This window comes from Corythoichthys intestinalis, chromosome 17, assembly GCF_030265065.1.
Source record: "Corythoichthys intestinalis isolate RoL2023-P3 chromosome 17, ASM3026506v1, whole genome shotgun sequence".
In the NCBI taxonomy this organism is placed as follows: domain Eukaryota; kingdom Metazoa; phylum Chordata; class Actinopteri; order Syngnathiformes; family Syngnathidae; genus Corythoichthys; species Corythoichthys intestinalis.
Window position 1 is genome coordinate 37,660,871 of NC_080411.1, and position 121,896 is coordinate 37,782,766.

The window sequence follows — 121,896 nt, forward strand, 5'->3', positions numbered from 1 at the left end:
TTTATTTTTTGGGTGGGGCACCTTAAACCTAAACCACCTAAAAACAGCAATGCAAAGAAAACGACTTCTGGCACTTATAACTACAAACACAAGTTTTGCACATGCATTAGGCTACTGCAATACACTAACTGTGACAAGGCATAAATGGGAAACTGATTTTCATTGAAAACATTTTTTTCAATTATGTGCAAAATAACAGTTAACAAAAACACCATACAATAACCTGAACCTCCATTTCCTAATTTTTTTATTTTCCCTCGATTCCTCACATCTAAATGCAAAACCTCAATTTTAACTCCTTAAAAACATAGGATGTACAGTGCATTAAAATTAAAGATGTTGTAAACATTGACTTATAAATTAGTTAAAAAAAAAAAGTAACAACAAAAATATGTGCAAATGACCTACATTATGCACAGTGAAATGGAATATATTTTTGAAGATAACGCAAAAATTGACTTTTTTTAAATGTTACATTGGTACCTCTACATACGAAGTTAATTCGTAATTTATGTTGTTGGACAAGTTCTGAAATAAATGATAAAAACCTGAAGAAGCTGGCGATTTTTTTGGTGACGTTACCACAATAATAATTGTTACCTTAACTTGGAAGACTGACAAACGGTGGTCGGAGGAGGACCGTGCAGATCCTAGACATTCTACGGCTGTATTGTTGAGCCAGTTCACTGATGCGCATGCCACGCTCATATATTTCTATCATTTGCATCTTCATTTTAATGGTAAGCGTCAACTTTTTGCCTGTTTCATCACCTGTACCAACCTTTTTGAAACCTGTGTTGATTTCTCTCACCATAAAATCCGCTGTGCGTCCGTCTGTGGCGCTGTCATATCGTCGTATAACGAGCATGTCCTCGGATGTAGAAACAAATGGCGAATCAAAATTTTACATCGAATGTCGAAAACATCGTGTGTCAAAACGATGGTATGTCGAGATACCACTGTATAAAGAAATAATTAAGTAGCCAACATATGTAAATGAACAAAAATAAGTCCAAAGTGCACATTAACTATATTGCTAGATGTACCACTTTTGAGACAAGCATTTCTGAACATCACTGGAGTGAAAAAAAAAACAATGTTTAAAACCTTATTGTGTTCAGTCTCACTGCATGAACTGCTTAATGTTTTATTCAAGATAGAAATCAACATAAATACAAATTGAAAAAAAAAGATTTTTAAAAAATTATGTTCAAGGACAACATAAAGCTTTCAAATGTAAGATTTTCAGTTCATTATTCCTGGAGTCAGGCATTATAACAAGATAGATGTTTTGAACATCCCCTTGTGAGCAAATAAAATAAAACAAGCCTTTTCATCTCTTCCTTTTCTATAGAAGATCTGATCAATTTTCCATTGAATAGCCTTTATTTATTTATTTATTTATTTATTTTTAACTCTCATTAATTCAACAAGCTTGTTCTTTTTCTTCTTCTTTTTCTGTCCCAGAAACACGTGCATTTGAACCAATCAGAGCTAATCATTCATGCTGATCACATGTCAGTATGTCAGCCACTTGAACAGACAATTGGATTCCAGGCAGGGTGGTTTGCTGACCGCATGTGCACATTGACAAGAGTCGACTGTCTTGTCAGACTCGTATACAAACACACGCTGGGAGAACTCTGTGTAAATAATAAATATCGGTAGAAACGGATCACGCTACGCAAGCACTTTAGTTTATTAGGCTTGTTGTTAACACTTGTATATGTAAATCTGACATTAGTAGATTAATTTCTTCTTGGAGATGCATGTGTTGCAGTTTTTAGACAGTTGCCGACATATTTTCGGGATCAAAGCACTGTTCCGCCCCCGAATTTCATACCACTTTCACCCCTGAGTACATCTAGTGAAATCCACTCAGTTTTCTCTGAAGTTGTGACAAGCAGCAGCATATCTGTGCACACTCCCACTCTGGGTGGGAACTTCTGGGTACCTTCATATACGATATGAATTGCCATACCAGACTCACAATAATGATTATCTCACAAAAGGGCGACACAACAATTATTGATACATGGGTCATGAATTCCATCTACAATATTCTATTGTAATACTTTTTAATATGATGGAAACTAACAAAGAGAAACATGAGATTTGCTAATAATTGACATTTGGACCATGAGAGTTTATTTTGTGTCTTGTAGATGTCAATGATGATCTTTGTCCTGAGCGTCAAGAGACAGAGCTCACCCTCATTAAAGTGGAAGTGGAGGATAAAGACACTCCCCACATCAAAGAAGAGGTGGACACCAGCTCTGTTAAAGAGGAAGAGGAGCCCCTGCCCTTCTACAATAAAGAGGAGGAGCTAATGCTTTCAGACATAAAGGAAGAAGAGATGGAAGAGATTGTCACCAAGTTGGTAGATGAAGATTGTCCGAGTGAGGAGAGCAGCAGCTCAAGTCAACACATAACAACAGAAGGCGAGAAAGACCATTGTAAAGATTCACAAGAAGATGGCCTCTTAGCTCCAATATCAGATGATAATGACGCAGAGTCACATTCTCCTCACACTGATGATGATGAGGAGCAATCTGAAGGTGATGCGACATGTTACACTGACAAAAAATGTAAATGCTCTCATTGTGGGAAAAAATTGAGCTGCAAGTCTAGTTTGAAAATACACATGATCAGCCACACTGGTGAGAAACCCTTTTCCTGCTCAGTTTGTGGTCAAAGATTCGCTCTTAAAGGAAACTTAAAGACACACATTAGCACGCACACAGGCACAAAACCTTTTGTTTGCTCAGTTTGCGGTAAAACATTCTCCAATAAAAGATATTTAAAATTACACTCAAAAAGACATACTGGTGAGAAACATTTTGCCTGCCAACTTTGCGATCAAAGATTTTTTATAAAGGGGAACTTAAAAGCACACTTAAGAACGCACACAGGCGAAAAACCTTTTTGTTGCTCGGTTTGTGGGCAAAGATTCTCCGAAAGAGGAAGCTTAAAAACGCACACAAGAACACACACTGGAGAGAAACCTTTTGCCTGTTCAGATTGTGGCCAAAGATTCTCTCAAAAGGGAAGCTTAAATACACACACAAGAATGCATACGGGGGAGAAACCTTTTGCGTGCTCTTACTGTAGTCAAAAATTCTCTGTTAAGGGAAGCTTAAACGTACACATTAGAACACACACCGGAGGGAAACCTTTTGTCTGCACAATTTGTGGTCAAAGTTTCACTCAAAAGGGAAGCTTAACAATGCACATGAGAAAGCACACTGGAGAGAAACCTTTTGTCTGCTCAGAGTGTGGTCAAAAATTCTCTAAAAAGGAAAGTTTAAAAACACATATACGAATACATACTGGAGAGAAACCTTTTCCCTGCACAATTTGCGGCCACAGATTCTCTCAAAGAGGAACCTTAAAAAGACACACAATAACTCACACAGCGGAGAAAGATTTTGCCTGTCCGGTTTGTGACCAAAGTTTCTCTCATAAAAGAAGCTTAGAAGTACACATAAAAACACACAGTAGCGAGAAGGCTTTTGCCTGTTCAGATTGTGATCAAAGTTTCTCTGACGAAGCAAGCTTAAAAATACACGCACAAAATCAAACACACTGACAAGAAACATTCTGTCTGCTCTGAATTTGGTCAAAGATTGTATAAAAAAGGAAGCTTAACAAGACACTTAACGCACGCACGTGAGAGTAAACTTAACTGCTCAGACTGCTTCCTGTGGGTTGAAAGATTGCACTTGTGTTTAAATGTTTGCAACACTTACCAACTAGAATTATATCCATTTGGTCCATTTTTTTTAATGATGTGCATATCAAATTAGCAAATGGTTGCTTGCTGTAGTCTGAGCAAACTGCATGTGATCTTAAATAAAAATTTTCAATGTAATATATTATCTTTATATATCTTTTTTCTTTTTTTCTTTTCTTTTATCATCCCGCATTGTAAATGAGAATCTGTTCTTAAATGCCTTACCTAGAAAAAAAAATCTGGCAAATGATCAGCTTCAAAGGTGATGTCAATGTGTATTGCTACATTATGAGTCAGGTTAAATAAACAGCGGATCACAACTTATATACTTAAAGCCAATTATTCAGCGGGGGAAAAACTCAATTTTGTTCACTACTAGTCTTGAACGGAAGTTTTTTTTTTGGGGGGGGGGGGGGGGGGGGACTCCGGTTTTCTCCAACATCCCAAAAACATGCGTGGCGGTTTTCTCCTACATCCCAAAAACATGCGTGGTAAGTTGATTGACCACTCTAAATTGTCTGGAGTAGTATGAGTGTGTGCATGAATGGTTATACAGTGTATCACAAAAGTAAGTGCACCCTTCGCATTTCTGCAGATATTTATATCTTTTCATGGGACAACATTGACAAAATTACACTTTGACACAATGAAAAGTATAGTGCAGCTGATTTAATAGAGTTAATTTATTTCCCCCTCAAAATAACTCAAAATATGGCCATTAATATCCAAACCTCTGCCAACAAAAGTGAGTACACCCCTTTAAAAAAAAAGTACAGCCATAAATGGCCAAATTGAGTACTGCTTGTCATTTTTCCCCCAATATGTCATGTGACTCGTTACAGGAGTGCTGTCAGCATTGCTGCAGAGATTGTAGAGGTGGGGGGTCAGCCTGTTAGTTCTTAGACCATACGCCACACTGTACATCAAATTGGTGTGCATTAGCCTGGTACACCAGACTCACCACTGTTCCAGCTATTGAGTCTGGCCACCATTCAGCGAATACAATTTCCAGGGTGGAGCAAGCCACAGCAAACAGACAGCGGAGTGGACCAATCAGCGACGGGCGGACGTGACGTTAGTACAGCGACGAGGGCAGGACGAGGGACTTGCGCGCGGAAGTAAACATACGAGGAGAGCGGAGTTTATTCAGCATGGCTAGCGCGAGACAGACTGTTGCCAGTGACTCTGAGTCGATGTGTTTTTGGTAATTTATCCATTTATTGCCAAATGTATCACATTTGATACACCTAAAATTTCATGATTTTGAGACTAATTCAGAATTTTGACATTTTTTTGGGGGAAAAAAAAAATGATGGATGCAAGTCAACACATGCATCTGCAGGTTCCATTAGAAAAAGAAACAGTATTTAGTAAGGGTTATAGATATTACAGTGCTTATTAGACATATTCATTTTGACTTTTCTTTTTACAAATTTGAAAGAAAAAAAGGTTTCATTAGGACCTTATTTTTCAAATTTTGTAATTCTCTGACAATTGCTTCATATTGCAGGCATTAAAGGGTTAAAACTAATTTTACCATGGATTGGAACATATTCTCGGCTTTCCTATTCACCATCTGTGTTGTTTTGGAGACGACTTCCGACGCGGAAGAGTGACGTTGCTCGTTAAGATCACGTCACGCAAATGAACAAATCTGATTGGACGGTTGATTTTGTCCGTGCTCGAGAGGCTGTTAATGGGCTGGGTCCCAGACTATTCTCACAGTGTTTGGAAAAATACAGGGAGAACAGTCTGGCCGTGCCAGGCAAGGTGTGCATGGCTGTCACCCCAGGAGGAAGCATCTTCTGAAGACGGTACACAAGAGAGGCCACAAACAGTTTGCTGAAGACATGTCAACAAAGCACATGGATTGCTGAAACCATGTCCTATGGTCTGATGAGACGGGCGGGCTTTCTTGTGTACAGTCTTCGGAAGAGGCTTCCTCCTGGGGTGACAGCCATGCACACCAAATTGATGTAGAGTGCGGCGTATGGTCTGAGCACTAACAGGCTGACCCCCCACCTCTTCAATCTCTGCAGCAATGCTGACAGCACTCCTGTAACGAGTCACATGACATTTTGGAGGGAAAATGACAAGCAGTACTCAATTTTGACATTTAGGGATGTACGTTTTTTCAAAGGGGTGTACGCACTTTTGTTGCCAGGGGTTTGGATATTAATGGCTATATTTTGAGTTATTTTGTGAGGAAAATAAATTAACTCTTATTATGTAAGCTGCACACAGACTACTTTTCATTGTGTCAAAGTGTCATGTTGTCAGTGTTGCCCCATGAAAAGATATACTTAAATATCTGCAGAAATGCGAGGGGTGTACTCACTTTTGTGATACACTGTATGTCTCATTGTGCCCTGCAATTGGCTGGCAACCAATTCAGGGTGAACCTTGCCTACTGCCAGTAGTTATAAGCTGGGATAGGACTGTCTAGCACTTCCGCAACCCTTGTGAGGAAAAGCGACATGGGAAATGAATTAATGAACTTTAAAAATGCAACTTGTGCTAGAGTTTTTATTCTATTCACAAAATCAAAGCGCACAAATCTGTCAGGAGGTTTCTTGAAAAAAAACTTAAATAAGTTGTGCCTACTCCATTTTCAATAGCCTCATTCATTTCTAATGGCATATTCATCTCCTACAAAAAAAAAAAAAAAAAAAAAAAAAAAAAAAAAACCTTCATTCGTTCCTATTGATTTTCAATTCAGACCTGCAAAATAATCTCCATTTGGTGGTCATCATTTTTGAGGGGGAAAAAAACTTCCTAGAAAGTGGTCCAAAATAATAGAAAGTGACTATGAAATGATTGTCAACGCGAGACATGCAATTAGTTTAAACTGCAATAATTGGCTTTGAATGCTTGTCTTCCAGTGCTTTTGTCAGCGCCAGACCTCCAATTCCTCTAGAGCATCCATGTCCAAAGTGCGGCCCGGGGGCCAAATGCGGCCCATGGTCAAATTTCATCCGGCCCCCAGCCTGTGTCATAAAATCGATAATGCCCGCACACAGACCTAATAAATTGGTCAGCGGTACTGCTACCAGCATATGAAGTAGCTTACACACTAAATGCTGCTCCTCATTTACCCACTAAAAGGCAGCAGCACTCTAAGCAACATTACCCCACGTGACCCTTTACTCCCAATTTTCTAAAATGGCGACAATCAACAACAAAAAAAAAAAGTTGACTGTGACAGCCGACGCTTCAAGGATAGGTGGAAATTGGACTATTTCTTCACTAAAATACGCAAAAACTGCCTCATTTGCAAAGAGACAGTCGCTGTTTTTAAAGAGTTCGATGTGAGTCGATATTACTAAACAAGACAAGCTGACATGTACGACAAGATTACAGGGAAACGTAGCGAGAAATTGAAGCAATTTAAAGATAGTTTAATTTTACAGCAACAGTATTTCGCAAGAGCCCAAGAGATAAAAGAGAACGCCACAAAGGCTATTTGCAAGATTTTGTGGAAATTATTAATTAAAAAAATTTTTTTTTTTAAATAAAGCAAATGTGACACACAGAATGGCTCGCTAAAATTTGCATAAATATATTGTTCTACGTAAAGGATGTCAGCCAAGGTCGGCCCCCCACATTTTTACCACACCGATTCTGGCCCCCTTTGCAAAAAGTTTGGACACCCCTGCTTTAGAGTCAGAGGGCCGAATGAACAAATGTTCAATGACAGGCAATGAGATGGCTAGGAAGTGAACCAAAACTGTCCTAAAATCAATAGAGCGTGTCCACAAATTTACAAGAAGTGACCCATAAGAGAGTAAAGCAGCCCCACGCAATTTCTCCCGAAACTGTATTTTTTTAGTTGCTACTTCTTCTATACGCATGTTTGCACACATAAATGTTAGGAGTTGAACAGGCTTATTGACTTGTTAACTTTACAATGAGATTTAGAGTGTGAAGCTGACAAGATGACACTGTATTATTTGTTTATTATTATTATTCTTTTCTGGAGGAGGAGGAGGCATGGTCACCTGTGAAACAAGATAAAAGCACCAAATGGAAAAATTCCATCACTTTACATGATTTGAATGATGTCGTATTTTTGAATGAACAGATTTGGTAAATTGAGGAGAATGAGAAAAGGACAAAATAGCTGAGCGTGAACAGGATTTTTAGCAATGTTTTGGTACCCACCACAAAGTGGAATCAGAATTTTAGTTCTGTGTTTAGGAATGCGTCAGAGTTAAAACAATGTTTTCCATGCATGTTTACATTCTCTGTCCTCACATGTATTTTTTAAGTGTGTATCCGGGTGTGGTACTGACAGAACTTGTTAGAGTACAACATATTCCTGTCGGAACCTCCCGCTCTATGGAGCGTTCAAAGGAATTCCTTTTGCTGCGAAACCGGAAACCTTTGAGAAACCCAAGCCTCACCTTGCTTGGTACGGTGTGTTTGATGTTATCATTGGCACTGAAAGCTGTACTTAAATCTGTATCAAAACTGTTTGAAAAAGCCACATTTAAAATGGAGGGTATTCTTAAGGAAACATAGTTTGCCAAGATGTCTACATTTGAGCATTTTCCAGAGTCCAGACTTCCAACTTTTGGAATTGAAGACTGCCAATTTTCCTCAATAGCTATCAGTATAGTGGCAAGGAAATTTCAGATGAATGCAATGTTATTGTAGTGTCAGTGGGCTACTGTGTGGGAAGTCTGGGTGTCATCAGCACAGGAGACCGTTTATTACCTGGTGAGAAATATTCAATTTTTAAATGATCAGCCAATGGAATAAAATTATCCAAAAATGTATTATGATGACAGGAAACTGCGGTCGATGCGTTCAGTCGCTACCGTTGGCTGGCGTGAAAAGAAAAATTCAATCTTTAGGTCAGTACTTCTCAAACAGTGGGGTGCAGAGCGATGCCAGGGGTGGCGCGTGTGACCTCGGGGAACATGCTTTTTTTTTTTTTTTTGCCATACTAGAATAAAGTGTACTTGCACATCCACTCAGTGGATGGCAGTAGCGCTCTCATTTTCAAAGTGCGCGCAGTATTTTTGAAGTAAGCAAGAGCACTCAGCACACAGAGGAGACTCATGAAGAGCTGGAGAGCTGTGCGCCGTTTTCGAAAGCCATTTTCCGGCCGGATTCACGCAGCGACCCATTGTCTTCTCCGGTTCTCACGTGTCCGCCCGAGAAGTGGCATTTTCGGCTTGGGATCGTCACGACGACCGCCCTCACCTACGGTTCTCCCTCGGCCGCCGAGAATGCGCTTTTTTCGGGCCGTTTGCCTTTTGGCTTTGACATATAATACAGTGGTAAACGAGGAAAGACCACTGTTTACTGTGTCTAAAAATGATTATAGCGGACAGCCGGAAGCCAAATCAATTAAGACACCACTTAAACACATTAGACCCCAATCTCATTGATAAGCCGCTTGGTTGTTTTTCAGCGAAAACGTGCCGAATATTGCCAACAATCGTCCCGCTTTGTCAGTGTTATATAGAGGCTGACGGACATCCGGGCATTTAATGAAGTCACCAGCCACAAAAAAGCGTCGCCATATTGACAATGGGGTAAAAGACCAGTCACTTATAATAGAAACGCATTGAACTTTCGTCTTATTTGCCGTCTTTTTTTCTGTCGGAATGGCTAAAAGTTGCTGTGTTGCGGGTTGTCACACAAGGAAGAGTTCGGAGCCGCATTTGAAGTTCTTCATTCTTCCACGTGAGAAAAAAAGGAGTAACAAATGGCTGAGCGCAATTAATCGAGGAACAGTAAAAGAAGACTGTTCCTTGGACTACTTTCGCCTGTGGGAACCTAAATCCAAGCACATTTACGTTTGCAGCCGACATTTTATTACTGGTGAGTTAAATAGATTATATTTTGCCTCAATTTGCTGCTACGATTCAATAGACTAGGCCAGTGCTTCTCAATTATTTTCTGTCACGCCCCCCCCCCAAGGAAGACGTAAATGTTTCGCGCCCCCCCAAACTCTCTGCCGCCACTGTAAATAGTATCATTTGTCTATAAAATTACTATTATAAATACGCATCTGCCTAACATTGTGTCCTTTTTTTCTAATAAAGAAAAAAAGTAACATAGATCAACTTATAATAAAGTATAACTTTATTATAAACATTGTTTTGTTTGTAACCGAGAAGACTTGATGTGCATCAATTTGCCTGAATTAAAAAAAAAAATTCACATCCAAACTAAAAAATACACTCAAGGTACATTTTTGACCATTTGATACAGAAAAATAAAATGTAATAAAATCAGTAAATAATACCAAATTAAAATTGATTAGAAACATTCACTCACGAGGACAATGTGCCAAAAAATTTGACCGAAAAAACAAATCTGAATAAAAGGGGGGAAAAAAGTGTCCTTGGACAGGACAGTTTTTATTTTTTGCTGCTCACATTATTTACCTCCTTTGCAATGATGTGGAGTTATTTTTCAATTAGCATGCTAACAATGCTCACTGGCTTACTGATATAACACTGACAAAGCAGGACGATTGTCGGCAATATACGGCACGTTTTCACTGAAAAAATCAAGCGGCTTAACAATGATTGATTTGGCTTCTTGCTGTCTGCTATAATTATTTTTAGACACAGTAAACAGTGGTCTTTCATCATCACCCACTGTATTAAAAGTCAAAGCTAAAAGGCAAACGGCACGAAAAAAGCGCATTCACGGCGGCCGAGGTAGAACCGTAGGTGAGGGCAGTCGTCGTGACGATCCCAAGCCGAAAATGGCACTTCTCGGGCGGCGACGTGAGAACCGGACAAGACAGTGGGTCGCTGCGTGAGTGAGTCCGGTCGGAAAACTGCTTTCGAAAAGGGCGGTGGCACACTGCTCTTCATATCTGTTGTCTGTGTGTGCTGAGTGCTCTTCCTTAGTTCAAAAATACTGCGCGCACTCTGAAAATGAGAGCGCCACTGCCACCTACTGAGTGGATGTGCAAGTACACTTTATTCCAGTACGGCAAAAAAACCCAAAAAAAACACATAAAACATGTTCCCCGAGGTCACATGCGCCCCCCCTGGCATTGCTCTGCGCCCCCCCAGGGGGGCGCGCCCCACTATTTGAGAAGTACTGGACTAGGCAGTGGTTTATTTTTACCTTAACCGGCAACTCGCAAAGCGTTTTTTTTCTTTTGCTGTGAACTGCTCTGATTAGTCAATCGGTATATTATTGGCCTGGTGGGAATGTTTTTGTTTTTTTTTGCCGTGACGTGTTGACGGCTAAATATAGCTTGGAGGCTAATTACCGGTAACGACAGAAATAATCACTTCGTACATACTACCAATTTTCTCAGTTCCACACAGTACATATTCCACGTAAATGATAAAGGTCAACTTACTGGGTGACTTTATGAGGTAGTTGTGGATGTTTCCGAACTCCACTGCAGGCCATTCCTTTGTTTATCCAGCTATCAGCTGCGACTTTGTATCGGCAGCTTTGTACGCCAATAAACGCTAATTTTAAATTGCATCGCCTCCTTGCGTCTGTCGGCAGTGACTCGTGATAATAGTAAGCCACGTTTAAGACGTTTTTGGGAAAAAAGACGCAAAACACACCTGAAATATATGAATTTCAGACGTCTGTCTATGGAATGTTAAGCTGTGCGTACCCCCTTCACAAAATGGCGACACGTTGCTAAGCGAGGTGACGTCATCGTGACATCACGCCGACTTCCTCCATCAGTAAACCAGTGAGCACTGCTAGCATGCTCAGTGCAAAATAACCCCACATCATTGCAAACTGGAGGTGATACTTCCGATTCCGATCATCTGAAAAATGGTGAGATCGGCCATGTTTCCAGTCAAGTGAACAGATCGGGGAAATCCCAATTTATGACAGCTCTTACTATTCCAAACTACCAGTGTCCAGCGGAGGATCTGAGTTATGAAATAGATATGTTGAAAGTTACAAGCTCACATTAATTAAGCTTAAATTCGAAACTTGGAGTGGTGGAGGTCTTATCAAGCCGTTCGAACCAAAAATTACTGCTGCACTGATACAATTTTTTTGGCTGATGACAATAATTCGCTCATTGGCTGCCATTTCTTCTAACATCAAATTGACTGGATGTCTATTAGTGATAAACTCATATAAATTTACAGCTGGAGGATGAATAAACGTCACACGATTATAGACACCTTGGTAAGCGCGACAAGTGCTCCAGTTTTTACGGCGGTTTGAGTAGCTGGATGCCATCTTGTGTATGGCTGCCAGTGGTTGGAAACTAAATTTTGGAAAGTACATTTTGCACAGCATCAGCATGTTATTTCATATTACTTACTTATGGTGTCTTTTAGTGCCGAATCGGTACGAATGAGATAACTCAGAAATGTCAACATACAGTATACTGAGATTGCTTTATTGTCCTCCATAGACCTTTTCTGTGGGAAAAGAGGCTCTATTTAAGAAAGTAATTTCAGAAGTGGCGTGACCCTCTGTCCTTGCGCTCTTCACATGAATCATCACAAGGTTGCAAAGGAGGTAGTGTTGAGTTTGGCATCCTCACTTGTAAATTACCAGATTCGCTAACATAAACTGAATTGTTGAACAGATAATTTAAACTCAAGCATCCATATCTGTTATTAAAATCAACTCAACCAGTGTTTCCCACCTATGCTTATATAGATTTTTCCCCTATGTCTTTCTAATTTTAAATATTGTCAGTTATTAAGTAAATAATTTAACAAAAAAGTGGTGAAGTGTGTATGCCTTAAAGTGCATGTGACACGAAAAAGCATGTTTATTTCATAATACAAGCGGTATTTTAGGCTCCTGAATGATATGGACCGCTTGGATGTGTGTGGAAGCGATCGCTATATTTATTTAGTGTTTGAATCCCGCGCCATGAAAATGAGTGACTTCCGGCTTCAGTCTTGCATTGAGGAGGAGGGCGCTGTGACGTGTACGGATGAAGGCGTCCTCTTCACTGTACAGCCGTACTGTTGTGTATGAGGACTAAGGATTCATCTGATTTTTCTGATTAATATGTTTATTTTTCGCATCACGCCAGCCAAACGGCTGCAGAAAAATCTTGCTGTATGAGGGAGAGGCATGTGCGCCTTTTTGGAGTTTCAAAAGGTTCCCATTCACCGTTGATATTGGCCAAAACAAGCCCTACTGCTGTGGGACCATTGGACTTAGGAGAAAGTGAGTAAACATCTTGTTTTGTATTATGTCAAATACGAATACAGCGATTACAAAGTAAACACTACACACTTTCTTTAAGTAAAGGAATACTTATGTTTGATCATTGATAGGCATGTAAAAAGCTCTCCTCATGCACATTAGCTGCACGTTAGCTGCACAACAACTGCAGCCGCCCTCCTCCGGGGAACGAGCTGTAAATTGCTCTCCGCTGGGCGGTTTGCCGATCCACAAAAACAATCGACAACCCAGTCGTCATGTCAAATAATCCGGGCTAGTTATGTGTGATTTTCCGCTTCGAAGACTTCGAAACATCACTCGGTTTGGGTTAGCATGTCGGCTAGCTGTCACGCCTCTTGGTTTGTTTACATTCTCCGAAGCCAGGGAAGGGAAATGACATATGTCCGATTTAGGTGTCATAAAATATCGTTCGGGAGGTGCGACAGTAAAGGTGAAGTCGACAGTTTTGACCATTATGGAGTAATTTTGCCATGTCGTCCTGAATAAGTGCATTTTTATTATTTCATATTCCATTTAGCACAAGACTTATTGCCATTTATTTAGCAGTTGGGGAAAATACTTGGTTAAAAAGAATATCCTGTAAAAATGTTGAAGTAAAGAGACAGAAACAATGACATTTTGCAGATCTCTTTGTTGCATTTTCCTCATTCTGAATAATTCCCCCTCAATGAGCTGAATTCTATATCAGATGAAACCATGACCCTGCCGATGTCATCCTCCTGTTTGGGACACTAGAGCCCTATAATAGTAGGCGTGGCTAAACAACGGATTAAAAGACTAATTATTTTATCGTCATCTGCGCTTTGCCAAATTGTTGTATATAGTCGAATCGTCTTGAAATCGTCTCGTTCACATAATAATGCTATTTAAGACGTTTTTTTAATCCTGTCGTACGCACTTTAATGAAGGCCTGAACTGAACTTTTGACTCCTCAGCAATTTTTTCAGAAGGTTTAGCAGAGATTCGTTGTGAATAGTTCCCCCTCGACGGGCTGACTGGTCCTTCTCAAGCCATTTATTTAGCTATTGGGGAAAAATACTTGGATAAAAAGAATATCCTGTAAAAATATTGGAGTAGAGAGACTGAAACAATGACATTTTGCAGCTCTCTTCGTCGCGTTTTCCTCGTTCTGAATAAGTCCCCCTCGATGGGCTGTATAGTAAAACCGATGAGCCCAGTCTCCCGCTGACGTCATCCACCGGATGGGGACGCTTGAGCCCTGTAATAGTAGGCGTGGCTAACCGGCAGATTAAAAGACTAATTTCTCTTCATCTGCGCTTTGCTAAATTGTTGTATATAGTCGAATCGTCTCAAAATATGATTGTAATTCACATACTAATGCTTTTTAAGACTTTTTCTCCTGTCGTATGCTCTTTAAAACTATAGGTAGTTTCGCTGCTGTTTGTGTATTTGTTGTGTTGGTTAAACAGGTTTTGCTGTTCAAGATCAAATTGACATACTCATTTTGTGTCAGTACTATGAGATATGACAGTATGTAAAAGGGCTAAACTGCGTTAAATAACCTCAATAATCTCATAATATTCATGTGCATACTGTATAATATTGCTGTTGGGAAGGTTATCTGTACTACTGATTTGAGGATGGTGAAATTGACTGAAAGTGACAGATGCTGTAACGCTCACCGTGGCCTCCCCCAAGGATATGTTTCCATACCATAAAACTGTAAAAGTTCTTCAGAACATGAATAATACTTCCTTCCTATGAATTTATCCAGAAGCATTCCAAATTAGTTTGGGCAAGCCTGTGCGAGTGTTGCCACTTTGATGACGATACAAAAATTGAGTAATTCCTTTACTTGACATTCCGCTCCCCATGAAATTGCTGCTACAGCCTTATTAAAAATTATTATTTTAATTTGCATGAATGGATAAAGTAATAAACTAAGGATTTTGTACATTTTCAGAATTACATGAATTAATGTTTAAGAGTTGAATTGAGAAAACGATGAGATAATGAATAGTAGGAATCAGTCAGGATACAAGACATTATTGCTGGACAATTAAGATATCATACTATTATTTTTACAATTATATGTGTGAACAAATTAAGTCTAATTGCAGGTCAAATCCTCTAATTAAACAGTTTTACTACACCTGACTTTATGGCAAGCGATTGTTTACCTTCAGTAGTTGATGGAATCTATTGTTGTGGATACAGGCTTTGCTCTGGTTGTTGCCAGGCATCACACTGACAATGCATTCAAGACAAAGAGACAAAAAAGTATCATGAAATGTTTTGACTGGACTCAGAACTCTTCAACATGGCAACATAGAGGTTATAGAACAAAATTATTATTATTTAACATCTAGATCTGCTGTAAATGGTATGGTCATGGGGATCCATGCAGCTTACTCTGCAAAATGCATTTGCAACTCATTTAACTCATTGGCTGCCATTGACAGTGCTAGACGTCCAATCCATTTTGACTGGGAGGGACGAATGAACAGACGCTCTGAAACAACAACATTCACAGCCAGGCCTCTCAGTTTAAATTAACTGGTCACCTATTGCCACCGATGGCATTCAAAGGATGGATGAATGGATTCAAATACAGTGGTACCTCGATACGATTGCACCGACATACGATCCTTTTGACATCCGATGTAAAATTTGACTCGTCAATGGTCATTTGTTTCGACATATGACGACATACTCGAAATACGATTTATGACGGCGTTGCAATTTCATTGTTTTTTCCCCCAAGACTGGCGCACGGTGGATTTTCTTGTGATACAAATACAAATCAACATGGGTGCCTACAAGGTAATTGCAGGTTATCAAAAAATGAAAAAGGTGACGCTTTCCATTGAAATAAGAAGGAAATAATAGAAAAATATGAGCGTGATGGGCATGTGAGTGAACTGGCTAGACAACGTGCCTCACCGACCCCCCCCCATCCCTGCCAACAGCAACAGAACATGTAAAGAGAAAGTAAAAACTTTTCCACTCTTCCAACCACTCTTCCTCTCGTCAGTCACACGGAGAAGCATGCAAAACACAACTGCCACTTTAGAACCTCATTCGTTACATTAATTTATCGGGCTCGAGCATCTAGTGATGCGAGAGCTGGACAATTTGGAGGCCTTAACATGCTCGAAAACTTACCAAAATTTGCAGATACATGTGGCTTGGCGTAGATTTTGATTATTATTATTACCTGTATCATGTTATGATTATTCCGATTTGTGTTCATAATGTATATGTTTTTCTATGTGTAATTGCTATTAGTAATCGTACCTGTAGTATTAAGAAGGATTTACCGTAGGCTTTTTGGTTTTGGAACAAATTAATCGAATTATAATGTATTCTTATGGGAAAATCCCACTTGACATACGACCATTTCAACTTACAAACAGGTCCTGAAACTAATTAAATTCGTATGTAGAGGTAGGTACAACTGTACTTAAAAGCAAAGAATCTAATTTAGTTTTACTCGGAGCCGAAACAGTGAACCCAATTTAATTTAATTCATTTAGTTTTTATGAGCATTATTTATAATTATATTGCGATAATATAAAAATACAATAATGATATATATTTAAAACAAAAATTTGAAAATAATTGCTAATATTTAACAATTGTTTTTTTAATGACCTGAAATACACTCTAAAAAAAAATATCCCCTGGCTCTACTTAAAAAAATTGTTGTAACAATTTGCATTTAATTTTTTAAGTAAATTCAACTAAGCAATGATTAAGTACTTCCCTTATAATTTTTATAACTGGACTAACTCAATTAGTATAGTTGAACCATCATTATTTATTGTCCTCCACAAGCTTTATTGTGTAGAACCAACTCAAGTTTTAAGTCCAAGTTTTAGCATTAATAAAAAGCATTAATAAGAAATAAAACTACTTCATTTAGGTTGCTATAACTCCTTCATTTTAATTTCTCAACTCAAAAGTTGATGCAAAATGGTACTTAAATTTATTGAGTAAGAGTAACTCATTCATTTTCCATGCCGCTTTTTCCTCACGAGGGTCGCGGAGGTGCTGGAGCCTATCTCAGCTAACTATGGGCAGTAGGCAGGGGACACCCTGAACTGGTTGCCAGCCAATCGCAGGGCACAAGGAGACATACAACCATTCAGGCTAGGCCTGAACGATATTGGAAAAAACTATTGCTGCGATTTTTTTTTGGGTTTGCGATGTATTGCGATATTATATTGCGATATTAAAAAAAATGTATATATATTTTTTTCAAGAAATTTTCACAAGATGACTTAAATAGCTGTTTGGAAAGACTTTAGATGACTCACCATCACCACGGTGTACAGTCATCCCTTGTTTTTCGCGGTTAATGGGGACCAGAACCTGCCGCGATAAGTGAAAAACCGCGAAGTAGCGCACCTCCCCCTTTTTTTTTTTTTTTTTTTTTGGGTGTTTTTTGTGCCCAATGTATTTATTCAGATTTAGCATTGGAAAGAGATACATATAAGACATGTTTTGTTCTCACTTTCCCCCTCAAAGGGATTTAAAAAATGTATATAAATAAATGTTTTTTAAACACTTCAAATGTCATAATTATGATAAGTTTTAAACATAACTGTCCAACCAAATCATTTTTGAAGAAGAATAAAGTACAGTAGCAGATAAATGCTTGGCTTTATTAAATGCTTCTGTTTATCTACTTTAGCTGTGACCGTTAAAGTGACATGTAGAAATTTCAAACTCCTCATGATCACTTCTGGCATTTAAATGTCTCCAACGTCCCCACAGTACACACATTCATTCCAGCGCGGCTTCCTTGCAACTGTTTAACAAGTTAAACGATGATTGACAGATGCCCGTGTGAAGTCTGCTTCTTTGGCCAGATCAAAACCATCGTTGTGGCAGTGACTGAGAGGATCAAAAGGCTGGGAGAGGGAGGGTAGGAGGTTGTGCACAGACCAGAAAGTGAGGCGTATGTGGATCAAAAAAAAAAAAAAGAAAAGCTATCGCACATGCTTGCGAAGGGACTATTGCGCACACGCACATCGCGATGGCGATGTTTAAACGATATATCGTTCAGGCTTAATTCAGGCACACACTCATACCTACGGACAATTTAGAGTGCTCAATCAGCCTACCATGCATGTTTTTGGGATGTGGGAGGAAACTGGAGTTCCCGGAGGAAATCCACGCAGGCACGGGGAGAACATGCAAACTCCACACAGGAAGGCCGAAGCCTGGGATTGAACCCTTGATCTCAGAACTGTGAGGTGCTAACCACTCAGCCACCGTGCCGCCTAAGAGTAACTTGTTTTTCTAAAATAAATTGGACATGGCAACTCCAGTTTTATTTGGAAAAAAATATATATCTCAAAACTCAAAAGAATGGACAAAATAAAAGTGCAGAGCAAAACCAATATAAACATCCTAAACATTGTCAACAGTTTACTTCAGGTGCAGGTATAAACGAAAAGTACTTCCAGTACTTTGATACACAGATATGGCACAACAACACACAGTGCAAAACACGTGTACAACAAAATGTTTGCAAATGTACAAACAATATAGGGTGATTGAAAAGTAACTCCTGTTTTAAGATAATTTATTTAAATGTTGTAAACATTTTTGTAATTTTTTGAGTATGCTGCTTGATGTATGGTAATGAAATCTGTTTTCATTTTCTTTCTGACTGCAAATATTGTAAGGCAGAAAATGGCCAATTCTCACCCGTGGTAATATGCACATGTGATGGGAATTTAGGAAGTTGCACCAACTTAATAATGGAATAGAAATTAAATTTCACTCACTTAATCTTTCCCTTTGTTACGTGAAAGCAGAAAAGCTTATTCAAAAACAATATACTTTTAAGTTAATACGTCTTTCTTAATATTTAAATGTGATTAACTCCATAAAAGAAGTTAACAACTTAATAAAACAATGAATAGTAAAAAAAAAAAAAAAAAAAAGAGTCATTTTTATGTTGAAAAAGCTCATGTTTTCAAGTCATACCAACTAACCTCATGAATCATTTTTTAGAGTGAGTCACTTGGGTTATACCTACTTGGAAACGCTCGGTGGTGTTCCTTGGAAATGTCTAGATGATTTTGTGAACGCACAGGGCGTGTTTAGAGAGCAAGGGAGGTAGCAAGAAACAAAATACCTCCCTGCTGCGTGCTGGGTGGATAGAATCCAAGGGTGTCGTCAAATAACGATCAGAGGGCACCAAAGCCGTTCAATGAGTAAACATCAAATTAGCAGGGCACTTGGCCTGGCCGGCCTGGCGCTATGTGCCATCCTCTTCATGAAGACCGGAGAACCTCAGGGTCAGCTGATGGGAATTGACGTCTCTACATGGAGGGACGCGGTGTTGCAAGTGGCTCCAGTGCGCGTTGATATTTTCATCATATCCTGCGTTTTCCTCCTCATTGTGACTTCCTCGTACAAGTTGTTATTCAGCCCACTAGAGCTACTCAAGTCATCAGAGGATGTTGGCTACATCGCGGACGACGGACGCTCAAAAGCGCGGGCGGCTAACGAAGTGCGCCGACGCAAGAAAACCGGAGACCTGCCCCCGATCTACCCAAATGGCTGGTTCCGAGTTCTTGATTCACACATGCTGAAGATAGGTGAAGTCAGAGATGTCACCGTGGTTGGTATGTGACGCTGCATTTTAATTATATGTATCCACAAAGCGAAAATCAAATAAATCAGATGCTGATTCGACACCATTTTTTAATAAAAATGTTGAAATTCTTAGATATTAACAGGAATATTGAAGGAAACACAAAGTTTCAATTATACTTTAACTTTAAATGGACATCCAGTCAATCCAGTCATTTGGATAATTTGTTTCTAAATATGTACATGAAACATGTCTTTTGCTGTAAACATGCCTGCACTGAGAGCAATTAAGTGATAAATCTTTAAATCAAGGGCGTAGGTTTGCAGAGGGACGGTAGTTAGGGACAAAACACTAACTTTTAAGGATGCTCAAATTGCCCCACCAACTTTTAAGCAACCTTATTTATGTTATAAAGTTGGGGGCAAATAAGTATTTATTCAACCACTAATTGTGCAAGTTCTCCCACTTGAAAATATCAGAGAGGCCTGTAATTGTCAACATGGGTAAACCTCAACCATGAGAGACATTTTCTATGGGGTTGAGATCTGGAGACTGGCTAGGCCACTCCAGGACCTTGAAATGCTTCATACGAAGCCACTCCTTTGTTGCCCTGGCTGTGTTTTGGGATCATTGTCATGCTCAAAGACCCAGCTATGTCTCATCTTCAATGCCCTTGCTGATGGAAGGATATTTTCACTCAGAATCTCTCGATACATGGCCCCATTCATTCTTTCCTTTACACAGATCAGTCGTCCTGGTCCCTTTGCAGAAAAACAGCCCCTAAGCATGATGTTTCCACCCCCATGCTTCACAGTGGGTAGTCGGTGTTCTTCGGATGCAATTCAGTATTGTTTCTTCTCCAACTACGAGAACCTGTGTTTCTACCAAAAAGTTCTATTTTGGTTTCATCTGACCATAACACATTCTCCCAGTCCTCTTCTGGATCATCCAAATGCTCTCTATCGAACCGCAGACAGGTCTGGACGTGTACTGGCTTCAGCAGGGGGATGTGTCTAGCAGTGCAGGATTTGAGTCCCTGGCGGCGCATTGTGTTACTGATGGTAGCATTTGTTACTGTGGTCCCAAATCTCTGTAGGTAATTCACTAGGTAAATGGTGTACAGCCCTATTCCACCTTTCAAGGCGCTCAAAGTGCTTTACACTACATCGCCATCTACCTACAGGAGCAATGTGGGGTTCTTGCTCAAGGATACTCAGGCGAGTCCATCAGGGCAGAGAATCGAACCCACAACCTCTGGGTTGGGAGCCAACTACTCTACCACTGAGCCACGCCACCCCCCATTTTCAAAAATATTTGAAAATGAAAAAAGATGGGGGAGGGAAATAGATTTTTTGTTTTAATATGGTTTCTGTAAGAGGACAAACATGACACAAGGCTCGTTGTAATTCATTAATATTGAAATAAGGTTAAACTTCAGGCACCGTACAACAGAGTAATCACGAGGTGCATCATTCTCTATAGGATGAACTGCAGGGAAAACTGGCTCATTAGATATTTGTAGCCAACTTAGTCATATTGATAGTGGGCTAATATGGCTAATATAGATACATACACCACGTGTTGTCTTCATTATAAGGCTTATATATTTTTACGGCTCCAGACATTCAGTATTTGTTTTTTTGGTCCAATATGGCTCATTTTGGGTTGCCAACCCCTGGTGTAGTGCCACTCCACCCATGAAAGAGCCATTTTACTGCCCCTAAAACGGCCAGCAGGTGTCAGAATTGCATCGGACGAACTCAGCAAACGTTATTAAAAAAATAAGTTTTTATTTATTTATTTTTTTTACTTTATTCAGCACAAATACAAATATACAAATATGGGTTGAACCATTCACGTACAGTTGGAAAACTAGCTAAATAAACAACTTAAAGGGTCCGAGTTATTTTTCTACACAAGCTGTATTGTTTGCAGTCTCTTTGTCCTTATATAGCCTTGGGGTTCAAAGACAAAATTTAAATCTTCTAAGTATTAAGACAACATGAAAATTTGGTCTAAATAAAAGAAAGGTGTTTTACTAGGGGAGAAAATTGTGAACGTGGCATAAATGGATGAATTATGTCAATTTTATTGCTAGTGTTTGAGAATGAATTGGCGTCATCTTTGAAGGCTGCACAATGTTTATGTAGGCGAACATATGGTATGAGGAAATGTTTGCCGAGTTACTAAACTTGGATGTGGTTCAATTCCAGCTCATGGAATGTAGTCACGTAGTTATATGTCATGTTTCCAATTAATGTGAAAATTGAAATGAATCTTGGTGTTGTATAATATACATAAATAACGTATTATTTTTATGTCAAAGGCCATTTTGTTGTGTTACTTGATATGTTCCTTTTTCACAAAATCTTGTTTTTCGGATTGCTGCATTAAACCCAAGCTTTTCCGAAAACTTCATGTTCTACTGCTCGTAACTAAACAATGATGAATAGAAACACACTTTTTTTTGATGATGGAGTCTTTCTTTTGTTTGATTCATGTATCTAAAGAAAACATTCTGTGATGCTTCAGTCAGTCACATCAGTCAAACATGGCCAATACAGAAGAAAATTTTAAGACAAACAACAAATGCATGTGTATACATTTAAATATTGCTTTATTGACATACTGTATGCTTGATGCGGCACAGTTTAGAACCAGGAAGTGGCACACAGACTCCATACGGCTTTTCTCAGTGTTTTCTATATTCATGTGCGTGGAATAAAATTTCACACTGTATATAATTGCAAAATAAGGCACAATGTGATGCCACACAATAACCAATGTTTTTTGCAAAGTGATTTTACTCACAAAAGCAATCGCAATCCAATAAGAAATACATAAATAACAGACTTCAACAAGGGCATACTCCTGTTTTGACCGAATTTATCCATGAAACAGTGACAAATATTGGAAAATGAATTCAGTGCCTCTAACAGTCCAAACCTAGGAAAGGGATTTATCATAATTGGTGAAAGACAAGATGGTTTAAACCCAAAATGTTTTAACTTTGTCATACAAATGCATGCATGTGAATGTAAGTCCATTCTTTGTTAATACACTTATCCGTTTTTCTCTTTCTTCCGGCCCACATCCTTTTTCTGTACCAACCTGCATTTTCCCTGACTGATACACAAATGTTCTTTTTTTTGGATGATACAATGATACAGTACAACTTGCTGAAAGTGGCACATCAAAGCCTTAAAAGGCACCGCAATTCCCACCACAGGGCATCCATTTATGGAATTGCTCAAATCGTAGATGTCATTTGCATACATAGTGTAGCGCAGACATGTCCAAAGTCCGGCCCGGGGGCCAAATGCGGCCCGTGGTCAAATTTCATCCGGCCCCCAGCCTCTGTCATAAAATCAATAACATCTGGCCCGCACACAGACTTAATAAATTGGTCAGCAGTACTGCTACCAGCATATGAAGTAGCCAACACACAAAATGCTGCTCCTCATTTATCCACTAAAAGGCAGCAGCACTCTAAGCAACATTACCCCGTGTGACCCTTTACTTCAAATTTTCTAAAATAGCGACAATCCACAAAAAAAAAAAGTTGATTACGACGGCCGACGACTCAAGGATAGGTGGAAATTGAACTATTTCTTCACTAAAATACGCAACAACTGTGTCTGCCTCATTTGCAAAGAGACAGTCGCTGTTTTTAACGAGTTCAATGTGAGGCGATATTACCAAACAAGACACGCTGACATGTACGACAAGATGACAGGGAAGAAATGCAGCGAGAAATTGAAGCAACTTGAAGCTAGTTTAATTTCACAGCAGCAGTACTTCGCAAGAGCCCAAGAGTCGAAAGAGAACGCCACAAAGGCTAGTTGCGAGATTGTTGAAATTACTAATTAAAAAAAAAAAAAAATGAAACAAATGTGACACACAGAATGGCTTGCTAAAATTTGCTTAAATATATTGTTCTACGTAAATGACGTCAGCCAAGGTCGGCCCCCCACATTTTTACCACACCAAGTCTGGCCCCCTTTGCAAAAAGTTTGGACACCCCTGGTGTAGAGGATTGTTCTATGAATTGTTCGAGAAGCGTGACTGCCCTCATTAGTTTACATGTTAGTCCGGCTCTTTGTAATAGCACTGTTTATCTTTTGTTGTCAAAAATGTTGCTAGCGTTAAAACTCCTGTTAATTGAGATATTATGATATTAAAATAGTTTACACCAACTGGCCAAATGTTTGCAAACCAAATTGGGTCGTAGTTTAGTTTTTCTGACTTTGGGGTTTCAAGCAGGAGGTGCTTTAAAAAGTTACTCGTTCACTAGCTTGTTGCTGCCGAGCAATAACTGGTACTTCACGTTTTGATCCTTTTATCTCAGCTCTTTATATTGTTGCAAAGCAGAACTCGCCAAGGATAGGATTGTTTATCAAGTCAGTTGTCGACCACTCATTAACTCATTGGCTGACACTGACGTTGATCGATGTCCAATTGTTCATTTGCTGCCCCCCTCCCTTTTTTTGTATGAGTTTTTTCCCCCAGGTACTTTGGGTTTCTCATACATTCCAAAAATAATATTCTAATACAACATAATTTCTTAAGTAATTCAGAGTAGATATATTTTGGAAACAAATTGTTCTTGTTTCTTATCTAGGAGTAAATTTGGCAGTGTTTCGAGGAGAGGATGGGAAGGCCCATGTATTAGATGCCTATTGCCCACACTTAGGTGCCAACCTTGCTGTAGGAGGACGTGTGGTGGGAAGCTGCATTGAATGTCCATTCCATGGATGGCAGTTTCAGGGGGACAGTGGAAAATGTGAGAATATTCCATATGCTGAAAAAGGTATGAACAAATGAGTTGCATGGGCCTAATCGCACTTTTATTCAAATAATATTATTAAAATTAACAGTAATCTTTTGGTATAAATTACCTTCATGTGAAAGATGGTTACCTCTATTGAGTGATTTCGCACAAATAAGGAAGGTCTTTGATATGCGACACTTTCAAATTTGTCGTATCTTATCTTAAGTGCCAGATTTTGCCAAGGTGGACGTCTGGCACAGCTGTGAAGTTAATGGTCAGATCTTGGTTTGGTTTCACTGTGATGGAGAAGAGCCTCAATGGACTGTGCCAGAGCAGGAGGAGATTACCAAAGGAGAGTGGGTCTATCGAGGAAGAACAGAACATTACGTCAATGCTCATATAGAGGTATGTACTTCTGAAGTATAAACTCCATCAAAAGGGGAGAGAGAAATTATGCATAACTCAGTGGTAATGTGACTTTGCAGGAGATTCCTGAAAATGCTGCAGACCTCTCTCACCTGACCTACTTGCACACTCCAGGCATTGTCAGCGGAGTCGATCTGCGCTACACAAAAAACAAAACCTGGCAGTTTGTGCAACATCATTGGAAAGTATGTGTTAGATTTGAAGCCAGGTTTATGTACACCTAGCTTGGCTAAAAAGAACACGCAGGAAGTCGATGTAGCTTTTGTGGAGGTTGGTAGCTACTCCCCCGGCTGCTGTGATAGCAACCTTATTTATTCGGGGCAAAGAATAGGATGTGAGGGGTCAGGAAAGAGACTTACATGGGGGCCACATGGCCCAGATCAAAGGAAAGGCTAACGAGACAGAGGTCATCCTATCTGGTACCTAACTAAAAGGAAAGCATCAATGGTAATTGTATGCACAACAATTCTAACGCTTCCCCCCTGTTTAACATTTAATGCGTGAGATATCATGCACAGTAATTTCTTTGTAATTTAATACTACAAAGTCATAAGTAAGCATTCAGCAGAAAACAGTAGGTGAGAGTCTTGGAACACTTAGGCATGAGATAACATCCAATTCTAATCAACGTCATCAGAAATAACATATACTGTATACCCTTTGCTTTGGAAGCAATTTGAGAGGACTGTAAAATGGTGGTATATGTTAAATATCCCTGAACTTTATATTGAAATGGAAGGAATCAAGGAGGCAAACGAAATCGACCAAGACCTTCATCAAGAAACCTAGGAAAATACCATCTTCTCTTGAGTGGACCCATCTTTGTTTGGCAGCTGCTGGTCAGTTCTTGTATACAGTTCGTCATGGTCCACCCAGGAACTGCAGAGACGATATTTCTCGATCTCACAGGCCACCAATCAGCTCCGCTAGCCACAGGTGAATCCAGCCAGCTCCGCCACGGCAGTACAGGTTGGATGATGGCTGCTATTGTGGCTGCCGCAGCAACTGTTGCTGTGATGCCAGCCCACATCATTCTCCGAGGCAGGGCTTTCTCAGGTCGTGCTGGTGGATTGTCTGTGGGGATGAGCAGTATTTTGCGGTACCAGTGATCGGACTGACCAGAGGTTTGAAGCAGGTGGTCCGGCGAAGAATGTTGGTAAACACTTCCTTCTGCTTTTATTGAGGAACCCCTGTCTGGATTTCACTGCCTCGATTCCAGTCCATTTCAAACTTCCCTGGCCAATGCTAGCTGCAAATTCAAGAACGGTTTCTGCATAGACCTATACTTTTGCATTGCAATCACATTTGCATGTTTTTCTGAGAACATATTTACTGCTTGAAAAATGCACTAATTAAGACAAATAGCATTCTTTATTCATAATTGAAAAATTATAAATAAACCCCATTTGCAAAAGTTAAAGTAACATGCGTTTGGAATTTAACTCCTAAAATTTCCCTTAAAGTTGTTTAACAAACAAACAAACAAACAAACACAATTTCACACAACAAAAACTATACCTACCTCCCGCTTGTTCTTTTGCTGTACTTCAGAAACGCATCAATCCTTGGACGCCAACAAACCAGAAAAATCACCTCACCTCAGTAAAAAACTTGATGATGATGCATCTTGCTGGCTGGCGTCGTCCTGGCTTGAAAGGACCAAGAAAATGTTAGATTTGAAGCTAGGTTTATGTACACCTACCTTGGCTAAAAAGAACACGCAGGAAGTCGATGTTGCTTTTGTGGAGGTTGGTAGCTGCTCCCCCAGCTGCTGTGATAGCAACCTTATTTATTCAGGGGCAAAGAATAGGATGTGAGGGGTCAGGAAAGAGACTCTACTGTACATGGCGACCACATGGCCCAGATCAAAGGAAAGACTAACTAGACTGAGGTTATGTGGTACCTAACTATAAGAAAAGCATACATGTTAACTGTATGCACAACAATTCCAACTGTATGTTTACTTTTATTTGCTGTTATTGATCTTTGTTATTTCACTTCAACCATGTTAGCCTTTCAAGCAATCGTAAACGATGTGTACTTAATTCCAGAGAATATTGTGCCATTATGTTTACATTTGTCAGGCATAATAAGAAATCTGGGAACTCTTTTAAATTGTGAAAATATTTGTAATGTTGCTTGATAGAATGATTTGTGATTTGAATTCTATATGTCTGTACCTTTTTTCTCATTTAAGGCTCAGTGGGCCTCAGAGTCCTCTCCATTCAATCATTGTTCTCAGATGTTGCTGAAGCATTCCTTACATGTGTTTGGAATACATTGGCCTTTGCTTGATCTCCATGTTGTTGCTAGACAGGTATGTTGGAGTTGACAGATGTTCCTCTTTATTAAACCAATAACTTGATAATTCATGTCAATGGACTCCTATCTTCAAGGGCGTAGGTTTGGTCTCAACATTGGTAGGGACGATATAACAGCTTGACCTACATGTACACTTTTTTGCTAGGGACGGGACATTATTAAGACCAAACAGAATGGGTGAACGAGGGTCAGGGCTACATTTTTCATGAATATGAAGCTAATTAATTGATAGGCTAAATGATCAATTCAACATAAATCTTAATGAAGCTGTGTTAATGGGAATGTCATGCCATGATTTTCTAATATTGATCCATATACAGTATAAGGCGCATCGGATTATAAGGCTATTGGCTTTTGAGAAAATTGAAAGCTTTTAGGTGCGCCTTATAGTGCGGCAAATATGATAACTTAACCCATACATGGAATTACATGTTAGCCTACATTGTTATTCACCACAAGAGTAATACATTGCTTTATTTGGTTGTCTCTTTCATCTTCTTCCCGTTTATTTTCATCTCTATTGTGCATCAGTGAAAAAAAAATATCTAGATCGGGATTAAACTTTTTACCTTGATTATGATTATCTGAAAAAATGTCTGCATAGGCTGCAAATTATAATATTTGTAATTTGCGTAATATAGAAAATAAATCAATACAATCTAATACTTAATGAATCAATGCACTAACGGGTATTTGGCTTCATAAGTGGATAGTCACATTTTCAGTAGAAAAAATAGTGGTGTGTCCCCCTCCTCCACAACATTGACGTCTTTCTACATTGCTTACAATGGCTGCTGCTGGCCGAAAAAAACTTCGAATATCCCTCCTCTTCGATGGTTGGCAGCATGTCGTCAACATGTAATTCTGTTGGGGCCGTCTGGGTGTGAGTGTGTGTGTATGGGGGAGGGGTGAAGTCATCCGCCAATCAAACCTGCGTTTGAGGGAAAAAAATGGACCAGCACATTCAGTAATTGAAAAAGGGTAAATGTAAGTCTGAGTATAATGAAAATTATTCACTTAATAATGGTCGGGTCAATTAACATATGGGAAGACAATCTAAATTACCAATATAACTGAACTCACTATATAATGCAAATAAGGTTGCTTAAAAGTTGGTGGGGACAATTTGAGCATCCTGAAAAGTTGGTAGTGTTATGTCCCTGCCGTCCCTATGCAAACCTACGCCCTTGCTGGCTTGTACTGTACCGTAATTTTGATCTCAGGGTCATTTAAATAACCATGCTGACACCTATATGAACTGTCATACGTAATTTATTTTAAACATATGTATAAATGCTGGCAATCTGTCAACGGTATAGCAAAAAGTTTAGAAACACCTCAAATAACCACATAACTACTAAACAACTGAATGAAGACTAAATGCATATCACTTGTTTCAGGTAGGGCCAGGACTGGTGTTTCTACGTTTTGACCACAGTTTTTTAGGAAGTGGAATGATCATGCAAAGTGTGACACCAGTGGAGCCTCTATTGCAGTGTGTCTCTCACACAATCTTCTATCAGTCAAATATTCCAGCTTTTGTGCCTAAATTTATCTTGAAAGGAGAATCCATCCAGGTAAATCCTATACTTCCACACTATTTACCTTTATTGTTAAACATATGAAACAATACAAAATGAGGATAAACGATAACAACTCGGTTCAGTCGAACTGATGTATAGTTAATTTTCAGACCGCATGCATAACATTTCCTTTTATTCTTCATCAATCAAAAGATTTTGCGAGCTTTTTTCTGCATCACCTTTGTTTGAAACTCTGCCTGCCAGGAACATTCATAACCATAGACGGGGTTTGACTTTTGTGGGGGGGGCAAAACATGTTGATGACCCCAAAATGCAGAGTCAACAATAAATTTAACTTACAATATACTGTACATATATCTTGACACTGTTTGTGTTCAGTCCTCAGTGCAAGCTCAGTTCATTTGAAGTTTTGAAAGCTTAGGTTTAAAGAAATTCTAAATATCTTGCCTCCTCAGGTCAAGTTATGGCTAAGCAAAGCAAAGAACCATCTCTAAGATGCTAGTCATATGATCTGCTTGAAAAAATAATTTTGAACCATTATGAAATACTTTGTAAGATTCTTGTTCATTTATTTCATTTTTGTTGTTTGTGTTATTGGTTTATAACTTTTATAGACAACATTTCAATGGTTAGGTCTTTATTTTAAAGGGGGAGTTCAGAATTTTTATGATTAAGCTTAGTCTTCGAGGTAGCGGGGGTTTAATTAGTGGATGGAGTTTATTTCTACAAATTCTGTGCAGTTCATTCTGCAGGACTATTTTTTTTTAGATGCGTAATGTCACCACGATAAAGAGGAGTGCTTCGGCCACTCGTGTTCAGTCCGCCAGGGAGTCCCTTTCGTTCCCACAAAAAAAATTCAGTGAAAAAAAAAAAAAAAAGTGAAATCACCTAGACAGGCCTAGAAAGCATGTTCTCTGCAGAGCTGCTGGATTATAATGTTGCTGTTGATACTACAATTATTGACATGCAGTCGTAAGTTTTAATAACTTTATCCTAAAAACATAGCCAACACTATTGACTGAATTAGTCATCGGTGATGCTCATGCGTGCTGTGTTTTGGATCATTGTCTTGTTGTAGCATCCATCCTCTTTTTAGCTTTAACTGTCTGACAGACAGCCTCAGGCTTTCCTGCAAAACATCCTGATAAACCTTTGAATTCATTCTTCCATTAATGATTACCAATTGTCCAGGCACTGGGGTAGCAAAACAGCCCCAAATCATGATGCACCCTCCACCATGCTCCAAAGTGGGGATGAGGTGTTGATGTTGGTGAGCTGTTCCATTTGTCGTCCACACATTCGTCACACACCTGACCTAAAAGGTTTGGTAAAAATTGGTTTCAATTGCTCTATAGACCCTACTCACCAACGTCACAGAATGACGTGTCGCTGTATCCAGCCGCCATATTGTCCGTCAGTGTTTATCCGTATTCTCAGTGGTTTCAATTTGTCGTGCAATTTATAGTGCAATTCATGGAAGCCCTGGTGCTTTCAGACGCTGTAAACTCATTGGATGCATTGCATAAAAGGCGTTATGTGGAAAAGCTTCAGTCTATCCATTCGCCAGATCCATATTTGATGCCTAAATTGATATTTTTCGACCCGCTGTCTTCGCCCTCTCTGCCTGACATCTGCTACTGATATCTACAACTATCTTGTCCACACAAAATCAGCCTATTCTCACGAAAGTTTGAAAAACTTTAAAAGCAGCACTCTAAGCAACATTACCCCATGTGACCTTTTACTTCCAATTTTATAAAATGGCGACAATCAATAAAAAAAAAAAAGTTGACTGCGATGGCCGACGCTTCAAGGATAGGTGGATATTGGACTATTTCTTCAATAAAACACGCAACAACACTGTCTGCCTCATTTGCAAAGAGACAGTCGCTGTTTTCAAAGAGTTCGATGTGACGCAATATTACTAAACAAGACACGCTGACATGTACGACAACATTACAGGCGAGAAATTATAGCAACTTGAAGCTAGTTTAATTTCACAGCAGCAGTATTTCGCAAGAGCCCGAGTGTCGAAAGAGAACAACGGCACAAAGACGAGATTGTTGAAATTATGAATTTAAAAAAATTATAAAGCAAATGTGACAGACAGAAGGGCTTGCTAAAATTTGTTTAAATATATTGTTCTATGTAAATCAGCCAAGGTAGCCCCCCGCATTTTTACCACACCAAATCTGGCCCCCTTTGCAAAAGGTTTGGACACACCTGTTTAACTGATGATCCGTAGACGAGGCCAGCTTCTTTCACTTGGTACCAGCAAAATATTATTCAAAAAATAATGATGGTGGAAGAAATAAGCATCTTGAATTTGAAACTGTATGTTGTCGGCGATTAGCCTCGCAATGATCTTAATTGTGGTTGTCAGCCCAAAACCCTCTTAATATATATTAAATACATCTTACCAGATATAAAATGACTACTACATAATTTGTGGTAATCGTTTGGAGCCCAGTTTTCTCGTCGAATTGCAGCAGTCCATCTCGCTCTCCTCTCTGGGTCTCTCGGAATACGGTAGAACTTCAAGTCTCTCCGTCTATCTTCTCTGTTATTGCAACCAACCGCCACACACGCCTTCACCATTTTGATTATTAATGTAAACGAGCAGAAAAACACGCCATAATAGGAGGAATTTACGTAGTGGTAATGCGTCAACACGACAAGTTGACGGACAATATGGCGCGGAGGCGTGGTTGTGACGTCATGTGAGTAGGGTCAATAAGTCTCCATAGGCAGAGGATTCACTTATTTATTTTCCCCCTTCATTGTTTGCATGCTATCCTAATTCAAATATGAAAACCTATAAATGTTTGAGTGGTTTTAGTTAAAGCAGACACTGCATTTTTATCTGTGTGATTTAGTTAAAACAGACGCTATTTTTATCTGTGTGAGTTTGACAAAGATCAGATCACATGGCGGTGATTTTATGCAGAATTGTGAAAAATTCCAAAAGGTTCAGAAACTTTTTCTTCCCACTGTAACAGTGTTGTTAATCTTACTTTAAAAAAGTAATTAATTGTAGTTACAAATTACGTCTCCCAAAAAGTAACTGTGTTAGTAACTCAGTTACCTGAATGTAAGAGTAATTAGTTACTTGGCAAAGTAACTGTTAAAAATTTTCATGTTTTGTTTTGTTTTTTTCCTCAAAGAAAAAAAAAAAGAAAGGAAAAGAAAAACATAGGTCACACTATGTGAAGTTTTAAAAGTTTTTGGTGGCCATTGGCGCTAGCCCAAATCTTTACCCTAATTTACCCTTTACCCTGAATCAACCGTTAAAAGTTGTTAAAATTGCTCCCATCATTGCATTAGTTCCCTTCTGTCTACTTTAGACATGTGAAAGTTTTAAAACTGTTTCATCATTTAAAGATAGATTCAAGTCAAGATTTTGCCGATGTAGAAGTATTTTAGATAAAAAGTTGCTTAGGTTCGCTAGGAAGGTTCTCTACAACAGAGCCTTCCTAAGAAGTCTACTGCTTTAAGATGGCGGCTGTTTACTAACACATCTAGAGCAGTGTATGTCATTTAGCATTTAGTAATATATATATATATATATATATATATATATATATATATATATATATATATATATATATGTATATATATATATATGTATATATATATATATATATATATATATATATATATGTATATATATATATATTAGGCCTGTCAATAATAACTCGTTAACGACCATGATTAATCTGGAAATATTAACGCATTAAAAAAAAACAAAAAACAAAACGCAATTTACCGCTCACACTAAATTTGTCCACAACTGCCTCCCGTGGTCCCACACGCTGATGTTTATGCAGTGTTTATGCAGTGGCTGGCTGCATTATTTCCTGCAATGCAGGACAAAATGCAGCCAGCCACGATGAGTGAGGATGATGACCAAATTCTGTTTTAAAAAGCTGCCTAATGGAAATCTGGACAAAACCAAAGTTGTGTGCACATACTGATGTAATGAACTGTCCTTCGATCGAAGCTCAACCACCTTCGGGCAAAGCATATCTTCGCTAGCGTTAGCAATGACGCTAACACTGCGGGAACAAGCCGCAGTCATCAAGCTACTAGTGACGAGATTTGTCGTTCACTTGAGCAAACGAATCCATTCCGGTTCGTTCAGTAAAAAGATTCGTTCAAACAAATCGTTCAACGAATCGTTCGCCCCCCTCATCTCCCTCCCTGCCCAAACGAATCGTTCGGTTACTGAACGGGAAGTGACGTTGCCGAACGAATCACCAAAGACCGCTTCGCAGTATAACTGAACGGGAAGTGACATTGCTTGGTCCCTCCCTCTCTTCCACATTGACCACTCGTCGTAGTTTCAGAAATGAGTGACAGGCGGTATCATTCTGCTTTCACAGACAGCCTCGTCTCCCTCCTGCTGCTGCAAAAGCGAGGGAGAACTTCCGCGTCGTCTGTCCTAGTTCTATGGGCTCAAAGTCATGGCTCGTGCTTGCATTTCGATTTAGGACACGGTTAAACATTTTCCTTTTGTGAGGGGAGTAGAGGGCGGGGGCGCACGGACTTTCTTTAGCAGGTTCTTGATCACACATACAATCACATATACAGCATGTTTGCTGTCACGAAAATAAAAATACATCGAAAGTTTAATTTCTGAATATGGAACGACCAACACATCATATTTACATCTCGCTCTGTTGTATTTTTGTTTTTTAGTATTAAGATGATCGTGTTGAATTTTTGCACTGGTATTAATAAATAAAATAATCCGGTCAGCTCCCCTGTCGTCCCCGCATCTCAGATCGTCAAATGCTGACGAGAAATAATTGTTAGCTCTTTACGATGTCGCCTTTCTACTCTCATTAGTCTGTTAAGAAAAATGTAGACATATTGCGACATCTCCCGTGTCTGCGTGCGTTGTTTTGGGCGCTTGAGTAGCACATGATGGACGGATTGACATAATTTGTCAAACCAACCAACACCCGACACGCTGACACGAAAAAAAAAATAAAACACTCGGGAAAAAATTGACATGTATATACAGTTTCATTGCAAATCAGTATTATGGTGATCATACTAAATATTTTTTTCTGTGCACATATGAGGTAAATATCGCTGCCATGAAGCCTCCATATAGTGACAGTTCTCTGCCCGCTTCACTGCCGTCACGCGACCGCAGCTCAGCTTTTGCTTGCCTCGTAGCTACCCGTGTTTTAAATTACTGTAAATTTGATAGTATGTCGTCATAGGCAGTCACGAGTTTGTTGAGAAAAGTACTACTCTAAACAATGCTCGCTAGATTTGTGTGGTGTTTTTGTCTGTTTGAGCAGCATTTGATAGGCTCCACGTTAACAAATATGTGACAAAGTCATTTCCTTTCATTTTCTGATTCATTCACCGCATAGTCATTACTGGAAAATCAAGTTAGCAGCAAGCTAGGTCAGGAACCGGAGGACCGAGTCACTGAACGGGAAGTGACAAAACTCAGTCTTGCCCCCCTGCCTGCACGCTGGCTGCTTATTGGCCACACGTGGACGTGAGTGACAAACGCCCTGATTCTGTTTCCGGTCCCTCCCCTGCCCGCGATGAGGCTGGCGTCTGATTGGTCGTGTGCGATGTCAGAAGACGCTGCCGCTTGCTCAACGCCCTCCCACGCAGCGAACAAGCACCACCTTCATAGAACGAATCAGTGCAGATGATGATTAGTTCGGTCTCGTTCACCAAAACAATTCGTTCAAAAAGAACGAATCGTTCGCGACCGATACAACACTACAAGCTACAATGGCAGATTGCGGACTCGGACTTGCCAACAAAAAAGACAACAATTAGGTTGACTACTGCTATCGCTACATGGGTAGCGAGAGACTGTAGAGTGTAGGCCCATTAACATAGTCGAAGACGAGGGCCTTGAAAATTAAATGACAACAAACAACAACAACAACAATCAATGACAAACCACTAGACAGGTACAAGGCAGTGCCAGCATGGACTCATGTCCACTATAATGGTGGTCTGCGTACAATGGTGCCCACAGTAAACTGCCCCACTTTGCATAAAAAGTATCTGGTCACACCTGCCACAACCGTTCCTTGCGAGAGACTGCTTTCTTTGACAGGGCACATTGTTCAAAAGCAAAGGTCTGCTGTGTTATCTGAAAATGTCAACAAGCTAGTTTGCCTGAGCACTTGGTTAAAAAAAAAAAAAAATAGTATGGCTAACTTAAGCAGTGTTTCTAAACACCTTTACACAGTTCAGTGTAATGCTTTTCAGTTAAGTGTGTGAAAATTGACAATTTTTAAAAAATATATCTCACACAGCTTTCAGGCCATTTAGTGTAAAACTGCAAATGCTGCATTTATTTGTGAAATGTTCAATTTAACAGACAAGTTGTTTACACATTTTTTGAAACACTAGCTATTGTTACTGTATTGTGCTTGTCTACTCTTTAAATTTGCAGTTATTTTTGGGTAATATGCCAACGGGACTTGAGCCACATTGTTAGTCTGAGGCACTTTAATCTGTTAAAACTCTTTGCTGTATAATACAGACAAATTTTTTATTTTTTTAATTTTTTTTTTTTTTTTTATACGAGCTGAGTTGTTAAATAAAATTTTAAAAATCTATTTGGTTAAGTATTAATTCATTCACACATCATGCTTTTCATCTTGAAACAAATTTTAAATCAATTGTAGTATTTTCCGAGATTTTTTTTTTGCTGAAGAGCAACTTTGTTCATCCCGAGGGAAATGTGATTAATTATGATTAATCACACAGTTGACATAGGATTAACTAGATTAAATTTTTTAATCGTTTGACAGCACTAATAATGTGGGCGTAGTTTGTAGGCTATCGGCTACAACAGATATTATTGGAGCTATCTCGCATTGCGTTTGCTTGGCGTCACAACTTTCATGCCTCCTTCACACTCCTGCTCTGCTCTGTCGTCTCAGTGAGTCCGTCTCCCTCAGACTTTTCTCGCATCATTCAACCAATATAATAACGCATAGTAACGCACGCCTTTCCGTCCTCAGTGACAGTAACGGCGTTGCCAAGATGAGAAAAGTAATTAATTAGATTACTCACTACTGAAAAAAAATAACACCGTTAGTAACGCCGTTATATTGTAATGCCGTTATCAACAACACTGCACTATAACTAATAAAATGCACAGAATTTGTTGAAATCCACTCCACCGACTAATTAAACTTCCGCTAACTCCAAGATTAAGCCTTATGTCAAAAATTCAGAACTACCCTTTAAATTCATTTATAGGAAAGTCAATTACATGCAATTACATTTTTCAGCCAATGGAGGGCACTGCTTCCCCTCAGTCTCCGCCTATGTTCAACACATCTGGTTAGCTGAGATGTGTTAATCGGAGTGTAAAATTGATTTTAATAAATAAATATAAAGTAATATTTATGTCTTTTCTTTTTTTGTCCAGTTTGAGCGGGACGTGATGATCTGGAACAATAAAACGTACATCTCGAAGCCTCTCCTTGTGAAGGAAGATTCAACTATCCGGAAACACAGACGCTGGTACAGTCAGTTTTACAGTGAAAACAGTCCTCGGTTCCAATACCAGCGCGATACTCTAGAATTTTGACCTCCATTTGGTTTCTTTTTCAACATTTATTTTAAGGTTATTTATCTAGGTTCACTTTTATTCTTCTCATTTATTTATAGAATACAAATATATGTTATTACAGTGCCAATTTATTGTGTTATTGATTACCAGTCAGTTCAGTTGTAAGTCCCCGGGAATCTCTTGGCATCTTGAAGTCTGAAAAAAGTACATAGCTAAGGAAAAAAGAGGAAAAATAAGATGATAACAGAAGTAGAGTCCATGGATTTATACAAGTATTTTGATGGATGACATGTTACCTCTCGGTTATTGCTGCTAAATAGAGTAAGCAAAAAATAGAATATAAGAAAGAGACTGCTTTTTGTAAACGGCACATATTGATGATGGGAATTGCAACTGTTAATCTGAGCCAATTTTTACCTTTTATTAAAAAAAAACAAAAACTGTTGGGTAATCAGCAAGACAAAGCATTGCTACAGACCATTGTGACTTGTTCACTGGTTATGTTGGATTCTGATTTACCACAGAAACAAAATTGTATATGTTTTATTTGTGTCATTTGTTATTACGTTATGTCACAGTGTAAATATACTGACTCTGCAAACATGCAGTAATGTTGTTTTGTATTTTGTACTAAATGGTGAGATTTGGTATGCCAATAAAATTCCTTGAATAAGATCATTTTTACATTGATTTGAAATAAGCTCAGAGGTGAAACTAAAGCAGTCACATTCTGACATGAGGACAGTTGTTGGGAGAAAGGTAAAGTGGGCGGCAAATTATGACAGATGTGCTGACCAAAAGACATCTGCTGTCATACAGTAAGACTTGGCAGGCACGAATTACTCTCACTGAAGTGTAGTGTCAGGAGGACTGTTAACACACAAATGTTCACGAGAGTCCCATCTGCAGTGATGAGCTATTCGACTGGTACGGAATGCTCAGCATTACCTGCCTGGACTCCAGTGCTGCAGTACCCTTTCGGTACACTGACTACGTCATTCCTATATTAGACCTGCAGGAGGAGTCGTAGAGTAACAAAGAATCTTTTAAGATATGCGCCTCATTTGAACTCAAGTCAGCTCTTTCCCTTCACAGTTCAACACATCCAGTCATTGTGAATTTAGAGAGCCATTCATCCACGTCTGTACCTTTTCCTCACATTGATAAAACTGAGTTTTCATTTTATGGTAGAATATTCTGGGAATTGTGGGATTACCTGGAGTACCTAGAAAAAATGACAACGCATCACTGGAAGATTCCACCTTCAGAACCACATGACAATAATAAAATGAACAACTGAAAATTATTCTTGTTCCTCTCCACTCTACTTAATATAATGGAACAATGCTAGCTAAAATATGAGACCTTTTTCTTGATCGCTACTCAGAGTATAAATAATTCATCAGGCATTCTAGTCAAAGCTGTACAAGTTGTCACTGTCAACGAGTTGTGTTCTTTATCCAAAGTTGAGTTAGATTGTAGTTGATTTCAGATTGTGATGTACACGTTCCTATTGAGTGCACTACTAGGCTCATCATTTTTGCAAGAATTCCCTTCCTCAGGAGAACTATTCTGATATAAATGGCTGAGTTACAGTATGTTGTCACAGGTCAAATAACTACACATTTATGTGAATGATTTGAACTTGCCACAAGACACCCCAAATTGTTGATTTCTGTCAATGGCGTACTGCACGCAGGCTATTTTTAGACCGTGACGTCGCATTGTAAAGCGGAAGTAAAGCCGAAGTGGGACATTATAGACCCGCCCTCGCATAGACCCAATGTAAAAAGTGCTACTTTTCGCCGGTAATCTTTCAAAAACGAACATGGCGATCACGCATTGCTTTTTTGGAACTTGTAGAAACGACTCTAGACATTACGACCATGAAGGATGTTTTCTTCATACGTTCCCGGAAACCAAAAACTCGGGAGGAAAAAATGTGAAAACCGAATCAACTTGCGCGGACTTTAACACCAGCTCGGCGAATCCATTCACGTTTCATATGCAGTAAACATTATGTTGGGTTGGCATGGTCTTTCAGAGGACAAAGAGGTAAGCCATTTTTATATTTTTACTTTATTTTTTTAGCGTAACGTTGTGCCGTACTGCTTCTGTCTGTCAACGAATGACCTGAAAAAAATTACAACGGTATCTGACTGCCACTGTTACCGTTTCCGTTATATATATATATATAAACAACTTTAGTAAGGGGGAAGTGTAAATAAATTATAGGATTAAGATGTGTTATCAATGAAAAAATTAAAAGTGTTCGTTGGCTGTCACTGAGTAGCATTTGCAACCGCTACACAAAGCTAACTAAATTACCCCCAAGAACGGTAAGAGACGTAGGACAACCAGAGGATATAGAAGAAAGACAGGGCTGATGGTAAAGGAGAGCTTGTTGAAACCAGAGAATGTCATTGTCAGTCGCGTCAATAAAAAAAAAGCTAAAGCTATGCTTAGGTCGGCTCGTTTTTTTCGTCTTTTTCAGCCTTCGACACTAAAGCCATCTCTTTAACTGAACATTTTTATGTTCCTCCACATCTATGCCAGTCAATTTGGCACCAGGCACATCATTTTCGGAGAGAATTGGTAGGTTTAGCGCTGTAAACATCTTCTTCGTACACGATTTCCATTCATTTCCTATTAGGGACAAACGGTGGCTTGTCCTTGCATAGCAACCGTAGCTAATTCCATGAATATTAATGAGCGGAAGTGACGTGTTGCTTGCGGTACGCCATTAGACAAACATGTTAGACAAAATCTATGGAACTAAATTAGGCCACATTTAGACGACAACAACCTTATGCATTAGCGCAAAAGTTGTATTTTGCTATTATTTTAATTTTGTGCTTACACGACCATTACGTGCAGGGAAAAGTGCAAAAGTGCACGAAACCTCCAATTTGCCAATGTAGTATGCATTCCCAATGTGTAGGTGTCAGCACCACCAAAACTTGATTCCTGCATATAACCCTTACCTTCTGCTGTTTCCTCTTTCATCCTGGTCAAATAACCTGGCCAAGCAGAGTACAGGTAGTCCCCGAGTTACGACGTACCCGACTTAGGTGATTTCGACTTTACAGGCAGGACAGGCACTCGCACACATTTGGTAGAGTTCATTTGGTTGCTACACAGCCGAGTGAGAGAAAGAGGGGACAGCCTGCAAGCCTGCACGCACATTTGTTGCTTGTGAAGCATCCACAGAGGCAACACGTGTATGTTTTGTACTGTTTACTGTGCGTTTTCAATTGTGGTCGAATATTTGGCCTGGGTTCATGTGATTGTTTTTGATGATGTGTAGACGCTAACTGATACATGCTAATCATTTGTGTGATGTGTTATTGCTGTATCAGCAGCTAGTCATAAACGCAAATTTGAATTGTTGTTATTCAAGATGAAACAGATTTAATTTCATTTTTATTTTAGTTTCATTCTGCAAGTGTTGATGTCACGAGCAGCTGAATAAAATCAGCAAACCACACGGACGTCTGTCATCGTCATTTTGGAGCTTAGGTCGCTGTCTAGCTAGGACTTAACTCCAACGTCTTGGCGAGGACGGTACAATGACATATAGTACATTTTTTTGGATAGTTATTTTGAGATTTGGGGCGTATTTTTTGGGGTACTTAAAGGGTTAATTCCAACTTGCACAGACAGTCCGGTTACGCCGCCTGCATAGGAACGGAACTTGTTCTTAACACGGGGACTACCTGTAATTTTGTTTGAACTGACGACGTAGATTTTGAATGCAGGTAGGCCTTATTCAAGGTTGCTAATTGAAGACATGTTTTAATATGCTGTCAGACTCTCCACGTGCACTGGCATCATCAGTATCTTCACTTGCTTAACTGACAAATATATTGTACCATTATTGCTACAATCTGTACGTGTGGAAGACCGTTGTCACCCAAAACTCACTTTTGCGTTGTCAACTTTTTAGATGGCGATGAAGGGGTGGGGAATTATTAAAGATGTCCACTTTGGAAGACATTTTTAAATTTTTGCGTTTTCAGCCCCTCAAAACGCTGTCGTCTTGTAAACGACTGGGCTCTCTGGAAAAGTTTTTGCGTTGTCACCCCCATTGCTGTTGTCATGTAAACTGCTAGCCTGGCTCTGCCAGACTATTCTCCCTGTATTTTTCAAACACTGAGAGAAATAGTCTGGGAACCATCCCATTAACGGCCTTTTCGAGCAGATACAAAATCAATCGACAAATCAGATTCGTTTATTTGTGTGACGTGTTCTTCACGAGCAACGTCACTCTTGCGCGTCGAAAGTCGTCTCTTCAACAACACAGATGGTGAACGGCAGAGCGGAGAATATGTTCCAATCCACGGTAAAATCAGTTTTAAATGACCAAAAACACATCGACACGAGTCATTGACAACAGTCTGTCTCGCGCTAGCCATGTTGAATAAACTCCGCTCTCTTCGTATGTTTACTTCCGTGCGCAAGTCCCTCGTCCTGCCGTCGCCATTTTACTAACGTCACGTCTGCCCGTCGCTGATTGGTCCACTCCGCTGTCTGTTTGCTGTGGCTTGCTCCGCCCTGGAAATTGTTTCCGTGGGAATAGTGGCCAGACTCAATAGCTGGAACAGCGTTGAGTCTGGTGTACCAGGCTAGTAAACTGCCTCTTACTTAACACAATATTTTCCACCCCCAAAAAACACTACATCCAGTTATAGTGCAAGAATTTAATTTAATTTTTGGAATTTTTCGCCTTGCAAGAACAAGTATTTGTTTCAGGTAAACTATTTTATGAGGACAAAGTCATTATACAACTAGTAGATGAGATTTCTGGAGGAATCATATGGGAATGCTTTGCTCTTCTTGTTGATAACTTTTTCCTAATTCCTATTGGAATTAATGGATGTATCCATTATTGGAATTGATGGAACACTGGGCCGCAGTGGGTCCTGCTCCTTGTTCCAACTGCAGCACGGACAGTTTAACCAATGAAAAACTACAAAAAAACAGCAAAAAATGCAACAACAAAAAAAAAAGACAAAAAAAGGAAAGAAAAAAAAAAAAATCGAAAATCAAATAGCCAAAATAGTGGACGCGGAGAAAAATCTGAATATTGTATGTGTGAAACTTAGCTTTTAATCCATCCCCACAATAAAAATATATAGATCTTTTTACATAGAAAAAATGGAATTCTGATGGGAATAGTCATACATATTTAATGAGTGACTGTCAATAACCCATGTTTGATATTTGACAAAGAAGACCAGAAGAGGTGGTTTCAGTCTGTGTAGTTGTATAGTTACTTCTCAGGAGCAGAACGACATTAACACAATGCTCCCCTGCCTCTGAGCTAACAGGCCTGTCTAATTTGACACATCTATTGATCAGTACAGATCAATAGGTGTCAACCCCCACTGTTTGTCCTAGCAAATGTAGCTGAAACTTAAAATCCAACGACGACTGTGTTGAGCGCATGACTACTTCACCACAGCATGAGAAGAGGCTCATACTAATTGGGTTAAAACATCTATGATTTATGCGGGCTTAACATGAGAAACACATCAGAAAGACAGGCCTCAGTTTGACATTGACTCAGTGAAGCATTCATTTTAAAGACCTCATCAGCTCTGTTTATATCAGCGTCTACGAGTACGAAAGACTGCTTTGCACTTTCGCTCTTGATCGGATAACATGGGCTGCATGTCACAGTGGAGCAACCCTAATGGACATCACAGGGTTGCACTCACATTTAATAACATGAAAACCACATTGTTTATGAGTAGCGCAAGCATTTTTCACGCACTGGGTGGAAGCACGCAAAGCGATTTGCTAAGCTTAATGTTTTACTGACATTTAGCATGTTTTGTACAATGAGGCCTTTTCAGCTTGTAGCGTGTTCAACGAAATGCAAAATTAAACAACAGCATTTGAAGGTAAAAATAAAACAATAAATAATAAGAAAAAAGTATTTTATATTGTGACTGTGATGTTGCTGTATATACAGTACAATTACAATCAGCGCATAATTTTTATGAAATGCAGTGTTCATTGTCCCCATGTAGCAACACAATGCAGTATGTCAGATGCTCAGTGAAATCTAGTTCTGTCCAAAAAAAAATACTTAATAGAAAATGCAACATCTGGGATAAAGGCGTGAGAACCCCAATAGCTAGTGTCTGTGTACCAGATCCGGCCTCATCTTGCCAGATTCACAGTGTAATCACACTCACTGAACGTCAGTGCGCCAGATGCGGCCAGGATCATCAATCTGATAGTTCAGATGATAGGTTATGCAGTGTTCCGGGGCAGACCGAGCAGACCGGATGCGCTTAAAATCTGTATTTAATAGTTGACGTATGATGTCACAGCAGCGTGCACCCTGAAAGTGGGCATCTGTGCTGCGACACTAAAAAGAACACGCAGGAGTCAGGACACAACATCTTGGCGGACGGCAAACTTTTATAGTGAGTGCTTCATTCAAAGTCATAATCACGTTTTGAAGTCACTGCTTGACTGGTAACAAAGTTATTCAATCGAGCGTTAACGTTACCAAGGTAGCAAAGTACATGATGTACTGAAAATTTTGGCCCAATTTCATAAAACAGATCCACCCAAGTATTTTTTTGAACAATGGGCCAAGTATGGATTCACTTGCCAGATCAGCAAACAGTTTGGACCAGAACTGGTCCAAAGTAGCAGAAACCACATCAATGTACGGGCCAGGTCTGGCAAACATGTTACCCAATCTGGGCCAGCACTGGGCCATATTTGTACCAAAACGGTTTTCAGTATTAAATTTGGGGTCCATTTTGTCCAATGTTTCAAACGGTAATGTTTTCATATTGTGTTTATACGGTCTACAACTCAGTATTTTATATAGTCCTTTATAATTAACCCTTTAACACCTAAGCCTATTTTGGTCGAATTTGCATGCCTTTGATTTTGCCTTTATATTTCAAAGAAAAAACTGTTCACAATGACCAAGTTGGGTCCCTTTTTTCAGGACACCTTGAACTTCATGTCCAAACTGTTGTTTTCTTCACTGACCAATTTTAATCCACATTTTGGACCCAAAAAGACCAAAAAAAAAATCCCAAAATCTTTTTTCAAAATTTGTAATGTTGATGTCCCACTGACAACCAAACATGCTCGACCAACCGTTTTGAAGCTTGATAATATTTATTTAACTTGTTAGGATAAACATTCAATAGAAAAAAATAAGATTGGATAGTTTTATGTTTGACAATTAAACACAAACAACAGGTATAGTCATAGGCGTTTTTAGCCTTTACACATACAATGGTCAAAACAGGTTATCTACAGCGCAAAATAGTGAGAAAAAAATTATATATATCTTCCAACACAAAAAGGGTTTGGAGGATAGCTCTTTGTGCAGTTAGGTATTTTACCCATCACCTTATCAAAGGTATATATGTACATGCAATCAAGCTTCTCGAACACACATCTATATAAAAATTGAAAAGATTCATAGTGAAGAAAAAAAATGTATAACATTGAACATTGTATTTTGAAAAGTATTGACAAGTAGTTCAGTTCAATTCAATTTTTTCAGGCATGCGACCCTATAGTTTTTTTTTTTTTTTTGCACACTCAATAAAGTTTGTTTTTGAACAGGTCACTGAGCTGCGTCACATACAGCGTCACACAGCCTACTCTTCCATCGTTTGCGCGCTACTGTCACTTCTACTTGCCGAGACGCCACCTAATCCGAGGAAAACAATGACGAATACAGCTCATCCTATTCCTTGAGTTAATGAAATAATGCATTAGCTTGCGCTAAATTTAGTTTTCGATTCATTCTGCACGTTTCAAAGTCGCTCGATCAATCCAACTGGCCGTTGCTTTCTTCGCGAGTCTCCTTTTCTTTAGTTGGCGCCTCGCTCATTAATTTATTAAAAATGTTCACATTAGGTTCGTCCTTCTTGACAACACAACGGCTATTGGGATATGTAGTCTTTTCGCGCTGCTTTCGGTTTTGAAAAAAGGACAAGAAATGATGGAAATATGGAGATAGACACATGGTCCATGCCGCGTTTTAATGCATATTTATGAGTGCAATAAAACTATACAACTCAAATGACAGTATCCCCCATTTTACTTGGTCGATTGACTTCAAATAAAAACTGGTGTGGACATCAACTTCCGTACTTTCAAATGAGAGCAACCAGGGGCTCATGGGTGACTTAATTACAGCGTTACGAGGCTTCAAAGATGATATGCGTAAAAGTGTCGCATCCGACACGTTCTGTGTTAAAGGGTTAAATCATTAGTAATCACAAATATTTGTCATCCCTAGCTCTACAGCTCAGAACCTTGGGCTGCTAGGTAACTTGTCAAACCCTCGAGCTCTCTCTCAATGCAAGTTACTGTAAGAATTCAAAATTAGTTGCAGAACAATATATCAATGGAGAAAGCATTTATTCTGTATTGCTGTAAATGTTACAATGTTTGAAAACTGTTAGGGCCTCCGACCCCTAAGACACACTCCTCCTTGTATGTGTGTCACTGCCTTGATTGCAGAATTGGACACATGGGTGAACCTGGGACCAGGTGCCGGTGAACATCGTCAGCAGCTTCAACAGGTACTTGGACTCACCTCAGCTCCAGATCAACAACTCACCTCCACCAGTTTGTGACTCCAGCTTTCAGCTAACAAAGAATCTTGAAATCATGATACTGAGCTCATTTTTCTTTTTTTCCCCTATATCCTGTACTGCTTGCCTGCCAGAACGCCTGCTTGGCCTGGCTTGCCGTTCAACTTTTATATCACCAAACTGCCCACTGGATTCTTTGGACACTATCAGACACTCAATGTAACCATCAATAAACGCTTGTTACCACTGCTAGTTTGCCTCCCGTCTCTGCGCTTGGGTCCCCTACTACCCCATAACCTTAACAAATACAAATGTTGTTTACAGTCTTAAAAATGGGTCCTCTTTAATGTGGAATTGCTTGTTCCAAATAAAATAATATTTTTATCTGGGCCATACAGTACATTGTGGTTTCTGCTACTTTGGACCAGTTCTGGCCCAAACTGTCACAGCAAGTGAATTCATGCATGACTTTGGGGGGGGATCCATTTTACATAAATGGGCTGAAATTTGCATTACATCTGACCCATGTCCACTCCAGTTAATCTGTGAATCTGGCCTACATCTGGCTCAGTGCTGGCCGAGATTGGGTAACGTGCGTTATATCGGGGCCCTACATTAATGTCGTGTCTGCTACTTTGGACCAATTCTGGCACGAAACTGTTTGCTGATATGGCAAGTGAATCCATACTTGGCACATTGCTAAAAAAAAAAACTAGGGCAGCTCCGTTTCATGAAATGGGGTGAAATTTGCTGTACGTCTGGCCCATGTCCAGTTATATTTTGCTATCTGGGGATGCTTTGCTCTGCCATGGGTAAATTCCTATGTCAATGCTCCGTCACACGTGCTATTAATTTTGGGGCATTTTCGCGTCACTTCCTAATTAGCTGCTATTGATGACGCGAGATGTCCAATCTGATGATTTAACAACATTTTGAGGTTGGAACGTTGAGAATCAGTCAGAGTATGTGAACAGAAAAAAAATAAAATATTAAATGTGTGGAGCTTTGTAATAAGGAAAAAAGTATGACGGTCGTTTCCATAGCAACAGCATATTGCCTATTTTTGTCCTTTATAACATTGATGAATTATACCAGACGTTTAGTGCTAACATGGCAGAATTTTCTTGCACTTGCGTTGATGCTAATGTCATTCTTCATAGCTGTGTCCAGCCACAGTATGTGGATCAATATCTATTGGATTTCAATGATGAAAACATAGGCACACAGACAAATGTTTTGTTAGCAAAGTTCAATCATTCATTTTAAACAATTTGTATCCTTTTCATGAGCTCAAAATTGTGTTCCATAATATGTTAAGTATTTATGAGTGCAGTACTTACTATCATATACATTTAGTTTATATTTAAATAAATTAAAAAAAAAAAAAAAAGAACAGCTGTATAACCTGGAGGCTTTTTGAACGTGATCATTTTGACTGATGAGTGTTGAAAAAACAAAAACTGGTCACAGCCTAAAGTTTGTTACCTTATATGTACAAATATATAAAAGCACGCTCATGCCTAAACACTGTTCTCCTGTTTTTTTTGTCCTGCCAGACAGTTGAGAGTGGGAACACAAGCCCTCTGTAGATTTGAGTGTATGTTTGTGTACTAAAATTCAAAAGCACGACTGCTGCCTGCTCAGCAGCTTGTGTTTATTTACTGCCTCGGTCTCACTGAGTGGGAGAGCTTTTTCATACCTCATATGAAACTTATGTAATTGCTGCAGAGTGGGTTGGTTCAGAAATGAGATTTCTCACCCTCACTTACAGTTACAAGAAGTCCTGACACTGCAGTGATGTCCAGTATGTGTTGAACGCAAACTGCTGCAGTCCTATTTATGCAACAACAAAACCATGGAAACGATGCAAATGTGTTCACACAATTGAAGGATAGGACTTCTATGCTTTAATGTAATTGTGAAAAACTGTAAACACAAAGCTAATTTACTCAGAGGAAGCTATGATCTTCCTGTATTATTAATTTACACTGACATGTGGCATTGGCCTGTCTACTTTTTTTGGTATTTGTTTTGTTTGGGCATTTAATACCTTGTACAAATGCATGCTATTGAAACCTTACTTGGTAGAAACAACATTAAAAAAAACCCCAAACAAACAAACAAAAAAGGTTAGACACACATATTCGTCCTTTCAATGTATTGTTAATAATACTAATCAATATAGTTATTATTATTACTTGTGCTGGTTGTTGTATTAATAAATAACAGGAAGATTTCATGTGCTGAATTGAACTAAATTGTCACTAGAGACAAAGTGAGACAAATTGAAACCAGTTATCTCCAAGCTTGCTGATGATGAATGGTGATTTGTTCGTTCTCGTAATTAATTCATCAGCTCCCTGCAACACCAAAAGACACCAGTGCGTTGACTGATTTATAATTCAGCGCACTGTTTGATGATTCTTATACTGGCCCGGTTTTCAATCACCTCTTGAAGTGGCAGCAGTTGTTGATTATCATAATATGCCTAGAATAAACCCACTGTGGCCCTGAGCTCAATCCCCTTCGGTGAAACTATTCATTTGACTGTTAATAATTGAAGTAAAAGAACAAATGTGAGTTTGACTTGTTCACACAACGCACTTGTGACTGCTTCCGTTTTGGTTGAGTGCATGATAGAGGGAGAGAGATGCTTGTTTCCTAGGTAACCGTGTAGTTGATTCAGCTCCTGTATCTAAGAATGAGGATGTCCCTAACATTTACTTGAACCACAGTTTACACACTACTGAGTCCTGCCTTCTGTCGCTCACGACATGGAACACAAGTTGTGTGGGATAGCAAGTGTGTGACAGATGGAAAGATGGATTGCACTGACTTGCTAACTGATTAATGTCCTGTCTCTTTAGGCTCCATTTTATTCAGAGAGAGCGAGGCAGAGAGAGAGAGATAGAGAGAATAATCAGATTCCAGAAGTCGGTAAAGTACTTCTTAGTAGCAGCTGTTGGATTTTTTTGGCAGGAAAGACGCTATAAATACAATATATACTGTATAAACAGGTTGATGAACTGTGTCTTTAGTAGGATTGTGAAAAGTATTGAAAAGTATCAAAGTAATCATACTTAAATACAGTGATCCTTCATTTTTTGCGGTTAATTGGCCACGATAAGTGAAAAACCCCAAAGTAGCCACATCACTCCAAAAAATAATATACAGGTATATTTTTTTGTGTGTTTGTGTTCAATGTATTTATTCAGATTTAGCACTGGAAAGAGATACATATACGACATGTTTTTTCACTTTTTTTTTTTTTTTTCCGCAAAGTATAATTAAAATACACATTTATGTAGATATATATTTTAATAAATGGTTCATGCTTCAATGCTTCAAATGTAACAAATATGATAAGTTTTAAACATGTTATTGTCCCACCAAATTATTTAAAAAAAAAAGAATAAAGTAGAAAAATGCTTGTCTTTAACAAATGCTTCATTCAGTGAGTCCACTCAAATCCGCTCAAGCTACGCACTTACACACAATGAGTTGCCACAACCCCTGTTTAACCCTTTAACACCGAACGTGTCGGATGCGACACGTTTACGCATATCATCTTTGAAGCCTCGTAACGTTGTAATTACATCACCCACGTGCCCCTGGTGTCTCTCGTTTGAAAGTACGGAAGTTGATGTCCACACCAGTTTTTATTTGAAATCAATCGACCAAGTAAAACGGGAGATAATGTCATTTGAGTTTTATAGTTTTATTGCACTCATAAATATGCATTAAAACGCTGCATGGACCATGTGTCTATCTCCATATTTCCATCATTTCATGTCCTTTTTTCAAAACTGAAAGCAGCACAAAGGACTACATATCCCAAGAGCCGTTGTGATGTCAAGAAGGACGAACCTAATGTGAACATTTTTAATAAATTGACGAGCAAGGCGCCAACAAAGGGAAAGGAGACACGCGTAGCAAGCAACGGCCGGTTGGATTAAGCTAGCAACTTTGAAACGTGCAGAATGAATTGAAAACTAAATTTAGCGCAAGCTAATGCATTGTTTCATTAACTCAAGGAATAGGATGAGCTGTATTTGTCATTGTTTTCCTCGGATCAGTCGGGGTCTCGGCAGCGCGCAAAAGGCAGATGAGTAGGCTGTGTGACGTTGTATGTGACGCAGCTTCGTGACATGTTCAAAAACAAACTTTATTGAGTGCGCAAAAAAAACAAACTATTGGGTCGCATGCCTTAAAAAAGTTGAATTGAACTGAACTACTTGTCAATATTTTTGAAAATACTTTTTTTTCAATGTTTGTCATTTTTTCTTCACGATGAATCTTTTCAATTTTTATATAGATGTGTGTTTGAGAAGCTTGATTGCATGTACATATATACCTTTGATAAGGTGATGGGTACAATACCTAACTTCACAAAGAGATATCCTCCAAACCCTTTTTGTGTTGGATAATATATATAATTTTTCTCTCTCACTATTTTGCACTATATATAACATGTTTTGACCATAGTATGTGTGAAGGCCAAAAACGCCTATGACCATAGCTGCTGTTTGTGTTGAATTGTCAAACATAAAACTATTCAATCTTATTTTTTTCTATTGAATGTTTATCCTAGCAAGCTAAATAAATATTATCAAGCTTCAAAACGGTTGGTCGAGCATGTTTGGTTGTCAGCGGGACTTCAACATTACAAATTTTGAAAAATGATTTTGGGATTTTTTTCTCTTTTTGGGTCCAAAATGTGGATTAAAGTTGGTCAGTGAAGAAAACAACAGTTTGGACATGAAGTTCAAGGTATCCTGAAAAAAGGGACCCAACTTGGCCATTGTGAACAGTTTTTTCTTTGAAATATAAAGGCAACATCAAAGGCATGCAAATTCGGCCAAAATAGGCTTAGGTGTTAAAGGGTTAACAAGTTAAACGATGATTGATGCGCTTTGAAGTTTTTGCTTCCAAGCATCTCTGGCAAGATCAATTCTTAATGTCGGTCAATCATTGTTAACTTTAATAAGCAACACCAGGTCACTGCCTGACCAAGAAAAGCAACAGGAGGGAGAGTGAGACTACATGATCGGATCGGGACAGCTCATCCGTACACTGCTGGCCAAAAGTATTGGCACCCCTGCAATTCTGTCAGATAATGCTCAATTTCTCCCAGAAAATTAATTCCAAATACAAATGCTTTGGTAGAAATATCTTCATTTATTTTGCTTGCAATAAAAAAAAAAAACACAAAAGAGAACGGGAAAAAAAAAATCATTATCATTTTACACAAAACTCCAAAAATGGGCCGGACAAAAGTATTGCACCCTTTGAAAAATCATGTGATGCTTCTCTAATTTGTGTAATTAACAGCACCTGTTACTTACTTGTGGCAAATTACAGGTGGTGGCTGTAACTAAAGCACACTTGCAGCCAGTTAAAATGGATTAAAGTTGACTCAACATCTGTCCTGTGTCCTTGTGTGTACCACATTGAGCATGGAGAAAAGAAATAAAATCAAAGAACTGTCTGAGGACTTGAGAAGCAAAATTGTGAGGAAGCATCGGCAATCTCAAGGCTACAAGTCCATTTCAAAAGAGCTGAATGTTCCCGTGTCTACCGTGCGCAGTAGGGTGTGTCAAGAAATAAAAAGTTGAGAAATGAGAGGGGGCCCTATGTTTTCAAGTTGTCTTATGATATACTTGATCATAATCAAAAGCAAAAAAATAGTTTTGACTTTATTTATCTACCCACTTTTTTGATTGAAAAAAACAGCATTTTTTGGGGCGTTTTTGCATTTTTTGACCATTTCCGCCTAAACCCTGTTTTTTCAGATATGTAATTTTTTATGCAATATTTATCATCTCCATTTAAAACCAGTTATTTACTACAGTTGTACATGGTCCCTTTAAAAAATAAAAAAAATGGTCCTTTTAAAAATTAAACTTATTTAGTTTCCAACAAAACTTTTACTCTTCTAACATGCCAAGACATGCTGCCGGCCATCACAGATCATTAAGAGAACACTTTGTACCCGAACATATTTGAATTGAACTGTTGAACCTTTTTATTGATAACTCCTATTGAGATGGGTCCCAAGACCAGGCATGAGGCTGGTACTAGTCTGGCTGATGTGACAGGTCCAGGAGAACCGATGATACAAACTGAGCTCCCTACCCTCCGGGGTGTCCTGAGGCATGGCATCTACCTGCAGGAAAAGAGGCTGTTGGAGGATGGGGTGGATAGGAGGACCAGGCCACCTGGATTTTCCGTTCAATGGACTTGTCTGTTATGATGACCGGGGGACTGAATTGAGCATTTGCCCTCTGCCAACAGCCCACCAACTCCACCCTGACATCCTTGACCAGCTGGTTGATGCTGTAGTTCCTCCTATCCACCCCATCCTCCAACAGCCTCTTTTCCTGCAGGTAGATGCCATGCCTCAGGACACCCCGGAGGGTAGGGAGCTCAGTTTATATCATCGGTTCTCCTGGACCTGTCACATCAGCCAGACTAGTACCAGCCTCATGCCTGGTCTTGGGACCCATCTCAATAGGAGTTATCAATAAAAAGGTTCAACAGTTCAATTCAAATATGTTCGGGTACAAAGTGTTCTCATAATGATCTGTGATGGCCGGCAGCATGTCTTGGCATGTTAGAAGAGTAAAAGTTTTATTGGAAACTAAATAAGTTTAATTTTTAAAAGGACCATTTTTTTATTTTTAAAGGGACCATTTTCAACTGTAGTAAATATCTGGTTTTAAATGGAGATGATAAATATTGCATAAAAAATTACATATCTGAAAAAACAGGGTTTAGGCGGAAATGGTCAAAAAATGCAAAAACGCCCAAAAAATGCTGTTTTTTCAATCAAAAAAGTGGGTAGGTAAATAAAGTCAAAACTATTTTTTTTGCTTTTGATTATGATCAAGTATATCATAAGACAACTTGAAAACATAGGGCCCCCTCTCATTTCTCAACTTTTTATTTCTTGACACACCCTAGTGCGCAGTGTCATCAATAAGTGTAAAGTCCATGGCACTGTGGCTAACCTCCCTAGATGTGGACGGAAAAGAAAAATTGACGAGAGATTTCAATGACAGATTGTGCAGATGATGGATAAAGAACCTCGACTAACACCCAAACAAGTTCAAGCTGTCCCACAGCCTGGGGGTAAAACAGTGTCAACCTGTACTATCTGTCTGCATCTGAATGAAAAGGGACTCTTTGGTAGGATACCCAGGAAGACCCCACTTCTGACCCAGAGACATAAAAAAAGCCAGGCTGGAGTTTTACTAAGATTATTAGAAGATAAAATTCCAGCAGAGCATTGTGAGATAGTTATTGATGTATACCGGAAGCGATTGTTTGCAGTTATTTTGTCTAAAAGGTTGTGCTACCAAGTATTAGGCTGAGGGTGCCAATACTTTTGTCTGGCCCATTTTTGGAGTTTTGTGTAAAATGATAATGATTAAAAAACATTTTTTACTTCTCTTTTGTGTTTTTTTTTATTGCAAGCAAAATAAATGAAGATATTACTAAAAAAACATTTGTAATTGCAATCATTTTCTCTGAGAAATTGAGCATTATCTGACAGAATTGCAAGGGTGCCAATACACTGTAAAAAATTTCAATGTAAAATAACGGTAAAGAGCTGGCAGCAAGGTTGCCATTTATATACTGTTATTTTACAGTCATGGTAATGTAAAAATGCTTCACAGTAATAGTCCGTTATCCAGAAAAACTGTTGATTGCTGTATTTATAGAAAATACAGTAAAAGTCTGTCAGCAGGATTTCCATTACCTGACTGTTATTTTACAGTCTTGGTAATGTTAAAATGTTTCACAGCAATAGTCCGTAATCCAGAAAAACGGTTGATTCCTGTATTTATAGAAAATACAGTAAAAGTCAGTCAGCAGGATTGCCATTACCAGACTTATTTTACAGTCTAGGTAATGTAAAAATATTTAACAGTAGTAGTCTAATCCAGGAAAAACTGGATATTCCTCTATTACCAGAATTCACAGTAAAGAGCAGGCAACTGAGAAGCTGCAGTATGCTGCGTTTTTAAGGATATACTGTGTTTTAACAGTATTTGGGAAAATTACAGTCTATGAATGCCTACATTTCCGTCTAGTACAGAAAAAAATGCTGATGTCAGGTGCGAAACAGAACAGGTTTTATTTCATCGTGTTGGCAGGTAGTGAAAACGGACAGGAACTAGAGAGATGGTGCAGTCGGGTCGTTTAGGTCAGGCTGAGCAGGCTGAAGATCTGCCGTAATCAGGTCAAGCAGGACAGGTTGAGCTCAATGGAGTGTTGGCATAGTCTGGTCAAGCAGGACAGGCTGAGCAAGTTCATTGGGCTGGAACTCTGGCGTAGTCGGGTCAGGCAGGACAGGCTGGGTCAGAAGTGGTGATCGGTCAAGAACAAATCCCAAATTACCCCCTAAACAATATACTAGTGATGTGCCCTACTGTGCCGAGGCGCCGATGCGTGTGCCGAGCAAACCGGGAAAAAATCTGCAAAGCGCGCATCGAGGCATGTGTTGATTACGCTGGTGGCCACGCCCGAAGCCTCGGAAGGCACGTTGCTACGTCCGAAGCCTCACGAGACCGGCTTCCTACGTCATCGCCAACACATAGTTTCGCCGGTGATTCGAAATGAAATGGCGCACCGAGACGACAATGAGCTGACAGGTGACACTGACACACCCAGCTCGCTTCTTCAAACCTAAATTCAATCGGATTCGTTTTGCAATGGACGCACTGTCCAACATTGAAAAAGAAGAGAACATCCCCTGTCTGGGCTCATTTTGAGCAGTTCCCTCCTAAAAAGGTACAAATTATAATAACCAGTGTGAATATATATTGTAAATTATTGTGACAACACTGTGTATCCCTCGTTTTGATGTATTTCTTCTACTTGCTGATTTTTCATGTATGTTTCATATATGTTGAGGCATTGTACCCCGGCCTCATCCGTCCCTTGCGAAAGACTATTTTCAAAAGCAGGAGAAATCCTATCTAAAAAAATGAAACCGTTTTAAAGCCAAAAACTTTGGAAATTAGGAAAGTTTTCCTCAATAAAAATGAATGAAATGTGTGTCTTGTTCCTTGTTTATATCTCAAGGTCTAAAATAAAGCAATCATTCTTTCAAGTAGAGCCTAGATCTTGAGCTCGGGTCGGGCCCAAAATGTCATTTACGTTCGGGTCGGGTCGGACTTCTTCTCGCTAACTTTTTTTTTTTTTTTTTAGAATGTATATTTCTATATGGAAGTTAAACTAAGGAATACTTGTTATAAAATAAAATAAACTGGATAAAACAGAGAAAGAGCGCTGTGGTAATCCCAAACATGAGCCGCAGTAAACCAGTGCATTGTTTGCGCACATGAAGGCTCTGGGGCTCTCCGCAAGTCTGCAACTCTGATATCCTGATATTTCCTTTTCGAATTTCGATATGGATATGATATTAGTCAAACATCTTTATTATCATTTGTTTCGAGGGCCGCACCTCTTTATGCAAAGCAGGACTTTGTGGTGTTCTTTAAAATGTTCTTATTTTGTTTCAGTGCTCCTTAAGGCAGGTTGTTCTTTTGTTTGTTCTGATGCGAGTCATTAAAATAATGTTATTTAAAAGTATTTTAGTTTATTTTTGTATATGCTGCTGTTCCTCTCCTTGTCAGAGAGATGCGTCCATGAGAGCACAATATCCCACACAGAAATATATTTAACAAACCTATCCAGCGTTATTTCGTTGTGTACATGCATTTATTATGATGATAAAAATATGTAGACTATTTAAACATTATGAAAAATTGCGTTCTTTTCTGCCAACTTGATTAAAATAAATGTCTGTTGATGCATTTTGCCAAGGAAATGACGCATGAACTATCCACCTGATAGAACAGACTCACAAATATGAAAGATATAAATGTTTATTTAATATGCATTTTACAGTCTTGTTCAACTGGGAGAATTTGTTACAAAAGACAGGCTTTAACTTGTTATCATTATGCACTTAGGTGTTGTCACAAATGTGATCACACAAAATGCAACCATTTTCCAAGCAGTGCTCTGTCCAGGTCTGACTGACGCATTGCATCCCTGCATTTCCTCTTTCTGGGTCCTCACAAATAAAAAATAAAATTTCGGCTTTTTTTCGGGCTCGGGGATACAAATAAAAAAATACAATTTCGTGTTTTTTTTGGGCTTGGACCTGAAAGTTAAGTTAATTGCTCGGGCCGGGTCGGGCTGGATTTCTTAGGCCCAATCTAGGCTCTACTTTCAAGTAACACACGCACATTCATTCACATAACAACTCCCTGCCCTTTTGACTCCATCAAATCCATGGTATCATTTTAATCACTCTGTCTGTCATGATATTTATTTTCCACATGAAGGCGCCATAGAGCAAATGAAGCCTCATGATGCTTCGGCCCGGGAGCGAACCAGTTTGATGGAAAGCCTCATTGCTTCATGATGCTTCAGTTTGCCATCACTGCAATATACTACAATTGTCCAAACATTTCTACCGGTGAGTCAAGCCATGTGCTAATGGCCGCTGCTGGCACATTTCATCTTTTAATTCTGCTGCTTACTGGCTGCCTCTCTGGTTAGCTTTTGCCAACGTCTCCAGCTGCACAGGACTGCAAGTGTCAATAGCCAAACCAGGCTGCCAGCTTCCTTTCCTGCTTTTATAGCTCTGGGTTGCTTATGGGTTGATTGGCCAATCTCATCCAGCTGTGCATCGTTTCCATAGTGCTTGCATGCCGGTGATTTTCCATTTCACGCCCTGGTTGTCTGCTCAATGCTTTTTTGTTGATGTTTATCAGGGTTTGACTTTACAAAGCGTGAAAAATCATTGTCCATAATACTCCCATTGTTCGCATGGGTTCTTCAATATGAAGAAGTAAGAGTTTGTAAAAAAAAAAAAAAAAAATGAAGCAGAAAAGCACCTGTCTAATTTACTCCAAATGTAAACATTGGTCTGAGTGGTTTTGGGGGACTCTCTCCACCGGTCATTGACAGCAATGGCAATGGAAATGAAACGTGCGCATTTGCAGCTGCAGCTGATTAATATTAAACAACAAATGTTGTCAATACAAATGTTGAAGCGTAGGCGACACAGAAGTCGTTTGCGAATGTTTGAAAATGGTGTTGTTGTTGTGCTGAACCGGAAACAATGTTCTGAGCGGACCAATCACAGTCCTTCAACGTTCACGTTAAGCGCGTTGACATGATGTGTAGTCAGGACTTTTTGGAGGTGCACGTCAGGCTATGGTGTAGGGTCATAATCGGGTCTGCGTTAATGGCGTAGGTCCGCCGTCACCGCTACACGGAAGCATAAATCAGCCTTCAGGGTGATGGAATACTACAATTTTTGGAGAAGGGCCAGTTTAGATCAGAGTGGGGATACAACAAGAAACATATAACATATGAGTAGAATAGAATGGAAGCGACGTCAAATAATATGATAATATAGCCTATAGGCCAACAAAACATCCAGTCTGGTGTTTGCGTCGATGTGATTGTGTTGTAGTCTGAGGCTCAACTCCCATACATCATCCGCTACAGCTAACGCTAATGCATTTAGCTAACATTTGCAACATCAAAATTTAAAACTACTAACAATCAAAACATAAACATAATATACTAAATAAATAATAATATAAATAGAGAAATAATAAAAAATAAATTTTATCGTATTGTAACTCCGCTGTTGGATACATATGAGACACTCGGATTTTGCCTTTTTAACCGCTCACTGGCAAACACCTTTTATTTATTTCCCCCAAAAATTCACTCAGCTGCATCTTTTGCAAAACAATAGAAAACTGCCCACTACTGGCACTCTAGAGGAATTAACATCAGTATTATATATCGCTATCCAGCAATCCTCAGAACTTTAGTTTAATATACAATAATTTAGGTAATATGAGTAAGAATTAACTCACCGTTTATAAATTGGTACACATAAATCCCAATATAAGTTAAGAACAAGCACTGAAGAGCAGCAAATGTCATCTAAAGTCATCCTCTGAAGAGTCTCCAACATCCAAATTACAGCTAATTATGTCATCCAAGATTTGATGGCAAATTATTTGTGGTGTCTAGTTATTTTAATTTAAATTGGCAAAAAACATAGTCTATATTGCCACAATGTAAAAGATGTCAGATTTCTGACCATGCTCCAAATTTCCAGTCAAAACTCAGTTTCCCAAAAATACGGTAGTGTCATGTAATTGAAACATTAACATACCGTTTACAGCATTTGTCTTGTTGCTTTAATGCTGGTAACCCACAATGCATTGCTAACTGCAGTAATAAACTGTTTAACACAAAAACGGTATTTTAGTGTTCAAAATTGGCCGTAAATTTACAATTTTTTACAGTGTACTTTTGGCCAGCAGTGTAGGCGTATTTATTTATTTATTTTATATATATATATATATATTTTTTTTTTTTATTGAAAAAAATCCGCGGTGGACTGAGATCGTGAAGTTTGAAGTGCGAAGTAACGAGGGATCACTGTATTGTCTTCAGATATGATAAAATACAGAAATTCGTGTAATGGGCTAAATATAATATTACTACTCTAATGGAGGAATTTTTGCATATTCCTACATAACTGCCATTGACGGCACTAGACGTCAAATCCATTTGATGTAGACTGGATGGCAACTAGTGATAAACTACCGTAACTGGTGGTAGCTTGCATTTTAGCCAGAGAAATAGCACATTTTATTTTTTAACTAACTGGCTGCCATTGACAGCACTAGACGTCTAATTGACTTTAGCTGAAAGCCTTCAATGGCAGCCAATTAGTCTCAATTCTAGTGGGAAAATTCGGGTTAGTGGAAAATTTTGGTAGCAAAACCTTCCGTGACATCTTTTTAAAACAATATTGATTCTTGTCGAGAGCATATCGATAACCTTTTGGGATAAAAAGTATATCACCTTATCGATATATTGTCACACCCTTAAGCACTGGCAGCATAGGAGCAAATTTAAAATCCGAAGAAAGAAAATTACCGGTGTGGGTAGTGCAATGCGAGAGCGCGCAGGACCACGAAAGCGCGCGTGCACAGCTTTCAGAACCAAGGACAGCATCCGCTTAGCCGGGAGCTGAATTCAGCGTGATCAGCCCCCACTCAAGCTACACGCACACTGCAGATGTCGTGGACGAGGACGTTTAACACGGAAGGAAGAAGCAAGATGTTTCTTCACAGCTTGCCTCTAAGATGAGCGTGCTGAGCCATCCGCATTGCCGATAAATTCTCAGCTTTGTCAGTCTACCCACTCCTTTTTTGGGACCTTGCTATACCTACATCGCTCCCCGTTCACACCGCCCACTCGCGCCGTACCTGCAACCGACTGCCCAAGTCGCGCTGCCGTCCAGAAGCCGCTCAAGCCGAGCCGCTTGCACCGGGGAGAGAGGAGCGCGTGTCGGGGGCTTCCGTTTGACGGTGCTGCTGGCGCAAATGATGCGGCTTTTTCTGTTGGCGGTGCTCGTCTGGTGCTCGTGCGCGAGGGCCGGCTGCGAACCGAAAATTGTCAACATCGGAGCCGTCCTAAGCCAGAAGAGGTACGAGCAGGTCTTTAAAGATGCGGTCACTCAAGCCAACCAAGTCTACGGACGGGACAAATTCAAGCTCACGGCCATCTCCGTCACTCATAAACCGAACGCCATCCAGATGGCTCTGTCCGTGTGTGAAGATCTCATCTCCAGTCAGGTATGTAAAGCTACCAAATTTAGCTCGCTATTACTGTATTTTCAACTTAACTCTTGAAGGATTTGTGAGCAAGTCTTTAAATGAAAAGTTAGATGGGGATCACAAAACATTTTCTGTACTCTTTGCCAATTTTACCCCTTTCCATTCAGTTGCCATGGTTACATCAGCATACCTGAACTCTGCATATATATTTCATATAAATTCATCCATCTGTTTTGATACCGCCAATTCGATGGTGGGCTGTCCGGAGCTGATCCCACTTTGGTAACAAGGCTGGGTGAATGCAGACTGTTCGCCTGCATATGGCAGGGTACTTAAAAAAGGCAGATATGCTAAACAATTCACCACCTTCTTGCCCTAGGTTAGTTAAGCTTGTCCTCAATAATGAAAAAAATATTTATTTACAGTGTCAATTTGCCACCATCATGCAACATTTATCAACAATCATACTTTACTAGCCTTTTCAGGGACAGTGCATGGTCACAATAGTGGACAGCTATTAAAAAGTTAGCACTTTACTAAGCATGTGTCCATTTTTAGTTATTTAAAAAAAAAAAACAAATATTAGCAATTATTATTTTATATTTTCCAAGTATTAATCATATATTTTATATATGTATTTTATAATTATAAATAATGTTAAAGGGATCCACGAATAGAAAGACTTGTAGGTTTAAAAGATGAACGTTATTATGAGTTAAAATAATTATATATTGAAACTCCTCTTGATGTTTTTGTTTTTTATATAATTTGTAAAAGTAGTTTAACTAGTAAGTCATCATTGTTGTTGACGTCACAGGGCGGTGACGTCACATGGTTACGCTGCCGGGTTTCCAAAGTGTGACTCTAGTGACATAAGCATGTCATCTGTTCAACCCTTTCAATTTGAACCCGAGAGGAACATTAATGAGCATGACAGCACTGTCGATATTTCACAAAACGAGCAGCAAAAGCAAAATGAACAGGAAAGACAGGATGAGACGTGATGAGAGTAGGAAAAAAAAACGGTGTTTTGCCAAACCGTGCTACGCCGGCGAAACATCTACAGGAGGAGAATTTGACACCCAAAGTACTACCGTGCGCTTTCAGCTTGCTTTGTTTAGATGCATGCAGACAGAACATACTAAAGATGCCTTAAGAAAATACTTAAAGGTAGTAATATCAAATACGGATGGTTTAAATATCCTATGTGACTAATGTGGTCAACAGATCTGCAATCTGCTTTAAAGCTACCATCACAAAACACTATGCTTAAAAGTATGAGAGGGAAACACATGCAAAAAGTATTTTGAGGCAAGGAAAAGGTAATAAAAGACTCAAGAAAAACACAAATAGTAAGTACTCGCTTAACCGATGAGCACAAGTGTTGGACGTCTCGCCACATAGAAGGAATCGCAGTAACCCGGTAACATTCATCGAGTGACAGTGACAATATGTGTCATCACCCCAAGCGTCCATAAAACATGGCACCTTCCGTTGGTCAAAACTTGAACTAAATATTTTAGATTTTTAAATCAATGGCAATATTTTATGTGTTTTTGATAACATATTTTCGTAAAAGAGAACAATTGTGGCTTATTAGACCCTACAAGGCTAAGTCTGAGGTTCCCTTGAATAAAAACAATAAAATTTAAATAAACTTTAAATGAATAAAAACAGAATTATACACTGGCCACGGCGCCAAGTAACACTTGAGTTCACACCCTCTTCGGCAGTCATAGTTTTTAACTCATTGCATGCCATCGTAGACAGCTTCTTTTCTCACTTACACAATGAGTTGCAATAGCACACTACCACTAGTGTTTAACAAGCCAAACGATAATTGGGAGATCTGCGACTCTGAAGATAGCACTACCAAGCTTCTCTGGCAAGATCAAAGCAGCGCTCCTGTCACTCATCGTCAACTTTAACAAGCAATCCAGCTGTCTAGCGAGCAAAAAAAGCAGCAGGAGAGAGAATGAAATGCTGTACGTGATTGGATCGGGACATCTCTATACAATACTGTGTTTATTTATTTTTTTAATTGAAAAAAAAAAAATCCACAATTGACTGAGGGCGTGAAGTTTGAAGCGCGAAGCAGCGAGGGTTCATCCAATCCATTTTGACTGGAGAGGCGAATGAACAAATGTCACTATCAGCCACAAAAATTACAATAATTACAACCATGTTACTCTCCCAAATTCATTTTGAACCATTATAATAAGAATAGAAAATGATTTTAACTAAATTGCTTGATAATATAAGAAATAATTTGATTGGATGTCACAAAAACAGTGTGGTTTTGGCAAATCTCATGAGCGCAAAGGTAAATGTAAAGGTCTTGTGTCATATAAAAATTTAATGGAGATTGTCCATTCAGGGTGAAATGCGCTTCGACTGTATGCCTGCTTCTTAAACATTCCTTTGTGCACCGTTAAACCACACATTCATTTGGATCTTTTCCAGCTGTACTAAAAAACTAAAGAGGTAGCACTTTTGAGGAAGCACCATTTGGCCAATTTGGCATCTATTCCAAATATAACACAAACCAAAAATACGTTTCGCAGTCCAACACAATGAACTCCCCCCACAGACAATCAGCTTTGATTCAGGGGTATATCACGGATGAAGGGGCAACTGTACATTGCAGAATACACAGCTGCAGATCTAGTGAAGTGCAACGAAATCCAGTGAGGAGTGAACATGGGGAAAATGCCTTGGACTATTACAGGCAGCCTGACAGGCAGTCTGTATATACATTCTCTGATAACTGGTAATGATAGTAATGACATTCAAGGGCGGCTAATTTTTTGCTAAAATCCGTTTGGTATTCAGTATTGTCACTTATTAATCTGCTTTTATAAAATGCAAAGTGTCTTTCTAGATAATAGTTATCTTTAAACTGCAGTACAGATTTAAGCAACTAAGCCCATTCCATAAGTAATGTATGGTAAGTATGATGCACCTTGGAGAGTTGTACACTTCTTTCACCGTATGCTGCTGTAATACTCAACACGGGTTTTGAAAACCTTACATCACGGCATGTCGAGGCATGAAATCGCTCTGCATCCTCCAACATAAATTAGACTTCATGTAATAATAATTATTTATAAAAACACCCACAGCTTGTGTGCCACTCTTCTAAGTCATCAGTCCTCTGCACGGTGCAGTAACTGTCATTTATAGAGGCTTGGAGAATAATACTGTCAAATCATGTAGCGCTTGCTCGATCGTAGCACGCAATTGACTGAAGGTCAAAACATGTGCTTTTCTATCATTTATCGCGGTTCAAGCGCATACACTGGGTCTAATTCAGGCAGAGTCAATGAAAGTTTTAATCCTCTGAATTTGGCTTGCGGGCGATCACGGTCACTGAGAGGGAAAGTCTGTGACAGATGGAGGAGTAGATGCCTGCGAGCAGCCCTTGGATGGCAACTCTCATTTTTGACCCAAACATACGGGCTGCTCCCGTCCAATAATGCACGGCTGCACACGCACGGCAAAGTCATTGCGCTTCCTCCACGATTACAATGAATTTTCTGGCTCCAATCCAGTTAGATTAATTTTCTGGGTGTGTAGCTGGTGGTCTTTGTGTGGGTATTAGTCTAAAACAATTGGATTGGATTAACATACATCTGTTGGCCCACACAATGAAAGCTTTTTGAGATACAGGATTTTTTTTCAGCCGTCTTCCTCTATTAATGTCAGTGAATAGTGGAAAGAAACGTTCAAAAACTATAAATATTTTTCCCACGTGCACACACAAAAATAAAATCATAACGAGGTAATCACAGCAGCAACTTCACATTTAGGCAATTCTTGTGAATAATCTAATTGTTAGAAATTGTAAAACTACTATCTTATTTCGACATTGTGTCAAGTGTAGCATTTTTAAATGACTGTTTTTATGTCTACTATTAAGTGCTGTCATTGACATAGTTTTGAAGTGGATTTAACCCAGAAAAAAATACATTCACTCCATCAAAACATGAAATAAAATGGTTGTGCCCTCATAAGAATTAAGTAGAATATTCATGAAAATCATAGCATTGCTATTTCGTAATGGTATTGGTTGTTATTAAAATAATGCCAGACCCCCTTGAAAACATGTCAGATGTGGATTTTTAGCTGGCAACAGGAAATCATCCATGACAGATGAGCATACTGACAAGCTAAATGCTTGTGTAAGTTTTCTGCAAAATGACAGTTCAGTCCCAGTTTATCATCATGTTAAAATTTAATCTCTTCAGTGCACTTAGTGGTGTACTGCAGTCCAGAATGTCAAGTAAAGCATTATATTTTCACCCTCAATTCACAGATTTCTTGTGCCTCCTACAGCTCGTCTATCAGTTTAGTATCAGGCCTTGTACACATGTGGTCAGAAGGTTTTGCACACCTTTGTTAAAACCAACAGAATTATCCACTTCCCTTACTGTGAAAAATGGGAGACTCAGTTATGTTGTGAGTTTGTGTGTTAAATTGTCTACATGTATTTTGTGGATTTGGAGAAGGCGCTGGACTGTGTTCCTCGGGAAGGCCTGTAAGAGGTGCTTCAGGAGTGCGGGGTACCGAGCCCCTTGGTAAGGGCTGTTTGGTCCCCGTATGACCTGAGTCAAAGTTTGTTCCGCATTGCCGGCAGTAATTCAGATTCCTTCCCAGTGAGGGTTGGATTCTGCTAAGGTTGCCATTTGTCACCGATTCTGTTCATAACTTTTGTGGACAGAATTTCTAGGGGTAGCTGTGGCCTTGATGGGGGTCCAGTTTGGTGGCCTCAGCATTGCATCTCTGTTTTTTACAGATGATGTGGTGCTATTGGCTTCATCAAGCCGTGATCTCCAACTGTCACTGGAACAGTTCGCAGCCGAGTGTGAAGCGGTTGGGATGAATATCAGCACCTCCAAATCTGAGATCATGGTCCTCAGTTGGAAAAGGGTGGCGTGCCCTCTCCGGGTAAAGGATGAGATCTTGTCCCAAGTGGAGGAGTTTAAGTATCTTGGGGTCTTGTTCATGAGTGAGGGTAGGAGGGAGCGGGAGATCGAAAGGCGGATCGGTGTAGCGTTCGTTGTGGTGAAAAAGGAGCTGAGCCAAAAGGGGAAGCTCTTGATTTATCAGTCAAATTACGTTCCTACCCGCACCTATGGTCACGGCCGAAATGAGTTTACTCCGCAGCGTGTCCGGGCTCTCCCTTAGTGAGAAGCTCGGTGCTCCGGCAGGGACTCAGGGTCAAGCTGCAACTCGTCCGCATTGAGAGGAGCCAGTTGAGGTGGCTCAGGCATCTGGTTCGGATGCCTCCTGGACGCCTCCCTGGAGAGGTGTTCTGGGCATGTCACACTGGCGAGAGGCCCCCAGGATGACACAGGACACGCTGGAGAGGCTATGTCTCTCGACTGGCTTGGGAATGCCTTGGGATCCTGTTGGAGGAGCTGGTTGAAGTGGCCTGGGAATGGGAATTCTGGGCTTCTCTGCTAAAGCTGCTACCCCCGTGACCCGACCCCACATTAAGCGGTAGATAATGGATGGGTGGATGGATGGATGGATGGATAGGTAAAATAAAATCATGAGAACAAGTCATAGGTACCATATTTTCCACACTTCAAGGCGCACCTTCAATGAATGGCCTATTTTAAAACTGTTATATTTAGATAGATAAACTCTTATAAAGAGCGTACTACATTATTAAGGGGCAGTAGTAGTAGTGGTTGGGGTTGTGTGATGCATCACTAGATGGAGCTGTGCTAAATGGAATGTCATGCCATGTTTAGCCATTGTTGATCTATATAAAGGTGCGCCTTTTATTGCGGAAAATACGGTAATTGAAAATTGATACTCCAATTTTGTTTTTGAGTTTCAATGCAAAGTGTTGTGCCCCTGCAGGTCTATGCCATCCTTGTGAGTCACCCACCCCAGTCCAATGACCACCTGACTCCGACACCGGTCTCCTACACTGCAGGCTTCTACCGTATTCCTGTGGTGGGGCTCACCACTCGCATGTCTATTTACTCAGATAAGGTACGTATATATATATATATATATATATATATATATATATATATATATATATATATATATATATATATATATTTATATATAAATGGAACTTTTGTCTGTGTGTGATTTCAAGAAAGCCCGCAAACAGTTTGCTGAAGACATGTCAACAAAGGACATGAATTACTGGAACCATGTCTTATGGTCTGATGAGACAGGCTTTCTTGTGTACCGTCTTCAAAAGAGGCTTGCTCCTGGGGTGACAGCCATGCACACCGAATTGATTTAGAATGCGGGGTATGGTCTGAGCACTAACAGGCTGACCCCCCACCTCTTCAATCTCTGCAGCAATGCTGACAGCACTCCTGCAATGAGTCACATGACATTTTGGAGGGAAAATGACAAGCAGTACTCAATTTGGACATTTAGGGATGTACGTAGTTTCTAAGGGGTGTACTCACTTTTGTTACCAGGGGTTTCGATATTAATGGCTATATTCTAAGTTATTTTTAGGGAAAAATAAATTAACTCTATTATATAAGCTACACACAGACTACTTTTCATTGTGTCCAAGTGTCATTTTGTCAGTGTTGTCCCATGAAAAGATATACTTAAATATCTGCAGAAATGCAAGGGGTGTACTCACTTTTGTGATACACTGTAATTGACATTGTATCAATATCGGTATGGCACTAAAATGATGTATCAGAACCATTACCTACCTGAGATACCGCCAGCGTCTGGTCAAGATACACCATCTCATCTTTATCTATAGTAGATGCCCAATCCCTTTGAAGTGAGAGGGTGGCCACTTTCTCCTACCTCAAATGGATTGGACATCTAGTGCAGTCAATGGCAGACAACGAGTTTTGCAGTCTTTGACCAAGCCATGATAGTAATTACTTGACAATCTAGTGAGTATGTCGTAATTTAGATGTAATTTAGTTTAGTAGTTTTTATTCCAAAACCGCCGTATTGGTACATCCAATACCACACAGCCGAGTGTCGGAATCGTTATCGGCAGCCATAAATGATATCGGTGCAACACTAATTGACATACAGACAGGGAGGATGGAAGGAGTCAGTCCCCAAGGAGGATTTCAAGAGCTTCCAAGATTAAATGGCCCATCACTGTCCATTACAGGATGGATGATTGAATGTCTTCACAGCTTGACATTGTAAGAACTTCATCAATAATAGCTTTGACCTGAATTATGATTTTATGAATCACCGACCACTAACAATTAACTTTTAAACAGATCACATAAATAAAATTCGAAGGGCCAGTTTAAAATCATTGACCGAATGAATGATGGATACTAAACCTATTCGTCCTCTGTGTGATGGATTTGCCGCATATCTACAAATGCCTCGCTTCTTTTAAGCATGATGGGGAATTCAGCCTTTTTGCCGGAACACTGCTCTCTTCTAAAAATATTTGACTTGAGACAATGGGATCTGAACTATCACAGACAGCCCAGAGGACAAAAATGCCTTCATCTATTAGGCCATATTATTTACTGTATGTAAGAAAATGACTTAGACCTGTCCAAAGGACAGAATCTGTCAGCGTGTTGCTAAATTCAACTTTCAATATAAAATGATCATGACATTCAGTTACTTAACCCTATTTTGGACACTTTCTGGCATATAAATGACATGGAAACTATAGTTGCACCAATACCATTTTTTAGTCTCCCACTGTGTGGTATTGGCAGATGCTGATATTGTAACGAGACCACGATGCTTGAAAACATATACAAAATATTTTTTAACCTTTTCGTGCTAAATAGTTTCAAACTCACTTGAATGTAAAATAACTGCTATTGTGACAAACATTGCTTACTAACCTTTGTACCCTACCTGACATGAGTGACAATAAATGAATAAACTCCTATTAAACTTGAGACTTTAAATGTTCTCAAAGCCATTTTTTAAAAATGTTTTTTTAATTTGGTGTCAAGCCTGATGCTCTAATTAAAGCAACACTAGGTAACTTTTCAACCTTTATAAAATATTTCTAAACATTTGCTATAATATGTCGACTGAAAACTAGTTGAATGACACCTCTTTTATAGCTTGAAGGAGTCTATCGCTTTCACCAGCACTAATTAACTTTGAGGAGGGTGGCAGGAACCCTGCCACACAAAAAAACTACAAATGTGCTGACTGCTTTACGGCATACGTCACTTCCCCCTTTCCCCATTCATTATAAAGATGAAGTCGATGCAAATGCTTTTGCACAAATTCTGTAAAGATGGCAGAGCAAAAAAAAAGACGCAAAAAGTTTTCCATGAGTAGGAAAAAAGGAAGGCTACCAGAATATACAGAATAAACATTGGCCCAGCTTTCACTCGCTGGGGTGACGCCTCCAACCTCCCCCTTAACCAAACTCGTCAGCGCTGACGAGTTCGCGTGTGTTGAGGGGTTAGCCACACTCAGCCACACGGTTGCTAACCGTAATATGCTATTGTTTAGCCACAACTGGGAGATTGATTTTATATTGATTGAGGATTTTACGAAACCGCGGGTGTGCACTGGTCCTCATAGGAAACGAGGCGGTGGTCCTCATGGGAAACGCAATCTTCCTTAAGGCAAAACACTACCATTTTTTTCCCCACCAAACTTAAAAATTACCAATTGTTGCTTTAAGTCCACAGTCAGTGCCATAACACATTTGTACATTAGCTAACTTAAGCTAGCAGAGGACACAATTTGAATAGACATATTTTTCTAGTTTTCCTTCTTTCTCATGAAGGAACATCTTAACAGATGCTCATGTCAATGTCAGTGTTCATTAAACTTCAAATTCAGCTTGGTATTACCGTTTAACATTGACATTTGTCCACCATTCAAAGTTTAGGCACTTAAGTCAAAAATATGACTGCTCAACTTATTATTGTTTTTCTGATCCTATGCTTCTTTATTTGCCTCATTGGCAGCATTCGTAATCGGTGGCCGTCTCAGGAAGGGCGGCAAGCACTGCTTGTATTAAGGTGGCGTTTTTAACTGGCGGCCATCTTGGGAAAACTGACCGACAGTGGGAAACTAGGCTAGGTTCATACTGCAGGTCTTAATGCACTAATTTAATTTTTTCGTATTTTTCCGACTCGATTGAGGCATTAACTTGGTGGTCTGATTATGACAAGTCTCATAGAAGTGGACCATTTCAAATCCCATCTGGGTCACTTTCGTATGTGGTTTAAATCTGACCTGGGCCACATTTTTCCAGAATGTAGCGGCGGTCAGAACTGTCAAGTCTCCCAAATCGGAATTCATGCAGCATGCGGCGCAGCTGTGATTTAGCGTTAGCTCCTAGTTTGAACGCGGCTTTTGGGGAAGGAGTGGGCTTGACAACAGTCATATAAAATAAAATGGGTTGAGGATAAGCATGCTAAGGATAAGGATGCTCGGTTTTCTCTCTGCTCCAAATGAGCAATATTTCAAGATTGCTTACATGTCCGGGAGTCGGGGCAAACTGTCCGTATGTGCGTGTGTGTGCGTCATGTGGAGTCATTTGTTTTGATGCTCCTGCGTATGCGGGTCAGTTGCTCAGCGCGTCTATGACTGCGAATTAGTGCGCATGCGTAATACTTGAACGGGCTCGATGGAAAAAGGCAATCTGAAGGCGCGCCAAAAAAACAAACGATATGACAAAAAAGATCGGAATTGTGCATTAAGACCTGCAGTATGAACCAAGCCTAAATTTCAAAGAGTATATAGTGTTCAGTATTGGCACGTTATTTCTTAGGACTACAAGCCGATACCGATGCCTGCATTTTAATGCTGTATCGGGGCCCCTACAAATATTTGTATCAGTATCGGTGCAACACTAATGGAAACACTTAAACTCTGGACGATTGACCGTGAATGTTTTCCAACCAAAGTAATGTAATGTTCATCGTATTTTATAACATCCGAAGATCTCCAACTTCTGTCTCATTCAATGCAGAGTATCCATCTGTCCTTTCTGCGAACCGTCCCCCCCTACTCGCACCAAGCGCACGTGTGGTTTGACCTGATGCGCGAGTTCAACTGGAACCATATTATCCTGATTGTAAGCGATGACCACGAGGGTCGGGCTGCTCAGAAGAGGCTGGAGACACTCCTGGAGGAGAGAGAAACCAAGGTGAGATGCTCTGTCTTCTGGGCTCATCAGCGCCCTTCTTCTCACCTCCTGGCGTTTGTATGTAGCTGTTTCGCTGTCTGTTACATGGCTACATCTTTCTCACCATTGTGTAAGCGTTTGCTAACATTCAATAGACATCAACAGTGTCTAATGTGGTCAACTTTGACAAAAGTTTGTGCGTTTATTTGCTCATCTTCACGTTGCTTTTCACCATAGTCCAAAATTATCCCATGTCTATCAACATTGGGAGCCAAATAGAGGACTTTGATGTGAGGCTTTGCAAACCATCATAGACAGAAGTCATAGACTGTTTTGGAGGTCATGGTTGGAATAATTTTGCTTTGAGATGTTTGTATTTATTTTAGCCCACTGGATGATTTTATATAGTGCGGCTGCATCCATCTTCGTGTGCCCCTGAGCTGCGGATATGGGTCACTGAAATGCTGATCTTCCATCAGGAAAATCTCACTTGACCTGTAATGTTGCAAAAGGGTGCTAGAGGAAGCGAAGAAAAGCATCTTTCTCATCCATTTAATAAGATGAAATTACCCAAGGGTATCTTTTTTCTTTCCACTTTCATTGTGCCTCTCTGGACCTCGTCGCTGTAATTGTGTATCAGAGTGAAATGAGTACCGATTCAGAGGTTTAATTAAATGAGAAGGCGAAGACATGGCCAATATGACGCTCTCACTTGAGGCAATTCACGGGAAGGCTGTGAAAGCTGTTGAAATAAGTGACCTGGATCCGCACTGATTAACACAAGGCTTTTTCAACATTGGTGTTTTCAGCTACTGTGAATTTTTAAAGGATGGTACTGACATTTAAAATCAGCAAGCAGTAACTCACAGGCTGCATTCAGAGGAAAAATGTCTGCATGAAAAACAATGGGTGCGAATACAGGACATTGGGTGTATGTCTACATACTTGATCGGAAAATGACCATGATCACAGAGATATAAGGCAATTAGAAAAGCCGTTTGATGACTTAAGCTTTGAGTGTTTTATGTGATGTTAAATTGTGTTTTATTTGGACTGCCACCTCATGTCGTTATGCTCTAATTAAAAGAGGAATATTCTGGTTAATCACTTAGTTGAGCTGCACTGATGCAGTAAATTGACACTATTTTTAGCGACGTGGCGAGCCATGAGCGAGGTCATTTAGTCACTGGGGGATCACTGACACCACCAGAAAAGAGATTTCGGACACGTTAGACTTAGTCAAGGAGAGCAAAAGTGACTAACGCAACATAAAATATGAATGTCAGAATGTGGATGCAAAAATAGAACACTCAGGAAAAAACTACTCGGAAAAAAAGACAAACACAATTTCTTCTCATGTGGAATACTGCCAAAATGTTGCTAAGTGGAGAGATGTGCTTTGCGATAAATGCTTTAGCACTCAACTATGATTCAAACGTCATTTTTTAAACATTCAAGCAGCTTTAATATTGCAGCATCCCCTGAGAATGAAAACATACAATTTATAATTCAGCTTTAACATTCCGTAATAGTATGTAATTGGTGTTATATTTAGTGTCTGACATTACATTTTACTATTGAATTTCTGTATCTTTGTGGAATAATTATTCCACTGACTATTTAAATTACATTATCAATGTACTATCATATGCAAGATAAAAGGATTTAAAATACACTATATATATTTATAATATAAATATAACGAACAGTATCTCAACCTACAGAAATATAATACAAAATTAAAAGGCCCCAAATTCTTCCTTTTGTACATAAATCAAGGGCGTAGGTTTGGTCTGAACATTGGTAGGGACGATATAACAGCATAACCTGCATGTACGCTTTCAGCTGGGGACGGGACATTCATAATGATCAATGCAAAATAAATCTGTTGATATGTACTAGCTTTTATGTGTACTGGTTAAGCCTACACTGTTCAATTCAAACCTTTGTTTTCTAAAACTACTACAGTAAAGCAACATTTTGAAAACTTCCAGAAAAAAATGTCCGAATTTTAAGAGCAAATTTAAATTGCCTTATTTGAACTTAAATTATATTAACATACAAAATAAATACAAGCTTGCTAATCATCTCTTAACGATCCAGGAATTTTTCAAAATAAATCTGTATTGATTTATACTAACTTTTATGTGTATTGGTTCAGCCTACACTGTTCAATTCAAACCTTCGTGTTCTAAAACTACTAAAGAAACATTTTGAAAACTTCCAGAAAAAATGTCCGTATTTTAAGAGCAAATTTAAACTGCATTATTTGAACAAAGCTTAAATTATACTAACCTACAAAATAAATTCAAGCCTTTTAATCATCTCTTATTGATCCAGGAATTTAAGAAAAATAAACATTTGTCTTAAGACCACTCAACAATGTCTAAATAAAGTAATTAAATATAACTGAAAAAACTTCTTTGTCAGGGAATAACAAAACAAAACTTCTTTGTCAGGGAATAACAAAACAAAAAATAAAAAATAAAAATGGAGCTGTCCTTCAGTAAAACACTACTGCTTTTGTCCACAAGCACAGCCAAACTCAACAAAAAAATGAAAGCTCCTTTGGGCTGCTTTAAGACCACATAAATAAAATAAAAAGTAAAATTGGGGAGAAAGGGGTGGACCTCGCTTTACTACATTTTTCACAGTTAATTTAACGTTAACAGTAGAAAACACATACAGGAGGACCCTCTCTCTAAGCAGCTTCCTACTCGAGTTTTGCAGGTTAGCAAGTTCAAACAGTTTAATGTTATGCTAACTCTGATGCAGGTCAGACTTTCAGTAGCAAAATTAGTGGTGTGTTCCCCACTTCCACAACATTGATGTCTTTTTACATTTCTTACAGTGGCTGCTACTGGCTGGGAAAAAAAACAACTTGTGTGTGTGTGTGTTGGGGGCAGGGGGTCACGTCATCAGCCAATCAAATAAGCGTTTCGGGGGGGGGGGGTGGACTGGCACATTCAGCAAGTGAAAAGAGGTACATGTAAGTCTGAACGTAATGAAAATAATTCACTTAATATTGGTTGGGTCAATTACAGCAATTAAAACATGGGATGACAATCTAAATGACATATAACTGAAGTCATTATACAACGTAAATAAGGTTGCTTAAAAGTTGGTGGGGACAATTTGAGCATCCTGAAGAGTTGGTAGTGTTTTGTCCCTACCGTCCCTATGCAAACCTATGCCCTTGAGATAAATGATATGAGTAAGGTTTCCAAATTATTGCACTTTGTGTTATTTGCTGATGACACTAATAATTTTCACTCAGGGGATAACATATTACAATTTCAGGAGGAAATAATACTTACCTTACTTGCAATACTGAGGCTTGGGGCAATAATTACAAAACTTCGCTATGTTCAGTAAATATACTACGGAAAAAGGCTTTACGGTTCATTCACAAAGCTAGTTGTCAGGATTATACCACACACTATTTTTTAAGTAAAAAATGCTCCTTTCCTGATATCGTACAATACCAAACAGCACAAATAATGTTCAAAGCAAGAAAAAATGTACTACCTCAGAATATTCAGCAGTTGTTTACAAACTATGAAAAAAGTTACAAATTACGGGGATATTGGGACTTCAAAGAACCCAGATATTGGACAAAAAGAAAGGGTTTTGCTTATCAATATGTGGGATGAGACTATTGAAGAAATTTAGAGTGGATTTAAAAGACTGTACAAATATGGGACAATTCAAGAAACTGTGTAAAGGTATAATTTAAAAAAAATACTGATGAGGGAGATGCAGATAACAATTAGGGTGTTGTGATAATTGTAACACATAGTGTGATATGGGATATTCGGGTTATTTATTGATTTATGTTTTTGCGGGTTTGAGTTATGAACTAGGCTTTTGCGACAATTGTGTTTAGGTAACATGCAGGGATATATGGTCGGATTGTATATGCGTTAAATAAGAATTTATATAGGTAAATGTGTGGTTGGAAACTGATATGTCAGAATTTAAGGACAAGGGGGGGATTAAATTTTAAATTTGACATCTTCGCACTCCTTGCCGAATACTCATACTTTGTTGTTTTTCTTATTTTTGATGATTGTCACTGCTTACTGGTACTTATGTATTGAATATTCGAAATAAACATGTTTCAAAATCAATCAATCAACCGCTACCAGTTTTATGTAACCTACTACCAGTAATTCATTTTAGCTCTTACTTTGGGGGAAATACAATTGTAAATCAAGCTTCTACTTGTGTTAATGTAGTATACCTGTATGTTAGAAAAAACATCGAGCAGTGGAATGGAAAATTCCAGTCGATGTCTGACAGGCAAAAGAGACTTCTCTTGGGTTGGATCCTGGAGAATGAATCATCTCAAGATGATACGAATGTACACATTTTCACAGTTTAAATGAATGTTTTTGACAAACCTTCAATATGTGCAAAGTCTGCTGTAATTTTAAGTATCAAGAACCAGGGACTTGCAACTACTTTTCAGGGTGAATACCACCTTTTCCATTAACCTTGAATAGGTATGCTAACATAATGTTAACATCCTGAAAATACACCAGTTGTTACATTCACACACACTCTTTTTGCACTTTTTTACTATCCATTTGTATAATCACAATAAAATCATTACTTTTATGTAAAGTTAAGTGTTGCTATGATAACATTAACAGTTATATATGCCAGTTTAAAAATGGCAAAATTGTAGGCAAAACTTCGCAATGCTTATTATTAGCAGCTTCTTAGGGTTGCCGTGCAAGCACAGTGAGGATGGACAGACTGACAGGGCACCACACACACCCAGGGACAAACCCCATCTACCTAGCGCACCCCAGAACAGGAGGACAAGAGGACCCCCACTTCTAAGTCAGCAATCTTGGCCTAACAACAACAGCTGTCACAAACCTTAGTCCGTCAAACGTATACTGAACCTCTGCCCCATTCTTTCTTTTACGACTACCTAAGGACTATTTAAAAGGCAGCTAAGTCCCTTACAGCCTCACTTGTGTTTTTTTTTTTTTTTGCCAAGTATGATCTGCTGTGTTTGCACTTCACACTGTGGGTAAACTGCAGAGAGGCAGTAATGCATATCAGAATGTGACACTAATTAGGCTGCTGCACACTGGGAAAGCAGTATGCTGGTGATGTTAGATGCTGCAAGGCAGGCAATAGAGAGCTCACAGTCTGTGTATTAAAGATTGTGTTGTTACAATTTTTTCATCATGGTTTTGTAATCACCTTGTCTGTTTGATTGAAATTGGTGTTGTTGAGGGAGGTCTATAGTCTAGCTCTTCAACACAGCACCTTAGTACATCTTAGCGTTTATTAGCTGCTTGAGTTCCAAGTGCATTCGATTGTTGTTTTATTAATTCTTTCAGGGACAGTTGTCACTACAGTAGGCAGGTATTCAAATATTAATATTTAACGTCTTCATTTTTTCATCAATACAGTATCTATAGTCAGGCTTGAAACCCATTTCGGCCGCTTGCATCCGAGATCTTGTTCTTTTAGTCACGAGCCACGGTTAATGACCAGAGGTAGGGTAGGAACGTAGATCGACAAGTAAATCGAGAGCTTCGCTTTTCGGCTCAGCTCCTTCTTCACCACTATGGACCGGTGCAGAGTCCGCATCACTGCAGACGCTGCACTGATCCGCCTGTCAATCTCCGGCTCCCTCCTACCCTCACTCGTGAACAAGACCTCATGATACTTGAACTGCTCACCTTGAGGCAGGATCTCATCGCTGACCCTGAGAGGGCATGCCACCCTTTTCCGACTGAGGACCATGGTCTCAGATTTGGAAGTGCGGATCTTCATCCCAACTGCTTCACAATATATATATTAGGAATTATTTTGATATGATTATTTTTTAAATTACCAGTCATTATTGTACTATTATATTATTTTATATAATATAAATACATTCTTAAGTTAATACTAGGGCTGTCAAAATTATTGCGTTAACGGGCGGTAATTAATTTTTTAAATTAATCACGTTAAAATATTTGACGCAATTAACGCACATGCCCCGCACAGACAGATTTAAATGACAGTACAGTGAAATGCCCACATGTTAATTGTGTTTTATGGAGTTTTGCCGCCCTCTGCCGGCGCTTGGGTGCAACTAATTTTATAGTCCTCAGCACCCATGAGCATTGTGTAAGTAATTATTGACATCAACAATGGCGGGCTACTAGTTTATTTTTTGATTGAAATTTTTACAAATTTTATTAAAACGAAAACATTAAGAGGGGTTTTAATATAAAATTTCTATAACTTGTACTAACATTTATCTTTTAAGAACTACAAGTCTTTCTATCCATGGATCGCTTTAAGAGAATGTTAATAATGTTAATGCCATCTTGTTGATTTATTGTTATAATAAACAAATACAGTCCCTATGTACAGTATGTTGAATGTACATATCCATCTTGTGTCTTATCTTTCCATTCCAACAATAATTTACAGAAAAATATGGCATATTTTATAGATGGTTTGAATTGCGATTAATTGCGATTAATTACGTTTAATTAATTTTTTACCTGTAATTAACTCGATTAAAAATGTTAATCGTTTGACAGCCCTAGTTAATACATGATTTGATTTGATACATGACGTTGATTGATTCAAGCTAAATTATTGAAATTAAAATGAATAAAAATAAATGCACTCTAGTTACGGCCCCAAGAGTAGACTTTTCATAGTAGTTAAGTCATTGCATGCCATTGATGATGATGATAGATCTCCAATTCAATTAAACTGGGATGACTGGCTTTAAATGCTTATTTTTGAGCTCCAATCCATTTGGACTAAGAGGGGCGAATGAGCGAACATTCATTCACCTTACCCAGTCAAAATGGATTGGACGTTTAGCACAGTCAATAGCAGCTTGTGAGTCAAGAGCACTTTAAGGTAACAAAAAAAAAAGCGCCATAATTCACATATGAAAGGTCTATAGGGTTGCCATTAGGTTAATTTGTGTGAATGAATTCTGCAGACACTGTTTAATATAAGAAACAGCAGGTTGCTACCAAAATTAAAATGATTCCACTAGAATAGTGTCTATATCAATGGTGGATGCTGGTCATTCAATGAGGGGAAGCTAAACGTGTGTCTGCCTCTGATTGCTTTGTGATGGTGGAGGGGCTCAGCGGCACCCGCTGCTTAGTAAGGAAAGAAACTAGAGTGCCAGGAGTCAAGTCTCCAAACACAAGCAGCTACATTAGTTAAAAAAAAAAAAAAAAACACCAGAAAAAGAAGCTCAATTCCCAGGATTAAGTATGCCCTGATCGCCTTTTTGCACCCGAGTCTGAGTCATCTTATTTTGAGAATCTGATACTGACTTCTGATCCGATACTTTTAAAAGTTATTATTATTATTATTTTTAACAATTGTTCCAAATATGTTACAGTACTTTCTCTTCTGCTTTTTCCGGGAGTGTTGCGGAGTATAAAACGTATATATTTTTGTTTCTTTTGGGAATGCCATTGTATTTCTGGATTATTTTATTACTTTTTACTTTTTCACCCGATTTCAACCCTCTGAAAAATGGCACATTTGGTCCCAATTCCGATCACGTGATTGGATCGGGGACATCCCTACCCAGGATGATTATAAAAGTATCCGGTTCAACTCAGAACAACGGACTGAAAATGGAAAAAATACGGTAAGATGACTGATTCGCTCATTTCGCTGTCAATCAAAAAGAGATTCAGCCTCGGACAGGTCATCCAATCATTATGCAGAGAAGCAGAGCGTCTAGGCCAGCCGAGCCCTTCCCACTGTCAATTATCTCTTCCGATGGGTGGGATAAACCCAACCTTTAGCCAATGAATCGTCTTGTTTCGCTGTAGCAGAACAATGAACTCTCAGCTCTAGAGACACACAACGTCCACACTGTTCAAAGGACTGTGGGGCTGCGCAAATAAATGAAAAGCAAGCCGCATCATAACCAGTGATAAGAAGATAATGGCGTACTGCAAGCAACACGTCACTTCCGCTCATAAATATTAATGAAGTTAGCTACTGTTGCTAAGGGAGGACAGGCCACCGTTTGTCCCTAATAGGAAATGAATGGAAATTGTGTACGAAGAAGATGTTTACAGAGCTAAACCTACCAATTCTCTCCGAAAATGATGTCCCTGGTGCCAAATTCGCTTGCATAGATGTGTAAGAACATAAAAATGTTTAGTTAAAGAGATGGCTTGAGTGTCGAGGGCTGAAAAAGACGAAAAAAACAAGCCGACTTTAGCTTTTTTATCGACACCTTTTTCTTACATGATCGACAATGACATTCTCCTGTTTCAACAAGCTATACTTTACCACCAGCCCTGTCTTTCTTATATATTATATCCTCTGGGTGTCCTACGTCTCTGACCGTTCTTGGGGGTAATTTATATTGTTAGTTTTGTTCAGTGATCGCAAATGCTACTCAGTGACACCCAACGAACAATTTTAATTTTTTCACTGATAACAAATCTTAATTCTATATTTACTTACACTTCCCCCTTACTAAAGTTGTCTTTTTTTAACAACATAAAAGGTAACAGTGGCAGTCAGATACCATCCTTTTGAGGTCATTCATTGTCAGACAGAAGCAGCACGGCACAACGTCACGCTAAAAAATAAGTTAAAAATATCAAAATGGCTTACCTCTTTGTCCTCTGAAAGACCACGCCAACTCAACAAAATGTTTACTGCATATGAAATGTGAATGGATTCACCGAGCTGTTGTTAAAAGTCTGTGCAAAATGATTCAATCTTCACAAGTTTTTGGTTTTGGGAAACGTATGAAGAAAACATCCGTCATATGTCGTAATGTCTAGAGTTGTTTCTACAAGTTCCAAAAAAGCAATGTGTGATCGGTATTTTCGTTTTTTTGAAAGATTACCGGAGAAAAGTAGCAGAATTAACACGGTTTCTATGCGAGGGCGGGTCTATAATGTCCCACTTCTGCTTTACTTCCGCTTTATGATGCAACGTCACGGTGTAAAAATAGCATGCGTGCAGTATGCCATTTTAAAAAAAAATGCGTCGTAGCACATATTTAGTCAATGAGATTTACACACAACAGAATACATTTGATCACTTATTTTTTGGCATTTTGGGGGAAGATGAACTTCTCTTGCAGTCTTAGAGCAATCACCACTTGTCCATATTCACTCATTGGCTGTTATTGACGGTCATTCGCTACTAATGTAAAGACTGTTCATATGGTGGATTCATGTTTCTAGTTCGTGTGGGATTACAGTCATGTATTGTATGCGGTGTTTTATCAGTTTTTAAGAAAGAGCTTAAAAAAGAAAACCCATTAGAAAGAAATAATTATTTCAGGATAGGCTGAATTATCCTTGTTGCACATTTATTCATTGTGTGAGTTGGATTTTTACAACCACTTGCTCAAAAAGTCTCGATGTCTTTGCAAGCCTCACATTTAAAGATCCCAATTTGAAGCAAAAGTGGAGATTTCTTGGAATGCTTTGCTGCCCTCCATTTTCAAGTGTTTATAATATTTTTCTGTGTCTGCATATTTTCTCTGTGCACATTACTCATCAGAATAAAAAAAGGAACTATGAAAACCTCGACCAACTGTCCTATGACAACAAGCGAGGACCCAAGGTATATTTGCATGGTCAATGCACGCCGCCCACCAACTTTCCAAACGTAGCAACTAGAAAACCAGCCCAAACCGGTCACCGACCGACCCAGAAATGCGCCCCCACCCCCCTGGTAGCACGTGTTTTCTTTAATTTTTAATTTGAGAAATTCCCATGTCGTTTACGTACCGAATGGTTTTGCTATGAAAAATGTTTAATTTTCAGCAAGAAAAATACATCAGTGATCAGCGCCCTGGCTTTAATCATTTTCATTTTCAAATAAAAAAAAAAGAAAAAAAGAATGCATGTCGTCTCAAGTCGCACTCTCACACGAAAAGAGTTTGCAAGCCTTTTTTCTTTGTGGACAACTAGTAGTGTGGGACCAACCGGTTTCACGGATGCTACTTTTCCTTCCTTTTCAGCAGCTATTTTTTGTTGTTCTTGAGGCAAAATGACCCTCTCACCTCCTTCACCCGTTTTTAGTTACTGGTTGCATTGACCTTTTTCTTACCCCACCTAACACATGCACGCCCTTTTTTGCAGCCTTGATAATCCTCAGTTTGCATGTAAATACCAAATGCAAAACGTTTTTTCCCCTTCAAGCTTTTAATTTTTAAAATTATTTTATTAAAATTCAGCCGGAACCCCACTGGATCGCTTTCCCCTTTTTTATTTTTTTAAACCTATATCCCCGTAATATAATCGGCCAAGCTCGAACCAAACAGGTAAAGAGGCATCATGGTGTCTAAAGGGGTGGAAAATAGCTGGCTTGACCTTTCTTATGATCCGATCACAGGCAGAGAAAGTCCTCCAGTTCAGCCAGGAGACTAACTTAACGGCCCTGCTGCTGGAGGCCAAAGAACTGGAGGCCCGTGTTATCATCCTTTCTGCCAGGTGAGCAATGTTACGCCCAGTGAAATACAGTTTTTGTCTGATTCACATAATTTACAAATGGAATAATGAACAGAAAACAGGGCCCACAAGCGTTATCAAACAGTTTTTTTTGGCAAAAACGTACAATTTCAGCAAAATTAGACAAAAACTTCTCCATACACTTTCAATAGCCCCATTCATTTCTAATGGAACATTCAACCCCCACAAAAATGTTTCCATTCACTCCTGTTGATATACAACTTGTACTTGTAAAAAATGTTTTTTTAAATCTCAATTTTTGAGACACATCGCTCTCGAAATGCCCCAAAGTTGATAGAAAGTGACCTAAAATCAGCAGGAAGTACATACAATAATACACCAAATGTACATACACCAAAATTAACACGCAGTTACTCAGATATGCCCTAAAATCAGTGGTGGAATGTAACAAAGTAAAAGTACTTCGTTACTGTAATTAAGTACATTTTGTGTATCTGTACTTGAATACAAATATGAAGTGGTACTTTTACTTTGCTACATTTTACAACACATATCTGTACTGTTACTCCACTAGTTTTCAAATTGTCACATGCGTTACACGTTACTTTTGTTTTTTCCTCATCAATTTATAGTATCGTTTTCATACCTCCGGCGCAATAAACCCTGTACAACTATACCGTAATCGAGCACTAGATGGCAGCAACACGAGTACAAGCAAGCTAAGGCGGGTTAACTATTGACCAATAAAAACCACAGTACAGTACAAACTACAGTACTGTATGTGGCGGTGGGCACCGGATAGTTGTTGCAATCCTAAACTACATTTTGGAATTTAAATTTTTTTTTTTTTTTAATAGCTTTTTTCACTTCTGTTTACAGCATATACAGTACATATTAGATATACAGTGAATAAAATAAGTATTTGAACACCCTATTTTGCAAGTTCTCCCACTTATAAATCATGGAAGGGTCTGAAATTTTCATCGTGCATGTCCACGGTGAGAGAGATAATCTAAAAAGAAAAATCCAGAAATCACAATGTATAATTTTTAACGATTTATTTGTGTGCCACAGCTGCAAATATTTGAAATTTGCATTTTGTATTTGAAAAACCTGAGAAAACAATTTTTAATATTTGATACACTAGGCTTTGTTTGCAAAAACAGAAGTCAAACGTTTTCTGTACTTTTTCACCAGGTTTGTACACACTGCTGTCGGGATCTTGGCCCACTCCTCCACACAGATATTCTCTAGATCAGTCAGGTTTCTGGGCTGTTGCTGAGAAACAGAGTTTGAGCTCCCTCCAAAGGTTCTCTATTGGGTTTAGGTCTGGGGATTGGCTCGGCCATGCTAGAACCTTGATATACTTCTTCCGGAGCCACTCCTTGGTTTTCCTGGCTATGTGCTTTGGATCATTGTCATTTTGGAGGACCCAGCCACAACCCATCTTTAATGCTCTGACTGAGGGAAGGACGTTGTTCCCCAAAAATCTCACAATACAGGGCCCCAGTCATCAGTCATCCTCTCTTTAATATAGTCCACTCGTCCTGTCCCATGCGCAGAAAAACACCCCCAAAGCATGATGCTACCACTCCCATGCTTCACAGTACGGATGGTGTTCTTGGGATAGTAACCATAATTCTTCTTCCTCCAAACACAGTAAGTGGAATTATGAACAAAACGTTCTATTTTCTCTTATCTGACCTCAAAACTTGCTCCCATGACTCCTCTGCATTATCCAAATGGTCATAGGCAAACTTAAGACGGGCCTTGACATGTGCTGGTTTAAGCAGGGGGACCCTCCGTGCCATGTATGATTTCAAACCATGAGGTCTTAGCGTGTTACCAACAGTAACCTTGGAAACGATGTTCCCAGCTTTTTTCAGGTCATTGTCCAAGTCCTGACGTGTAGTTCTGGGCTGATTCCTCACCTTTCTTAGGATCATTGAGATTCCACGGGTGATATCTGACATGGAGCATCACTCCGATCGAGATTGACAGTCATATTTAGCTTCTTCCATTTTCTAATAATTGCTCCAACAGTGGATCTAATATCACCAAGCTGCTTGGTAATTGCGCTGTAGCCCTTTCCAGCATTGTGGAGGTGAACAATTTTGCCTCTGGTGTCTTTGGACAGTTCTTTGGTCTTGACTATGTTACAAGTTTGAGTCTTACTGATTGTATGGGTTGGACAGGTGTCTTTATGCAGCTATCGACCTCAAACAGGTGCATCTGATTCACGGAATGGAGGTGGACTTTTAATAGGTGGACTAACAGGTCTTTCAGGGTCAGAATTCTAGCTGATAGACAGGTGTTCAAATAATTTTTTTGCAGCTGTATCACACAAATAAAATGTTAAAAAATAATGCATTGTGATTTCTGGATTTTTATTTTATCTCGGTCACAGTGGGCATGCACCTACTAAGTGGGAGAATTTGCAAAATAGCAGGGTGTTCTAATACCTACAGTGGGGCAAATAAGTATTTAGTCAACCACTAATTGTGCAGGTTCTCCCACTTGAAAATATTAGAGAGGCCTGTAATTGTCAACATGGGTAAACCTCAACCATGAGAGGCAGAATGTGGAAATACTTATTTTCCACCATGATTTGCAAATAAATTCTTTAAAAATCAAACAATGTGATTTTCTGTTTTTTTTTCCACATTCTAATCTGGAACCTTTCACACTCTAATACTTTCAAGTGGGAGAACTTACACAATTAATGGTTGACTAAATACTTATTTGCCGCACTGTATTTTCTTCAATATTACATTTTTGCATCAGGAGAAAATACTTTTACTTTTTACTTGTAGATTTTAAAGCAAGTACTTTGTACTTTTACTTGAGTAAATCTTTTCTTAGATACTTGTACTTTTACTTAAGCTTTTTTTGCACTTGTACCTGTACTTTTACTTTAGTAAAAAAAGTAAGTACTGTACTTCATCCAGCACTGCCTAAAATCAACAGGAAATTATCAAAAATATACGGCAACACAAGAAATGAAATGTTTCCTACTTTTTCTATGAATTGCTTTTATTTGTACAGTCTTCATTGCTTAAATGATGGTGTTATTCAGAAAATGCTAAAATGAAGTTCTCTTTGGGTGAGAGTCCTAAAACAACTCAAGCAACAACAATACCACCTACTTGGACACTCTGACTCCAATGATCTTTGGCCCCGTTTTATTGAGGGGCTGGAAGGGACAGGGGAGGGACAGAGTAGGGCACAGCAAAGCAAATTAACATAGAATACAGGAAGGCTTCAGAGCCAAGGAAGAGAAAGACTGGCTAGAGAGAAGTTATCCTATCAGCTGACTAACGATGTGTAGTAAAAAGAAAGGATAAATATTAAATGTACGCATAATTATTTCTATTCCAACAAAATCAAAGCTCCCCACATCAACGTTAACAGGAAGTGACCCGGGAAAGCCCCAAAACCAAAAGGAAGTGGCTATAAAATGCCACAAAATAAACAGGAAATTACCTGTAAGTGCCCTAAAATTAACAACAGACAAAAAAATGAACTCATTACCTGCAATTGACAACACTATGTACCCAATTAATTTCATTTGGTAGGACTGGTTACGAATGCTCATGACCCAAAAATAACCCAAATTGATAGGAAGCGACTGGAAATCTACAGGAAGAGGCCCATGGGAAAGAAAGCGAATTTCTCTAGAAATTGTATTTCATGGTTCATTTTCTTTATTCTTTCTTTTTCTTATTGTGCCAGTGAGGAAGATGCCGCTGCTGTCTACAAGGCTGCCCGCTTCCTCAACATGACAGGCTCAGGCTACGTGTGGCTGGTGGGCGAGCGTGAGATGTCGGGTAAAGCGCTGAGCGAGGCGCCAGACGGTACGTTCATCATCCAGCAGAGACCTGTGGCAAATACCCACGTTTACTGCTGGCTGTACTCAAAGGCCAATCACAATAAACACAGGATTAGCAAGTTTAATAACAGATGCATTACTGTACATGATTTCACCACGGAACCAATGTGTGTCGTGTGACGGATAAGCGTTTAAACGTTTAAGCACTAAGTGTTTAAAGGTTTAAATGTGTTGTGTTAAGTACTCCTTGTTTTCTTCAGTTGAACTGTGTGTTTCCTGGCTATTCATTGTGCTATTCTGCCATATTAATGTCCTGATTTCTAATGAGCTATTAAGGAAGAGTTTTTCAACTGGTAGAATGGTAAGCTAAATCAGCCTTTCTTGTTCTCATTTTTCTTTCAGTTTCTCTCACTACATCGTATCACTTCGTGATCACCAACTTCGTCCCTTCCAGTCACCCTTACACATCAAAACCCCTTCTCAAAAACCATTTCCCCTTTTTTTGTGTGTGCTGTCATTGTCTCCACTTCCACTGCGGCTTCTTGCAGAAGTCGTTTGGACCTGGTTGCAATCAGAAAACTTAGCTGAAGTTGGATTATTGACTGGTCTGACAATGTTTTTGTTTGAACACAAGGAATAGCTTGCCTGATTCCCCATGTTTTGGATAACAGGAAAATGATAAATCAAATCCAACTTCAAGGGACTCTTTAAACATGCTGTAAAAGGTCATCAGTAGCAAAAACACAACAGATATGTTTATGTAAGTTGCCCTGTCTGATGAGTTGTCTTTACAGGCAGGGCAATTAGATGCTACTACTGATGTGCTACCTTTATTCAGGATGTCTAAACTAGAGACCCTATAAGTTTTGGCCCACTTTGAGCATTGCAAAAGGATCCTAAGAAACAGCTCTTTCCACAGATCGGTAATTGTGCGTTTGTTGTTGGATCGGTCATAGGTTTGATCGGCCTGCAGCTCATTAACGGGAAGAACGAGTCGGCTCATATCAATGATGCAGTGGCAGTGGTAGCACAGTCTGTCCAGGAGCTCTTTGAGAAGGAAAATATCACTGAGCCCCCAAGAGGATGTGTGGGCAACACCAACATTTGGAAAACTGGACCTCTCTTTAAAAGGTGTTCTTACATTTATCGAATAAGGTTTTTGTTCGGTTGCAGATTTTCTTGAGGAAATACGTTGGTTCTGTAGTTAGAAATTGCTGGTCACTGGAAGTAACTATAAATACATTTCAAAATATTATTAAAGCAACACTATGGAACCTTCAGTTTTGGTCAATTTTTGTGGCGCAGGTGGACAAAAGCGGGAGTGTTTTGCCTTAAGGGGATCCACGGATAGGAAGACTTGTAGTTCTTAAAATATAAATATTATTACGAGTTAAAATAATTTGATATTGAAACCCCTCTTGAGGTTTTCGTTTTTATACAATTTGTAAAATTATTTTAACTAGTACCACCATTGTTGTTGGTTACACTGCCAGGCTTCCAGAGTATGACTCTAGCTTAGTTACTAAACATGGCATCTGTTCAACCCTTTCCAGTTTCCAGTTCCGAGAGGAACATTAATGAGCATGACAGCACTGTTGATTTTTCAAAAAACGAGCAGTAAAAGCAAAATGAACAGGAAAGACGGGATTAGATGAGACGAGACAACAATGCACGTACAACACAATGCTTAAAAGTATAAGAGGGAAACACATGCAAAACGTATTTTGAGGCAATGAAAAGGTAATAAAAGACTCAAGAAAAACACATAGTAAGTACTCGCCGCTTTTAACCGATGAGCGCATGTATTGGACGTCTCGCCGCGTAGAAGGAATTGCAGTAACCCGTTAGTGTTCGTCGAGTGACAGTGACAATCTTCGTCAGCACCCCGAACGTCCATTGCGTGCTTCAAACATGGTGCCCTCCGTAGGTCAAAACATGTACTAAATATTATAGATTTTCAAATCAATGGCCATATTTTATTTGTAAGGTAAAATCCTGATCTCCCGGTCACCTGCAGGGGGATTGAACAACATTTCTGTTTCCAGTGGCTGTGTGAAGGATAAATAGTGATGAGGTATTGAATCCAGTTGTGGCTAAACAATATCATATGACAAAGCTGAAAACAAGAAACGATTGAATTTCTACCGTGTTCCCCCACCGATCATCCTCCCCCTTCACCCTCACCCGAACTCATCAGTGCTGACGAGTTTGGGTGAGGTCACGCCAGCGAGTGACAACCGGGCCAACGTTTTTTCTTGAGTGTCCTTTTATCCTGGTAGCCTTCCTTTTTCTTTTTTATTTTCTCCTCGGACAAAAACTTTTAGTCTCTTTTGTTGCTCTGCCATCTTTGCAGAATTCACGCGGAAGCTTTCGTTTGACTTCCGTCTTTATAAGGAATGGGGAAAGGGGGAAGTGACGTATGCCGTAAAGCAGTCAGCACATTTGTAGTTTTTTTTTGTGTGGCAGGGTTGTCGCAACCCAATGTCAGTACCGACAGGGTTTGAGTGGAGCATGCGTAGTACATGCACATGCAAAAACGTGCATGCGTTGATATGCGACCTTTTTACGACAGTTTGGGAATATGATGTGTTCTGGGGATTTATGTTTATTAGTACTTGATAATAATACTAATACTAATGACAATGGCTGTATTTTGAGGGAACAATAAATTTACGCTGCTGTATAAGCTGTACACTGACTACTTTCACTTGTTCAGTGATGTCCCATGAAAAGATATAATACCTGCAGAAATGTAAAGGACGTACTCAATTTTATATACCGTATTGGCCCGAATTTGAGACGGTGTTTTTTGCATTGAAATACGATTGAAAAAGAGGGGGTCGTCTTATATTTGCGGTCTAGACATTATACCCCTTTACAACGCTAGATGGCGCCAGATATCATTGAAGCGATGTTCTGTCATGACAGATCTCAGCTACTAGTTTAACCAGTTTGCATTATTTTATTGCAATGTTTCTCTTTTTTTTCTAATTGTTTCAAGACTACAGTTAGACTTCACTTTGATAGTTAATGCAGTTATTGCAATTTTGTTGTTTTATCACAATAGATTAGTTTATTAACATTTCAAAAACCAGAAGCCATTCATTTACGAATGTGATTGCACTTTACTTTACATATTTAAATGTTCAGATATTAAGATTTGAATGAGGCAAAATAACATGCTTTTTCTCTCTAATATATTGGTATAATCATTTGTTTCGGATGTACTGTAATTATTTTCTGCATAAAAATTAATTTGGTGTTCAAAATGTCTTTTTTCAAACTTGAGTCTTGAAAAAGAGGGGGTCGTCTTATAATCAGGACCGTCTTATATTCGGGCCAATACGGTATTATTCGAAAACGTGTTCATAATCTCATACCACTCACATCCTGTCGGTACTCACATTGGGTTGCGGCAAAGGTTCCTGCTACTCTCCTCAGCATTAATTAGTTCTGGTGAAAGCGATACAGATACCCTCAGGCCGTAACAGAGGTTTCATTAAACTAGTTGTCAATCAACATATCATCACAAATGTTATGAAAATGTTTCATAAAGGTTGAAAAGTTTCCTAGTGTTGCTTTAACAGTGGGTAATGGATAATCTTATTTACAATAGGGTGAAATAAAGTTTGACAAAAATATAAGTGCGAACGGAAAGGTAGGGATGCATTTCAACTGCTGATATTTAGAACCAAAGGGATGAAAAGCAATGAAAATGTAAAGTTATGGAATAACATAACAATAGAAACACAATAGTGTGTTTAAAATCTTATTAAGTCAAAGTATTAAAATAATTATGAAAAAAAACCTAAATCATTTAGTGGATTGACCAAAAAGACATTTGCTGTGTTTTGTATGCTTTTTAATTTATTGATACATAACTGTATTTGAAATGAAATAAACCACATTGAATTGAAATCGAAAGATTACATAACATATTTTGATGCTGAAACACAATGTCTGCTGTATCTGCCATCTGACCTTCAACTGATCTGTTTATACATTCTTTCCCAACCAAAATAACAGAAAGAACTCCATGCAGACGTGCTACAACACAGCACATAATTTCATGCTAGGACTCACACCCACTGTCTAATTAATGCACATAGGCTGTAATTATTCTCATTTGCCTGCCACAGGGTACTCATGTCATCAAAATACCCAGAGGGGCTCACGGGACGTGTGGAGTTCAACGACGACGGCGACAGGAAATACGCCCACTACAGCATTCTTAACTATCAGAAGAGTCGACTCATTCAAGTGGGCGTTTACAATGGGACGCAGGTAATTTGACAACCAATGCAAATATAGACAGGGATTTGCATCAAAAATGGTTTAAATTTTACCTCCCCTTACTAAAATGCGCAGTGCAGTTAAAGTTTTTTTTTTTTTTCCTGAAAACTGGGGCTGCATTTTGTTAAGCTGTGCTCAGCAGAAAGGAAACAGAAGACAAGTGACACTTGTGTTCACCCTGGGGCAGTCACGACATCTGATGAAATGCTGCATTGCCGGACACAATACGTGATTAGCTTGAAAATAAATATTGTAATTTCCTCTCTAGGTTTACTCAAGCAATGCACAATGGTACCTGTTCTTACAAAATTGATTGGTTCTGGAAGTAGTATTGTAACTTGAAAATTCTGTAAGTACAAGTTTTCCATGTATATGCCCTAATCTGTTCTAAGCCCCCCAAAATTCAGACATAAATCTTTTATCAAGCATAAAAATGCATCAAAACATGTAACAAATACATGTTCCAATGAGATAATTGCACAATAACAATAAAATAAGAATTGGGCATAATATAAAAAAAAGAAAGAATAAGAATAAAGAATAACAGTTAATACACTCACATAAAGCTGTCGGTGTTATAATCGTGGGCTGCAAACACCAAAACAGGCACATGAGATAGCGAGGGTCTGAGTTCAAGCAATGTATTGTTCACTGAGCTGTGGAGTTGAGCATCTGGGTGAAGGTACCAAAAAACACGAGGCGTAGATGAGATCCTGGAACAAAGCAAATAGGTCGATGATCAGATGAGTCCACAAAGAAGTATTCACAACACGAGACGGCACTAACAGTGTATTGAAAGAGACGATCCAGCGACATGGTGGAGCTCTGGCTGGCTTATGTAGGCTGGGGTTGGTGATTGCTGACAGCTGCCGTCGCTCCACCCGTTAGGTGGTGGGCGTGTAATTGGATGACACACACCCACACACTTGCCCAGCCCGGGGCCTGACAGTCGGAATACGAGGGGCGAATGAAGAGGACGCTGGGATGCACATACACATATAGTAGAGGTGCCTCTTAGCCAATTGGATGCCAGGAAGATGCTAGGCAATACCCAGTGGCAGAGCAGCTATAAGTATGTAATCTTCAGTAAACTCTGGGAGCTAAGAGTAGCAGCCCATACTGTATTTTTTGCCTTTCGTATCCTGAAATTGCTTTCGTAATATAGGCCATATTTTAAAATTGAGACTGATGTAGAGACATTCGTAAGCAGAGGTACCAATGTATACACTGCTGGCCAAAAGTATTGGCACCCCTGCAATTCTGTCAAATAATGCTCAATTTCTCCAAAATGATTGCAATTGCAAATGCTTTGGTAGTAATATCTTTATTTATTTTGTTTGCAATGAAAAAACACAAAAGAGAATGAGAAAAGTACAAATCAAATTATTATCATTTTACACAAAACTAAAAAAATGGGCCGGACAAAAGTATTGGCACCCTTTAAAAAAATCATGTGATGCTTGTCTAATTTGTGTAATTAACAGCACCTGTTACTTACCTGTGGCACATAACAGGTGGTGGGAATAACTAAATCACACTTGCAGCCAGTTAAAATGGATTAAAGTTGACTCAACCTCTTTCCTGTGTGTCAGGCCGAGTTGACGAGGCGGACTTAGCTGCGGAGGTTCAGGCAAAACTTTATTTTGACAACACAGGTTCTTCCGCTGACATGCGGGGATGAGAAAAAGCACAAACAAAAAGCGCTCCAACGGAGGAATGAGTCAGGATGACTAGAAACAAAATAAGGTTTCAAGCACAAAGCGCTCCAAACGGGAGGTAAGGCAAAAACATAAAGCGCTCCAAAAGGAGGAAAAATTCAAGCTTCTAGGATCAAAAGTTACAAACACAAAGCGCTCCAAATCGAGGATAATGTACAGAATAACTATGATAGCTATGGCGAGAGGCTGACGTGACTGACCATACATGAAAGACACTTCTGCACAAGACAAGGGGAACTAGGGCATTATATACACACACAAGGTAATGTGGAACAGGTGGAAACAATAGGTGATTAGCTGACAAGAGGAAGAGCAAGTACGCGACTATGAAGAGGGTGAAGCCTTCAAAATAAAACAGGAAATGACGTGACACAACTCCATGACGTGACACTGTGTCCTTGTGTGAACCACATTGAGCATTGAGAAAAGAAAGAAGACCAAAGTACAGTATGAGGAAGCATGGGCAATCTCAAGGCTACAAGTCCATCTCCAAAGACCTGAATGTTCCTTTGTCTACCGTGCTCAGTGTCATCAATAAGTGTAAAGCCCATGGCACTGTGGCTAACCTACCTAGATGTGGACGGAAAAGAAAAATTGACGAGAGATTTTAACGAAAGATTGCACGGATGGTGGATAAAGAACCTTGACTAACATCCAAACAAGTTGAAGCTGTCCTGCAGTCCGAGGGTACAACAGTGTCAAACCGTACTATCTGTCGGCGTCTGAATGAAAAGGGACTCTATGGTAGGATATACGGGAAGACCCCACTTCTGACCCAGAGACATAAAAATGCCTGGCTGGGGTTTGCCAAAACTTACCTGAGAAAGCCAAAAACGTTTTGGAAGAATGTTCTCTGGTCGGATGAGACAAAAGTAGAGCTTTTTGGGAAAAGTCATCAATATAGAGTTTACAGGAAAAAAAACCCAAGGCCTTCAAAGAAAAGAACACGGTCCCCACAGTCAAACATGGCGGAGGTTCCCTGATGTTTTGGGTTTGCTTTGCTGCCTTTGGCACTGGACTGCTTGACCGTGTGCATGGCAATATGAAGTCTGTAGACGACCAACAAATTTTGCAGCATAATGTAGGGCCCAGTGTGAGAAAGGTAGGTCTCCATCAGAGGTCATGGGTCTTCCAGCAGGACAATGACCCAAAATACACTTCAAAGAGCACTAGAAAATGGTGTAAGAGAAAGCACTGGAGACCTCTAAAGTGGCCAGCAATGAGTCCGGACCTGAATCCCATAGAACACCTGTGGAGAGATGGATGTTTGGAGAAGGCACCCTTCAAATCTCAGAGACCTGGAGCAGTTGGCCAAAGAAGAATGGTCTAAAATTCCAGCAGAGCATTGTAACAAACTAATTGATGGATATTGGAAACGGTTGTTTGCAGTTATTTTGTCTAAAGGTTGTGCTACCAAGTATTAGGCGAAGGGTGCCAATACTTTTGTCCGGACCATTTTTGGAGTCGTGTGTAAAATGACACTGATTTGTTTTTTAATTTATAATTTTTTTCATTCACTTTTGTCTTTTTTCATTGCAAGCAAAATAGATGAAGATATTACTACCAAAGTATTTGTAATTGCAATCATTTTTTTGGAGAAATTGAGCAATATCTGACAGAATTGCAGGGGTGCCAATACTTTTGGCCAGCAGTGTAGCTGTCTATGGTTTGTCAATCTTAAAGTACCTTTATATTTATTAATTTTATTTCATTCTTTTTTCCCCTTTTTTAACCTATTCTGTTCAGCTGCTTAGACATGGAGAATAGGAATCTGAGTGTCCTTATGGTCTGAACAGTTTTAATGTATCACATGGGAGTTTGATATTGTCCCATTGTGGTTGTTCATTATGTAGGAGAAAGCAGAGACAAGGAAGTGGTTATGGGGGACAGAAAGGAAGGAAGCAGACAGAAGAGGAAAATAACAAAGAAAAAAAAATACATTGTTACATGCCTATGCTATCTATGAACATAGTGGTGCTATAGTTAGCTAATTATATTTACCCGTGGACACCATGTGGGGTGCCTGATAACTTGATAACTGAATCTTAATGAATTCAGGTAGAACGTTGAAGTTAAAGGGCAATCATAAATAACAAAAGAGCTGTGATTACATGAAAAAAAGCTCCCACTCATGTGTGTGTGTTGGCTCCCTGTAGGTGGTAATGAACAATCAGCGCAAGATTATCTGGCCCGGCGGGGAGACTGAAAAACCACAGGGTTTCCAGATGTCTACTCGACTAAAGGTAAGGCGGTGATGCTCGCGTTCACTCATATCATGTATTAACCATAACCATTTCAGTCAGTGCGGGGAAAGAAAAGACGCCGCCCTTTCCATCTGAGCTGCCGCAACATATCAAACATGTCTTTCAAATAAGACCTTCAAAAAGCTTCTTTGTCTGTATGCTCTCACATCTGCTTCTTGGGCATCCATTTGGACATCCGTTTTCCATTTCCGTTTATTGGTCCCAATGGTTGTAAACAGCTGAAATGATGTGATCAACAGATATTGTCCTATTTGTTTTAGATAGTGACAATACACCAGGAGCCATTTGTGTACGTGAAACCGACTATGCAAGATGGAACGTGCAAGGAGGAAATGACATTAAATGGAGTCTTAATTAAAAAGGTTATCTGCACTGGGCCCAATGAGACCATCCCAGGTAACACATCAGGGACGTTTATATCAATGTGCTTTTAACGCACAAACATCTACTGGAGATGCATACATATATATGCAGTAGGTATCTATATATGTATGCATGTAGCTGAGTGTGCCATTCAAAGTGTCTTATGGCTGATGTGCTCAGAGTGACTGTGTGCGAGCATGAGATATGCATAAAGAGAGGATGACGCATTTGTTCAGTCTACATGCGCCGGACAAGGAATTAAAACAACAACAAAAAATTTTATGGGTAGGTTGTAATTCGCAACCTTTTCTGGTCTGATTACAGGGCGCCCAATAGTGCCGCAGTGTTGTTATGGGTTCTGCATTGATCTGCTGATCAAGCTGGCTATGACCATGAACTTTACGTACGAGGTTCATCTGGTGGCTGATGGGAAATTTGGAACCCAGGAGCGGGTTGGTGTCAGTTGACCTCACTCAAGGACATGTTTGTCATTCAATATTTCTGTGAATGTAAATGGTAAATTACTGTACTTACTACTTTTTCTTCTAGTGCTACCTATTTCTAAACCATGTTGCAATTGGTCATTTATTTGACTATAGACCCTACTCACTTGACGTCACAACCATGCCTCCATGCCATATTGTCCGTCTACTCGTCGTGTTGATGCATTAACGCTAGGTAAATTCCTCCTATTATGGCGTGTTTTTCTGCTCGTTAACATTAATAATCAAAATGGTGAAGGCGTGTGTGGCGGTTGGTTGCAATAACAGAGAAGATAGACGGAGAGACTTGAAGTTCTACCGTATTCCGAGAGACCCGGAGAAGAGAGCGAGATGGACTGCTGCAATTCGACGAGAAAACTGGGCTCCAAACGATTACCACGGATTATGTAGAAGTCATTTTATATCTGGTAATATATATTTAGAGGGTTTTGGGCTGACAACCACAATTAAGATCATTGCGAGGCTAATCGCCGACAACATACAGTTTCAAATTCAAGATGCTTATTTCTTCCACCATCATTATATTTTGAATAATATTTAGCTGGTACCAAGTGAAAGAAGCTGGCCTCGTCTACGGATCATCAGTTAAACAGGTGTGTCCAAACCTTTTGCAAAGGGGGCCAGATTTGGTGTGGTAAAAATGCGGGTGGCTACCTTGGCTGATTTACATAGAACAATATATTTAAACAAATGTTAGCAAGCCCTTCTGTGTGTCACATTTGCTTTATTATTTTTTTTAATTCATAATTTTAACAGTCTCGTCTTTGTGGCGTTCTCTTTCGACACTCGGGCTCTTGCGAAATACTGCTGCTGTGAAATTAAACTGGCTTCAAGTTGCTATAATTTCTCGCTGCGTATCTTCCCTGTAATGTCGTAAATGTCAGCGTGTCTTGTTCGGTAATATTATCGCGTCACATCGAACTCTATGAAAACAGCGACTGTCTCTTTGCAAATGAGGCAGACACAGTTGTTGCATGTTTTATTGAAGAAAAAGTCCAATATCCACCTATCCTTGAAGCGCTGGCCATCGCAGTCAACTTTTTTTTTTTTTTTTTTTGATTGTCGCCATTTTAGAAATCACATAGGGTAATGTTGCTTAGAGTGCTGCTCTTAAAGTTTTTCAAACTTTCGTGAGAATAAGCCGATTTTGTGTTGACAAGACAGTAGTAGATATCAGGGTAGCAGATGTCAGGCAGAGAAGGCGAAGACAGCGGGTCGAAAAATATCGATTTAGGCATCAAATATGGATCTGTCGAATGGATAGACTGAAGCTTTTCCACATAACGCCTTTTATGCAACGCATCCAATGAGTTTACAGCGTCTGAAAGCACCGGGGCTTCCATGAATTGCTCTATAAACTGAACGACTAATTGAAACCATCGAGAACAGGGCTAAACAGAGACGGACAATATGGCGGCCGGATACAGCGACACGTCATTCTGTGATGTTGGTGAGTAGGGTCTATTGCAGTGGTCTCAAACCGGTCCTCAAAGGGCCGCAGGGGGTACTGGATTTCATTCCAACCAAACGAGACAAATACCTTTTCACCAATCTGGTTTCTTACAAGTGTAATCAGTTGATTGCAATCAGGTGCTGCTTATGTTAGTAGAAACCTCATTGGTTGAACTGTTTGTGCTGGATCTGTTGGAACAAAAACCAGGACCCACTGCGGCCCTTTGTGGAGTCGGTTTGAGACCGCTGGTCTATTGTGTGTAATGGGTGCCAATCCTCCCATAGCTAAGTTGCTGCTACAAAGCCAAAAGACACCAATGGCAATCATTTTCCAGGAGATTAAGCCAATTTTTTATTAGTAATGGATACTTTAATTACATACAGAAATTCTTATTTTCATAATATGCTTGAGCAAAATGACAAAGAATTGATTGACATTAATAATTTGTATTAGGGACCGTTCAATTCCACATTTTGTTAGACCTTCACTTTTATAATTAAGTTTTAACCTAAATAGTAAGAACATTCTATGATCCTGAGTTCCCGTCAAGTCACTCAAAAAAGCACTTTTTTGACATTACCGTATTTTCCGCACTATATTGCGCATCAGAGTATAAGGCGCACCTTCAATGAATGGCTTTTTTAAAAGTTGTCTTCATATACAGTGGTACCTTGACATAAGATCGCTTCGACAGCCAACGTAAAAGTTGACTCGGCATTTGTTTCTACATCTGACGACATTCTCGAAATACGACAATTTATGACAGCGCCGCAGTTCCTTTGTTTTCCTGAAAGACGGGCACTGGGCGGATTTTCTTGTGAGAAAAATGAACGTGAATTCTAAGAAAGTTAGTGCAGGTGGTGTAAAAAGGAAAAAAGTGACGCTTACCATTGAAATGAAAATGGAAATGATAGAAAAATATGAGCGTGGTGTGCTTGTACGTGAACTGGCTCGACAATACGGCTGTAGAATGTCTACGATCTCGACGGTTCTCCTCCGACCTCAGTTCGCCAGTCTTTATAAATTAAGGTGGCAATTATTATTGTTGTAACATCGGCAAGGAAGTCGCAAGCTTTGTCAGATTTTTAATCCTTTAGTTCAGAACTTGTGCAGCACAACACGTCTACTGTCTACAGTATACACCAAAAACCACAGGGCTCTAAAAGTGAAAGTAATATCTCTACCGCACCGACTTATCTTACTGTGACATCAGCCATGCGGTGCGTTCAGGTACAGCACACAAAACACGTCCTCCACATTAGAACCCAATTTGTTACATTATAACAGGAATTATTATTATTTTGATTTTTATTCATAATTTATTTGTTTTGCTATGTGTAATTGCCATTTGTAATGGTACCAGCAGGATTTATCAAGGATTTAGTGTAGGTTTTCTGGCTGTGGAATGAATTAATGGAATTATAATGTATTCTTATGGGAAAATCCTGCTCAACATACGGCCATTTCGATTTACAAACAAATTCCTGGAACGAATTAAGTTCGAATGTATAGGTACCCTTGTATAAGACGCACCGCATTAAACTGTAAGGCGCAGTAGTAATAGTAGTAATAGTAGTAGTAGTGGTTAGGTTGCATTATGCATCCACTAGATGGAGCTGCGCTAAAGGGACTGTCATGCCCTGATAAACCAATATATAAGGCGCATCGCATTATAAGGGGCACTGTTGGCTTTTTAGAAATGTTTGCCGTATAGTGCAGAAAATTCAGTATTTCATATACCTTTTAAAGAACTTTCCTTGGATTATACTATTTTCACACACAGTATAGTGATCATTACATTTCTGGCACTCCAGGTGAACAACAGCAACAAGAAAGAGTGGAATGGCATGATGGGAGAACTCCTGGGGGGCCTGGCTGACATGATTGTTGCCCCGCTGACTATTAACAACGAACGAGCCCAGTACATTGAGTTTTCCAAACCCTTCAAATATCAAGGTCTTACCATCCTCGTTAAAAAGGTACGTTCGTCAATTTGGTGGGCTCGCAAGTTAGGTAGGCACCCGTTTAGGGTATAGTATAATCTGGTTTATTGGCAAAATTGATGTTTATTATGCAATGAAAAGAAATACAGTGATCCATCGTTTTTCGCGGTTAATGGGAATCAGAATCCGCCACGATAAGTGAAAAACCTTGAAGTAGCCCCCCCGAAAATAATTGTTTGTTTTGTTTTGTGTGTTCAATGTATTTATTCATATTTAGCATTGGAAAGGGATACATATAAGACTTTTTTTCACTTTTTTTCCCCCCAAAGTATGATTTAAACAAAACAAATAATAAACCTGTATATATTATTGGTTTGAAGCACTTCAAATGTAATAGTTATTAGTTTTAAGTTTTAAACATGTTTCTGTCCCACCGAATTATTTTTAAACAAGAATAAAGTACTGTAGTAAAAAAATCATTGGCTTCATTAAATTCTTCAACTACCTCCCTTGGCTGTGACTCTTGGAGTGACATGTAGAAATTACAAACTGCTCAGGATCACTTGGGGCGTTTATTGCTACGAACACAAGCCCGTCTGGCTGCCTTGAATGTCGCCACACACACACATTCATTCCAGCGCGCACTTCCTTATTTCCCTGCCCGCGCATACGCACACAGAGCCCATTAACCTACTCAAAACCTCTCACTTAAACACAATGATTTGCCACAGCAACTGTTTAACAAGTTAAACGATGATTGACACATGTGGGGCATTTCAAGTCCGCTTCTCTGGCAAGATCAAACACAACCATCTGTCAACATCGTTAACTTTAATAAACAACTCCATTGCAGTGTCGCAGTGCCTGAGGAACAAAGAGCAGGGAGAGGGAGGGTGGGAGAGTGACACTAGGTGATCGGTTCGGGACAGCTCATCTGTATTTTTTTTCTTTTTTTTTAATTGGAAAAAAAAATCAGTGATCGATTAAGGGCGAGGGATCACTGTAATTCTAATTTTGTGGTGTTTTTCAACTGAAATTACATTCGATTGTGAATGGAATTAGTTGCCGTATATAAATATAAGTAAGACTTATTATTAACCTGTCGCTGTGTGTGTTTTTAGGAAATCCCTCGCAGTACGCTGGACTCGTTCATGCAGCCATTTCAAAGTACTTTGTGGCTGTTGGTGGGTCTTTCGGTACATGTGGTGGCGGTGATGCTTTACCTACTAGACCGGTTCAGGTACACAGGGAAGAGTGTGTTTGTGGGTGTCGTGCATGAGTCCAGAGTTGCATGAGTTGCAGGTCTTCCACTCAGTTAAGATGAGTAGATAGATGGAGGCGAAGGTTGACTCAAACATCCCACTGCTATACCTGTTTTGCAGTCTTCGTCAGTCTTTTTTTCATTTTTTCTTTTTCGCTTCGCTCACTCATGTTCAGTTCCTTTCCATTCCCTCAGGCTGCCAGGGTTTGCTCAAGCGTATTGTCTGCAAGGGCTTACTCAGTCTCATGCAACCATTTCAAATTTTCTCCTACAGCCCATTTGGAAGATTTAAAGTAAATAGTGAGGAAGAAGAAGAGGATGCCCTCACCTTGTCATCTGCCATGTGGTTCTCCTGGGGAGTGTTGCTGAACTCTGGAATTGGAGAAGGTGACATGCTTCACATGACAAAGTAGAAATATGTCATTTTATTGCCTTTGGCATGCAACGAGTTAAGTACAAAGGAGGGAAAAAATTGAATTTAGTGCAATGAAATGGGCTGTTGGCCTTTCTACCTCGATATCTCATGTCCGCAAGAACTATTGCTGGGCAGGTATGCCTATATTAGTGAACACTGAAAATACACTTATGTTGCATGGGTGCAGTCTATGAAAACAAGCCCATCAATGTCAAGGTAAAGGTATTAAAAATGTGCATTATGTCTCTTTGGTCTTTGTACAATTTGACATGCTCCAGATTTGAAGCCTTCCTTTAAAGATAACATTGCAATTGATTTAAAAAAGGCTTTGATACTATTTGTCTTGTAAAAGTTTTATTCCTGTTGTTTTTATGGACCTTCTGTGAATTATAGGATTTTCTATTTTTTGTGCATTTCTGTACTCTTTGTTCTAGTACTTTGAATAGTGACAGTGATACGTTACGTTTGACTTGCAGGTGCACCTCGAAGCTTCTCAGCGAGAATCCTTGGTATGGTGTGGGCTGGCTTTGCCATGATCATTGTGGCTTCTTATACTGCCAACTTGGCTGCTTTCCTGGTGCTGGATCGGCCTGAGGAGCGCATCACCGGCATCAATGACCCAAGGGTATGTGATTATGTCAACACTTGACTAATTGTCAACACTATATCACACATTCAGTAATTTTGTTAACCAGAGCGCATATTGTACCTCTGCCATGGTTTAAAACGATCTCTTCTGTGAAATCAATGACTGAATGATGCAGAACTTAATAGAGTACCTAGTAGTACGATCTCCAATGGACGCGACGTCACGGCTGTCTGCGCAAAGAGCTCATTAAAATACTAGTCTACAGTCTGAATATTTGGCAAAAACAATTTTGTGACTTTATGACCAATGTTCTCTTCAGCTCAGAAACCCATCTGACAAGTTCATCTATGCCACGGTGAAGCAGAGTTCCGTGGACATCTACTTTCGGCGGCAGGTGGAGCTTAGCACCATGTACCGCCACATGGAGAAGCACAACTATGAGAGTGCCGCCGAGGCCATCCAGGCAGTGCGTGACAAGTGAGTCTCGGCCAGGCCGCGCCGACCAGATCGGGTTGGCTGGCTGCTCAACCTGTCAAGCACAAAGTCAATGCTGCCCTGGTCAGGTCAGGTCAGGGGGGATAAAGGGAGGAGGGAAGGGACACATGGACCTGTAGATCAGATGGAAACTGTAGGACTTACTTCAGTCATCTGTCTGATCCGGGCCCATGGCTCAGAAGATAACAGTTCCCAGGGGGGGTCAGTGTGGATGAAACAACCACACAGAGTGAGGTGGAGCTAACATTTAGTAGAGGAGCACCCTTTTTCAGGTTGTACCCAGACGAACATCCATGAGATGGGGGGAGGCGCATTTTACCCATCTGGCATTGGATTACATTTGGGCCATAGGCATCGGTACTGATTACTGGTAAACGCTGAATGACACACAAGATCTGGTGTGCGAGAGCGAGAGGGCCGCTGACCGTGAATGTGTATGTAGTTCATTGTATTGTTGCACCGTAACCCCTCCTCCCACTCCTCCCTCCCTCCTTGCTCCCTCCTCCTTCCTCCTCCTCCTCCTGCCTCCCACTCCCCCCCACAGCAAGCTGCATGCTTTCATCTGGGACTCTGCGGTGCTGGAGTTTGAAGCCTCGCAGAAGTGCGACCTGGTGACCACGGGAGAGCTGTTTTTCCGTTCGGGCTTTGGCATAGGCATGCGCAAGGACAGCCCCTGGAAACAGAATGTGTCCCTGGCCATTCTCAGGTCTGTCCCAGCCGAAGGTGCATTATTCGTCTATTTTTTATTTTGTTTGTTTCTTATCTATATGATTTCATGGTCATTTATTGACCACTTTTAGCCATCGCCTTATGTCACATCTATTTACTGTAGCTCCCCTTCCTGCCCTCACTGCCAGTCTGTCTGTCTGTCTCTCTGTCTGTCTGTGACCGACCTTGGTGTCTGTCACATAAATATTCCGACCAGGGTATAAGCGACTCTCACGTCTCAATATGAGCGCAGTGCATTAACTTTGTCACCTCTCTCCCCACCATCTCTGACCCCTTGCAGTTCTCATGAAAACGGATTCATGGAAGATCTAGATAAAACCTGGGTGAGATACCAGGAGTGTGACTCAAGGAGCAATGCCCCAGCCACACTCACCTTTGAAAACATGGCAGGTATGGTCCTTAAGGCGTAGAAAAGCGTTAAAAGTGATTGGACAAAAACTGCAGTGGTAAGTTACTGTAGCCCTTTTTTGTCCAATACCTTTACCCCTCAAAAGAAATATAAGTAGTCGCGGTGTGGGTTATGTGTTCCGTCTAGTGCTGTGGCTTCATCGTCGTAATGTTAGGAATGAGCTGTTTTCAGTCGTTCGTAGGAACCGGTTTTAGGAGAGCCGTAGTGACCATTGAGCATGACTCACAACGTCCATGCTCAGTGGGAGAGGCGGTGTGCTTAAGATCAACAGCTTGCAACTTTTTTCCTCCTGATCCCTCTGTACAGGGGTCTTCATGCTTGTGGCTGGTGGCATAGCAGCAGGGATCTTCCTCATCTTCATTGAAATAGCCTATAAGCGCCATAAAGACGCCCGCAGGAAGCAGATGCAGCTCGCCTTTGCGGCCGTTAATGTTTGGAGGAAGAACCTGCAGGTAGGAATGATTTCCTTTGTTCTAACCAGAGTGAAAGGGCCTCGATGTAGGGATGGTTACAATCCTGCCCCAATCACATCATGGGGGCCGATGAGTGTACGTTCCTTTTCGCACCGATTTTGATAATAATGAAAAAAAAAAAAAAGTGGCCATCTACTACAACCACAAACCGACAAGACGTATTTGAAAGCCCAAACCAACAGTATACAACCATAAAAGACAGTAATGTAAGCGTATAATTTCCACAGGCAGGTATCTATAATTCAGAATTATGGGTAATAAAAGTGTGCTCAAATTAAGATCATAAATGCTGTCTTCCCAATTTTTATGCATGTAGGATTTACTGTAAATTGTTTTTTTCCAATCAAATTAAACCACTCATATGATTAGCAGAAAGGTTTTTACACAAGTGTGAAGTCACATAATAACTTGTGTTGCACCTATCCTATACCATTCTTTGGCTCCCAATGGCAGGCTGTGTCTTATCGGCCGATACTGTACCGATGCAAATTTTTTTGTTGTTGTTGTTGTTGACAAAAACAAAACGAAATGTATTTATTGTTCTTTTAAAGGGATCCACGGATAGAAAGGCTTGTAGTTCTTAAAAGATATAAGTTATTATGAATTAAAATAATTTAATATTCAAACCCCTCTTGATGTTTTTGGTATTATACAATTTGTAAAATTAGTTTATCTAGTAGGTCGCCATTGTTGTTGACGTCGCAGTGCGGTAACGTCACATGGTTACGCTGCCGGGCTTCCAGAGTATGACTCTAGCGACATAAACATGTCATCAGTTCAACCCTTTCAATTTGAACCCGAGAGTAACATAAATGAGCATGACAGCACTGTCGATGTTTCACAAAACGACCAGGAAAAGCAAAATGAACAGGAAAGACGGGATTAGACGACCTCCGTGAAGTTGGCCCCCCATCAGACGCAAATTTATATAAAAATTATGTCAATCGTTTGTGCTATGATTGTGCTGGTTTGTGCTGCAAAAAGTTTCGTTTGTGCCATCATCGTTTTGCAGTTATTAAACTTTGTTTTTTAGGTCATCCAGAGTTCACCCAGCCCCCCATCTGTGGCAGAATGGAACCCCGGTGGTGTCATTTGATTCTGCCTCGTTAGTGCTGGATTGTGCTGAAAAAAGTTTTGTTTGAACTGCTACGGTTTTCGAGATATTCATAAAAATGTATAGTGATGACGTCACGCGCAGCCCCCCATCAGACGCAAATTTATATAAAAATTATGTCAATCGTTTGTGCTATGATTGTGCTGGTTTGTGCTGCAAAAAGTTTCGTTTGTGCCATCATCGTTTTGCAGTTATTAAACATTGTTTTTTAGGTCATCCAGAGTTCACCCAGCCCCCCATCTGTGGCGGAATGGAACCCCGGTGGTGTCATTTGATTCTGCCTCGTTAGTGCTGGATTGTGCTGAAAAAAGTTTTGTTTGAACTGCTACGGTTTTCGAGATATTCATAAAAATGTCTAGTGATGACGTCACTCGCAGCCCCCCATCAGACGCAAATTTATATAAAAATTATGTCAATCGTTTGTGCTATGATTGTGTTGGTTTGTGCTGCAAAAAGTTGCGTTTGTGCCATCATCGTTTTGCAGTTATTAAACATTGTTTTTTAGGTCATCCAGAGTTCACCCAGCCCCCCATCTGTGGCGGAATGGAACCCCGGTGGTGTCATTTGATTCTGCCTCGTTAGTGCTGGATTGTGCTGAAAAAAGTTTTGTTTAAACTGCTACGGTTTTTGAGATATTCATAAAAATGTCTAGTGATGACGTCACGCGCAGCCCCCCATCTGCGGCGGAATGGAACGGCGATGATGCCATTTTTTTCTTCATCGTTAGTGCTGGTTTGTGCTGCAAAAAGTTTCGTTTGTGCCATCATCGTTTTGCAGTTATTAAACATTGTTTTTTTAGGTCATCCAGAGTTCACCCAGCCCCCCATCTGCGGCGGAATGGAACCCCAGTGGTGTCATTTGATTCTGCCTCGTTAGTGCTGGATTGTGCTGCAAAAAGTTTTGTTTGAACTGCTACGGTTTTCGAGATATTCATAAAAATGTATAGTGATGACGTCACGCGCAGCCCCCCATCTGCGGCGGAATGGAACGGTGATGATGCCATTTTTTTCTTCGTCGTTAGTGCTGGATTGTGCTGCAAAACGTTTTGTTTGAACTGCTACGGTTTTCGAGATATTCATAAAAATGTCTAGTGACGACGTCACGCGCAGCCCCCCATCTGCGGCGGAATGGAACGGCGATGATGCCATTTTTTTCTTCGTCGTTAGTGCTGGATTGTGCTGGAAAAAGTTTTGTTTGAACTGCTACGGTTTTCGAGATATTCATAATAATGTGAAGTGATGACCTCAGTTTTCAGCGCTGCGGGCCGCACAATAGATCAGGAATAAGATTGCGTCCACTGACAGGTTTCAGTGACGTTCTCCGCTGATCTATCGGTTGTTGTCTCCTACGTCATCATGACCACCTGAGCCGCCATCTTTCGTGTATCTCAGTGACCTGGACTACATCCGCCGCAGTCACGTTTGTTTTGTTGAGTTTTGCGGGGAAGCAGCCACGCGAATGTCACATCAAAATGGAAAAAAGCCTGAAGAACGACAAGACTCCTTATGTGGAGAAGCTTGAAAAGGAAGCAAGAGATCGGTATTTGTCAGTTATGGTGCTTCTGCCGTGGTCTGAAGACCAAAGATGACTTGTTGCGTGTGATAATGAGAACTGCCCCATTATTATTTAACCTGTGTTGGTCTACACAACATGACACAGCTAAAGACATATGTCAGTTCTGCTCTCTGTGCTCCACTTAAGTTAGTGGTGATTGGTAGTTTGTGATTTGCTTTAACTGACAATTTGGCAACATTAAAAGTACTTGGCCAAAGTAGTAAACTGTCGTCCTTTGTATAAACATTATTATGCGTGTGTGTGTGTGTATATATATATATATATATATACATACATACATAAAATACAGTATTGACACAAATGCTGTACTTACAAAGAATAGGATTCAAGATGACAATATGTTTTATTAAGTACAATCAAGTCACAACAAAATACAAAAAATCAACAACAGCTAAATTTGAAAGGCTGAAACTGTTAGCATACTAAATGGTACCTTTCACGTATAACAGTACAAACTACAAAACAGTTGGGCAAAGGTTTGTAAGGGCACCGCAAACATAAAACGATCTTTACAACAATGTGCAATCTTCGCCGTCACATGGCAGAACCACGTTAATAGGTATAGTTCCTGTTAGGATCTTATACTTCTGGCAAAGATTACCAATTACCTGTTCAACATGGATCCTCAAATGTGCCATCTTCCTAGTCTCCTCCACATCTCTACCAGCTAACTGACAGCGACCGTTTGTGAACGCAGGGAGTTGGACCTCTGCACATAACATACCCACGTGTTCTTGAATATCAAAACCTCTGTCAGCCAAGACAATGTCCCCAGGCAAAAGGTTATTGAGCAAAGCACTGTTCAAGGTGATATGTTTGTCACTTGTGCAACCACCCCAACCTTTTGACATGAAACAAATTCCCCACTTTGGTGTGATTCCAATTAGGTATTTCATGGTGTAGTTATGCTTATAACGAGAAAACATTTGCGCACGGGCCTTAATATTTGATGGTTTCTCTGTAATTTTTTTTTAATTTTTTTTTTTAAATCAATAATCACTGCAACTCTGCGTCTGAAGGACTCAATAAACTCGTGAGGCATTGTTTTATAGAGTGTTTCTCTGTTGGGCCAAACAATTGCTCGTCTCAAATTAGCATGTACAAAGGGCACCATGTCATTGAACACTCAGTACACAGTCTTACGGGAAACATGGAATATGTGTGCAATGTGTAGTGCAGACAGGTCCTAACGCAGGCGCATGAAGGTCAGAAGGAGCATCTGAAGGGCGCTGAAGGCTCCTCCTGTAGCGCACCAACGTCCTCCTCCATCCTCAATTTCTCATGCCTACTTCGTCTAGAAGAGCGGTCCACGTTGGTGGGTTGAACACATGTGTGTCCCAGGCGTAAGGATGGTGCCCAGTCAGGGTCTGCCTCATTTCTTTCATATGCTGGTTTTCCTGCAATTACAAAAGTCGTATCAGTCATACAACAGGTTAACATTAGTTACTTAAATTGGATTTTAAAGCTTTGTAGTGTGTCTAAACTGGTGGGAACTGCCTTCATATGGCACTGATGTGTATGCAACAGATTTTTTTAAATTTATTAATTATTTATTTTTTAAGTTTAACTGATCATTAGGCATAACAAACAAGCAGAAGATTTCTTCTGGTGATTTAGTAGATCTGTAGTCTCCTCCACAGACTGCTTGGTCAAGCATATCAGTAGCCTAAGCGGGAGGTAAATATAGCATTTTTTTCTAACACATCTCCCATACTTATAATCATTCATGGTGTGCTGTTACATCTTCATTAATACCCTTACTTTGTTACCTTTGAACTGTTTTTTAGTGTACTAGTATCATACGGTGAACGCCTGTGGTTTATGCACAGTTAGCCAGTAGGGCTACAGTTAGCCTCTCTTAGACACTAGCGTGGTTAGCCAAAGCAAGCAACACAACCACACGCCATAAGCGTTTAAATGCAGTCAGTATCAGCGTCCGAAGAACATTAACACTTCCAGTTACTTACCTTTATGGAAATGTAGGGAACAGACCGACATGTTTTCAGTTGATGAATGAAAAGCGATGGCCTTTCTTCTCGCCGCTGCAACCATTCGAAGCCTCTTGGTCAACTCATCGGAGTTCCATATTTTCTCTTCCAGGCGGGAATGCTAAAAAAAAACGTATCCCATCCTTTTTGCATTCGTTTCTATCATGGGACCTAGAATGGCAGTCTTTCAAACAACACGAGTGTACCATTTTCAACGATTACCACGCAGAATGGATGCCGAGCAAAGGATTGCGTCACGGGCTTCTTGTTGTTGTACAATACACGAAAACCCACAATGCATTGCGCCAGAAACGTCACGAGACAAGAACCGATTGTGCGGCCCGCAGCGCTGAAAACCGAGGTCATCACTTTACATTATTATGAATATCTTGAAAACCGTAGCAGTTCAAACAAAACTTTTTGCAGCACAATCCAGCACTAACGACGAAGAAAAAAATGGCATCATCGCCGTTCCATTCCGCCGCAGATGGGGGGCTGCGCGTGACGTCACCACTATACATTTTTATGAATATCTCGAAAACCGTAGCAGTTCAAACAAAACTTTTTGCAGCACAATCCAGCACTAACGACGAAGAAAAAAATGGCATCATCGCCGTTCCATTCCGCCGCAGATGGGGGGCTGCGCGTGACGTCATCACTAGACATTTTTATGAATATCTCGAAAACCGTAGCAGTTCAAACAAAACTTTTTGCAGCACAATCCAGCACTAACGAGGCAGAATCAAATGACACCACCGGGGTTCCATTCCGCCACAGATGGGGGGCTGGGTGAACTCTGGATGACCTAAAAAACAATGTTTAATAACTGCAAAACGATGATGGCACAAAAGAAACTTTTTGCAGCACAAACCAGCACAATCATAGCACAAACGATTGACATAATTTTTATATAAATTTGCGTCTGATGGGGGGCTGCGCGTGACGTCATCACTATACATTTTTATGAATATCTCGAAAACCGTAGCAGTTCAAACAAAACTTTTTGCAGCACAATCCAGCACTAACGAGGCAGGATCAAATGACACCACCGGGGTTCCATTCCGCCACAGATGGGGGGCTGGGTGAACTCTGGATGACCTAAAAAACAATGTTTAATAACTGCAAAACGATGATGGCACAAACGAAACTTTTTGCAGCACAAACCAGCACAATCATAGCACAAACGATTGACATAATTTTTATATAAATTTGCGTCTGATGGGGGGCCAACTTCACGGAGGTGATGAGACGAGACGAGAGTAGGACAAAACCGGTGTTCTGCCAAAATGTGGTACACCGGCAAAACGTCCTACAAGAGGCAAATTTGACTCCCAAAGTACTGCCGTGCGCTTTCAGCTTGTTTTGTTTAGATGTATACAGACAGAACATACTTAAGACGCCTAAAGAAAATACTTGAACGTGGTAATATCAAATAATGTGGGTTAAATATGCTACGTGACTAATGTGGTCAACAGATCAATAATCTGCTTTAAAGCCACAACACAATGCTTAAAAGTATGAGAAGGAAACCCATGCAAAAAGTATTTTGAGGCTATGAAAATGTAATAAAAGACTCAATAAAAACACAAATATTAAGTACTTGCCGCTTTTAACCGATGTGCGCATGTGTTGGATGTCTGGCCGCGTAGAAGGAATTGGAGTAACCCAGTAGTGTTCGTCTAGTGACAGTGACAATCTACGTCATCATTCCGGGCCTCCGTTGCGCGTACAAAACATGGCGCCCTCCGTAGGTCGAAACATGTACTAAATATTATAGATTTTTAAATTAATGGCAATATTTTATGTGTTTCTAATAAAATACTTAAGTAAAAGAGAGCAATTGTGGCCTATTAGAGCCTGTAAGTCTTTAAGTCTGAAGTTCCCTTTAACACTAACTTTCTGCATACTCACTTGAATGTAAAGTAATTCCAACATGGCTTGGTCAGACACTGCTTAGCTCATTGGCTGTCATCGACAGTGGTTGACATCCCATCCATTTGAAGTGGGAGGCTCATTTCAAGTGATGGTTGGAAACTAGATCTCGAAGAGTAATTAATCCACAGCATCGGCATGTTATTTCTTAATAGTCCCTGATACCGATGGTGTCACGTCGTCACAGATACTAGTATCAGTATTGGTGCAACACTAGTATTAAACATTATGATTGTGTAAAAAAATATTATGTAAACAGGAGTTACGATAAATTGTGTTATACCAATTATACTAATTTGCAATTGTAGTGGCTTTCTATTTTGTTCAATAGAATCCTTATTACTACAGTATAAGAAAAAGAAGACAAATTATTGTTTTTACAATTACAAAATTGTGCTGAGTGAAAGTGACGAATGGTTGTTAACAGTGGGAAACCACTAGCCATTGCTCAGCGAAAAAAAAAAGTCAAACCCTGTTTGGATATGACCCAGAGATCATTGAAAAAGGTACAGTATAAAATCCCAAGTGCCTGTCAGCAAACCAATGTCCTCCTGACCGTGTCTATCATCTTGCTGACCTCTGTACAGTACGTATTTGTTGTGAGTGTCTTGACGTGGATGTAAATTCTGTGGATGTGTACAGCAGGCGATTGCATGCCGGGTAGGGTTCGAGCAGGGATAGGGTGGCGCATCACGGAGAAAGGAGAGGGGCACACTTAACTGTGAGTAGACCAGCATAATTTAGATCAACGTCAATGACGATCACATCGATTTTTCTGCAAGGCTAAACAAAGATGGCTCAAGCACGCTTATCTTTGCTCATTAACCATCACTAGAGCCTTAGAGCTAAAGATACACCCAATCTTCACTGCGCTATCAACCGCTATAATGAGACCTCATGCAAGGAGTGCTGAGGGAGCCCATGAGTTGAGTTAATCCAATATGTCCTTTGCCAGACATTATTCATACTGTTTGGGTGCACTGATATGATTGCTCACAGTTATCTTATTTTGACAAATTCAAAATGACAACTTGGTTATGTAGGACACGAAACCATCATGATGGAAAATGTACCATTGCATTGCGGTCTCCTCCTCCCTCAGTGCAGCGACACAAGTCCTGGAATCCTAATCCTGGCAAATTTTTTGACTGCTTGTTTGTAAAAATGTATTTTGTTTATTATGCCTCATTTCGGTATCTGACACACGGAGAAAATGGGCACTTCTGACTAATCAAAATGTATTTTGAGGAATTCACTTCTTAATCCTACAAAACTTTCTTGTTCTCTAAATTTTGTTGATACAGGCAACAGATACATTGCACGCTGTGTGTGTGCAGCTAAATACTTTTGGATATCTTGAAAAGATAATGATTTTACAATATGATTTTCATATGAATAAAGGAGGGTGAAAAGTGTTTCATCGTGTAATGAATACAATTTGGTATGGGGGCAATCAGCATTTGACACTACTAAGGTGTCAGCTTGCCTGCGTTAATAGGATGGGGTATGTCTCTATCTATCCCGACAACATTCAAAGATGTTCATATACTATGATGTATGTCTGGTGAGTTTTCTGTCAAGCAAAGCATTCTAAATCCATGGTTATACAGCGTTGCACCGATACCATTTTTTGGCTCCCGATACTGGCTCTATTGACTGATGCCGATACTGTACTGATACCACTTTTTTTGAAAAAAGATAAGATCCTTTTTTTCCTTTTAATACTGAATTAATGCATACGTACTTGACTGTAAAGTAATTGCTTATTTCTTTGGTTGCCATTTAAGGCGTTAAACGTCCAATACTTTTAAAGTAGGAGGGCTCGCAAAGAAACGACCGTAGCGGCCGGTCATCTTGTGTAGGGCTACCAGTAGTTGGAAAATAGATCTCAAAGTACATATTGTATAGCATCGGCAGATTATTTCTTAATACTCTTCGATATCGAAGGCATCATTTTAGTGTCGTATTGGTACTAATACTTGGTATCGGTGCATCACTACAATTACAGGTAGTCCCTTGGTTACGACTTAACGACGCTGGAGTCTTTTGTTTTGAGTCGCGTAAACAGTAACTTATTATACCTCACAGAATCTCGTTTTTTATTTAACTTTATCAATATGACGTGTTCTGTCCTTACTACACGTGAAGTTGTTCAGCTTGACAGACAGCAAACAAGGCAATTGTGGTTCTTGAAGCTTTTTACTTTCTTAACTTTTACTGTACACTTATGTTCAAAAAGACACACATTTTAACAATAAAACACTTGACACAAAACAATTGGTGTTGAAACATTTAACTAGTCTAATCCATACGTAAATTTAGGAGATGAAATTAGCCTGCTAGCGTATTTACAATTCTCATAGCAAATGGTCCACACATAACTCCACAAACTGTAGCTCTAAACCTAATTAAAAATGCATACGCAAACATATATTAGCTGAAACAACTTACAGACTTATGTGGGGCCAAACCAGAGCCCAGCCGTCCTTTATCCATGTCAGACGAGTCTGCTCCTCAATCATACAAGGCCACAGTCCAGCCAGACCTAACGCTATCACCAGAGGGCAGTGTATCCTCCATCATTAAACAAAATACAGTGGTACCTCGACATACGATCACTTCGACACACGATCTTTTCCAAATCCGACGTAAAATTTGACTCGCCATTTGATTCCGCATCCGGCGACATGCTCGAAATACGACGACATGACAGCACCGCAGACGGACGCACAGCGGATTTTCTTATGAGAGAAATCAACATAGGTTTCAAAAAGGTTGATACAGGTGGTGAAACAAGGAAAAAGGTAATGCTTACCATTGAAATGAAGATGAAAATGATAGACAAATATGAGCATGGGATGCACATCCGTGAACTGGCTCAACAATACAGCCGTAGAATGTCTATCTTCACAATCCTCCTCTGACCACTGTTCGCCAGTCTTTATAAGTTAAGGTGACAATTATTATTGTGGTGACATCGCCAAAGAAATCGGCAGCTTTGTCAGGCTTTTATCATTTATTTCAGAACTTGTCCAACACAAAACGCCTACTGTCCGCTGCAGTTGACGGTGTTCTCAACAAAACATTAAAAGCAAAAGTAAACTCTCAACCACACCGCTCCCTCTCTCTGTCACATCAGGTAAAGCAAAAAACGTCCGCCACATTAGAACCTGATTTGTTACATTATTACAGGAATTATTAGTATAATTATATTATTATCCGATTTTTATTTATAATTTATTTGTTTTGCTATGTATAATTGCCATTTGTAACAGTACTGGCAATATCTATAAAGGATTTAGTGTAGGTTTTTGGGCTGTGGAATGAATTAAGGGAATTCTAATGTATTCTTATGGGAAAATCCTGCACGACATACGACCATTTCGACTTACAAACAAGGTCATGGAATGATTTAACTTCGTATGTAGAGGTACCACTGTACAATGCTTTTGGACTTTTTGGAAAGTTATTTTGAGATTTAGGGCTACTTAAAGGGTTAATTCTGACTTACTCGGAAATTCGGGCCAGTGTAGGAACGGAATTCGTTCGTAACCCGGGGGACTACCTGTACTTCAATAACTTAATTGGAATTGGTCCTGTAACAAATCGTTTCGTGTGGCAAGTTTTACATATTCATAATGATCCTTACTCTCCGATCTCCTTTTTTTTTTTTTCTTTTAATGGCATCATGATCATGCTCAATATAAATTTACATGGGGAATGAATTAAGGCTTTCTTACTGTTATACCAATAGTTTTTGTTTTTTTTTAAATTCTCCAGTATCATCTCAACGCACAGACCTGCATAACTCTAAATAAGGCCCTCAGGCGTTTCCGTTTCAAAATAATTAGTCGGAAGTGCCTGTCTGAACAAACCAGCGTCATATTATAAATAACCAGTTATAGTAACCTTTAATGTGAGCTGTTTTGATGGTGCAATGATGAACACAAAAGTGATGGTCCTGTATTTACTGCCTGGCCACATAAGCAACACCTGAGGTTCAAAAAGAAGAAAAAAGAGGTTTCTTTGTAATTGATTTTTTTGTTGTTGTTGTTGTTCCCAAAGGGTTATACGGTTTTTAGCATTTTGTGTTTCCCAGGCTTTCATTACAAACTAACATGAGATGTCATCTTCCAACAGGAGAGTCATGTTATTCTTAATTAAAATCAAGTCACTCCTTCTGCCAGCTTTCATCATGCCATCCATGCCTACCGATGCCTGCTCACCACCTGATCCCATGCCATCAGGGGGTTGAGAGGAATGTGCTGGATGGCACAAATTATGCCCTTAAAAAAATGTGGGCACATGACCCAATGAAAAGAATGTACTGCGGGGCCATTGATGGAGATTCTGAATTTGTCATGCTGTTGTTTTGTGTTTATTTATCCTATGTTTTGCCATTTTTGTAGCTTTCCATCCAACCATGAAATGTCCTAGCATGATGAAATTCACACCACACTGCCCTGACCCTTCCGTAGCACCCGCCTCCCCTCCCCCACTTACCAATCTCTCGCCCTCTCACTCATTCTTTACTTTATTCATGCAACACTTTCTTTTCTAAATGAATTAAGTATTTTCCTTTCACACATGAGCATTTGGATCTTTGAGTATGCTTTTTTTTTTTTTTTTAATTAATATAAAATATGATGCATTACCGCCCATTTCATTCCCTTATGTGTGGGGTGAATTTCCATTATACCCTGTATGGTATAATGACTTTAAATGGGCTTCAGTTACAGTTGCTTTTGTATCCCTCTTCCATATGCATTTAGTGGATATCCACTAACCCTATTTGTAGCTTGAGTTTTTATATCTGCCTGGCTTTGAATGTGGATGTTTGCTTTGCTAGTGGCTTTTTTTCAAGGTATTTTCCCTATTCCTGAACCCTTGGCTTATGCATAAGGATATTCTTTCACAAAAACAATCAAGTGGATGGAAATTTATTTGATTTTTCTTTTCTTCCCCTATGCAGCCATCTTCCTCTCTAGAGACTCAGGATGTAAGAATTCCTTAATATGAGTTCTTGTATGCACGCAAACACCCAATTGTTGGGATGAGAGTAGCGGCGGGGCACTCTGATGGTGATGGATAGAATTCAAATAACAGACAAATAGATTTTTCTTGTTGATAAATAGGCTGCATGTTGAAATGTTGGCAAAAATCAAGTAGTTTTTGGCATATATTTTGTTCATATTGAGTATGGGTATTGTTGATAAAAGGGAGTCGGCACTCTGAAGGATATAGTTGGCAATATTTAGGGTAGTCTAATTAGTGAAACATGGTATCACACTCACTGACATCTTTACTACCCATCACTCATTCTAATGCATTTCTAGGAGCCCCAACGATTGGAGCACCGTGCTCATCTTTGCGGTACCTGTGTGACAGCTTGCATAAAATTTATGAGTGCCCTCATATGATATGGTTAAACCTTCCCACTCTCACGACCCAAACCCTCTCTACTTCCCTCTTTGCTCTCATCTAATTATAGCTCAACACTTGTAGTTTATTACTGGAGTGGCTGGGAATGGGAGAGGGAAGTGAAAGCAAGGTTATCTCCCCAGCCATAGAACATGAATAATGTTTCTACATATATTCATTTTAGGATAGAAAAAGTGGTAGAGCAGAGCCCGACCCCAAAAAGAAAGCCTCTTTTAGGTCCATCAGTACCAACCTGGCCTCCAGCATCAAGAGACGTAGGTCCTCCAAAGACACGGTAAGAAGGCCAAAGAGCAGAATCTTCCCTTGTTTATTCTTCCCTCTCTATTTTTTTCTTCTCTGTCCTCTCTGCCCACATATTCATATTCAACCATTAGAGCGTCACATGCTCCACTCATCCATATCCACAAGGCTCAGCTGCCTCTACCATGCGTCTGTCAACATTCAATCCACCATCAAGCATCTATAGCGCCTTCACAGGATAAAATGCTTCAGTGCAGGTCAGGTCAGGCCGTGCTCTTGAATTAGAGAACGCATTACTCGCTCACAGTAGGTGGGAGTGGGATGGGGTCCAGGTTATTCAAGAAAAAAAAAAAAAGCTGCCAGTGGTGCTATGTCTTTGGCTGCTGGTTTGGTTGTGGAATCTGCAAAATGTTGGTCCTTCAAATTGTTGTGCATATCCTGTCAATGTGTTTTAAGTGTCTGTGATTTTTGCTGCTTCATATTTTATGTATTCACATTTCCTTTGCAACAGTCCTGCAACGCTTCAACTGATTAATTTCTTTTGTTTGGAAGCATGTTGTAAGCGTCTCATCGTTTTATCCAACTTTCTATTTTCAAGGTGGTTATTTGATGGCGGCGCCTGCTGGGAAAAGTACTAATGAAGTTTTACCTGTCTACTCCAGGATTACTCATGGATTTATATTGATATTTAAATCAATTATTTCTTTTTTTCTTTTGCTTTGTCATATTTTGCCATCATAATTATTGTTGATTTTTCCAGTGTCCTTTATGTGAATTGTTTGTGACCTTTTCAGAGTATTTCCAGGTGGTGAAGACTTCTTTTTCTCGACATTCATTCACTGTATGAGGTTGCTGACGCTGACTGTCCAAAGATGCAAACGTGAACGGATTTTATTTTATCGTCATTCCTTTTTGAATCTTTGTTGATTTATATTAGTATTAATTTCCCACTTGAGTGTATTGGCGTGCGTGTGCGTGTTTATTTAATATTGTCTTTCTCTCTTGTTTTGCTGTTGTCATTTTTATATCTCTATTGAACAAAATCACTTTTACTCCTCTTTATTGCGGTTTGGCAATAGAATTGAAGAGGAGTGGGATTTGCATTTTAATTTTGTCTCCTTTACCTTTCTTGTCGGTGCAGGAGCCTAAGAGAAAAAGTTCAAAGTAACACGGCTTTTAGAGTAAATACAAGTTGGGACCAAAATAGTTACCATCCTCAGTCTTTGACCTTTATTTTTGATTTTATATGAATGTTCTTCTTTTACATGAATGGATATCAATGGACTTTAGTGTCAGTGTCCCTCACCCACATGCAACACTGCTCCTTTCTCCTTCTGCAAAGCATGCAAACTGTCGTAGAATTAGTGGCATTAGAAAACAGTGCTGTGTAGTGATGAGTTCCATAGTGACTGTTAAGTAAATGGCGTTTAACCATTGGTTTGCTTGTGACATCTCTAGTAGAGGTGCTCTATTTGACCCAAGTGGAGGCCACTGTTAGCAGGCTTTTGAAGAAGTCATAAGTAAAAGTACAGGTAATCCCTGGGTTACGACGAACCCCACTTAAGTGATTTTGACTTTACACTGTCGAAGTCTTGTCCGCCATTTTGTCTCCAGTCGTGTTTTTTTTTTAAAATCTCGTAAACAATACCTCGTTGTACTTCACAGTATATTATTTTTTACTTTATTTTATTAATATGATATGTTGTGTCCTCCCTAAACCTGAAGTTTTTCAGCTTGACAGACAGCAATCGAGGCAATTTTTTAAGCTTTTTACTTCCTTCACTTCTAACAATTTGTAAAGCTGTAGCACATATGTACACTTATTTTCAAAACGACACACATTTTAACAATAAAACACTTGACACAAAACAATTGTTGTTCATTTAGTCTGATCAATATGTAAAATTAGTAGATTAAATCAGCCTAATTTGCCTAATAAAAGTCCGCTATCTTAAATGCTACAAATGCTAACGTATTTACATTTCTCATAGCTGCTATGATATAGCAAATCATTTACACATAATTCCACAAACAGTACCTCTAAACTTAATTTCAAATGCATACACAAACATACACGGTATTAGCGTAAACAATTTACAGCCTTATTGTCCTTTATCCATGTCAGACGAGTCCACTCCTCAGTCAATACAAAGCGAGAGTCCAGCCAAACCCAACGCTGCCAACAGAGGGCAGTGTATCCTCCATCATTAAACAAAATACAATACAGTACAGTGGTACCTCGACATACGATTGCTCCGACACACGATCTTTTCGACATCTAATGTAAAATTTGACTCACCATTTGTTTCTACATCCACCGACATGCTCGAAATATGATGATTTATGACAGCGCCGCAGTTTCTTTGTTGTCCCACAAAACGGACCTGCAGATTTTTTTGTGAGCGAAATCATCATGGATTCCAAGAATGTTAGTGTAGGTGGTGAAAAAAGGAAAACGGTGAGGCTTACCGTTGATACAAAGATGGAAATGATAGAAAAAGATGAGCGTGGTGTGCATATCCGTGAACTGGCTCGACAATACGGTCGTAGAATGTCGACAATCTCACCGCTCCTCCTTCGACCTCCGTTCAGCTTTAAATGTCTTTATGTGTTAAGATGACAATTATTATTGTGGTAACATCTCCAAAAAAATCGCCAGCTTTGTCAGGTTTTTAATCATTTATTTCAGAACTTGTGCAACACAACATGCCTACTGTCCGCCGGAGCTAGACAAAGTGAAAGTAAAAAGTCCCTCTCTCACTCTGTCAAGTCAGCCACGCGGTGCATTCAGGTACACCACGCAAAACACATCCGCCACATTAGAACCTGATTTGTTAGATTATTACAAGTATTATTATAATTATTACTGTTATTATAAAATTATTCTGATTTTTATTCAAAATGTATTTGTTTTGCTCTGTGTAATTGCTATTTGCAGTAGTACCAGCAGCATTTATTAAGGATTTAGTGTAGGTTTTGAGGCAGTGGAACGAATTAATGGAATTATAATGTCTTTTTATGGGAAAATCTTGCTCGACATACGGCCATTTATACTTACAAACAAGGTCCTGGAACGAATTAACTAGAGGTACCACTGTACTTTCAAACAAACAGATTGAGAGATGAGATTTTGGAGGTATTAAGGGGTACTTAAAGGGTTAATTCCGATTCAATCGGAAATTCAGGTTACGTTGCCAGCATAGGAGCGGAACTCGTTCGTAACCTAGGGACTACCTGTCGTACCTTACTGTAAGCAGGAGCTTAAAGGTCAAACTAATGGAGAGTGGGGGCATCCATTCTTGAAGATAATGCATGTTGCTTTGATCAAAATGTGTCTGTAGGAAGTTTACTATGCAGGATTCACTGAAACGAAAAATTATGATTATATGAGAGCAAAATATTGAAATTAACCATAAAAGACTGGTCTACATGCTAGAAAACAATGACAAAAAAATATATATGACAAACAATAAAATCCACATTATCACTAAGGAATAGTTTAATGTAATGTGTAAAACTGAAATTGCATATTAGGGTTTTTTTTTTCCCAAATGGGTTATTTATTTTGTGTGCATGACTTTCCACAAGAAAGCACAAGAAAGAGAATTAGAATTCTCAACATCAATCGTCTCTTGCTGTATTATAGGTACATTTAAAATCGACCCTTAAAAGTTTATAAGTTAAATTATTTGACAATGACATTTCAGTTTGTCGTTTAAAAAAAAAAACAGTTTTCCATGCAATAGTGTTCATACTAAATATTAATTTCTATTAAGTGCTTTTTAAATTTATGTTATTTCATAGCCCTGGTTCAATAAGATTTGTTAATCAGAAATAGAAAAAAAAACTATATATATATATATGTATATATATATATATATATACATATATATATATATTTAAAGTATATACTGGTATATACAGTACATGCATCAGTGAGACCCCATTCCGAAAGCAAAAATCTATCTGGCAAAATCCTTGTTACCATAGCAACTAAAAATCTGCATGGAAAACATGTAGCTCTACACTATTATTAACTCCACTCTACTTTAAATGAATTGTACAGCAATACGGTGATGGCTCTGACACAGCAGCATTTTGAAATCAACCAAAAATTTCCTCCTCCTGGTTTGACAAATGAGAGAAGACACATTTATACATAGCTACAAAAGACTAGATGGCGAAGAATCACTCATTGCAATGCGAGTAAATCATCTCCAGAGGAAAAATAATAAATCAATTGTGCTGTTGTCTTGGCTCGTGCACAAAACAAACCCTCCCAACCGACCCACCTCAGGCACATGAACTCAAGATCAAAATTAATCAGCATGAGTGGGATTAGAAAACCTTGCAGCAGTAATTAATTGCAATAAAACTGTAGAGAATATTATACCACCACTCCATATAGAAGTTACATCATTTTGACAGAAAATAACAGCCGTATGTGTTCTCCCATATTTTTTTTCTCTACCTCTGCAGCAGTACCCACCCACTGACATCACGGGGCAACTTAATTTGTCTGACCCGTCCGTCAGCACTGTGGTGTAGGGAGTGTGACCTCCCAAGCCAACTCGAAGCCGAAGGAGAGAGGAAACAAAAAGAGGAAGGTGACATGGAAGGAGCTTCATCTCCTTCATCCTTTCACCGCCAGCCAGTGGAGTTTGTCGAGGAGTTGAGAACGTGGCTCAAAACACTCAACTTGCACCTTTCAAACAGTCAGGATTGCCTGACCATACAGATAGACCTTTGTAAGATCCCCGAGCATGCACAGAGCCATTCGAATCTCATATAGATTTTTTCCATTTACATACAAGTATTACTACCTATGTATTTAATCTTCTTTTCTGCCATTTTATTCAACATACAGTATTTACTTACATAATCTTTGTCGTTTATTCCAATTTCGTAACTGCCTTTCTGGTGCCGTTTAGTTACAACAATGTAAAAGCCAATTTTAATGCCAGTACTGTAACACATCACTACCAAGTAGAGTTTATAAATCACTATTTATAGACTTCATAATGCATTGACGGGACCCGGGCGCGGGAATGAATCATAAGGTGCCTATCTCCGTCAAAGCTAACCGAGTGGAAACACAGATAAAGAGCTTTTTCTGTTGAAAATTCTTGTGAATATATGCTTAAATCCCTGAATTCTTTATAGATATGGACGTAAAACAGTCTCGATTCTTCGTTAACAGCAACAACAACAAAAAAAAAATGCAGTTAGCAGTTATCTTACGTAAATATTGCCAACTATGAGGCTAGTCACCAGTGTTGTAAATAATGGCGTTAGAGTAAAACGGTGTTACTAACAGCGTTATTTTTTTCAGTATTTTTTTTTTCCAGTCATTACTTTTCTCGTTACCGTTACTGAGGATGTAAAAGGGAGTTGTGACGCCGTTGCAAACGCGATGTTAGGTGGCTCCAATAATACCTGACTGTAGCCGACAGCCGCTACAAACCACACCCAGCTGATGCTACGGTAGATACCACATACATATAGAACTAGATGCGAAATGATGGACTCGCAATGACATTCAATGATGGTTGGTTAACAGCTGCCATCTTAAAGCAGTAGACCTCTCAGGAAGGCTTTGTTGTAGAGAAACTTTCTAGCGAACCAAAGTAACTATTTATCTAAAATACTCCTAAATCATCAAAATCTTGACTTTAATCAGTCTTTCAATGATGAAATAGTTTTTAAAATTTCACATGTCGAAAGTAGACAGAAGGGAACTAATGCAATAACGGGAGCAATTTTAGCAACTTTAACGGTTGATTCACAACATTAAATGACTTCCAAACATAGCAAGGTTTTCGATCTAGTTATCGCAGTATCCACAATACTCCTGTGTCTAGTTAAGTTTAGGGTAAAGAATTGGGCTAGGGCCAACTGTCCCAAAAACTCTTTGAACTTCACGTTGTGTGACCTATGTTTTTTTGTTTTTGTTTTTTAATGAAAAAAAAACATGAAAAGTAATACCAGTTAGTCTGCGAAGTAACTACTCTTACATTCAGGTACTGAATAAGTAACGCAATTACTTTTTGGGAGAGGTAATTTGTAACTGTAATTTATTACTTATTTAAAGTAAGATTAACAACACTGCTATTCAATAAGGAAGTTAGCAGCAGCCATACGTAAACGAAGAGCTTTTTCCGTTGAAAATTCTTGTGAATAAATGCTTAAATCTCCAAATTCTTTGTAGATATGGACGTAAAACAGTCTCGATTCTTGGTTAATAGCAAAAAAAAAAAAAAAAAAAAACATGCTGGTACAATTCATTTTATGTAAATAAAGCGGAATATGAGGCTAATCAGTAAGGAATTTAGGGGCTGCCATATCTAAACGAGCTTTTTCTGTTGAAAATTCTTGTGTATAAATACTTAAATCCCTGAATTCTTTGTAGATATGGACGTAAAACAGTCTCGATTCTTTGTTAAAGGAGCAAAAAGCCAGGCAGTTAGCATTTATTTTACGTAAATATTGCGAAGTATGATGCAGCTAATTTCTCCCATTTATTTTTTTTTCACAACGTTTCAAAATGCACGCATGGTACGAAAAATAAAATGATTACCTTGAATCCTCCAACAAATCACTCCTGAGACAATCCTTCCTGTTTGTATGCGGTACAACTTTCGTACTTTTTCAACCTAAATCCGGCGTTGGATCCCTGCATGTGCTGACTAACCGCGACCGACTGCGAATAACTGAAGCGGAATGCAGGACGGCCCCCTACTTGAAGGCGTTGCGCAGTGGCCGACGGATGTGACCCGTCAATACAATTATGAAGTCTCTTACCATCTATTAGTTTTTATGGCACAGTCCTTCAATATGATATGTCCTGTAAACCCCTGGTATGTGCATCTTAAAAGGAATTGTTTGTGTGACCTTACGGAATTCAAAATAGTTTAGACGATATTTATTTGAGAAGCACTAAGACTGCAATGATAAGAATAGGATTACTTACGAAAGCATGTCTGTTTGTATATAATCTATTTGTATTTGAATTTCACTGCTCATGTAATTATTTATATGTTGACCGTGATATACAGACTGTAAACTGTATCGTTCCCTCTTTAGTTATTCACTAAAATGCCAAATGCATGATGTGTTTTTTTTTTTTCAAATTATGCCATGAATTTCTGAACAAAACTCAATTGAGCTTTATTGCATTTTGTAGAAGAAGAAAGCATTTACTTTGCAGTCTGACAGAACTGCAAACTAATATTTTTTAAGCTGTAAGCCATGTTACGTTTGGGGCTGCCCTCTGTCTTCCTCTCTCCTGCTGCAGTCGCTCTCTTTTCCGGTCTCTAACGGGTTGCATCAAAAGGCCGTGTTTTTCAGCCAACCAGCACTTAATCTTTGGTGAAAAACCTTCCTCGTGGCAGAGGTTGTTGCCAGGGAACTTTTTCATGAAGGATCCTGAGTGAATTTGAAGCGTTTCAAAGCTTGCAAGCTTTGGTTGGATGCAAAAACAGGCCTTTTCCCAGTTTCTGGAGCTGAGAAATCACTGCCTTCCTGGTGTACAACACCTCATAGCACTTTACGCTGAGAGGGCACTCCCAAACTATTATGAAATACACTGCAATTGTAACACCATAAAATCACTTTGAGTGTTTATAAGTATTTATGTTTTTTTGTGGGGGGTTCTACATTGTTAGACGGTAACTAACTTAATCTGAAAATTGATTTTAAAATGTAAGTTGGAACATTTTGCACAATCACATGGTGCCAAACATGACCTTTCAACAGTTTGCTCTGGCCTGCATGCTGACAAGTTATTACAACTGCAATAGTCTTGCTTTTCTTTATGTATTTCTGACATGTATTGCATCTGTGGATTGAAACTGAGTGAGGCACTTCAATAGAATGAAATGTTAATGGAGTTCTGTTTAGTAAGGATAGGAAATGATCGACTGTATTACGTGTGTGTTATGACCGCTGCTGAGAATGTCTTTTATTAATTAAATCTCTCTTTTTTATCATTATTTTTTATTTTTACACACAGGCACACACGCACACACAACCCACACATAAGCCCTTTACAGGCATGCACACACGCTTAATATACAGCATAAATCCCCATGATTTCTTAAATCTTTGAACTATTTTGTTTATAGCATTGTGAATAAAATACACCTGCAAGTCACAAAATTGTGTTTTCGATGTATCGATAAATCATTATGGTTACACTTTATTTGAATCGAGTGTCGTAATCATGAATACGAACTGAATATGAAGATTTCAAGTAATCATTTTAAATCATTCATCTTTTATCTACAATCATCTTGTTCTTTTGCACAAATAATCAGGCATCCTTGTATTCTCTCAACACATTTGATGCTGCTGCTTTTCCTTTTCCTGACGGAGGAACAAAATGATATGCACAGTTGCAGGTTCACATCACTATACGCTAATATACAATTTAAATATTATAAGTGAACCAAACGCAACCTGTTGTGAACGCTAATTTTTAATAAACAAGTAGTAATTTGGGGCTGGAAAACATGCACAAATAAGTATTTGAACACCCTGTGATTTTGCAAGTTCTCCCACTTAAAAAGGATGGGCGGGTTTGAAATTTTCATGGTAGGTGCTTATCCACTGTGAGAGACAATCTAAAGAAGAAAAAGAAAAAAAAATCCGGAAATCACATTGTATATTTTTTAAAATCAATTTCAATTTCAATCAATTTATTTGTATTATACTGCTGCAAATAAGTATTTGAACACCTGTCTATTAGCTAGAATTGTGAGCCTGAAAGACCTCTTAGTCACCTTTAAAAGGTCAAACGAATAAGTGGAGTGGGGGTAGACTTTTTGAGTATGACTTTTTTACCTGTTTGAGGTGCTTAGTTGCATATAGACACATGTCCACCCCATACAATCAGGAAGACTCCAATTACGAATATGGTCAAGACCAAAAAGCTGTCCAAAGACACCAGCGACAGAATTGTAGACCTCTACAAGGCTGGAAAGAGTTACTGGACAATTGCGAAGCAGCTTGGTGATGTAAGATCCACCTTTGGAGCAATTATTAGAAAATGGAAGAAGCCAAACATGAATGTCAATCTCCCTCGGACTAGGGCTCCATGTAAGATCTATCTCGTAGGGTCTCAATGATCCTAAAATTGGTGAGGAATCAGCCAAGAACCACACAGGAAGAGCTGGTCAATGACCTGAAAGGAGCTGGGACCATTTCCAAGGTTACTGTTGTTAATACAATAAGTCATCATGGTTGAAAATCATTCATGGAACCGAAGGTACTTCTGCAAAAACCATCACATGTCCTAGTCCGTTTTAAGTTTGCCAATGACCATTTGGATGATCCAGAGGAGTCATGGGAGAAAGTCATGTGGTCATATGAGATCTAAATGGAACTTTTTGGTCTTAATTTCACTCAGTGTTTGGAGGAAGAAGAATGATGAGTACCATCCCAGAACACCATCCCTACTGTGAAACAAGGTGGTAGCATCATGCTTTGGGGGTGTTATTCTGTACATGTGACTGGACGACTGCACCGTATTAAGGAGAGGATGATCAGGGCCATGTATTGTGATATTTTGGGGAATAACCTACTTCCCTCAGTTAAAGGGGAACTGAAGACCTTTCCGGATTTTGGTGTAATTTTATGAATATAAACTTGGGACAAGTTCGTCAAAACAACCATGACATTATCAACACGTAATTGTAAGGATAATTTGCGTTTTTTTAGTTTTTTTGCACTCCGTTAATGGTCCCTTCGCAAACCCGGAAGTGTGACGTAGGCAACAGAAGACTACTCACAGCTAACATAGCAGCAACAACGATGTCAGTGATATTTCCACCAAAGGTAACCATTCAGGATCGCTCTTTCGTGACGCTACCGATGGCAAAGGCTCCCAGGAAAAATGAACTACAATTAATCCCTACATGTTTGAACCTGAGGCGTCAGATGACGGCGATTTACTTGACAC

The 121,896-nt window shown here is 39.4% G+C and overlaps 2 protein-coding genes across 15 annotated transcripts in view; both read left to right on the forward strand.

Moving 5' to 3' along the window:
• Positions 1–44,884, forward strand: part of zgc:92275 (cholesterol 7-desaturase nvd) — a 45,760-nt gene extending 876 nt beyond the window's left edge. The window contains exons 2-10 of one of the 4 annotated variants that reach the window (XR_009061158.1): positions 2,166–2,558; positions 24,094–24,282; positions 24,470–24,648; positions 24,729–24,854; positions 26,867–26,986; positions 28,392–28,568; positions 35,962–36,056; positions 44,620–44,681; positions 44,828–44,884. Coding sequence is in view for 3 of the 4 variants with exons in the window: in XM_057819574.1 (XP_057675557.1) it covers positions 2,166–3,589 (1,424 nt within the window). In the remaining variant the exon portion in view is untranslated. Of the gene's footprint in view, positions 1–2,165; positions 4,079–18,824; positions 19,504–24,093; positions 24,283–24,469; positions 24,649–24,728; positions 24,855–26,866; positions 26,987–28,391; positions 28,569–35,961; positions 36,902–44,619; positions 44,682–44,827 lie in introns of those variants that run through there. The other 3 variants (XM_057819576.1, XM_057819577.1, XM_057819574.1) reach the window with 3 other exon arrangements.
• A 12,844-nt stretch (positions 44,885–57,728) lies between these two features.
• Positions 57,729–119,929, forward strand: LOC130905305 (glutamate receptor ionotropic, NMDA 1). Of its 11 annotated transcripts, none has more exons than XM_057818567.1 (22): positions 57,729–58,387; positions 64,241–64,375; positions 68,304–68,480; positions 77,997–78,059; positions 78,834–78,931; positions 82,643–82,764; positions 83,696–83,870; positions 86,879–87,023; positions 90,907–90,993; positions 91,275–91,419; positions 91,699–91,829; positions 95,148–95,312; positions 96,398–96,516; positions 96,812–96,924; positions 97,429–97,577; positions 97,861–98,018; positions 98,581–98,742; positions 99,046–99,155; positions 99,481–99,626; positions 111,229–111,255; positions 111,862–111,972; positions 116,418–119,929. In XM_057818567.1, exons 1-22 carry the CDS (start codon positions 58,136–58,138, stop codon positions 116,484–116,486), a joined length of 2,859 nt encoding a protein of 952 aa, XP_057674550.1. In that variant the 5' UTR covers positions 57,729–58,135; the 3' UTR covers positions 116,487–119,929. The 11 variants fall into 11 exon arrangements, with proteins under 11 accessions (XP_057674550.1, XP_057674561.1, XP_057674551.1 ...); XM_057818568.1 differs by having other exon boundaries at positions 57,730–58,387; positions 91,275–91,410; positions 91,702–91,829; XM_057818578.1 differs by lacking the exon at positions 98,581–98,742.
• Positions 119,930–121,896: the final 1,967 nt, after the last annotated feature.

What these genes read in the sequence shown, in the direction of transcription:
- LOC130905305 (XM_057818567.1), top strand. Translation starts at nt 58,136, where the DNA reads ATGATGCGGCTTTTTCTGTTGGCGGTGCTCGTCTGGTGCTCGTGCGCG. An exon ending in GCGTTTACAATGGGACGCAG is followed by an intron (nt 87,024 to 90,906) that starts GTAATTTGACAA and finishes GGCTCCCTGTAG; the next exon opens with GTGGTAATGAACAATCAGCG. An exon ending in CCTCTCTAGAGACTCAGGAT is followed by an intron (nt 111,256 to 111,861) that starts GTAAGAATTCCT and finishes TATTCATTTTAG; the next exon opens with GATAGAAAAAGTGGTAGAGC.